The 121,896-nt window shown below is 47.4% G+C and overlaps 1 protein-coding gene, 1 long non-coding RNA gene and 1 pseudogene across 2 annotated transcripts; 1 reads left to right on the plus strand and 2 right to left on the minus strand.

Annotated features, from left to right (window-relative positions):
* Positions 1-27,829: 27,829 nt before the first annotated feature.
* On the minus strand, positions 27,830-29,764 carry LOC149452138 (uncharacterized; annotated as a pseudogene).
* Positions 29,765-31,132: 1,368 nt separating this feature from the next.
* LOC149452139 (uncharacterized) lies at positions 31,133-32,375 on the minus strand. Its single transcript, XR_016314921.1, has 3 exons — positions 32,302-32,375; positions 31,343-31,479; positions 31,133-31,256 (listed from the first exon to the last, which is right to left on the minus strand). It is a non-coding gene; the product is annotated as an uncharacterized LOC149452139 (long non-coding RNA).
* A 3,013-nt stretch (positions 32,376-35,388) lies between these two features.
* Positions 35,389-117,840, plus strand: LOC149452140 (uncharacterized). Its single transcript, XM_089689735.1, has 3 exons — positions 35,389-35,461; positions 74,462-76,223; positions 116,359-117,840. Exons 2-3 carry the CDS (start codon positions 74,795-74,797, stop codon positions 117,096-117,098), a joined length of 2,169 nt encoding a protein of 722 aa, XP_089545861.1. The 5' UTR covers positions 35,389-35,461; positions 74,462-74,794; the 3' UTR covers positions 117,099-117,840.
* The last annotated feature ends 4,056 nt before the right edge of the window (positions 117,841-121,896 follow it).

Raw genomic sequence — 121,896 nt, forward strand, 5'->3', positions numbered from 1 at the left:
CACAGCCTTGGATTGTGCACAGGGGTATTGGACCATAAAGGTGAGTGAGGAAGACCAATACAAACTGGCCTTCAGTTTTGGGAATCGACAATATTGTTGGGTGAGAATGCCTTTCGGATTCATAAATTCCGGACATGAATTTGCTGTGTTCATGCACAAGGCCATGCCAGACGCCTTCGAAAGGGGGACGTTGGCATATGTGGACGATATCCTGATCAAAAATACTGATATGGCCAAACACATTACAGAACTTCGGCATGTCCTGGGCCAATTGAAAGCAGCAGGAGTTAAACTGTCCTTACAAAAAGCCCAGTGGTGTCGCACGAAGGTAAACTTCCTAGGCCATGAAGTTACTGCTGAAGGTTTGAACCCACAAAAGAAGAAAGTTGAGGTGGTTCTGAACTGTAAAGTCCCTACTAACCTTAAAGAATTGAGATCATTCCTAGGTATGGTAAACTACTCGCGTAAGTTTATTGATAATTACGCCGAGATAAGCAAGCCGTTGCTTCACCTACTGAAGAAAGATGTCGGATGGTCGTGGGGTAAGAAACAGGAGGACGCCATGAAGGAGTTAAAGGAACGTCTCACACAAGCGCCGTGTCTAGGATATCCCGAAGGGGGTAAAAATTTCTATCTAGAGACAGGGTTTACGCAGGTAAGTATGAGTTCTGTTCTTTACCAGAAACGTGATGATGTCAGTAAGGTGATTGCCTATGCCAGTAAAACTTTGTCCCCGGTTGAAGTAAAGTTCAGTGACTGTGAAAAAGCTCTATTGTCCACCGTGTGGGCATTACAGAATTTTCGCAGTTACATTCAGGGAGAGAGAATCATTGTTGAAACGGCACACCAGCCTTTACAGTATTTAAAGAGTGAACGTATCAAGGGAGGAAATGTGTCTAATAGCCGCATCACTGCTTGGACTTTGTCTTTGCAAGGGTGGCCTCTTGAAATTCGGTACAAACAGAACAAGGAAAGTCCAGTAGCCCAGGGCCTAGCCGAGCTCCATGATTGTTCCGCAACTACGCCTGCTATGGAGGCCCCGGACACTGACTTTCTGGAAGAACAACTGTTCTCTCCCTACAAGGTTTACGATGAAGAATACTGTAAACAGCTGCCGTGTGTATATGTGGATGGTTGTGCTTTTCATCACAAGGATGGGGAACAGCTCCAACTAGTGGCAGGTATTGGAATCGTTTGGACCCAAGGTGTCACCCCAATTTCTGTGGGATACAAACTTGGACCAAAAAGCAGTCAGGTTGCTGAACTTACTGCAATCCTTAGAGCAGTTGAGATGGCTATAGAATTCAACATTAAAGAGTGTGCCATCATAACCGATTCCAATTATGTCAGGAATAGTTTTGTGGAGTATTTCCCTAGGTGGAAGCGAAACAACATGAACAAGAGTAATCACAAACCCGTGAAACATGGTAATCTCTTTTGTCACATCGATGAACTGGTAAGGTTCAATGATCTCACTCTGCACTTCAAGAAGACCAAAGGCCACTCCAAGGTTCTAGGTGCCGAGAAAGAAGGGAACGATCTGGCCGATTCTTTAGCCAAGGAAGGGGCAATCACCGGTGAACTGTTAGACATTGATCAATTTTTAGGTACCGTACAGGTTGAAGCTGTCACCAGGCAACAGGCCAGAACAGCTGGTGATCCGAATGCATTACAGTGGAGTCACGATTCTCCTAGTGAGGATTTAATTACTGCCCAAAAAGAAGACCCAATAATTGGCTTGTTTTATAGTCATATAGAAGATCCCAACCAAAATCCCGTAAATAAGGAAGTATGTAGTGGGAAGGAGGATTTACGTATCTTAATGAAATCCAAATCCCAATTCTCTTTATACCAGGGATTGTTGATACGAACCTCAATGGGTGGCGTACAACAATGGGTCGTCCCACTTAAATTTAGAGGTTTGATGCTACAGCATGCCCATGATGCTCCCACTTCCGGTCATCGTGGAGAGAAGATCACGTATGAGATCCTGCGGGATTATGCCTACTGGCCTCATATGTTACGTGATGTGAAGGAGTACTGCCAAGGTTGCCTAATATGTCCCCAATTTCAACCTACCAAGCCAACTCACAGAGCACCTCTCCAGAAAAGGGGGATATGTATGCCTTGGTCAGACCTTCAAATGGATTTTATTGGGCTCGTAACAAAATCTTCACGAGGAAATCGGTATATGTTAACAGTTACATGTTTATTCCCCAAGTATGTCGAGTGTATACCAGCACCAAATAACAGCTCCGAGACATGTGCTGCATTGCTAATAAATCATGTATTTTCACGTTTTGGTCTACCACAGAGGATAGAGTCTGATAGAGGATCGCACTTCACTAGCGAAGTGATGGCCAAATTGTGGAAAATTTTGGGGGTTAAAAGGAAATTGCATATCGCCTATCGGCCAGCCTCTAGTGGTGGTGTAGAACGATACAATCAGACCATCGTTAATGTCCTTAAGAAATTTGTTAAGGAAACAGGCAAAGATTGGGATGTCAAACTCCCGCTGGTCCTGGTGGCGTTGAGGGCTACTCCGAATACAGTTACAAAAATGTCATCTTTTGAACTGATGACAGGTAGACGGATGGTACTGCCCCAGCACTTATTGTATCGCACTACAGATCAAAATTTGATCAATGCTACCACCACACACCAGTACATAGAGGATTTACGTAAACATCTGCAATATGCTTTTGCCTTTGCCCAGCGAAATTTGGAAAGAGCTGCAACTAGTGCTAAGACATACTATGATCTCAAAACCTCTAAGAAGGAATATGAGATTGGTGACAAAGTCTACCTATACAACTTTGCAAGAGACCAGATCAAGGAACGGAAATTCCTTCCATCTTGGAAAGGTCCGTTCTCTATCATTGATAAAATCTCTCCGGTCGCATATAAATTGCAGGTTTCCCGGTATGGTAAAATCAGTGATAGATGGGTGCACATCAATCAATTACGTGCTTGCCATTTGAAGTCTCAATTGCAGTTGTTGGAAGACTAACCCACCAGTTCCTATCTGGAGATATTGAGATCATTATTAAATTTCCTTGGAACATTATTATTCATCTTTTGCCTTACAGGATCCAGTAATATAAGTTTGTATATATCCAATACTTAAACTGTTTATTTTAATAATTTAGAAATGAAGGCCCAGACGATGACCAGACCGGTGATCGGAAGTGTCAATGACCAGACCCTAGAAGGAAGCTATAATGTCCTGTGGGAAAGACCAGATGCCAGAGATCGATCCGGAGACGATAACCTGATGTCCCAGGCCACCAAGGGCCAGTCCAGAGGAAAAGACCCGCCTAGGAGACCGTCTAGGAGACCTGTCGTGCGGAGGACCCCATGGGCCCCAAGGTGGATGTGCCAGGCCAGGCCGGCCTCATCGCAAAACCAGGATCGTCATCAGAAGTGTCCGTCTGAGAACGCCGAGTCAAGTTGAGGACCAAACCAGCATCACCGCTGCCATTTTTTCTAAAAAAAAAAAAAAAAAATTCTTTATTTCATTCACCCCATATGAGAAGATGAACGGTCACCCTAGTCAAAAGTCCCACTCATGGTTTGCAATACAGACACCCATCTATACGTGCCTGTACCCCAAAAAAGGGAGATTTTGTAGTGACTTTTGAAATTATGTATCAAAAACATGACTTTATTTCAACAACCCAACCTAGCCGCCCGTTAAGGGTTAACTCTTTTTGGTTGAAAATTCAAAGGACCCTCCAACTCAGACATGCAAACAATGGGTGAAGTGAGCTTTTTCCAAGACAATAGACTGTTTGACTATCCACAGGTAGTTTAAGACCGGACAATGGTAAGGTTTAAATTGGAGACTATGAGAATAGCTAAAGTGTGGATATGTCAACAAATACTGTTTATATATTGGGGTTGAGTTGAAGACGTCTACAAAAGTTAAACAGATAGTCAAATAGGACTTCGACCTTCAAACATTAAGTCATAACAAGTGAACAATAATGAGACGGGAACTCAACTGGTTGAAAGTTTACCCAAAACCTTGTAGAGTGTGATGAACCAACAAACTTCTCGAACTATCACAATATGCTATTATCCACTAAGGTTGAAAGTATAAATGGTTGTTTACTCTGACTCCAACACAATAGACAGGTAAACAGAGGGTCTTTTCTCCTCATGGGAATTCTGGTTCTAACACAAAAAGGGTAAATTCAGGACATATAAGGCTAAGAACTGGATATATCTACCCACAGAGATATTACCAAAAAGCATATTATCAATGGATGTTATAAAGAATATGTTTCACACACCACAAAATATTCAGCAGAATGGGGATTGTATATCACTAACTTGAGTAGTGAGATGAGGAAAAGTAAGATATATTGTGAATTAGCATCAGTTGTATGTCTTATCAGGAAACAAATGCTTTCACACAAGTTTGTATCTCAGGGAGATGAATAACCGAATATACACCTATATTCCATGGTTCCTATTTAGAACATTATAGCTATGATCACTTATATATCTGGATAAGACGTATATTTAATACCTGAAATCACCTTGAGTTCCACCCGAGGTGTGAGTCATCATCAATACTCAAATTGTTCTATGAGCTCTGACTGCCACTTAGTGGACAGGTGAGAGATAGCTTAAATACATACATTTCTCAACCAGTCAATCAAAAAGCCTGGTGGGAGGGTCTCTTAGAACAATAGTTTAGATGGTATAAAAACCCATGCACCTGATTTAAAAAAAAAAAAACCTCATTGAAAAAAAACCTCACTGAAGAACCTCACTGAAAAACAGCAAAGAGAGACAAGCTGAAGGAAATCTGACGAGGCTGAAATCCATCTGAAGAGCTACTGATTAACTCTTTTCAAACTTCTAAAAACTTTACTAAATTTCTAAATCTCTGTACTTCTAACTTCCTACATTTTCCTACACTATTGAACTACATCTCACTTCCCCCTGTGGTCATCCCTGAAGGCATACCATTGCCAGCTGAATCCATTGGGGAAGTTTCATAGTCTGAATTCCGGGTGTGGTGAGACTGTCCATTTAATTTTGTATTGTATATTTTCTCTGTTGTGTAGAGTAATAAGAATTACCTTAGAGTGATCACAACTGTATTGGGTGGTTATATATATAGAGGGATTCCGTATTACTGTTAGATATTGTTGGTGTCATATTACAAATTTTTCATATTTCATAAATTATTAAATATTAATAATTAGAGTATAATTTATCAGGGAATATCTTCTTCCATTGCTATGGCCACGTAATGAGAGAAAATAACCTCTGAAATACTCTAAAATTATTAGTTATTACTAGATTTAATCTTTAATAATCATTATCATCTAGAAGATTGTTATATTGACTGAAGGTCTTGTCCCCACTAAGAATCTCTGGAACCTTCAAGCTCCAGGTCCCGACCCGGACCTACTAAATCCATTGACAACCTAGAACACAGTTTTCTCTGCTCACTAAATACATGTTGGAGATTCTCAAAAAGCAGCCAGGAGGACCCTGTGTCATCGTCACAGTGGCAGGACTTCACACTTCCACACCTCCATCAGACTTCCAAGTGTTTGTGAGAGCTTCTGCTAGAAAATTGACTCCATTTTTATTCTACTCCTGCCATCAATGGTGGACCCGGTCCCACACTTCATCCATTTCTTTGGGGACCTCTGATCTACCTATAAACGGTTTCTTCCATGATGAAGATCAGCCATGGAGTATATCTGAGGTGTATATCAGGGTGTGCTTCTTCCCCACGAGAGCTGGGATGTCCAGCAACATTCACCTAGAAGACATTTCCCGCACTCAAGGCACTAATACACCTCCAGGGCTGTGAGAGACCCCTGATGTACAGGAAGACAGGACTTCAGTGAGGAACAATTCCCTCACTCAGGACAGGAAAGTGTCTTATTCCTCGTGTGAGATCTCAGATGTGTGGAAAGATGGGACTTCACTAAAAAACATTTCCCGCACTCAGAACAGGAATACGGCTTCTCCCCCGTGTGAGATCTTCGATGTGTGTAAAGAGTGGACTTATTTGAAAAACATTTCCCGCACTCAGGACAGGCAAAAGGCTTCTCCCCTGTGTGAGATCTCTGATGGTTGTGCAGATTGGACTTCTCTGAAAAACATTTCCTGCACACAGCACAGGAATACGGCTTCTCCCCTGTGTGAGATCTCTGATGACTGGAAAGACGGTATTTCTCTGAAAAACATTTCCCGCACTCAGGACAGGAGTATGGCTTTTCCCCTGTGTGAGATCTCTGATGTTTGTGCAGACTAGACTTCTGTGAAAAACATTTCCCGCATGCAGCACAGGAATATGGCTTCTCCCCCGCGTGAGATCTCTGATGTTTCTGCAGACTGAACGTCTGTGAAAAACTTTTTCCGCACTCCGGACAAAAATATGGCTTCTCCCCAGTGTGAGATCTTAGATGTCTGACAACTTTTGATTTTTCTACAAAACATTTCCCGCACTCAGAACAAGAGTACGGCTTCTCCCCCGTGTGAGATCTTTCATGGACATTAACTTTGTATTTAGAATGGAAACCCTTCCCGCACTCAGTACAGGAGAAGCTCTTCCCTGTTGGAAGGCCGGTCCGGTCCCGCACAGTCTGAGGTTCCTCAGGATACGAGGAATCCGATGGTCCATCTACACTGGGTGGTGCCAGATAGACATTGGAGGGAGCCGGGTTTTCTCCTGGACTATACTGTGTGATGTCCTCATCTTCTACTTTCCAGTCTGGAGACAAAGTGAGACAATCCTCTGAGGTTTTCCTCATCTCCCGGCCATGGACTAAAATACAAAGACAAAGAGGATTACTAGACAGGAGCTGATTGGTTCCCCCAAACCAGGACTCCGCCCACATCAGGCAGCTTGGTCTCTGAGGAGCTTACAATTCCACCCTCAAGGGAACTAGGAAATGGCTCCTCTGATCTCCTACCAGGTCATTTCTTTATTCATGGACCTTAGTCAGAGAGTGAGGAAACAACCAGAACTGTCTTTTATAGGAGGGCCAGTGATGAGGGGATTATAGGATGAGGGTCCCCACCCCCTCTATCACTCATCGCCATCTTCCCAACACAAGAAGTACTGCACTTCCTTATTTAGTCCATGATTTAGTCATGAAGAACAGAGGGGCTGAGCCCCACCAGAGGTCAGAGAGTGAGGATGGGGGGAGAACAACCAAGATGAAGACTGGACTGATCCTGAAGACCACCATCATTGGGGTATTGACTCCTCCCTCATTATCACTTTCTGTTTAAGGGTCCAAAGTTGGAGGATGTTATCACATTATTATCACCATGTAAAAGTCTGTGCTCCAATCACATCATCCGATATAAAATGTCCAGCTGGGAGGAAATGGGTGGAAAAGAAGTAAGGCCAATGTAATGTACAACTTATCATACGGAATACAAAAGTTAGGACTATACAGTATTAGTTTTCTTCTATATTTATCTGGTGATCTAGCCAGTAAATCTGCTGTTTTATAAAGACCATTTACCACTGACAGGGGGCTTACAATGATCAGCTTTTATTTATTCATGACAAACTTTTATCCCAAAAGGAAAAAACTGTTTGATGAAACTGATTATGAAGTGTGAGCTGGAGTTTGGCTTCAATTAGTTACTGTTTTTATATCTGCTAGTACATCTAACACTCCCCTCCCCCCAGACTGACCATGCTGCAATCTCCAGAGTTGGGGCGCTCTAATACAGAAGGTGTGTTACTGGCAGATCATCAGGTGAAAACAGGGAAAAAAGCCAAAGAAAAGGAATGCAGCCGCCACACCCAATGATTGGTAAGCTGCAATATGGGACATTTGTGGTCTAATATCCCTTTAGTTTGGTTGGTGAAATCTCATCCTATGTCCAGTGATAGCAGCGACATCTACTGGCCACAGTGAAACATCACAAGACAACCTAAACTTAGGGAGAAACCAAGTGAAGAACTATACAATCAGCCTGAGCCAAGTACAGCCCAGCCACAAACTAAACCCACATAGTACCTCTATTCAGGACAAGGGGGCCACACTAATAAATAGTGTAAGGATCACATCAAATTGGTGTTTAGTAATCAGAGATCACTTACAGTGGTTGTAACCCTCAGACATGGAATATGAACAAAGAATATCCCTCTACAGTGTGTACTTGTCTCAGTCCAGAGCACTAAGTGTCATTTCTGTCTGCTGTCTCCTTCCTCTGCGATCAGCAGTTGAGTCCCTTCTGACAAGTCTTCCTGACACCAGGAGAAAAAAAGATGACAAGGGAGGGAGTTCCAGCACACAGCCTGTGATTGACAGCCTCAGCTCTGTTCCTGTGTGAAGGAAGTGTGTCCCTTCCCATCAATCATCTCTCAGAGCTCACTTCACTGAGCTGTGAAGAGAGTGACTTCAGGTCTCTGCCCCCTTTTTTCTGACTGCTCAGACAACCTGTATAAATTCTGGACTTTGAACAAATATAGAGAAATGAGTGCTATAGATAAACAGGTACAACGTATGTAGGAGGATTTGTTTTATCTCTGTGCATCACCTGAGGCCAGTCATTGCACTGGGTATATGGAGGGTTTACAACCACTTTAAATGTTTACTGTAGACAAGTTGCAGAGATCCCACACCGCTGCCTCCCATCTCCTGAGACTGCACTCAGTGACTTGGGTCTGAGACACTACAGACATATCCCTCCACCCGGTACAGCCAGCAGATAACAGAGAAGGTCCCCTGGAAGAGTCAGGCACAAGGCAGGAGACCCCAGTCACATGTCCTGGGTGCCTACATTATGCAATGCTTAGAGTAAAAATGAACATTTTGCTGCCAGCTGAACCCCAGAACCTCCATAAATCCAGTCTAGAGACATAAATTGTGTCTGCAGCACAGAGAAGGAAGATTATCCGAGAGAAATCCAGGAATACAGGACGGGGAACACAGCTCAGGAAAGTGACCAGGGGATTACAGGCTGATATCACCCAGTCCCCGCCCTACTCTGGACCAATCAGTGAGCAGTATGGGTGGAGGAATGGATTTAGTGTTCATGACCCACCTGTGCTGATCTCTGTAGGAGTGTCCTCCTCTATAAATGTCCCCGTTATTCCATCCTCCTCCATAGACTGCTGATCATCCCTCACATACGCCTCTTCTTCTTCTGCTTTCACCTCAAATTCTATATCGATTGGATCTCCACTCTAAATCAAGGAAATGACAGAAAATATCATCTGTAAAATGTAAGGTCACATAAAAAATCTACACATTGTCTCTGCAAGTCCATCAGATGCTCCATCCCACCAACCTTGTAATAGTGAGGGATGGTGTGACCTTCCTGTGTGGAATCCCGGGAATACAGAGGACGGGGACATCTCTCTGGTGGGTTCCTGGTATTAGGTGGCTCCATCATATCCTTGTGTCCTTCTGAAAACTCCTCCATCACTCCATACTCCTCATCCTCCTCTTTATACTCTTCTTTAACATCAATATTCTCATCCCCGAGGATTCCACTCTGAAAGATATAATAAAACATTCATTGTAACAAACATGCTGTGTATAAATCACAACTACCAATAATTGTCATCATCTACCTGATGATGGTGAGGGATGGTGTGACCTTCCTGTGTGGAATCCCGGGAATACAGAGGACGGGGACATCTCTCTGGTGGGTTCCCATGACTGGATCCATCTGTAGGAAACACACACACTGACTGAATCCATTGTTTCTATGTGTTTATCAGATGATGGGGGATCTAGGTGGATCCTCCGTACTGCTCTCTCCTTTACAATAAAGTCTCCTCTTACCCGGTGATGTGAGGGGCGGCTGATTGTCCATCATGACGTCCTTGTAGAGATCCTTGTGTCCTTCTAAATACTCCCACTCCTCCATGGAGAAATAGACAGTGACACCCTGACACCTTATAGGAACCTGACACACACAATGATACAGTCACCATCCAGACACATCCCTTGTCTGTTACTGGAGAATGTCCCAGAATTCCCGGCACCGCTCACCTCTCCTGTCAGCAGCTCCATCATCTTCTTGGTGACTTCTAGAATCTTCTGCATGTTGTGTCTCTCAGGGTTTACGGAGTCACATGGAGGCACTGTGATGGTCATATGATCACCTGACTTCAGAAGAGGAAATCTCTGTATTGAGGAACCAATAGGAATATCATGTTAGAATCCCAGAATCCTCCTCACCTCTCTGGTCAGGTCTGTGTGATGTCATGTGACCTCCCAGAATCCTCCTCACCCCTCCGGTCAGGTCTGTTTGTAGGAATCGTGCACACAGAGACGGACACGGCCCTCCGTTTTGTTAAGAATTTTCTATGTTATACAATTTCTAACTCCCAAAGCAGGCTACCTCCTCCATCTTGTAGATCTCTCACCCCCCTCCCGTGCTGTGGGGTGACATGTGGCCTGAGTGATGAGAAGGGTCACAGGCGGCCAAAGCACAGCAGGAAGCTCCGAGCTATAAAACCTCATGAGCTGGGTGCATAGCTGTCTATTAACTGTGCAATCTGGCACATAGTAAAAGTATAAACCGAGTCCCTCACTGAACTTCAAAAGACCTTCCAAGGGGTCGTAAACACAGACTTACTTTTAAAAACTCACTTTACATATAAGTTGATATGTTCACGTAGGACATAACTACCTAAACATGGAGCCTATATGCGGAAGGCTCAGATTGAGACCATTCTCCTGGTATGTGACACCCCTTAGCTGACATACAGAGAAAAGCAGAAAAGTATATCTCTTGAACCATTTAAGTGCATATTTCATGTTTCATCTCTAACCATTCCGCAGATGCGGCTGAGTATTAATATACTAGTGACCAGGCCGGCAAATGTACCTAGGAAATGTTATGAGCCAAAATATAAGCTAGGAGAGATTCTGGTTGTAACTTAGGTCTCCACCCAACACCCCTCCCCAAAAGGAGACCATTGGTTACTACTCCAAAGAGACACCCTGCTGGGATTTTCTAGAAAAAGGCTGTTATGCTTGGAGTGTGGATGAGAGAAGAGAATAGTCTCCTGCTTTTAACATCGAGACTAGCAGTAGAGCCAAGAAATTGGCTTATGAGACTTGAAACTGCATAACCCAAGGCTTTTTGGCTAGTACTTATCTACCTAAACTTCTGTTATCTCTTTGCTGTGTTATTGCTCTCTATATATTTATATATATATTGGTTACATCTTTTTTCTGTAAATATTTTTATTGCACCATTTTGACCTTTTAGTAATAAATCTTACTTTCTGAAACTGTTGAACTGTTTCTAAAGCTCTTTAATGCAACTTAAGAATTCCTGCCGCTGAAGAGCGGTACTGTGTGTGTTTAACCCTCTGTATAACCTGTCTGCAGTGACAGTGGTATACAGATGATTATTTCAACCACCCTAGTGTTATTGCTGATATTGCCGAGTTTCCTCTTTCTCTGTACAAAAAGGAGGTGGTGGCAATGTGAAGGGTTAATTGCGTAATTAACCTGACCCAGTAACAATCGTGCTCAGGTTGCCGGTACATAGATTTGTGGTCCAGTCAGCTGGAAAATCATTGTGCAGGGTGCAGCTGGGCGTGGCATTGTTACGCACCTGACATCGCGGTTTTAGATTGGCTAGTCCTTCGGTCACGAGTCTGGTGAGAGGGGCAGAGATTTGATATCGCAATTGTCACACTGTGTATTATTAATAGACATAAGAGTGCTGTCATGTGACCCCCCAGAATCCTCCTCACCTCTCCGGTCAGGTCTGTGTTTTATTAATAGAGCTGAGAGTGATGTCATGTGACTTCCCAGAATCCTCATCACCTCTCCGGTCAGGTCTGTGTTTTATTAATAGAGATGAGAGTGTTGTCATGTGACTTCCCAGAATCCTCCTCACCTCTCCAGTCAGGTCTGTGTTTTATTAATAGAAATGTGAGTGATGTCATGTGACTTCCCAGAATTCTCCTCACCTCTCCAGTCAGGTCTGTTTTCTTAAAAAAGTTGAGAGTGATGTCATGTGACCTCCCAAAATCCTCCTCACCTCTCCGGTCAGGTCTGTGTTTTATTAATAGAGGTGAGAGTGATGTCATGTGACCTCCCAGAATCCTCCTCACCTCTCTGGTCAGGTCTGTGTTTTATTAATAGAGATGAGAGTGATGTCATGTGACCTCCCAGAATCCTCCTCACCTCTCTGGTCAGGTCTGTGTTATATTAATAGAGATAAGAGCGATGTCATGTGACCTCCCAGAATCCTCCTCACCTCTCCGGTCAGGTCTGTGTTTATTAATAGAGATGAGAGTGATGTCATGTGACCTCCCAGAATCCTCCTCACCTCTCCGGTCAGGTCTGTGTTTTATTAATAGAGATGAGAGTGATGTCATGTGACCTCCCAGAATCCTCCTCACCTCTCTGGTCAGGTCTGTGTTATATTAATAGAGATAAGAGCGATGTCATGTGACCTCCCAGAATCCTCCTCACCTCTCCGGTCAGGTCTGTGTTTATTAATAGAGATGAGAGTGATGTCATGTGACCTCCCAGAATCCTCCTCACCTCTCCGGTCAGGTCTGTGTTTTATTAATAGAGATGAGAGTGATGTCATGTGACCTCCCAGAATCTTCCTCACCTCTCCGGTCAGGTCTGTGTTTTATTAATAGAGATAAGAGTGATGTCATGTGACCTCCCAGAATCCTCCTCACCTCTCCGGTCAGGTCTGTGTTTTATTAATAGAGATGAGAGTGATGTCATGTGACCTTCCAGAATCCTCCTCACCTCTCCGGTCAGCAGGTAGATGATCTCCAGGGTGAGGTTTAGTATCTTCTCAGTCATGTGACTCCGGTCCTCCTCCATCCTCATTGGTGCCATCATGTGATCTATACAGGTCTCCTTGTAGACGGATAACTTTGGGAAATGAAAGTAAGAATGATTTGGATGGTATTGGTCACACAATAATAGGATGTGGATGTGAGGGGGGAATAGGAGGGTTGCTGGACATTGAAAAACTACTCCCCCCATGGGAAGACAGTAGTCTGGACTGTTTAGCATTTGCTACATTTTGGAGGTCCCGGGACCCTCTTGACCTGTCAGATCAGAAATCCCCTTTTCTCTGTTGGGTTTGTTTGGTCTCTGAACTGGTTTTGATGAGTTTTAGATCTGCAGACAAGGAATGATAAATCTGATCCTTCCTATGACTTGTTTGCTCTGAGGCAGTGCTGTGAGGTCAATGTCGGCTCATCATGAGGTCCAGGAAGGGGAACTTGATGAATTTTGGCCGGAGTTGCTGGCTAATCAGGACAATTGGCAGAACTCCAGCTGCAAGGCTCCAATCTCCGGCAGCCTGCTGACTGACAGGAGTGATGTCACTGTCACTCTCTGCAGTAAGAGAAGAGATTGGATTGGGTAGCAGGAGGATGGTGCTGGTAGAGTAGAGAGCTGTCAGGAAGGAGCCTATTCTCTTCCCTCCAATGACAGCCTAGTGTGGGTAGAAGGAGGACAGCAGGAGGGTTTGAGTATCAAGTATATTGTAATATCCAGGACATTGTACAGAGTGGTGGTGGGTTCCTGGGGCTCTGAATTCCAGCACCGGGCACTGCCAGAGCCTGTGTCATGGGAAGGTATTGGAGTGTCTCCTGAAGATGTATAGCACTGACCTTTTAGTCAAAAATGCACCAAGAGTCCTCCTCTAAGAACAAGTGCCCACCAAGGGGTGAAGGATTGTCCTTCTGCATTCTATTTGGTATCTTGTAATACATTATTTGACCAGTGAGATGGTAAGAAGGTGAAGGTTGCCTTCCTTTTCTAGTAGAAGCTCTGTAAGGAGGTCTGGAAAGTAAGTGCTTACCTCCTTACCTCAGTGTCCCCCTAAGCCTGACAAACTTCTCTTTCCTCAGAGCCCTGCTCCCCACCAACCCTATCCTACCAGATTCCTTCAGCTACTCTACCCCCTCAAAACCCTTTAACTTCACTATCCTCTTTAATCTCCTAGACTGTAAGCTCGAAAGAGCAGGGCCCTCGAACCCCTTGTGTAGTGTATTGTTAGTGTCTTGTCTCATGTTATGTCCCCCCTGCTACTGTACAGCGCTGAGCATACCCTTTGGCGCTATATAAATACTGTATAATAATAATATCCCCTCAGGGGCCCCAAAGTCTCCCATCCTCAGTAACCTCTGAGAGACCCCTCATCTCCTCTACTTCCCTCAGACTCCTCAGTATTTCCCTCCCTCTGACACCAATGATGGAACATATTCTTCATGGCAGGCTGGGGAATGTTTTCTTCCTCCTGAGCAGCAATGTAAGGGGCTCTATGCTCCATACTCCTGACCCCGGCACTCCATCATTGTGTTGGCTGCATAGTGTAATGATTGCCCATTGGCTGCCTGTGTAGTGTCATCATTGTCCTTTGTAGGCCATGTATGGTCAGGATGGTCCTTGTCTTGTCTATTTATTGTCAGTGCTGTTTGTTTAGAGGACCATATTACTAGAATTTATCTCCACAATGAGGAGAATGTTCCGGCCCTGGAAGTGGGGGAATGTTCTGCCCCTGAAGGGGTTCATCTGGGTTCCCACACTATATATGTGTGTATCATCATCTGCTGGAGATAAAAGACGTCACAGTGACTATGGAGGACGGACATGACTATGGAGGAAGAGGACGGACATGACTATGGAGGAAGAGGACGGAAGTGACTATGGAGGAAGAGGACAGACATGACTATGGAGGTGAAGACGGACGTGACTATGGAGGAAGAGGACTGACATGACGGGGGTTACTTGGTGTAAATAGAACATAACATCTTGTTACCTCCTCTGCTGCCACTTACACCAATGTCTCCTCACCACTTTGTATGGTATAGAACTTCCTGTCTTTATTCAAGATGACTTCCTGTCTGTACCTGACATCACTTCCTGTCTGTGCCTGACATCACTTCCTGTCTGTTTTTTATAATAACTTCCTGTCTGGATAGAAGTGAGATCACCACCTTGTGGAGTTCAGAGGAACTGCAGCCCCGAGAAACATTAAAATAACCGTTCCTGTGGTTTCCATGAAAGATCAAAAATAACTAAAACAAATCTGAGAAAAAATAAATCTAGCTCTTATGCGACCAACTATTTATTTTCCAATATTTTTATTGAAATTTTTCAAGTTACAGAAAATGTAACAGACAAGTGTCATGTTATAAGGTATGAAATATCCCCAACAAACAGGCGGATGAATAAACAACAGACATCCCGCAGGGAAGCAGGAAATGTGTGCAATAATGACTGGAGATGTCACATAGAACATTCCCAGCATTAAGTCCACCTTGTACAGGGGAAGCAATAATAGGAGACATATGGATCACACAGAGCATTCATCATACACACCACACATAGTGCACAACACATACAACATGGAACTACACTAGCACCAGAACATGGGAAAATAAAAGAGACAGCAGAAAGGAAGAAAAGAGGGTAACAGTAATGAGAGGAGAGAGGGGAGGAGGAGAGGAGGAGGAGAGGAGGAGGAGAGGAGGGGAGGAGGAGAGGGGATGAGGAGGAGAGAGGAAGGGGGGGAGGAGAGGAGGAGGAGAGGAGGATTAGGAGGAGGAGAGGAGGATTAGGAGGAGGAGGAAGAGAGGAGAGGGGAGGGGAGAGTGGAGGAGGAAGAGAGGAGAGGGGAGGGGAAGAGGCGGAGAGGAGAGGGGAAGGGGGGGAGGAGAGCCAAATCAGGAAGTACTAGGGCATGGAGATGTATGGAATCCATGGATCCCATGTTTTATCACATTGGTGATGTAGCTAGGGGCAGTGTTGTGGATGGCTTTATAAGCTGTGGTTAGTATTTTGAATGTTATATGTTGGGTTAGTGGAAGCCAATGGAGGGATTGGCAGAGAGGGGCAGCAGTCTCTGACCGGTTGGTAAGGTGTATGAGTCTAGCAGCAGTTGCTGATCGGCTGGTAAGGTGTATGAGTCTAGCGGCAGTCACTGATAGGTTGGTAAGGCGTATGAGTCTAGCGGCAGTCGCTGATCGGTTGGTAAGGCGTATGAGTCTAGCAGCAGTCACTGATCGATTGGTAAGGCGTATGAGTCTAGCAGCAGTCGCTGATCGGTTGGTAAGGCGTATGGGTCTAGCAGCAGTCTCTGATCGGTTGGTAAGGTGTATGAGTCTAGCAGCAGTCGCTGATCGGTTGGTAAGGTGTATGGGTCTAGCAGCAGTCGCTGATTGGTTTGTAAGGTATATGAGTCTAGCAGCAGTCGCTGATCGGTTGGTAAGGTGTATGAGTCTAGCAGCAGTCGCTGATCAGTTGGTAAGGTGTATGAGTCTAGCAGCAGTCGCTGATCGGTTGGTAAGGTGTATGAGTCTAGCAGCAGTCGCTGATCAGTTGGTAAGGTGTATGAGTCTAGCAGTAGTCGCTGATCGGTTGGTAAGGTGTATGAGTCTAGCAGAAGTCACTGATCGGTTGGTAAGGTGTACGAGTCTAGCAGCAGTTGCTGATCAGTTGGTAAGGTGTATGAGTCTAGCAGTGGTCGATGATCGGTTGGTAAGGCGAATGAGTCTAGCAGCAGTCACTGATCAGTTGGTAAGGTGTATGAGTCTAGCAGTGGTCGCTGATCGGTTGGTAAGGTGTATGAGTCTAGCGGCAGTCGCTGATCGGTTGGTAAGGTGTATGAGTCTAGCAGCAGTCGCTGATCGGTTGGCAAGGTGTATGAGTCTAGCAGCAGTCGCTGATCGGTTGGCAAGGTGTATGAGTCTAGCAGCAGTCGCTGATCGGTTGGTAAGGTGTATGAGTCTAGCAGAGGTCACTGATCGGTTGGTAAGGTGTATGAGTCTAGCAGCAGTCACTGATCGGTTGGTAAGGTGTATGAGTCTAGCGGCAGTCGCTGATCAGTTGGTAAGGCGTTTGAGTCTAGCAGTGGTCGATGATCGGTTGGTAAGGCGAATGAGTCTAGCAGCAGTCGCTGATCAGTTGGTAAGGTGTATGAGTCTAGCAGTGGTCGCTGATCGGTTGGTAAGGTGTATGAGTCTAGCGGCAGTCGCTGATCGGTTGGTAAGGTGTATGAGTCTAGCAGCAGTCGCTGATCGGTTGGCAAGGTGTATGAGTCTAGCAGCAGTCGCTGATCGGTTGGCAAGGTGTATGAGTCTAGCGGCAGTCGCTGATCGGTTGGTAAGGTGTATGAGTCTAGCGGCAGTCGCTGATCGGTTGGTAAGGCGTATGAGTCTAGCGGCAGTCACTGATAGGTTGGTAAGGCGTATGAGTCTAGCAGCAGTCACTGATCGATTGGTAAGGCGTATGAGTCTAGCAGCAGTCGCTGATCGGTTGGTAAGGCGTATGGGTCTAGCAGCAGTCTCTGATCGGTTGGTAAGGCGTATGAGTCTAGCAGCAGTCGCTGATCGGTTGGTAAGGTGTATGGGTCTAGCAGCAGTCGCTGATCGGTTTGTAAGGTATATGAGTCTAGCAGCAGTCGCTGATCGGTTGGTAAGGTGTATGAGTCTAGCAGCAGTCGCTGATCAGTTGGTAAGGTGTATGAGTCTAGCAGCAGTCGCTGATCGGTTGGTAAGGTGTATGAGTCTAGCAGCAGTCGCTGATCAGTTGGTAAGGTGTATGAGTCTAGCAGTAGTCGCTGATCGGTTGGTAAGGTGTATGAGTCTAGCAGAAGTCACTGATCGGTTGGTAAGGTGTATGAGTCTAGCAGCAGTTGCTGATCAGTTGGTAAGGTGTATGAGTCTAGCAGTGGTCGATGATCGGTTGGTAAGGCGAATGAGTCTAGCAGCAGTCACTGATCAGTTGGTAAGGTGTATGAGTCTAGCAGTGGTCGCTGATCGGTTGGTAAGGTGTATGAGTCTAGCGGCAGTCGCTGATCGGTTGGTAAGGTGTATGAGTCTAGCAGCAGTCGCTGATTGGTTGGTAAGGTGTATGAGTCTAGCAGAAGTCACTGATCGGTTGGTAAGGTGTATGAGTCTAGCAGCAGTTGCTGATCAGTTGGTAAGGTGTATGAGTCTAGCAGTGGTCGATGATCAGTTGGTAAGGCGAATGAGTCTAGCAGCAGTCGCTGATCAGTTGGTAAGGTGTATGAGTCTAGCAGTGGTCGCTGATCGGTTGGTAAGGCGTATGAGTCTAGCAGCAGTCGCTGATCGGTTGGTAAGGTGTATGAGTGTAGCGGCAGTTGCTGATCGGTTGGTAAGGTGTATGAGTCTAGCAGTGGTCGATGATCGGTTGGTAAGGTGTAGGAGTCTAGCAGCAGTCGCTGATCGGTTGGTAAGGCGTATGAGTCTAGCGGCAGTCGCTGATCGGTTGGTAAGGTGGATGAGTTTAGCAGCAGTCGCTGATCGGTTGGTAAGGTGTATGAGTCTAGCAGCAGCATTCATCATAGACTGAAGGGGGGATAGCCTGTGTAACGGTAGACCAGTGAGGAGGGAGTTGCAGTAATCAAGGCGGGATATAACCAAGGCGTGGATAAGTTGTTTTGTTGTGTCATTGGTCAGGAAGGGGCAGATTTTGGAAATGTTCCGGAGGTTGAGGCATCAGGATTTAGCCAGTGAGTGGATGTGGGGCCCAAAGGAGAGGTCAGAGTCTAGGATTACACCTAGCACTCTGTCATGAGGGGAAGGACCAATGGTTGTGCTGTTGATCTTAGTGGTAAAGTCATGAGTGGGGGATCGGGGAGGAGGAAATATCACAGCTCGGTTTTGGAAAGATTGAGTTTAAGGTAGTGATGTGACATCCATGCTGATATGTTGCTTAGTAGATTTGTGATACGTGAGGAGATTGAGGGGGTGAGCTGGGGAGTGGAGAGATAGATCTGGGTGTCATCGGCATAGAGGTGGTATTGGAAGCCATGGGAGGTTATCAGTTGGCCCAGGGAGGTGGTATAGAGAGAGAAAAGGAGGGGCCCAAGAACAGAACCTTGGGGTACCCCAACAGAAAGAGGAAGAGGAGTGGAGGAGGAGGAGTTGTATGTGACACTGAACGTGCACTGAGAAAGGTAAGAGGAGAACTAGGAGAGAGCAGAGTCATGGAGGCCAATGGAGTGGAGTGTACTGAGGAGGAGCGGGTGGTTGACTGTGTCAAAGGCAGTGGAAAGGTCAAGGAGTATGAGTATGGAGTAGTGGCCATTGGTTGGGATGAGTATGAAGTAATGGCCATTGGTTGGTATGAGTATGGAGTAATGGCCATTGGTTGGGATGAGTATGGAGTAATGGCCATTGGTTGGTATGAGTATAGAGTAATGGCCATTGGTTGGGATGAGTATGGAGTAATGGCCGTTGGTTGGGGTGAGTATGGAGTAATGGCCATTGGTTAGGATGAGTATGGAGTAATGGCCATTGGTTAGGATGAGTATGGAGTAATGGCCATTGGTTAGGATGAGTATGGAGTAATGGCCATTGGTTAGGATGAGTATGGAGTAATGGCCATTGGTTGGTATGAGTATGGAGTAATGGCCATTGGTTGGGATGAGTATGGAGTAATGGCCGTTGGTTGGGGTGAGTATGGAGTAATGGCCATTGGTTAGGATGAGTATGGAGTAATGGCCATTGGTTGGGGTGAGTATGGAGTAATGGCCATTGGTTGGGGTGAGTATGGAGTAATGGCCATTGGTTAGGATGAGTATGGAGTAATGGCCGTTGGTTAGGATGAGTATGGAGTAATGGCCATTGGTTAGGATGAGTATGGAGTAATGGCCGTTGGTTAGGATGAGTATGGAGTAAAGGCCATTGGTTGGGATGAGTATGGAGTAATGGCCGTTGGTTGGGATGAGTATGGAGTAATGGCCATTGGTTAGGATGAGTATGGAGTAGTGGCCGTTGGTTTTAGCACTTAGTAGGTCATTAGTGAGTTTTAGTAGGGCAGTTTCTGTGGAATGTTGTGGGCGGAAGCCAGGCTGTCGGGGATCAAGAAGGTTGTTGTCGGTGAGGTAGCAGTTTATACATTTGTGAACAAGGCGCTCGAGAAGCTTGGAAGCAAATGGGAGCAGGGAAATGGGTCTTAAGTTATTCAAACAGGTGGGGTCCAGCGAGAGTTTTTTGAGGATGGGGGTAACCAGTGCATGTTTGATCGGGGAGGGAAAGGTGCCCATGGAGCGTGAGAGGTTGAAGATGTAGGTTAGAGAGTTTAGGATAGAGCAGGAAGGAGGCTGCAACAGTCGTGAGGGGACAGGATCCAGGGGACAGGTGGTGAAGTGGGCCTTGGAAAGGAGTTCAGTCACTTCCTTGGTGGTAACAGGGTCAAAGGAGGAGAGTGTAGAGTTTGGTGTTGGGCCTGGTATGTTGGTTAGAGGAGGGAGCTTGACACTGGAGATCTCATCACGAATTGTGTTCATCTTCTTTTGAAGTGACTGGCAATCTCCTGTGCAGTAAGTAAGTTGGTGGGTGGAGGCAGTGGAGGGTGGAGTATGGAATTAAGGGTAGAGAAGAGATGACGAGGATTGGATGAGAGTGTTATAGTAGGTTTGCTTAGCAGCGTGGAGGCTGGAGTTGTATTTGAGAAGAGCGGATTTGTAGAGGGTAAAGTTTTTCAGGAATTTAGTTTTACGCCATGCTCACTCAAGAGTGCGGCTACGTCTCTTGAGACTTCTGGTGTCATCTGCTTGCCAGGGTTGTGACAGGTGATGCCGGGTTCTGCGTGTAGAGAGAGGAGCAAGAGTATCCAGGAAGGATGATAGATAGTTGTTGTAGGCAGATGTGGCCAGCTCTGGGCAGGACAGGGGTGCAATTTTATCATAGAGCCGCTCAGTAGTAGAATGAAGAAGATCAGGGCTGCGGTGGTGGAGGCTTCTACAGGTAACGGTTTTCTGGTTGGAGGCATGGGAGGTAGGAGGCATGGGAGGTAGGAGGCAGGGAGAGTGTGAAGCTGATAAAGTTGTGATCAGAGAGAGGAAAGGGGTGTTAGAGAGGTTACAGGCAGTGCAGAGGTGGGTGAATACAAGGTCAAGGGTGTTGCCATTGGAGTGGGTGGTGGATTGTGACCATTGTGTTAGGTTGAGTAGTTGAGAGGTGGCAGGGGTGTGAACATTGACTGGGATGTTAAAGTCACCGAGGATGGCGGGCACCTCAGAGGAGAGAAAGTATGGTAGCCATACTGAAAAGTCATAAAAAAAGTGTGGCTGGGCCCGGGGGCCGGTAGATGACAGCGATCCTCAGACAAACAGCAGAAAAGAGACAAATACAGTGCACTTCAAAAGAGCGGAGGGACAGAGACGGAGGGGCAGGAAGAACCTGGAATGTGATTTGTGAGGAAAGAAGTCTGACTCCACCCCCTTTTCATCCACTGGGTCTGGTGTGTGAGTCCAGAGGAGGAAGCCATGGGAGAGTGCAGCTGAGGAGACAGAGTCAGAATCCTGGAGCCAGGTTTCAGTAATAGCAAGAAGGTTGAGGGAGTGGGAGAGGAAGAGGTCATTGATAGTAGAGAGGCTGAGCGGGCATTCCAGAGGGCACATAGGAGGGAGGGGTTGGTGCATGGAAGCAGGGGGATGGAGATGAGAGAGTGAGGGTTGCGGCTGTGGCCAGAGAGGGAAGGCTGCTGCTTCTGTACTTATCATTTCATTCCCCCCACATACAATGTCTGGAACTGGCATTTCATGACACCAATACCTCCCCTCCTGGTACCGACCAGAAATTCCCTCATTGGAATATACAGGGTTAATCTGGGTTCCCACACTATATATGTGTGTATCATCATCTGCTGGAGATAAAAGACATCACAATGACTATGGAGGAAGAGGACGGACATGACTATGGAGGAAGAGGATGGACATGACGGGGGTTACAGGGTGTAAATAGAACATAACATCTTATTACCTCCTGCCTGTACCTGACATCACTTCCTGTCTTCCATAGAGACTTCCTGTCTGGGTAGAAGTGAGATCCCCACCTTGTGGAGCTCAGAGGAACTGCAGCCCCGAGAAGCGTCTGGTAGTGTGACCCCGGCCTTGTGCTGGGTGTGTATGGACTGTAGATCCTTATAGAGGGGTCACCTCCACTCCCACCAAGGGGGACAGAAATATATGACTGCCTTGTCCAGCCTTTCTCAGCCAGGGTTCCTCCAAAGGTTCCTAGGGGTTCCTTCAGGAATGAATAATTTCTGTCTCCTAGTAACAGCTAGTAGGTGGGGCCTGGGGCGGAGTTCTACAAACTCAGAGAAATCACACCCAGTCCAGGAAGTTGTATAGTTTCTTCTATAATGTAATATAAATGAACAGAAGTGAATGTAGTTGGTTGTTTCAAGAATTAATATCCAGGAAACCCCCTGTGGGAGATCATACAGTTGGAGGAGAACGGTCATTATTGGCACAATAGTATAGTTAGTAAGGCATAGACAATACTGTGCCACAGTGAGTAATCTGATGTGGTACAGTATTGTAGGAGATTACTCTCATTGGTGACCAATGTAAGGGACAAGTACACTGACCACTGATATAAGGGGGTCCTTCTCCCATTGGTCACCAATGTAAGGGACCACTACACTGACCACTGATATAAGGGGTTCTCTTCCCCCATTAATCACCATTGTAAGGGACAAATACAATGACCACTGATATAAAGGGGTCCTCCTCCCATTGGCCACCAATGTAAGGGACCACTACACTGACCACTGATATAAAGGGGTCCTCCTCCCATTGGCCACCAATGTAAGGGACCACTACATTGACCATTAATATAAAGGGTCCTTCTCCCATCGGTCACCAATGTAAGGGACCACTACACTGACCACTGATATAAGGGGGTCCTCCCATTGGTCACCAATGAAAGGGACCACTACAATGACCTCTGATATAAGGAGGTCCTTCTCCCATTGGTCACCAATGTAAGGGACCACTACACTGACCACTGATAAAAGGGGGTTCTCTTCCCCCCATTAATCAGCATTGTAAGGGACCACTACACTGACCACTGATATAAGGGAGTCCTTCTCACATTGGTCACCAATGTAAGGGATCACTACACTGAACTCTGTTATAAGGGGGTCCTTCTCCCATTGGTCACCAATGTAAGGGACCACTACACTGATCACTGATATAAGGGGGTCCTTTCCCATTGGTCCCCAATGTAAGGGATCACTATACTGACCACTGATATAAGGGGGTCCTTCTCCCATTGGTCACCAATGTAAGGGACCACTACACTGACCACTGATAAAAGGGGGTTCTCTTCCCCCCATTAATCACCATTGTAAGGGACCACTACACTGACCACTGATATAAGGGGGGGCTTCTCCCATTGGTCACCAATGTAAGGGACCACTACACTGACCACTGATATAAGGGGGTCCTTCTCCCATTGCTCACCAATGTAAGGGACAAATACAATGACCACTGATATAAGGGGTCCTTCTCCCATTGGTCACCAATGTAAGGGACAAATACAATGACCGCTTGGGATGATCTCTGGGTTTAGTTGTCGGAGAGTAGGGATGAGACGACAGTACAAACCAAACTTTGCCTGTTCCGGTCCCGTGTTTTGCAGGAGCCGATCATCACATGTAGAAGAGACATTTCTACCACTTCTATATATAACTAGGCGTGTCCATACTGGAGATTTCCATTTAGTTTGGATACATTCGTTCGTTGAAGAATTTCATTTAATCCCCTTCGTTATGTTGGCCCAATTCATCTTCAGAATTTGTTTTGTATTTCCAGCATTTGTTTTGTATATTCGTTGGTTCGGGTGGATTTGATAAAGTTGGTGTTTTTTCCAGAATATTGCTGTACATCTCAATCTCTGAAAATGACATTTTCATACAAAAAAACAAATTGAAACCAAACACACGTTTATATATAACAGCGTCCTGCACTGGGGCCCAAGGAAGCAACGGATACTTGTAACTGCCAAATCCCCAGGAATCAGTGATGTCATTGGGAATCCCTGCCATGTAAGGAAGGGGGTGGGGATAGCAGTGACATCACTGACTAAATATGGCCAATGGTCACATTTGGACAATTGTCAGGAGCATTTAGCACTCCTGCTCCATCACTGCTGCTGGTCTCATTCCAGCATCCTGGTTTTGAATGTAATACATTCTCCCTGTCTATCTGTCCAGCTGAAAGTTGATGGATGTTGCCAGTTTCTGGGTGGAGACCAAACTTGATTTAAGCCAGCCAAGCCTGCAGTCCCATGCTTGTGATATTGTGTTTTTAACACATGCTCCAATCTCCCTGTTTGTCTGCCAGTTTGGATTCCCTCATTGACGACCTCGGATCAGATATCTACTACTCTCTGAACTCTGCCTGTCTTTTGACTATGGATCTGACCCCGAGTACCCTGAACCTTGCCTGCCTTGTACCTGGACTGTCATTGAACCAATCTGTCTGTCTGACAACCTCAAGTCCCTTTTTTCTGTGCACAGTTCAGACCTGCCCCAGCATGGTAGCCAGGCACTATAGCATTGTGTATAAGTCCTGAGAGTAACTGACCTTGCCTTATGGGAAAGGGGGCGGCTTTAGGTAAAGAACACAGAAGCCATCTCTAGTGTGTGACCACCTGTGTTAGGGGTAAGTGTGACATTATCACAAGTCTTTAACAAGAACATGTTTCTGTGAAGATGGACTCTACACAGGATCATGTATTTGCTGAGGAGATATGCAAACTGAGAGGTCAAGTCCAGGAACTGTCTGTGCATGTAAACTGAGAGGTCAAGTCCAGGAACTGTCTGTGCATGTAAACGCACCTCCTGCAGTAATGCAGGAACCAGAGCCCAGGGTTAACCTACCTGATCATGTTTCTGGTGACCCGACATGTTTTCCAACTTTAAAAACAGTTGTTTACTATGCTTCAAGCTCAGACCACACTCTTCTAGTTCTGAAGCACAGCGGGTTAACCTTGTTGTTACGTGGTTGCAGGGGCCCCCAGTCTTGGGCTTTTAGTCTCCTCACAGATGACCCAGCCTGAAGGTCAGTTGGGTTTAATCAATGATAATCCTGACCGTGTCCACTCAGCAGAAACTAACCATCAGGATAAATACATCGCTGAACAATACTGTTCTGATTTCCACCACTGGTCACCTGACTCGGGGTGGAAGGCCCCAGATCCAAGAAGCCGGTTCAGGTTAGGCCTATCCTTTATCCTCTGGGGAAAAGGCTAGAAGATCTCAGGGCCTCTGCTTATACTGTGAGGACCATGGCCACTGTGTCACCAGCTGCTCCAATAAGCCAAGAAAAGGGCCCTTCCCCTGAACTATTAAACTCTATTTTTAGGGCCCGTCTAGTGCTCTGCTTATTCTACCCCCTGGAAAGCTGTTTGCTCCCCTCCACCTTAGGCATAAAGTGCTTTCAGAATCATATCCAGCTAAGATGGCCGAGCTCCCAGGGAGTAATAAAACCTTTTCTTTGGTTTCTCGTGGGCTTTAGTGGCCTCTCTCCATAAGGACTTCTGTTTCTGTGTAAGAGCTTGCAGAATCTGTGCTCACTATAAGTCCTCAAAAGTCCAACACTCTGCATTGCCCCTTCCTTTGCCTGTCCATAAACACCCTTGGATGCATATCCAGGCTGACTTGTCCTCAAGTTCTACTGCCTTTACACCTGATGATGTGGTCTAGTCTGTCTCTACACCTGCTGATGCGGTCTAGTCTGTCTCTGCACCTGGTGATGTGGTCTAGTCTGTCTCTACACCTGCTGATGTCATCTAGTCTGTCTCTACACCTGCTGATGTGGTCTAGTCTGTCTCTACACCTGCTGATGCGGTCTAGTCTGTCTCTACACCTGCTGATGTGGTCTAGTCTGTCTCTACACCTGATGATGTGGTCTAGTCTGTCTCTACACCTGCTGATGTCATCTAGTCTGTCTCTACACCTGCTGATGCGGTCTAGTCTGTCTCTACACCTGCTGATGTGGTCTAGTCTGTCTCTACACCTGCTGATGTGGTCTAGTCTGTCTCTACACCTGCTGATGCGGTCTAGTCTGTCTCTACACCTGCTGATGTGGTCTAGTCTGTCTCTACACCTGCTGATGACGTCTAGTCTGTCTCTACACCTGCTGATGCGGTCTAGTCTGTCTCTACACCTGCTGATGCGGTCTAGTCTGTCTCTACACCTGCTGATGCGGTCTAGTCTGTCTCTACACCTGATGATGTGGTCTAGTCTGTTTCTACACCTGCTGATGACGTCTAGTCTGTCTCTACACCTGCTGATGCGATCTAGTCTGTCTCTGCACCTGCTCATGCGGTCTAGTCTGTCTCTACACTGCTGATGGTGGTCTAGTCTGTCTCTACACCTGCTGATGTGGTCTAGTCTGTTTCTACACCTGCTCATGCGGTCTAGTCTGTCTCTACACTGCTGATGGTGGTCTAGTCTGTCTCTACACCTGCTGATGTGGTCTAGTCTGTTTCTACACCTGATAATGCGGTCTAGTCTGTCTCTACACCTGATGATGTGGTCTAGTCTGTCTCTACACCTGCTGATGCGGTCTTGTCTGTCTCTACACCTGCTGATGCGGTCTAGTCTGTCTCTACATCTGGTGATGCGGTCTACTCTGTCTCTACATCTACTGATGCGGTCTAGTCTGTCTCTGCACCTGTTGATGTGGTCTAGTTTGTCTCTTCACCTGCTGATGCGGTCTAGTCTGTCTCTACACCTGCTGATATGGTCTAGTCTGTCTCTACACCTGCTGATGCGGTCTACTCTGTCTCTACACCTGCTGATGCGGTCTAGTCTGACTCTACATCTGCTGATGCGGTCTAGTCTGTGTCTACACCTGTTGATGCGGTCTAGTTTGTCTCTCCACCTACTGATGCGGTCTAGTCTGTCTCTACATCTGCTGATGCGGTCTAGTCTGTCTCTACACCTGCTGATGCGGTCTAGTCTGTCTCTACACCTGCTGATGTCATCTAGTCTGTCTCTACATCTGCCAATGTGGTCCAGTCTGCCTCCGCACCAGTTGTTCTGATTCAGCCCAGGCCAATTGAGCCTCCTTTTTCATTTCTGGGACTTTCAGTAACCAGGCCTCACCCTACTGCAACTGCATCTGCTCAAACCTGTCTAAGAAGTTCCATCCAGCCTTTGGATAAACTGCCTCATTCAGCCATGTGGAGCCCACAACTTTTCATTCAAGCCACTCTGCATCCAGCCTGCGTTCAGCTTGACTTCAGTACCATGTCACCTGCTATCCAACCTGATGTTACATGTTCTCTGCTGTCCAGTTTGGCTCCATAAACTCTATGCCTGCTAACCAACCTGACTTTGATGATCCCCTGACCAGGGGCAGACTGACAACTCATGGGGCCCCCTGACAATAGGGGATCATGGGGCCCCTTTGTCCTTGCCCAAACTCAAAAAAGCCTATCAAAAAAGTACCAGGGGCATCTCATGGGGCCCCCTACTGACCCCGGGCAGTGCCCAAGTTTACAAATGGTCAGTCCACCCCTGCCCCTGACCATTGCTCAGCATGCTGGTCCTTTGTTGGATGCCCAACATGCCTTTAAGGGATTATTTGCCCCTTTTCAGATGGAGGTTAATGTCAGGAACGTCTAGCGCCCCCAATCCATCACAACTGGTGGTCTCATTACAGCATCCTGGTTTTAGCTATGATGCAGCAAGTCTCTGGGTGGAGAATAAATCTGATTTAAGCCAGCCAAACCTGCAGTCTCATGTTAGTGATAGTGTGTGTAATACACGTTTAAGCTCTCTGTCTGTCTGTCCTGCTCTGCTGTTTGGATTCCTCTGTTTATGACCTTGGATCAGATATCAACTACTCTCTCAACTCTGCCTGTCTTTTGACCAGGGATTGGACCCTGATTACTCCGAATATTGCCTGCCTTGTCAATCAAATGTTGCCAAACACAACAGCACTCAAATCTTGGTGCTTCACAATTCCACACGGTATCTGTCACTTGATGAGGTGCAGCCCTCCACAGATGGAGGAATCTAGGAACTGTCAAAGACAACACACAAGAGGGTGCATTACCATAATACCAAATTTATTAAAAGATCACAAATGGAATCTCACAAGCCGACCATAAAAACAGACAGAGCCAGATCTTCAGTCCCAGACAATGGGGTCCAGTCCCAAATACTGCACGGTTGGGAAATCTGATGCATTTCAGGAGATGAACTCGCCTTGTACCTGGCCTGTCATTGAACCATTCTGCCTGTCAGCCAACCACAAGCACCTGTTGCTGTGCTCAGTTTGCACCTGCCCTGGTGTGGTAGCCAGGCACTATAGCATTGTGTATGAGTCCTGGGGGCACCGAGTACCAGTAGGCCTGACTGCCTTATGGGAAAGGGGCTGCTACAGGTAAGGACCACAGAAGCCAGATATAGTGTCTGACCACCAGTGTTAGAGGTAAGTGTGACAAGACCTCCAAGTGTTTGTGAAATTTCCCACCACAAAATGTACTCAGCCAATCACAGGGCAGGACTCCATTTTTATTCTTCTCCTGCTATCAATGGCCAACCCGGTCACACACTTCATCCATGTCTTTGGGGGCCTCTCATCTCCTTATCAACTGTTTCTTCCATGATGAAGATCAGCCATGGAGTATATCTGAGGTGTATATCAGGGTGTGCTTCTTCCCCACATGAGAGCTGGGATGTCCAGCAACATTCATCTAGAAGACATTTCCCGCACTCAAGGCACTAATACACCTCCAGGGTTGTGTGGACCCCTGATGTACAGGAAGACAGGACTTCAGTGAGGAACATTTCCCTCACTCAGGACAGGAAAGTGGCTTTCCCCCAGTGTGAGATCTCAAATGTTTGTGAAGATGGGACATTCGTGAAAAAACATTTCCCACACTCAGGATAGGAATACGGCTTTTCACCTGTGTGGGTATAAAGAATGGACTTTCTTGAAAAAAAAATGCCTGCACTCAGAAAAGGAAAGTGGCTTGTCCCCTGTGTGAGATCTCTGATGTCTGTCAAGACAGGACATCGGTGAAAAACATTTCCCAAACTCAGAAAAGGAAAACGTCCTTTCCCTCCCTGTATGAGAGCTAAGATGTATGACAAGTTCTGATTTTTCAACAAAACATTTCCAGCACTCAGAACAGTATTATGGCTTTTCACCCGTGTGCAATCTCTGATGTCTGTAAAGATTGGACTTGTCTGAAAAACATTTCCCGCACTCAGGACAGGTATATGGCTTTTCCCCCGTGTGAGATCTCTGATGTGTGACAAGTTTTGCCTTTTCTACAAAACATTTCCCACACTCAGGACAGGTATATGGCTTCTCACCTGTGTGCAATCTTTGATGTCTGTGATAAAAAGATTTGTCTGAAAAACATTTCCCACACTCAGAACAGGAGTATGGTTTTTCCCCTGTATGAAGCCTTTGATGTGTAACAAGATGTGATTTTTGTATAAAACATTTCCCGCACTCAGGACAGGAATATGACTTCTCTCCTTTGTGAGATTCTTTATGCCTAATAACATTGAACATAGAATGGAAACACTTCCCACACTCAGTACAGATATATGGCTTCTCACCTGTGTGAAGCCTCATATGCTTTTGAAGATTAGACTTTTGTGAAAAACATTTCCCGCACTCAGGACAGGAATACGGCTTCTCCCCCGTGTGAGACCTTTTATGCTCATTAAGATGGAATTTTGAAGGGAAACCCTTCCCGCACTCAGGACAGGAGAACCTCTTGTCTGTTGGAAGGCCGGCCCGGTCCCACACAGTCTGAGGATACGAGGAATCCGATGGTCCATCTACACTGTGTGGTGCTGGATGGACATTGGAGGGAGCCGGGTTTTCTCCTGGACTATACTGTGTGATGTCCTCATCTTCTACTTTCCAGTCTGGAGACAAAGTGAGACAATCCTCGGAGGTTTTCCTCATCTCCCAGCCATGGACTAAAATACAAAGACAAAGAGGATTACTAGACAGGAGCATAGAGTATATAGTGCAGGGGTCAGGAGTATGTAATATACAACATAGAGAATAAAGTTCAGGGGTCAGGAGTATGTAATGTACAATAAAATCATATAATAAGGGGTCAGGACTCATAATATTGTATTCAGTAATCAGTGGAAGCTTAAATGTTTACTGTAGACAAGTTGCAGAGATCCCACACCGCTGCCTCCCATCTCCTGAGACTGCACTCAGTGACTTGGGTCTGAGACACTACAGACATATCCCTCCACCCGGCACAGCCAGCAGACTACAGAGCAAGGAACCCTGGGAGGATTGCTCTATCGGAGATTTTACCTGGGCATGAGGAAGAGGACTCACAGAACAGGTCCCAGATAACTCAAAACCTATGGTGAAATGAACATTTTGCTGCCAACTGAACCCCAGAACCTCCATAAATCCAGTCTAGATACATAAATTGTGTCTGCAGCACAGAGAAGGAAGATTATCCGAGAGAAATCCAGGAATACAGGACGGGGAACACAGCTCAGGAAAGTGACCAGGGGATTACAGGCTGATATCACCCAGTCCCCGCCCTACTCTGGACCAATCAGTGAGCAGTATGGGTGGAGGAATGGATTTAGTGTTCATGACCCACCTGTGCTGATCTCTGTAGGAGTGTCCTCCTCTATAAATGTCCCCGTTATTCCATCCTCCTCCATAGACTGCTGATCATCCCTCACATACGCCTCTTCTTCTTCTGCTTTCACCTCAACTTTTATATCGATTGGATCTCCACTCTAAATCAAGGAAATGACAGAAAATATCATCTGTAAAATATAAGGTCACATAAAATATCCACACATTGTCTCTACAAGTCCATGTTCTAGATGCTCCATCCCACCAACCTTGTAATAGTGAGGGATGGTGTGACCTTCCTGTGTGGAATCCCGGGAATACAGAGGACGGGGACATCTCTCTGGTGGGTTCCTGGTATTAGGTGGCTCCATCATCTCCTTGTGTCCTTCTGAAAACTCCTCCATCACTCCATACTCCTCATCCTCCTCTTTATACTCTTCTTTAACATCAATATTATCATCCCCGAGGATTCCACTCTGAAAGATATAATAAAACATTCATTGTAACAAACATGCTGTGTATAAATCACAACTACCAATAATTGTCATCATCTACCTGATGATGGTGAGGGATGGTGTGACCTTCCTGTGTGGAATCCCGGGAATACAGAGGACGGGGACATCTCTCTGGTGGGTTCCCATGACTGGATCCATCTGTAGGAAACACACACACTGACTGAATCCATTGTTTCTATGTGTTTATCAGATGATGGGGGATCTAGGTGGATCCTCCGTACTGCTCTCTCCTTTACAATAAAGTCTCCTCTTACCCGGTGATGTGAGGGGCGGCTGATTGTCCATCATGACGTCCTTGTAGAGATCCTTGTGTCCTTCTAAATACTCCCACTCCTCCATGGAGAAAGAGACAGTGACACCCTGACACCTTATAGGAACCTGACACACACAATGATACAGTCACCATCCAGACACATCCCTTGTCTGTTACTGGAGAATGTCCCAGAATTCCCGGCACCGCTCACCTCTCCTGTCAGCAGCTCAGTGATCTCTCTGGTGACTTCTAGAATCTTCTTCTTCTTTCTCTCTTCTATCAGGGAGGGAGGTGGAGGCAATGTGATGTCATATGATCTCCAGACTTCACAGGAGGAAAACTCTACATCTGAACACAAATAGTCACATCAAATGATATTCCCAGAATCCTCCTCACCTCTCCATTCAGGTCTCCATTTTATTAAAGCCCCACTTCAGGCTGAGGTATAATTCCCCCCACAGGACCCCCACACTACGCAGGGTATAAGGAATTCTGACGTCATAACACAACACAGGATCTAAAGTTCTGATTTGCTTATGAGGATGCCAAGGGTCCCCCACATCCTAACACCATAGAATAAAAAGTAAGGAGCCAAATGGAGGGACATTGGGAGGAGGAGCTGTGAGGTTAGTGTGATGTCATAGGATTCTCCATCCCCCACAACTAATAAAAGTGGTATAATCCATTAGTATAGACTGATGAGGTGAGAAGGTGACACCTCTCCACAATGAGGAGAATGTTCCGGCCCCGGAAGTGGGGGAATGTTCTGCCCCTGAAGGGGTTAATCTGGGTTCCCACACTATATATGTGTGTATCATCTGCTGGTGATAAAAGACGTCACAGTGACTATGGAGGACGGACATGACTATTGAGGAAGAGGACGGACATGACTATGGAGGAAGAGGACAGACATGACTATGGAGGAAGAGGACAGACATGACTATGGAGGAAGAGGACAGACATGACTATGGAGGAAGAGGACGGACATGATGGGGGGGTTACTGGGTGTAAATAGGAAATCTCCTAGATTGTAAGCTCCAAGGATCAGGGCCCTCCTATGCCTCTTGTATTGATCTGTATTGTTGCTGTATTGTCTCCCGTTATATTGTACAGTGCTGAGCAAACTGTTGGCACCATAAATCCTGTATAATAATAATAACATCTTATTACCTCCTTTTCTGCCACTTCCACCAACGTCTCCTCTCTGCTTCCTCCTGCCTCACATCTTACCCAGAACTTCCTGTGTGTACATTACATCACTTCCTTTCTGTACGTAACTTCACTTCCTGTCTGTACCTGACATCACTTCCTGTCTTCTATAGAGACTTCCTGTCTGGGTAGAAGTGAGATCCCCACCTTGTGGAACTCAGAGGAACTGCAGCCCCGAGAAGCGTCTGGTAGTGTGACCCCGGCCTTGTGCTGGGTGTGTATGGACTGTAGATCCTTATAGAGGGGTCACCTCCACTCCCACCAAGGGGGACAGAGATATATGACTGCCTAGTCCAGCCTTTCTCAGTCAGGGTTCCTCCAAAGGGTTCTCGGGGTTCCTTCAGCAATGAACAATTCCTGTGTGAATCTGTCAGATTACAAGTCCCCATTATCTGGGTAAGGGGGTGTCAATCATCGCACGTCGCTGACATTTATAAATCTAGAGCAGAGTATGAAATGTTCTGCAGACGACATTTCCCTCCCGGATTCCTTCCCCCAGACCCCACAGTACATAGCGCCCCCTCCTGTATTGTGGGGGGACTCTGGAAATGAAGTTTTATCGGCAGCTCAATGTGTGTCATTATCGGTCACTCTGCTGTCACCCCATCCGGTGTTCTCCCAGGTTTGTGTTAGTAAAAGAACATCATGTGACCGTGTATTCCTGGAACTCGTCACACTCAGCCGATGCGGGGCCGCTGCATTTTTTAAAGTCCTGCTTGTTGCATTCTTGCTGCAGGTTTGGTGTGGTAAGAAAACGCTCTAAGAGCGCCCCTCCCCATTGAAATCAATGGAAAACATGGCAAAACGCATCAACAATTCCCCACAGTGAGGGTTCGGTGCGGATTTTGAGTCATATGATCTTTAAGAAGTGCAATGCAAACACGGTAAAAACATGGCAGAAATGCAGCAAAAAGTCATACGTGTCCCGCGGATCAGTGTGGGAGGAGCCTTCATGTCACTTTTGTTGCAGCACATTCTACAGTGACAATGGAAACAATTCATAACCCCTCCCCCACCTCAACAAAACGCATCCCAGACTCCTACACACTGCAAAACCAGCTCTGGCAGTGAGAGGGTTAATGTGGGCTAGATGGGATCACTCTGCTGGGGTGACATTAGAGCTCCCCCTAGCTGCAGCCTGGTAATAACATTGCTGGGAGGTCTATTCATTTCTCTGCTCCATACTTCCCGTCTTTATATCTGAATTCCATCTTTATATGAGCAGAAAATGAATGGAATAATAAATCTAATCATAATCCCGCCCCCACAGAGTACTGCTCACAAAGTCCTGCCCCCACGGAGTACTGCTCACCAAGTCCTGCCCCCACAGAGTCTTGTTCTCCCAAGTTCCACACCCACAGAGTACTGAGACAAAGAAAGGGAAATGGGAGCTAATAGGATGCAAGGGATCTGCTGAGACATAGAGAGGGAAATGGGAGCTAATAGGCTGCAGGAGATCAGAGATGAAATCTGTATGAAATGGATGGATTTGCAGACACTTCCAGAAGATGATGTCATTATGAGTGGATTGATATATTATTATTATTATTATTATTATTATTATTATACAGTATTTATATAGCGCCAAAGGGTATGCTCAGAGCTGTACATTACAAAGGGGGACAGAGCATGAGACAAGACAGTAACAATACAATACATGAGGGGTTCGAGGTCCCTGCTCTTTGGAGCTTACAATCTAGGAGGGAGGGGAAGTGGTACAGGAGGAAGTGGCTGTGGGGAATAAAGTGGTGGGAGGAGTGGAGGAGATCAGTTGTTATGTGAGGTCAGGTGTTAGGTGAGGGTGGGGTAGGCTTCCCTGAAGAGGTGGATCTTCAAGGTGCGCCTGAAGGTGAGGAGGGTAGGTGACAGTCTGATGGATTGGGGTAGGGAATTCCAAAAGATGGGGGAAGCCCTAGAGAAGTCCTGCAGTTGGGTATGGGAGGAGGAGACCAGGGAGGTAGAGAGTAGGAGGTCCTGTGAGGAGCGGAGGGCACGGATAGGGTAGTATTTGGGTATCAGGTCAGTTATGTAGTTTGGGGCGGCGTTGTGAATGGCTTTGTAGGTCAGAGTTAGCAGTTTGAATTTGATGCGTTGGGCAATCAGGAGCCAGTGAAGGGATTGGCAGAGGGGGTGGAGGATGTGGAGTGGTTGGTGAGGTGGATGAGTCTGGCCGCTGAGTTCAGGATAGACTGGAGTGGGGATAGCGCTCATTTGGGTAGGCCGGTGAGGAGGGAGTTGCAGTAGTCCAGGCGTGAGATGATGAGGGAGTTGCAGTAGTCCAGGCGTGAGATGATGAGGGAGTGTACGAGTTGTTTGGTGGTGTCTGGGGTGAGGAATGTGCGTATCTTGGAGATGTTGCGGAGGTGGAGCCTGCATGATCTAGATAGCAGTTGGATGTGGGGTAGGAAGGAGAGGTGGGAGTCCAGGGTGACACCCAGGACTTTGGCCTGTGGGGTGGGAGTGATGGTGGCGTTGTTAGTAGTGATGGATAGGATGGGGGGGGGAAACTAGGAGCTCGGTTTTGGACAGGTTAAGTTTGAGGAAATGGAGCGACATCCAGTCTGATATGTCCCATAATCCCCATTCCTGTATAATATGTACCTTACAGGGATGTATATGTTTCTATTTTAGGATGTATTTTTGCATTGTCCCCCCCAGAAGGATCAGGTTTGGCGGGATCGCTCTCATTAGCTATACATTTGTATTTTGTGTTCTGTGTTTGTAAGACTTTTCTATATGTAATAAGAGATGTTTGTTGAACAGTTGGTTACATAAGAGTTACATTTATTTCTTCTTCCTTTATTCAGTAATGTTTCATCTCCCGTAGTATCCCTGTAAGGTACATATTATACAGGAAGGGGGATTATGGGATGGATCTCGGGGCTGCAGTTCCTCTGAACTCCACAAGGTGGGGATCTCACCTATACTCACACAGGAAGTCTCTATGGAATGCAGACAGGAAGTGATGTCAGGGACAGACAGGAAGTGATGTCAGGGACAGACAGGAAGTGATGTCAGGGACAGACAGGAAGTGATGTCAGATGCAGACAGGAAGTTCCAGATGAGAGGTGAGGCGGGAAGAATTATAGAGGAGACGTGGCTGGAAGTGGCAGCAGAGGAGGTAATAAGATGTTATTTCCTATTTACAACAAATGTATATAAATCTGAGGCTCTTTTAGGAATGTCCAGGGCTGTAAAAAGTTAAAGGCACTTTATAGCAACTTAAATGTGTAATATGTGTAACATTGTTCTGTTTATCTCCTCCTCCCCTCCCCCGCCTGTCTCCAGCACCCCACCCGGGGACTAGCAGGGAGGGGAGAGACCTTGCAGTGTAATGAGAACCGATTGGCTGCTCCTCAGGAAAGGGGAGTGTCCAGCTTATCCTTTCTCCTGTTCAATCCCAGAGCCGTTTTGGCATTTTTTGCACGTTTAAAACATCATTTTAGCCTGAAGATGACACAAAACCCCCAAATTATCAATTTTCTGAAAGTAGAGACTTTAGAGAATAAAATAGCGGCAGTTCTAATTTTTATGTCACAAAATATCACAAAGATCTAGGAAATTTCAGTAAAAAATTATTATTATTATTACATGGAGTTTATATAGCGCCAAAGGGTTTGCTCAGCGCTGTACAATAGAGGGGGGGCAATACATGAAACATTACAGCAAATACAAACAACGTACGAGGGGTACGAGGGCCCTACTTTTTAGAGCTTACAATCTAGGAGGGAGGGGGTAGTTGTACAGGAGGAAGTGGCTGTGGGGGATGGAGTGGTAGGAGGAATGAAGGAGAACGGCTGTTAGGTGAGGGTGGGGTAGGCTTCCCTGAAGAGATGGGTTTTCAGGGAGCGCCTGAAGGTGACAGTCTGATGGATTGGGGTAGTGAGTTCCAGAGGATGGGGGAGGACCTGGAGAAGTCTTGCAGTTGTGCGTGGGAGGAGGAGACCAGGGAGCAAGATAGAAGGAGGTCCTGTGAGGAGTGAAGGGTACGGGTAGGGCGGTACTTGGGAATAAGGTTGGTGAGGTAGTTAGGGGCAGTGTTATGAATGGCTTTGTAGGTCAGAGTGAGTAGTTTGAATTTGATGCGTTGGGCAATGGGGAGCCAGTGGAGGGAGAGGCAGAGGGGGGTGGAGCCAGTGGAGGGATAGGCAGAGGGGGGTGGCAGAGGTGGAGCGGGTGGTGAGGTGGATGAGTCTGGCAGCTGAGTTCAGGATGGTCTGAAGCGGGGACAGCCTGCACTGGGGTAGGCCGGTGAGGAGGGAGTTGCAGTAGTCCAGACGTGAGACAATCAGGGAGTGTACGAGTAGTTTAGTGGTGTCTGGGGTGAGGAAGGTATGTATCTTGGCGATGTTGCGGAGGTGAAGCCTGCATGTGTTTGTAAGTGATTTGACATGAGGTTGGAAGGAGAGGTTTGAGTCCAGAATGACGCCAAGGACTTTGGCTTGCGGGGCGGGATTGATGGTGGTGTTGTTGGTGATGATGGATAGGATGGGGGGGGTGAGGGCAGGGGGAAAGACGAGGAGCTCGGTTTTGGAGAGGTTAATCTTGAGGAAATGGAGCGACATCCAGTCTGAGATGTCGTTTAGGAGGTGAGTGATGCTGGCGGAGAATGTGGGGGTGAGGTGAGGGGTGGAGAGGTAAATTTGAGTGTCATCAGCGTAGAGGTGATAGTTGAAGCCGTGGGAGTGTATGAGTTTGCCGCGGGAGGAGGTGTAGATGGAGAAGAGAAGGGGTCCAAGGACAGAGCCTTGGGGGACCCCAACAGAGAGGGGGAGGGAGGGGGAGGTGGCACCGTTGTAGGAAATGCTGAAGGAGCGTTAGGATAGGTAAGAGGAGAACCAGGAGAGAGCGGTGTCTCTGATGCCAAGGGAGAGTAGTTTATTAAGGAGGAGGGGGTGGTCAACTGTGTCGAAGGCCGCAGAGAGGTCCAGGAGAAGGAGGACTGAGTAGTTGGCTTTGGCGGTTAGTAGGTCGTTAGTGATTTTGAGGAGGGCGGTTTCGGTGGAGTGTAGGGGGTGGAAGCCGGACTGTAGGGGATCAAGGAGGTTGTTGTCAGTTAGGTGGGCGCTTAAGCGGTCGTAGACTAGGCGCTCGAGCTTGGAAGTGAGTGGCAGCAGGGAGATGGGTCTGAGGTTGTTTGGGTCAGTGGGGTCCAGGGAGGGCTTTTTGAGTATGGGGGTGATGTGTGCATGCTTTAGGGGGGAGGGTAATGTGCCAGTAGTGAGGGAGAGATTGAAGATGTGGGTGAGGGAGCGGATGAGGGAAGAGGGGGGTGACTGGAGGAGTTGAGAAGGGATAGGGTCCAGGGGGCAGGTAGTGAGGTGGGCTTCTGAGAAGACCCTGGTGACTTCCTCAGTGGTAGCAGGGCTGAAGGAGTACAGTGCTGGGGGGGTTACAGTAAGTGGGGCCTTGGGTGTGGTGGGGGGCAGTGCGGTTGCGAGGTCAAGGGAGGGGAGAGAAGAGGGGGTGATAGGGGGGAGGCTAGGTGGGGAGGTAGATTGCGAGTTGACTATGTCCTTACGGATTGCTTCAGTCTTGTGAAAATGAGTGGCAATCTCGTGGGTGGTGAGTGAGGTACTGAGTGGAGGGGGGGGGGAAGCAGGGAGTTGAAGGTGGAGAAGAGTCAGCGAGGGCAGGTGGAGAGGGTGTTGATCAGGTTTACAAAGTAGGCCTGCTTGGCGGCGTGGAGGGAGGTTGTGTAAGTGAGGAAGGCAGATTTGTAGAGGGAGAACGCACGAGGGGACCTGGTTTTGCGCCATAGTCTCTCCAGCGTGCGACTGCGACATTTAGTGCTGTCGTTCTGCCATGGTTGAAGCAGTCTAGGTTTGATGTTGCGTGTGGTGAGGGGTGCCAGAGAGTCTAGGGCAGCTGACAGAGAGTCGTTGTACATGGTGGTGGCTAGGTCAGGACATGACAGTGGAAAGATGCTGCCGTGTAGGCGGTTGGCAGCCGAGTGGAGGGGGGCCGGGTTCAGGTTGCGGAGGTTGCGGCTGGTGATGGTTTGGCGCTTTTGGGGGGGAGTTGGGGGAAGGGGAGACAGAGAACATGAGGAGGTGGTGGTCGAAGAGAGGGAAGGGGGTGTTAGTGAACTGGTTGAGGGTATAGAGGTGGGAGAAGACGAGGTCCAGGGTGTTCCCATCGATGTGGGTGGAGGATTGAGTGTATTGTGTGAGTGCGAAGGAGGATACACTTAAGTTAATTTCAGGGCACAAAAAAGCAATAAATGACCCATTTATTTGTAAAAATATAAAAGCCGAGGTTGCAGCGAGTAAATAGATATCCAACATGTCAAACCTTAAGTTGACATGTTGGATACCTTTTGCCATGCATATATGTGGGGGTGGGGGGTCTTAAAATTTTTCAAGGGGAGGAGTTATGTATTTGGGTGTAACTTTAATTCTTTACAATTAAAAAAAAAACATTTTTACTTAAGGGGACAAAGTCCTCTATGTGATGACATTTGATGAGAGGTTCTCTTTATTGAGACATCCAGGGTCTAAAAGACCCCCAATGTCTCCCCTGTACTCCATTGGATGTAATGTAGCGCACATCACACCGCATTACATTCTTTGCCGTCCTCGATGGTCGGGAAATCTGTCATAACGTCACTTCTGGGTCAGGACAAGAAGGGAGTGAACATCTCCTCCGTCCCCTCTACCCTCCGGAACCCACTGAACCGGGTCCACAAATGCGCAAGCAGAGCCAGGGAAGCATAGTAGGTACAGGAGAGGTTCTCACACACAGGGTGGCAGAGGCTGGCACCTGAAAGGAGAGCCCTGCAGCTTGCCCACAGCAGGGATAAAGATTAAAAACAATACTTGCCAGGTGGGGCTACAATACCTCTGGTGGGGCTCAGCCCCGCTGTTCTTCATGATTAAATCATGGACTAAATAAGGAAGTGCAGTACTTCTTTGGGAAGATGGCGATGAGCGATAGAGGGGGTGGGGACCCCCGTCCTATAATCCCCTCATCACTGTCCTTCCTATAAAAGACAGTTCTGGTTGTTTCCTCACTCTCTGACCTCTGGTGGGGCTCAGCCCCGCTGTTCTTCATGATTAAATCAGGAAGTAAATAAGGAAGTGCAGTACTTGTGTTGGGAAGATGGCGATGAGTAATAGAGGGGGTGGGGACCCTCGTCCTATAATCCCCTCATCACTGTCCCTCCTATAAAAGACAGTTCTGGTTGTTTCCTTCCTCTCTGACCTCTGGTGGGGCTCAGCCCCACTGTTCTTCATGACTAAATCATGGAGTAAATAAGGAAGTGCAGTACTTCTTGTGTTGGGAAGATGGCGATGAGTGATAGAGGGGGTGGGGACCCTCGTCCTATAATCCCCTCATCACTGTCCCTCCTATAAAAGACAGTTCTGGTTGTTTCTTCACTCTCTGACCTCTGGTGGGGCTCAGCCCCGCTGTTCTTCATGACTAAATCATGGAGTAAATAAGGAAGTGCTGTACTTCTTGTGTTGGGAAGATGTCGATGAGTGATAAAGGGGGTGGGGACCCTCGTCCTATAATCCCCTCATCACTGTCCCTCCTATAAAAGACAGTTCTGGTTGTTTCTTTCCTCTCTGACCTCTGGTGGGGCTCAGCCCCGCTGTTCTTCATGACTAAATCATGGAATAAATAAGGAAGTGCAGTACTTCTTGTGTTGGGCAGATGGCGATGAGTGATAGAGGGGGGTGGCAGCTCCCTCAGGCCTCTGCAAAGCCTTCTCCGTCCTCCGGCACAGTGAGTATCTGCTCTCCTATTCCCCACTCTGAGAGCCATGCAGAGGTTCCTGAACCCCCAGAACCATCGCTGAAAGAAATATTAACAGCAGTCCACACTCATGGCACATCGCTCACACAGCTTACTGTGGAATATAAAAGCATGAAAGAGGACATTTTATTTATCCGCCATGATATGCACAAGATGAGAGAGAGGGCGACCACCATTGAAGGCAGGGTGAGCACATTGGAGGATGAACTCCCTCCATTGTAACAAGATGTACATTCTAACACCATGAGAACATCTGAGCACCTGGCCAGATCAGAGGACATGGAGAATCACCTACGTAGGAGCAACCTTCACCTGGTAGGCTTGCCTGAGAAAGCTGAGGGAAAGAATCCTGTGGGATTTATTGAGACTTGGTTACTGAATACATTCGGCAAAGATGACCTAACACCTTTTTGCTCAGTGGAAAGATCCTATCGGGTCCCACCCCGTCCTCCTCCAACGGGGCCCCTGACAGACCTTGTCTACTGAAACTTTTACATTACAAGGATAGAGATGTCATCCTCCATCTTGCTAGACAACAACCTGCCATGGAAATACAAGGTGCAAAAATATCTATATTTCCAGATTTCTCAGCTGAAATCCAGCGTAAGTGAGCCAGATCTACTGATGTTAAATGCCGCCTACGTGTGATCCAAGTGTCTTACTCCATGATTTATCCTGCAAAGCTACGAGTCATAACAGATGGCTCCGTACAATTCTATGACTCCCCTGCAGCAGCAGCTACCTGGCTGGATAGGAATGAAAGGCGCTTATGTCCAGCTCCAGTATGACTTATCCATTGCCCGGCGTTCACAACTCAAATTTCTGCTTGTCTCTCCCTTAGTATGAAAGCGGAGTTCAGGGATGAGTAGATTGCCTGTTTTGCTTTAGTAACAGATGACTCTCATGGCTACACCCTTTGGAATGTCACATATAGTCCCTTTGCTTTCCCCTTCTGTTATCCTGCGGGGCGTTTTTGAGTTGACTCAGGTTTGCCCATGTTTTGGCCTAAGTTGGTATTTTTTCTATTTTTTTCACTTGCTATGCTGTCTCTGGACCGGAAAACATCCTACACCAATTATCGCCTACTGGAGTGTGAGAGGAGATCCATCGTCTCTGGGTGTTCCCTATAATTGTATATATCGTGCTGACGATATCCCACCAAACACTTCCTTGGGACACGGAACACTACCCCGGAGGAATCACACTCCTAGTCTTCATAACCTCCTTCATAACTATGAGTAATCAAAAGGATATTGTCCTTTCTTGGAATGTCCATGGCCTGCATGACCCAAAGAAGAGAACGGCTGTCTTCACATTCCTCAGCCATCAAAACCCTTCCATTGTATGCCTTCAGGAGACACACATGACTTTGGATACTCTTCACCTTTTGAAACGCTCTGAGTTCCCCCTTCAGTTCCACTCTCAATACTCTAGGGGCATGAGTATAAAGGTTGTCAGAGGAGTACCTTTCATGGTTATCTCATCCAAAATAGATCCGTTGGGTCGTTATATATTTCTGTTATACAATTGGGACTCTCATTTATGTGTTCTTGCAAATATGTATGTACCTCCACCATTTCATATGGAGACGGTGAGATGTCTGTTTCAATTTATAGCCACCCATCCACAAACACCATTATTGGTAATGGGGGACATTAACACAGTTTTGGATACTTCCTTAGATCTCTTAAAAAAAATTCTCCCCACTTGGCCCTAGACAAATCACTCCTTTTGTCCACCACATGAAGGAAATTGGACTCCGGGACTTATGGCGATCCCTCCACCCACTAGATGCTCAATTTTCATGTCACTCAAGCTCCCACTCCTCTCTATCCCGTATAGATTTGGCATTGGGTTCCGATCTGATTCTACCATATACACCTCAGGTGACCTCTTTAGCCAGGAGCCTATCTGATCATTCCCCAATGCATGTATTCTTGTCCCTGAAAAGGTCCTCTACATTTACATTGGGGAAGCTCAATCCATTCTGGATAACTCTCTTCACTGACTTAATGCATAAACAATTACAAGGCTTTCTACTTGGATACAGACACTCAACATCTCCTATGATTGTTTGGGATGCTTTGAAAGCATATATTAGAGGCACGTATATCAAAGACATTTCCAGAATGAAGACTAACTCCAGACAATGGGAGGTTGAGGCCGGCCAATCTGTAACTAAGGCAGAACAAGCCTATCTTAGCAATACCAACCCTGATACAGAGAGGAGGTACTTGCGGCACAACAGTTTCTGCGCACTGTCCAACTTCGGCATGCTGAAAATAAACATTTTTTCTTCTCAAACCTTGAGGAGGGGGAAAAGACGGGTCATATTCTCACAATCATTGCAAAAGCTCAGTAACCATCTTCTCATATCTCTTCTTCAAAACTGCCCTCGACTCAATTGGTCACATATACCCCCTCCATCTTACAAGGCTTTAGATCTTTTCATGAAACGCTCTACTCTCCCAAAGTGTCTTCAGATGACTCTACCATGCGGGAGTTTTTAACACTTCCTCAACTTACTTTTCAACAAAGGCAAAAGCTTAATGCACCACTCACTCCTGAAGACTTGCAGATGGCTGGAGCTTCATACCCCAATTCCAAGGCTCCCGGTGTAGATGGGCTGCTGATGGAAATTTACAAATTTTTTGGGGGAATACTTCTACCTGAACTACTTAAAATACTCCAGGTGGCATTGGAACAGAACTCCCTCCCCATGTATGAGGCAATAATAGTCGTACTTGAAGACGGGGAGGGACCCAACCTTAGCAGAATCCTACCGGCCCATATCACTATTGACCTCAGACCTCATAATTATTACTGAAGTACTGGTGACCAGACTGACTAGGGTTATCTCTACACTTATTCACCCGGATCAGTCGGGTTTCATTCAGATCTACAGCAATCAATAGTCATAGGCTTTATCTTAACCTTCAAATCCCTTCTGATAATATGGGTGATGGCGATTTTGTCTCCCGACGCTGCTAAGGTGTTTGGCTGTGTAGAATGGAGATACCTTTGGCAAGTCCTTGTGAAATGTAACCCCGGGGGACACTTTAATTTTGTGGATTCAATTATTCTATCGTGCCCCGTCGGCCCGCATTCGGGTTAACAATGCCCTGTCCATCTCATTCACACTAGGCAGAGGGACACGGCAGGGCTGTCCTCTCTCCCCGCTGTTATTCGCTATAGTGATAGAACCTCTGGTGGCTGCCATTGGAGAGGATCCGGGTAAATGGTTTTTGTAGAGGAGAGCAGATGGAAAAAGTAGCATTCTATGACGATGACACCCTTCTGTTTTTGGGTGATACATTTGCGTGTCATTGACACACCTAATGACATTAATCAGTGAATTTGGCTCCTTCTCCGGCTTCTCAATAAATTGGGATAAGTCCACCCTTCTCCCACTGGACACCCTTACACATCCCATACCACCTGAAGCTGCGCAGATTGAAATAGTGGCCTCCTTTATATATCTGGGTATTATCATTCACCCCACTCTATCGAAATATACAGATCTAAACTGACATCCATTCATTAAAACATTTCAACAGAAAACAACTAGCTGGACTAAACTCCCTCGATCCGTGGTAGGGAGGTGTAACTTAATCAGAATGATCTGGGCCCCTCAATGACTTTATATTCTGCACAACGTCCCTGTTTGGATTCCTATACGGATCTTTAGAAGATTTGATATGGTGTTTGGCTCCTTAATCTGGTGGATGCCACGCCTCGGATTGAACTAGAAACTCTACAGGAGGCTAAAGATATGGGAGGCCCTGAGGTTCCCAATCCTTCTCTTTATTATATTGTGGCCCAGTTACAACACTTTCCAGCCTGGCAGGACAATCCACACCCAGACCCGGTCAGTTCACTTCTTCTAGGGATTGTGTCCACAGATCATTTAGTGGAATGCCTGGAAGCAGGTGAGTTCAAAGCCCTAGCACAGTTCCCCACTCTAGCACTGATTGACAGAATTTGGAGCAAGGCCAAATATTATTTCCAATCTCAAGGTTCCAATCTCACACGTATCCTTAATAACCAGAACTACCCGGAGCTTCTTAACCCCTTCCATACCGGGCACATTACCCCCTTCCTGACCAGGCCAGTTTTCAGGTTTCAGCGCTCTCACACTTTGAATGACAATTGCGCGGTCATACAACATTGTACCCAAACTAAAATTTTATAATTTTCTTCACACAACTAGAAATTTCTTTTGGTGCTATTTAATCACCCCTGGGGTTTTTATTTTTTGCTAAATTAACAAAAAAAGACTGAAAATTAAAAAAAACAAGTTTTTCTTTGTTTCTGTTATAAAAGTTTGCAAATAAATAATTGTTCTTTATACATTTAGGCCGAGGTGTATTCTGCTACATGTCTTTGGTGAAAATAACCCAAATTATTATTTATGATTTAGTCTGTAGGGAAGTTATAGAGTTCACAAACTATGGGAGATATCTGAAAATTGATCAATCCTGAAATACTGACAGCCAATCTATTTTCTTGAGGTCCAAGAATGTCAGAACAGTACAGATATCCCCCAAATATCAGAACAGTACAGATATCCCCCAAATGTCAGGAAAGTACAGATATCCCCCAAGTGTCAGAACAGTACAGATATCCCCCAAATGTCAGGATGGTACAGATATCCCCCAAATGTCAGGACGGTACAGATATCCCCCAAATGTCGGGACGGTACAGATATCCCCCAAATGTCGGGACGGTACAGATATCCCCCAAATGTCGGGACGGTACAGATATCCCCCAATGTCGGGATGGTACAGATATCCCCCTAAAATGTCAGGACAGTACAGATATCCCCCAAATGTCAGGACAGTACAGATATCCCCCAAATGTCAGGACAGTACATATATACCACAAATGACAGGACAGTACAGATATCCCCCAAATGTCAGGACGGTACAGATATCCCCCAAATGTCAGGACGGTACAGATATCCCCCAAATGTCAGGACGGTACAGATATCCCCCAAATGTCAGGACGGTACAGGTATCCCCCATATGTCAGGACAGTACAGATATCCCCCAAATGTCAGGACAGTACATATATACCACAAATGACAGGACAGTACAGATATCCCCCAAATGTCAGGACGGTACAGATATCCCCCAAATGTCAGGACGGTACAGATATCCCCCCAAAATGTCAGGACAGTACAGATATCCCCAAATGTCAGGACAGTACAGATATCTCCAAATGTCAGGACGGTACAGATATCCCCCAAATGTCAGGACGGTACAGATATCCCCCCAAAATGTCAGGACAGTACAGATATCCCCAAATGTCAGGACGGTACAGATATCCCCCAAATGTCAGGACGGTACAGATATCCCCCCAAAATGTCAGAACGGTACAGATATCCCCCCATGTCAGGACAGTACAGATATCCCCCCAAAATGTCAGAACAGTACAGATATCCCCCAAATGTCAGGACGGTACAGATATCCCCCAAATGTCAGGATGGTACAGATATCCCCCAAATGTCAGAACGGTACAGATATCCCCCAAATGTCAGGACAGTACAGATATCCCCCAAATGTCAGGACAGTACAGATATCCCCCAAATGTCAGGACGGTACAGATATCCCCCCAAAATGTCAGAACAGTACAGATATCCCCCAAATGTCAGGACGGTACAGATATCCCCCAAATGTCAGAACGGTACAGATATCCCCCAAATGTCAGGACGGTACAGATATCCCCCAAATGTCAGGACGGTACATATATACCACAAATGACAGGACGGTACAGATATCCCCCAAATGTTAGGACGGTACAGATATCCCCCAATGTCAGGACGGTACAGATATCCCCCAAATGTCAGGACGGTACAGATATCCCCCAAATGTCAGGACGGTACATATATACCACAAATGACAGGACGGTACAGATATCCCCCAAATGTTAGGACGGTACAGATATCCCCCAATGTCAGGACGGTACAGATATCCCCCAAATGTCAGGACGGTACAAATATCCCCCAAATGTCAGAACGGTACAGATATCCCCCAAATGTCAGGACGGTACAGATATCCCCCAAATGTCAGGAGAGTACAAATATCCCCCAAATTACCTCTTTTTGCAAAGTAGACAGTGTGACATATTTCATAAGAGGCATGCCAAGTTTTTTGAAGTTGTAACTTTTTTGTCATAATTTTTTGGAAAATGAAGAAATTAAAAAAAAATATTTTCACTATTTTTTTACATACTGTCACCAGTGCAGTACAGAATTATCATATAACTGGCATGGCGGTGATCAGGGACACTGACTGGTGACAGCACAAAAAAAAAATTGATAATTTTATTTTATTTTTGCCATATGGTGTAAACCCGGAGGGACGAGCTTTTCGCCCGGCTGCCATCTGGCTATAGGCTGGGTGGCAACATGTTAAACTGGAGGGGATGATCTCAGTGGAAAGAGTGTCTTGAGTGGGGAAGGGGTGACAACACTAGGGGAGAGAGTGTCCTCGGGAGGGGGAAGGGTGTCCCTAGTGCAGGAAAGGAGAGGGAGGGGTGTCTTCAGAGGAGGAAAAGAGGGGAATGGAGTATCCTCAGTGGAGAGGGTGTCTTTAGTGGGGGAGGGGTGTCCTCTGTGGGGGGGAGAAGGGGGTGTTCTTAGTGGAGGAGGGGAAGGGTTTTTTTTGGGTAAATGACACCAGATCAAAGTCCTCCTGAGAAGTTCCTAAAAAGACAACTGTCTTGTCTATGTAAAAAGATAACTTTAGCTGAACATTAGAAAGCACGGCGTATTCCAAGGGGTCTATGGGATAAACTGACCCCGGCTTTGTTTGTGGACAGGGAGGAGTTCAATGGTCTGTTTGTGGACAGGGAGGAGTTCAATGGTCTGTTTGTGGACAGGGAGGAGTTCAATGGTCTGTTTGTGGACAGGGAGGAGTCCAGTGGTCTGGTTACACAAGTCCTAAACAAGAGCTCCATTGTTCTCCGAGTTTCATTTCTCCAGAAGGAAGAAGCTGCTCTGGCTGTACAGATCACAGAGGTGGAGTCTACACTGCAGTCTGCATTGTCAGCCGAGCAGCTGAAGGAGTCCAACATCTAACCATCTACTAATCAGGCGTACTCTTGGAGCACCACCTACACAAGACTCACCTTGTCCATCTAGACTGCTCACTAGAGCTTCTTCTACAGCCTCTGACCCATCACTTCCCTCCTCTGCTGGAGGCACTTTATTAGGATCTATAGAGGGACAACACCGACCTCATATTGTACATCAGAATCAAGGAAACAGCAGAGATCCGGCCACAGGGGAGCTAGGAAACATCAACGCTGCAACAAGGGATCTCCCACTCATCCAACCATCCCAACAGATGATTCATCATCAACAGAAATAGACGGAATTGTCACCTTCTCCTCAGCTGGACTGACATCGGGTAAGATGGACCTTCTGGGGAAAGGTTTGGGCTTTAGCCCTAAAGGTATCATGAAGAAGTTTTTGTTGGCACAGGACTTGTATAGATGTTTTAGGAATATTAGATTGAAGGGACATTATTCTTGGAGAGGCGATATTGAGGGATCATCTGTAGTCACACCACTGAGTAGGTCTGTCTGAGGTTGACAGACAAAATATACAAGTTTCCACCACCCACTACATATGCAGCAGCAGAAATGTTCCTTCATTTGGATGATAAAGATGGTGAAGTATGACAGTTAGAGATGAGCGAAGTATTCAAAAATTCGATTCGGCGAATTCGTGGACAATATTCGATTCGAGTCGAATATATTCGCTGTGAATTTAACTTAAAAAAGGGTGTTTCTAGGCTTCAGAGAGACTTAATATTAGTGCAGAACACTGTACCTTTAATTTAAATGCCCTTGGAGTCTGCTGGGGATGAGAAATAATACTGTCAGTCAGTATGACATGCAGATGAGTGCCGTCAATCTTAGAATCACCGCACATTTCACTCATTTGGCCAGTCACGGGGCCAAAACCAGTGTTTGGAGCCACAGTGTGGCGGTGGAGGCAGCAGCAATGGGAGGCCATACAGCAACCTATGACAAAATGGAAACCAGCAGGAGTGTGAGGAGACCTGAAAGTGGCACATGGCAGAGTGGGAGCAATGGGAGGCGGTAAAGGGACCCAGGTCACACTGTGGGCCCAGCAGCAGCGTGACCAGGCGGTACGGGGGCCCATGGCAGATTTGGGGCCTGGCAGCACCTATGGGAGGCCTGTAATCTGCCAGCAACCTATGACAAAATGGAAAACCGCAGGAGTGTGAGACCTCAAAGTGGCACATGGCAGAGTGGGAGCAATGGGAGGCCGTACAGGGACCCAGATCACACTGTGGGACCAGCATCAGCGTGACCAGGCAGTACGGGGGCCCATGGCCGATTTGACCTCGTTCAACCCATAGTCCTGCCGACTCACGAATAACGTGGCCTCCTCAAAGGGCCTGAGCAAGCGCAGGTGTCACGCATGAGCTGCCAATGGCTGACATCTAAGTTACACAGGGAGTACCTTTATCCGCTTTTAACATCAGGAAATCTGTGATGGCCTTTCGCTGTTCGTAAAGGCGGTCTAACATATGTAGTGTTGAATTCCACCTTGTTGCAACGTCACAGCATGAGGAGTCGGTACGGGGGCCCATGGCAGATTACGTGCCTGGCAGCAGCAATGGGAGGCCCGTAATCTGCCAGCACCCTATGTCAAAAAATTGAACACACCAGCAGTGTGAGGAGACCTCAAAGTGGCACATGGCAGAGTGGGAGCAATGGGAGGCGGTACAGGGACCCAGGTCACACTGTGGGCTCAGCAGCAGCGTGACAAGGCGGTACGGGGGCCCATGGCCGATTTGGGGCCTGGCGGCACCTATGGGAGGCCTTTAGTCTGCCAGCAACCTATGACAAAATGGAAAACCGCAGGAGTGTGAGGAGACCTCAAAGTGGCACATGGTAGAGTGGGAGCAATAGGAGGCCGTACAGGGACCCAGGTCACACTGTGGGCCCAGCAGCAGCGTGACCAGGCGGTACGGGGGCCCATGGCCGATTTGGGGCCTGGCGGCACCTATGGGAGGCCTTTAATCTGCCAGCAACCTATGACAAAATGGAAAACCGCAGGAGTGTGAGGAGACCTCAAAGTGGCACATGGTAGAGTGGGAGCAATAGGAGGCCGTACAGGGACCCAGGTCACACTGTGGGCCCAGCAGCAGCGTGACCAGGCGGTACGGGGGCCCATGGCCGATTTGGGGCCTGGCGGCACCTATGGGAGGCCCGTAATCTGCCAGCAACCTATGACAAAATGGAAAACCGCAGGAGTGTGAGGAGACCTCAAAGTGGCACATGGCAGAGTGGAAGCAATGGGAGGCCGTACAGGGACCCAGGTCACACTGTGGGACCAGCAGCAGCGTGACCAGGCGGTACGGGGGCCCATGGCCGATTTGGGGCCTGGCGGCACCTATGGAAGGCCTGTAATCTGCCAGCAACCTATGACAAAATGGAAAACCGCAGGAGTGTGAGGAGACCTCAAAGTGGCACATGGCAGAGTGGGAGCAATGGGAGGCCGTACAGGGACCCAGGTCACACTGTGGGACCAGTAGCAGCGTGACCAGGCGGTACAGGGGCCCATGGCCGATTTGGGGCCTGGCGGCACCTATGGAAGGCCTGTAATCTGCCAGCAACCTATGACAAAATGGAAAACCGCAGGAGTGTGAGGAGACCTCAAAGTGGCACATGGCAGAGTGGAAGCAATGGGAGGCCGTACAGGGACCCAGGTCACACTGTGGGACCAGCAGCAGCGTGACCAGGCGGTACGGGGGCCCATGGCCGATTTGGGGCCTGGCGGCACCTATGGAAGGCCTTTAATCTGCCAGCAACCTATGACAAAATGGAAAACCGCAGGAGTGTGAGGAGACCTCAAAGTGGCACATGGTAGAGTGGGAGCAATAGGAGGCCGTACAGGGACCCAGGTCACACTGTGGGCCCAGCAGCAGCGTGACCAGGCGGTACGGGGGCCCATGGCCGATTTGGGGCCTGGCGGCACCTATGGAAGGCCTGTAATCTGCCAGCAACCTATGACAAAATGGAAAACCGCAGGAGTGTGAGGAGACCTCAAAGTGGCACATGGCAGAGTGGAAGCAATGGGAGGCCGTACAGGGACCCAAGTCACACTGTGGGACCAGCAGCAGCGTGACCAGGCGGTACGGGGGCCCATGGCCGATTTGGGGCCTGGCGGCACCTATGGAAGGCCTGTAATCTGCCAGCAACCTATGACAAAATGGAAAACCGCAGGAGTGTGAGGAGACCTCAAAGTGGCACATGGCAGAGTGGAAGCAATGGGAGGCCGTACAGGGACCCAGGTCACACTGTGGGACCAGCAGCAGCGTGACCAGGCGGTACGGGGGCCCATGGCCGATTTGGGGCCTGGCGGCACCTATGGGAGCCCTTTAATCTGCCAGCAACCTATGACAAAATGGAAAACCGCAGGAGTGTGAGGAGATCTCAAAGTGGCACATGGTAGAGTGGGAGCAATGGGAGGCCGTACAGGGACCCAGGTCACACTGTGGGACCAGCAGCAGCGTGACCAGGCGGTACGGGGGCCCATGGCCGATTTGGGGCCTGGCGGCACCTATGGGAGGCCTTTAATCTGCCAGCAACCTATGACAAAATGGAAAACCGCAGGAGTGTGAGGAGACCTCAAAGTGGCACATGGCAGAGTGGAAGCAATGGGAGGCCGTACAGGGACCCAGGTCACACTGTGGGACCAGCAGCAGCGTGACCAGGCGGTACGGGGGCCCATGGCCGATTTGGGGCCTGGCGGCACCTATGGGAGCCCTTTAATCTGCCAGCAACCTATGACAAAATGGAAAACCGCAGGAGTGTGAGGAGATCTCAAAGTGGCACATGGTAGAGTGGGAGCAATGGGAGGCCGTACAGGGACCCAGGTCACACTGTGGGACCAGCAGCAGCGTGACCAGGCGGTACGGGGGCCCATGGCCGATTTGGGGCCTGGCGGCACCTATGGGAGGCCTTTAATCTGCCAGCAACCTATGACAAAATGGAAAACCGCAGGAGTGTGAGGAGACCTCAAAGTGGCACATGGCAGAGTGGAAGCAATGGGAGGCCGTACAGGGACCCAGGTCACACTGTGGGACCAGCAGCAGCGTGACCAGGCGGTACGGGGGCCCATGGCCGATTTGGGGCCTGGCGGCACCTATGGGAGGCCTTTAATCTGCCAGCAACCTATGACAAAATGGAAAACCGCAGGAGTGTGAGGAGATCTCAAAGTGGCACATGGTAGAGTGGGAGCAATGGGAGGCCGTACAGGGACCCAAGTCACACTGTGGGACCAGCAGCAGCGTGACCAGGCGGTACGGGGGCCCATGGCCGATTTGGGGCCTGGCGGCACCTATGGGAGGCCTTTAATCTGCCAGCAACCTATGACAAAATGGAAAACCGCAGGAGTGTGAGGAGACCTCAAAGTGGCACATGGTAGAGTGGGAGCAATGGGAGGCCGTACAGGGACCCAGGTCACACTGTGGGCTCAGCAGCAGTGTGACCAGGCGGTACGGGGGCCCATGGCCGATTTGGGGCCTGGCGGCACCTATGGAAGGCCTGTAATCTGCCAGCAACCTATGACAAAATGGAAAACCGCAGGAGTGTGAGGAGACCTCAAAGTGGCACATGGCAGAGTGGAAGCAATGGGAGGCCGTACAGGGACCCAGGTCACACTGTGGGACCAGCAGCAGCGTGACCAGGCGGTACGGGGGCCCATGGCCGATTTGGGGCCTGGCGGCACCTATGGGAGGCCTGTAATCTGCCAGCAACCTATGACAAAATGGAAAACCGCAGGAGTGTGAGGAGACCTCAAAGTGGCACATGGCAGAGTGGAAGCAATGGGAGGCTGTACAGGGACCCAGGTCACACTGTGGGACCAGCAGCAGCATGACCAGGCGGTACGGGGGCCCATGGCCGATTTGGGGCCTGGCGGCACCTATGGAAGGCCTGTAATCTGCCAGCAACCTATGACAAAATGGAAAACCGCAGGAGTGTGAGGAGACCTCAAAGTGGCACATGGCAGAGTGGAAGCAATGGGAGGCCGTACAGGGACCCAGGTCACACTGTGGGACCAGCAGCAGCGTGACCAGGCGGTACGGGGGCCCATGGCCGATTTGGGGCCTGGCGGCACCTTTGGGAGGCCTTTAATCTGCCAGCAACCTATGACAAAATGGAAAACCGCAGGAGTGTGAGGAGATCTCAAAGTGGCACATGGTAGAGTGGGAGCAATGGGAGGCCGTACAGGGACCCAGGTCACACTGTGGGACCAGCAGCAGCGTGACCAGGCGGTACGGGGGCCCATGGCCGATTTGGGGCCTGGCGGCACCTATGGGAGGCCCGTAATCTGCCAGCAACCTATGACAAAATGGAAAACCGCAGGAGTGTGAGGAGACCTCAAAGTGGCACATGGCAGAGTGGAAGCAATGGGAGGCCGTACAGGGACCCAGGTCACACTGTGGGACCAGCAGCAGCGTGACCAGGCGGTACGGGGGCCCATGGCCGATTTGGGGCCTGGCGGCACCTATGGAAGGCCTGTAATCTGCCAGCAACCTATGACAAAATGGAAAACCGCAGGAGTGTGAGGAGACCTCAAAGTGGCACATGGCAGAGTGGGAGCAATGGGAGGCCGTACAGGGACCCAGGTCACACTGTGGGACCAGTAGCAGCGTGACCAGGCGGTACAGGGGCCCATGGCCGATTTGGGGCCTGGCGGCACCTATGGAAGGCCTGTAATCTGCCAGCAACCTATGACAAAATGGAAAACCGCAGGAGTGTGAGGAGACCTCAAAGTGGCACATGGCAGAGTGGAAGCAATGGGAGGCCGTACAGGGACCCAGGTCACACTGTGGGACCAGCAGCAGTGTGACCAGGCGGTACGGGGGCCCATGGCCGATTTGGGGCCTGGCGGCACCTATGGAAGGCCTGTAATCTGCCAGCAACCTATGACAAAATGGAAAACCGCAGGAGTGTGAGGAGACCTCAAAGTGGCACATGGTAGAGTGGGAGCAATAGGAGGCCGTACAGGGACCCAGGTCACACTGTGGGCCCAGCAGCAGCGTGACCAGGCGGTACGGGGGCCCATGGCCGATTTGGGGCCTGGCGGCACCTATGGAAGGCCTGTAATCTGCCAGCAACCTATGACAAAATGGAAAACCGCAGGAGTGTGAGGAGACCTCAAAGTGGCACATGGCAGAGTGGAAGCAATGGGAGGCCGTACAGGGACCCAGGTCACACTGTGGGACTAGCAGCAGCGTGACCAGGCGGTACGGGGGCCCATGGCCGATTTTGGGCCTGGCGGCACCTATGGAAGGCCTGTAATCTGCCAGCAACCTATGACAAAATGGAAAACCGCAGGAGTGTGAGGAGACCTCAAAGTGGCACATGGCAGAGTGGAAGCAATGGGAGGCCGTACAGGGACCCAGGTCACACTGTGGGACCAGCAGCAGCGTGACCAGGCGGTACGGGGGCCCATGGCCGATTTGGGGCCTGGCGGCACCTATGGGAGCCCTTTAATCTGCCAGCAACCTATGACAAAATGGAAAACCGCAGGAGTGTGAGGAGATCTCAAAGTGGCACATGGTAGAGTGGGAGCAATGGGAGGCCGTACAGGGACCCAGGTCACACTGTGGGACCAGCAGCAGCGTGACCAGGCGGTACGGGGGCCCATGGCCGATTTGGGGCCTGGCGGCACCTATGGGAGGCCTTTAATCTGCCAGCAACCTATGACAAAATGGAAAACCGCAGGAGTGTGAGGAGACCTCAAAGTGGCACATGGCAGAGTGGAAGCAATGGGAGGCCGTACAGGGACCCAGGTCACACTGTGGGACCAGCAGCAGCGTGACCAGGCGGTACGGGGGCCCATGGCCGATTTGGGGCCTGGCGGCACCTATGGGAGGCCTTTAATCTGCCAGCAACCTATGACAAAATGGAAAACCGCAGGAGTGTGAGGAGATCTCAAAGTGGCACATGGTAGAGTGGGAGCAATGGGAGGCCGTACAGGGACCCAAGTCACACTGTGGGACCAGCAGCAGCGTGACCAGGCGGTACGGGGGCCCATGGCCGATTTGGGGCCTGGCGGCACCTATGGGAGGCCTTTAATCTGCCAGCAACCTATGACAAAATGGAAAACCGCAGGAGTGTGAGGAGACCTCAAAGTGGCACATGGCAGAGTGGAAGCAATGGGAGGCCGTACAGGGACCCAGGTCACACTGTGGGACCAGCAGCAGCGTGACCAGGCGGTACGGGGGCCCATGGCCGATTTGGGGCCTGGCGGCACCTATGGGAGGCCCGTAATCTGCCAGCACCCTATGACAAAATGGAACCCTGGGCTGGGGCAGGCAGAACCGCCGTATCTTTATCACGGTTTTCCCAGGCCACCGAATGGCGACGCTGCATATGCTGACGCAACGCTGTAGTCCCAACATGGGCCCCCTGGCCACGCTTGACTTTCTGGCCACATAGTCGACATACGGCTACGTTTACTTCCTAGGGCGGCTTGACGAAAAATTGCCACACCGCCGAGTAGGAAACTTTGCACCCGCTACTCCTCACTGGCTGACTGCTACTTCCTCCGTGCACACCGGCACCACTACTGGCCGTGGTGGTAGGCTGCAGTGGAGCTGGTGCTCTACTCCGTGGCCGTTTGCCTCCACTGACACTGCTGCGACCCTGCTGCCTCCTGGCAGCAGCAATGGGAGGCCGTACAGGGACCCATGACACACTCTGGACCTGGCAGCAGCATGAAGAGGCGGTACAGGGGCCCATGGCAGATTACGGGCCTGGCAGCAGCAATGGGAGGCCCGTAATCTGCCAGCACCCTATGTCAAAAAATTCAACACACCAGCAGTGTGAAGAGACCTGAATGTGGCACATGGCAGAGTGTGGCGATGGAGAGAGCAGCAATGGGAGGCCGTACAGGGACCCATGACAGACTCTGGACTTGGCAGCAGCATGAGGAGGCGGTATAGGGGCCCATGGCAGATTAGGGGCCTGGCAGCAGCTATGGGAGGCCCGTAATCTGCCAGCACCCTATGTCAAAAAATTCAACACACCAGCAGTGTGAAGAGACCTGAATGTGGCACATGGCAGAGTGTGGCGATGGAGACAGCAGCAATGGGAGGCCGTACAGGGACCCATGAGAGACTCTGGACTTGGCAGCAGCATGAGGAGGCGGTATAGGGGCCCATGGCAGATTAGGGGCCTGGCAGCAGCTATGGGAGGCCCGTAATCTGCCAGCACCCTATGTCAAAAAATTCAACACAACAGCAGTGTGTGAGGAGACCTGAAAGTGGCACATGGCAGAGTGTGGCGATGGAGACAGCAGCAATGGGAGGCCGTACAGGGACCCATGAGAGACTCTGGACTTGGCAGCAGCATGAGGAGGCGGTATATAGGGGCCCATGGCAGATTAGGGGCCTGGCAGCAGCTATGGGAGGCCCGTAATCTGCCAGCTCCCTATGTCAAAAAATTCAACACACCAGCAGTGTGAAGAGACCTGAATGTGGCACATAGCAGAGTGTGGCGATGGAGACAGCAGCAATGGGAGGCCGTACAGGGACCCATGAGAGACTCTGGACTTGGCAGCAGCATGAGGAGGCGGTATATAGTGGCCCATGGCAGATTAGGGGCCTGGCAGCAGCTATGGGAGGCCCGTAATCTGCCAGCACCCTATGTCAAAAATTCAACACAACAGCAGTGTGTGAGGAGACCTGAAAGTGGCACATGGCAGAGTGTGGCGATGTAGACAGCAGCAATGGGAGGCCGTACAGGGACCCATGAGAGACTCTGGACTTGGCAGCAGCATGAGGAGGCGGTATATAGTGGCCCATGGCAGATTAGGGGCCTGGTAGCAGCTATGGGAGGCCCGTAATCTGCCAGCACCCTATGTCAAAAAATTCAACACACCAGCAGTGTGAAGAGACCTAAATGTGGCACATGGCAGAGTGTGGCGATGGAGACAGCAGCAATGGGAGGCCGTACAGGGACCCATGAGAGACTCTGGACTTGGCAGCAGCATGAGGAGGCGGTATATAGTGGCCCATGGCAGATTAGGGGCCTGACAGCAGCTATGGGAGGCCCGTAATCTGCCAGCACCCTATGTCAAAAAATTCAACACACCAGCAGTGTGAAGAGACCTGAATGTGGCACATGGCAGAGTGTGGCGATGGAGACAGCAGCAATGGGAGGCCGTACAGGGACCCATGAGAGACTCTGGACTTGGCAGCAGCATGAGGAGGCGGTATAGGGGCCCATGGCAGATTAGGGGCCTGGCAGCAGCTATGGGAGGGCCGTATTCTGCCAGCACCCTATGTCAAAAAATTCAACACACCAGCAGTGTGAGGAGACCTGAAAGTGGCACATGGCATGAGAGACTGTGGACCTGGCAGCAGCATGAGGAGGCGGTACAGGGGCCCATGGCAGATTAGGGGCCTGGCAGCAGCTATGGGAGGCCCGTAATCTGCCAGCACCCTATGTCAAAACATTCAACACACCAGCAGTGTGAAGAGACCTGAATGTGGCACATGGCAGAGTGTGGCGATGGAGAGAGCAGCAATGGGAGGCCGTACAGGGACCCATGACAGACTCTGGACTTGGCAGCAGCATGAGGAGGCGGTATAGGGGCCCATGGCAGATTAGGGGCCTGGCAGCAGCTATGGGAGGCCCGTAATCTGCCAGCACCCTATGTCAAAAAATTCAACACACCAGCAGTGTGAAGAGACCTGAATGTGGCACATGGCAGAGTGTGGCGATGGAGACAGCAGCAATGGGAGGCCGTACAGGGACCCATGAGAGACTCTGGACTTGGCAGCAGCATGAGGAGGCGGTATAGGGGCCCATGGCAGATTAGGGGCCTGGCAGCAGCTATGGGAGGGCCGTAATCTGCCAGCACCCTATGTCAAAAAATTCAACACACCAGCAGTGTGAGGAGACCTGAAAGTGGCACATGGCATGAGAGACTGTGGACCTGGCAGCAGCATGAGGAGGCGGTACAGGGGCCCATGGCAGATTAGGGGCCTGGCAGCAGCTATGGGAGGCCCGTAATCTGCCAGCACCCTATGTCAAAAAATTCAACACACCAGCAGTGTGAAGAGACCTGAATGTGGTACATGGCAGAGTGTGGCGATGGAGACAGCAGCAATGGGAGGCCCGTAATCTGCCAGCACCCTATGACAAAAAATGGAACACACCAGCAGTGTGTGAGGAGACCTGAAAGTGGCACATGTTTGTGGCATGATTCATGGCGGATTTAGTCAGTTGTGTCAGGAACTGGTGGTTTGAAATCCAGACTAATCCACGCCTGATTCATTTTCACAAACGTGAGTCTCTCCACACTTTGGGTGGACAGTCGTGTCCTCCGCGGAGTTACAATACCACGGGCTGTCATGCCCGATGCCACGCTACTGGCCGGGCATGACAGCCTTTCAAGGGCAAATTCAGCTAGTTGGGGCCAAAGGTCAAGTTTCGTTGCCCAGTAGTCAAGGGGATTGTCTACCTCGGTTGGCAGGGTGCTGTCCAAGTAGGCCCAAGCCTGTTGTTTGAGCTCCTGCTCCAGGTCCACCTGATGCTGCTGCTGCTGCGGCTGATTAGTAGTTTCCTCACTGCGCTGGTGAAGAAAGCTACTCATCATCGACTGCAGACTGAGGCAGCCGCTGCTGGTGGAGCTGCCACTGCTCCTACCACCCCACCCCTCCCCTGCTGCCATGGCAGCGGAACGCGAGCGCACAGGGCCCACAGTGTCTGAGGATGGACGTTGGCGCACAAAGGCAGAGACCAACTGACTACATAGGTGGTTTTTATAGTACGTAATTTTGGCCTCCCTCTCAGCAGGTGTGAAAAAGGCCACCATTTTGTAACGATAGCGAGGGTCCAACAAGGTGGACAGCCAAAAGTCATCCCTCTGTCTGATGGTTATTATTCGGCTGTCGCTACGCAAGCAACCGAGCATGCTATGGGCCATTTGCGCCAAGGAATGCGAGGGACTCCCTGCCTCCATCTCCACAGCATACTGCCACGGTGCGTCTGGGTCCTCTGTCTCCTCCTCCTCCTCCTCTCCCAGATGCTCCTGCTCCTCCACTCCTGTCCGCTGAGTGGAAAAACCACCCATTTCACTCAATAATTCCTGAGCACAAATGTCCTCCTCTACCTCCTCCTCTTCTTCCTGTCCTGGCCCCACAGGGGTCATGTGGCGTTGAAATCTGTGCGCCACGTCTACCGCACCCTGACCAGCCATTGTTAACAGCATTTGTTCAAGGACGTGCAACAGAGGAATGACGTCGTTCATCCCATAGTCCTGCCGACTCACGAATAGCGTGGCCTCCTCAAAGGGCCTGAGCAAGCGGCAGGTGTCACGCATGAGCTGCCAATGGCTGACATCGAAGTTACACAGGGGAGTACCTTTATCCGCTTGTAACATCAGGAAATCGGTGATGGCCTTTCGCTGCTCGTAAAGGCGGTCTAACATGTGTAGGGTTGAATTCCACCTTGTTGCAACGTCGCAGATCAGGCGATGATGTGGAATTCCGTTCTGCCGCTGCAGCTCAATGAGGGTGTTCTTTGCGGTGTAGGAATGGCTGAAATGCATGCACAGTTTACGTGACATTTTAAGGATGTCTTGCAGTGGGATGGTGGATTTTAGGAACCGCTTGACAACCAGATTGAACACGTGAGCCATGCATGGCGCATGGCACAACCTTCCTTGACGCAGAGCAGACACCATGTTCTTTCCGTTGTCGGTCAACATGGTTCCGATTTTCAGTTTGCGCGGAGACAGCCATCTGTCGATTTCTCTGTTCATTACACTCAGAAGTTCCTCCCCTGTGTGACTACGTTCGCCAAGGCATACCAGGTGCAGCACAGCGTGACACCGTTGCGCCCTGCACATGTGATATGCCGGTCGGGTAATGGGACTTGGCACGGGGGTGGCGGCTGAGGACACGGCGGAAGAAGAGGTGGTAGAGGCGGACATGTTTGCTGGACCAAGGACGTGCAAACGTGGAGGCAAAAGCGTCGTGACCTGTCCAAGTTGCTGGTGCGGCTGTGCCGGCACCACGTTCACCCAGTGGGCCGTAAATGACATGTACTGTCCCTGACCGTAGTTACAGCTCCACACGTCGGCGCTGCCGTGCACTTTGGCAGAGACCGACATGCTCAAAGACTGGCCCACCATCTCTTCTACATGTGAATGCAGGGCTGGCACTGCCTTTTTGGCGAAGAAATGACGGCTTGGCGCTCTCCACCGCGGCGCGGCACAAGCCATCATTTCTCGGAAAGGTGCTGAGTCCACCAGTTGGAAAGGGAGGGACTGCAGCACCAGCAACTTGGACAGGAGGACGTTCAGCTTTTGCACCGTCGGGTGCGTGCTCGCAAACTGTTGTCTCTTGGAAACGGATTCCAAGAAAGACTGTTGACGGAATCCAAGAAGAGGAGTAGCAGGAGAAGGAGCATCTGAACGAGCGGAAGATGCCAACGAGCGACAACTCCCCTCAGCAGAGGTGTTGGAGCCTTGACTGGCTGATAGAGGGCGATTGACGACGTCGGGTGACGGAGCAAGTAACGGAGCGGGTGATGGAGCGGGGGCTGGGGCAGGCAGAACCGCCGTATCTTTATCACGGTTTTCCCAGGCCACCGAATGGTGACGCTGCATATGGTGACGCAACGCTGTAGTCCCAACATGGGCCCCCTGGCCACGCTTGCATTTCTGGCCACATAGTCGACATACGGCTACGTTTACTTCCTCGGGCGGCTTGACGAAAAATTGCCACACCACCGAGTTGGAAACTTTGCCCCGCTACTCCTCACTGGCTGACTGCTACTTCCTCCGTGCGCACCGGCACCACTACTGGCCGTGGTGGTAGGCTGCAGTGGAGCTGGTGCTCTACTCCGTGGCCGTTTGGCTCCACTGACACTGATGCGACCCTGCTGCCTCCTGGGCAACCCACCGACTGTTTCGCTCGCTGCCAAGCTGGCACCCTCTTCTGCTGATGATGCGGAAGAAATTGCCTGATGACGACGAGGCAGCCAAGTGCGATCAACCTCCTCATCATCAAGTAGGGTCTCCGCCTCACTACTAGCCCCCTCGGCTGCGTCTGGGTCAGGAGACAGACCTGTCTCTAGACCGGCTACCGAGCCACTCTCCTCGCCAGTACTTGTTCGCCTGGCTGCTGAAAAGGCCGATGTCTCCCCCCGTTCCTGACCGCCCTCTGTTAGCTCTTCCTCACAGTACAGTGGGGCTGAGCCCACAGCATGCGATACTTCGCTTGGTGAGGGAACAGCAAAGGACAGGGGCAGGTAGAGGACACGTGATTTCAGTGGGCTTGCTCCCGGGCCATGCCAACTAACGGTTGTGTCTGACGTACCCACCGACCGTTGGCTGTAGGTGTCAGAGGTGACCTGGGAAGAGGAAGACGACCGAGCCAACCAATCGATGACGGCAGGGTTGTCGGTGGAGACATGACCGCTGGATGACACCGGGAGCACTGGCCTCTGGCTGCGAATAGTGCTGCCTCGACCCCTTCCTCTGCTGCCACGTCTGCTCGCTCCTAAAACATTGCCTCCTCTGCCACTCCTCTGCGTGTTGTGTGACATACTCTTTAATTCAACGATTCTGTGTCCATGAGTAACAATTCTGTGTCCCTGAGTAACAATTCTGTGTCTGTCCCTGAGTAACAATTCTGTGGCCCTAAGTAACGGTTCTGTGGCCCTCAGTAACAATTCTGTGTCCCTGATTAACGTTTCTGTGGCCCTAAGTAACGGTTCTGTGGCCCTCAGTAACAATTCTGTGTCCCTGATTAACGTTTATGTGGCCCTAAGTAACGGTTCTGTGGCCCTCAGTAACAATTCTGTGTCCCTGATTAACGTTTATGTGGCCCTAAGTAACGGTTCTGTGGCCCTCAGTAAGAATTCTGTGTCCCTCAGTAACAATTATGTGTCTGTCCCTGAGTAACAATTCTGTGGCCCTAAGTAACGGTTCTGTGGCCCTCAGTAACAATTCTGTGTCCCTGATTAACGTTTATGTGGCCCTAAGTAATGGTTCTGTGGCCCTCAGTAACAATTCTGTGTCCCTGAGTAACAATTCTGTGTCTGTCCGAGTAACAATTCTGTGGCCCTAAGTAACAGTTCTGTGGCCCTCAGTAACAATTCTGTGTCCCTGAGTAACAATTCTGTGGCCCTAAGTAACGGTTGTGGCCCTCAGTAACAATTCTGTGTCCCTCAGTAACAATTCTGTGTCTGTCCCTGAGTAACAATTCTGTGGCCCTAAGTAACGGTTCTGTGGCCCTCAGTAACAATTCTGTGTCCCTGAGTAACATTTCTGTGGCCCTAATTAACGGTTCTGTGGCCCTCAGTAACAATTCTGTGTCCCTGAGTAACAATTCTGTGTCTGTCCGAGTAACAATTCTGTGGCCTTAAGTAACAGTTCTGTGGCCCTCAGTAACAATTCTGTGTCCCTGAGTAACAATTCTGTGGCCCTAAGTAACGGTTCTGTGGCCCTCAGTAACAATTCTGTGTCCCTGAGTACCAATTCTGTGTCTGTCCGAGTAACAATTCTGTGGCCCTAAGTAACAGTTCTGTGGCCCTCAGTAACAATTCTGTGTCCCTGAGTAACAATTCTGTGGCCCTAAGTAACGGTTCTGTTGCCCTCAGTAACAATTCTGTGTCCCTCAAGAAACAATTCTGTGTCTGTCCCTGAGTAACAATTCTGTGGCGCAAAGTAACGGTTCTGTGGCCCTCAGTAACAATTCTGTGTCCCTGATTAACGTTTCTGTGGCCCTAAGTAACGGTTCTGTGTCCCTCAGTAACAATTCTGTGTCCCTGATTAACGTTTATGTGGCCCTAAGTAACGGTTCTGTGGCCCTCAGTAACAATTCTGTGTCCCTGATTAACGTTTATGTGGCCCTAAGTAACGGTTCTGTGGCCCTCAGTAACAATTCTGTGTCCCTCAGTAACAATTCTGTGTCTGTCCCTGAGTAACAATTCTGTGGCCCTAAGTAACGGTTCTGTGGCCCTCAGTAACAATTCTGTGTCCCTGATTAACGTTTATGTGGCCCTAAGTAACGGTTCTGTGGCCCTCAGTAACAATTCTGTGTCCCTGAGTAACAATTCTGTGTCTGTCCGAGTAACAATTCTGTGGCCCTAAGTAACAGTTCTGTGGCCCTCAGTAACAATTCTGTGTCTGTCCCTGAGTAACAATTCTGTGGCCCTAAGTAACGGTTCTGTGGCCCTCAGTAACAATTCTGTGTCCCTGAGTAACGTTTCTGTGGCCCTAAGTAACGGTTCTGTGGCCCTCAGTAACAATTCTGTGTCCCTGAGTAACAATTCTGTGTCTGTCCCTGAGTAACAATTCTGTGGCCATAAGTAACGGTTCTGTGGCCCTCAGTAACAATTCTGTGTCCCTGAGTAACGTTTCTGTGGCCCTAAGTAACAGTTCTGTGGCCCTCAGTAACAATTCTGTGTCTGTCCCTGAGTAACAATTCTGTGGCCCTAACTAACGTTTCTGTGGCCCTAAGTAACAGTTCTGTGGCCCTCAGTAACAATTCTGTGTCTGTCCCTGAGTAACAATTCTGTGGCCCTAACGTTTCTGTGGCCCTAAGTAACAGTTCTGTGGCCCTCAGTAACAATTCTGTGTCTGTCCCTGAGTAACAATTCTGTGGCCCTAAGTAACAATTCTCTGGCACTCAGTAACAATTCTGTCTGTCCCTGAGTAACAATTCTGTGGCCCTAATAACGTTTCTGTGGCCCTAAGTAACAGTTCTGTTGCCCTCAGTAACAATTCTGTGTCTGTCCCTGAGTAACAATTCTGTGGCCCTAACTAACGTTTCTGTGGCCCTAAGTAACAATTCTCTGGCACTCAGTAACAGTTCTGTCTGTCCCTGAGTAACAATTCTGTGGCCCTAACTAACGTTTCTGTGGCCCTAAGTAACAATTCTCTGGCACTCAGTAACAATTCTGTCTGTCCCTGAGTAACAATTCTGTGGCCCTAATAACGTTTCTGTGGCCCTAAGTAACAGTTCTGTGGCCCTCAGTAACAATTCTGTGTCTGTCCCTGAGTAACAATTCTGTGGCCCTAACTAACGTTTCTGTGGCCCTAAGTAACAGTTCTGTGGCCCTCAGTAACAATTCTGTGTCTGTCCCTGAGTAACAATTCTGTGGCCCTAATAACGTTTCTGTGGCCCTAAGTAACAATTCTCTGGCACTCAGTAACAATTCTGTCTGTCCCTGAGTAACAATTCTGTGGCCCTAATAACGTTTCTGTGGCCCTAAGTAACAGTTCTGTGGCCCTCAGTAACAATTCTGTGTCTGTCCCTGAGTAATAATTCTGTGGCCCTAACGTTTCTGTGGCCCTAAGTAACAATTCTCTGGCACTCAGTAACAATTCTGTCTGTCCCTGAGTAACAATTCTGTGGCCCTAATAACGTTTCTGTGGCCCTAAGTAACAGTTCTGTGGCCCTCAGTAACAATTCTGTGTCTGTCCCTGAGTAACAATTCTGTGGCCCTAAGTAACAATTCTCTGGCACTCAGTAACAATTCTGTCTGTCCCTGAGTAACAATTCTGTGGCCCTAATAACGTTTCTGTGGCCCTAAGTAACAGTTCTGTGGCCCTCAGTAACAATTCTGTGTCTGTCCCTGAGTAACAATTCTGTGGCCCTAACTAACGTTTCTGTGGCCCTAAGTAACAATTCTCTGGCACTCAGTAACAATTCTGTCTGTCCCTGAGTAACAATTCTGTGGCCCTAACTGACGTTTCTGTGGCCCTAAGTAACAATTCTCTGGCACTCAGTAACAATTCTGTCTGTCCCTGAGTAACAATTCTGTGGCCCTAATAACGTTTCTGTGGCCCTAAGTAACAGTTCTGTGGCCCTCAGTAACAATTCTGTGTCTGTCCCTGAGTAACAATTCTGTGGCCCTAACTAACGTTTCTGTGGCCCTAAGTAACAGTTCTGTGGCCCTCAGTAACAATTCTGTGTCTGTCCCTGAGTAACAATTCTGTGGCCCTAACTAACGTTTCTGTGGCCCTAAGTAACAATTCTCTGGCACTCAGTAACAATTCTCTGTCCCTGAGTAACAATTCTGTGGCCCTAATAACGTTTCTGTGGCCCTAAGTAACAGTTCTGTGGCCCTCAGTAACAATTCTGTGTCTGTCCCTGAGTAACAATTCTGTGGCCCTAACGTTTCTGTGGCCCTAAGTAACAATTCTCTGGCACTCAGTAACAATTCTGTCTGTCCCTGAGTAACAATTCTGTGGCCCTAATAACGTTTCTGTGGCCCTAAGTAACAGTTCTGTGGCCCTCAGTAACAATTCTGTGTCTGTCCCTGAGTAACAATTCTGTGGCCCTAAGTAACAATTCTCTTGCACTCAGTAACAATTCTGTCTGTCCCTGAGTAACAATTCTGTGGCCCTAATAACGTTTCTGTGGCCCTAAGTAACAGTTCTGTGGCCCTCAGTAACAATTCTGTGTTTGTCCCTGAGTAACAATTCTGTGGCCCTAACTAACGTTTCTGTGGCCCTAAGTAACAATTCTCTGGCACTCAGTAACAATTCTGTCTGTCTCTGAGTAACAATTCTGTGGCCCTAATAACGTTTCTGTGGCCCTATGTAACAGTTCTGTGGCCCTCAGTAACAATTCTGTGTCTGTCCCTGAGTAACAATTCTGTGGCCCTAACTAACGTTTCTGTGGCCCTAAGTAACAGTTCTGTGGCCCTCAGTAACAATTCTGTGTCTGTCCCTGAGTAACAATTCTGTGGCCCTAACTAACGTTTCTGTGGCCCTAAGTAACAATTCTCTGGCACTCAGTAACAATTCTGTCTGTCCCTGAGTAACAATTCTGTGGCCCTAATAACGTTTCTGTGGCCCTAAGTAACAGTTCTGTGGCCCTCAGTAACAATTCTGTGTCTGTCCCTGAGTAACAATTCTGTGGCCCTAATGTTTCTGTGGCCCTAAGTAACAATTCTCTGGCACTCAGTAACAATTCTGTCTGTCCCTGAGTAACAATTCTGTGGCCCTAATAACGTTTCTGTGGCCCTAAGTAACAGTTCTGTGGCCCTCAGTAACAATTCTGTGTCTGTCCCTGAGTAACAATTCTGTGGCCCTAAGTAACAATTCTCTGGCACTCAGTAACAATTCTGTCTTTCCCTGAGTAACAATTCTGTGGCCCTAATAACGTTTCTGTGGCCCTAAGTAACAGTTCTGTGGCCCTCAGTAACAATTCTGTGTCTGTCCCTGAGTAACAATTCTGTGGCCCTAACTAACGTTTCTGTGGCCCTAAGTAACAATTCTCTGGCACTCAGTAACAATTCTGTCTGTCCCTGAGTAACAATTCTGTGGCCCTAACTAACGTTTCTGTGGCCCTAAGTAACAATTCTCTGGCACTCAGTAACAATTCTGTCTGTCCCTGAGTAACAATTCTGTGGCCCTAATAACGTTTCTGTGGCCCTAAGTAACAGTTCTGTGGCCCTCAGTAACAATTCTGTGTCTGTCCCTGAGTAACAATTCTGTGGCCCTAACTAACGTTTCTGTGGCCCTAAGTAACAATTCTGTGTCTGTCCCTGAGTAACAATTCTGTGGCCCTAACTAACGTTTCTGTGACCCTAAGTAACAATTCTCTGGCACTCAGTAACAATTCTGTCTGTCCCTGAGTAACAATTCTGTGGCCCTAATAACGTTTCTGTGGCCCTAAGTAACAGTTCTGTGGCCCTCAGTAACAATTCTGTGTCTGTCCCTGAGTAACAATTCTGTGGCCCTAACGTTTCTGTGGCCCTAAGTAACAATTCTCTGGCACTCAGTAACAATTCTGTCTGTCCCTGAGTAACAATTCTGTGGCCCTAATAACGTTTCTGTGGCCCTAAGTAACAGTTCTGTGGCCCTCAGTAACAATTCTGTGTCTGTCCCTGAGTAACAATTCTGTGGCCCTAAGTAACAATTCTCTGGCACTCAGTAACAATTCTGTCTGTCCCTGAGTAACAATTCTGTGGCCCTAATAACGTTTCTGTGGCCCTAAGTAACAGTTCTGTGGCCCTTAGTAACAATTCTGTGTCTGTCCCTGAGTAACAATTCTGTGGCCCTAACTAACGTTTCTGTGGCCCTAAGTAACAATTCTCTGGCACTCAGTAACAATTCTGTCTGTCCCTGAGTAACAATTCTGTGGCCCTAACTAACGTTTCTGTGGCCCTAAGTAACAATTCTCTGGCACTCAGTAACAATTCTGTCTGTCCCTGAGTAACAATTCTGTGGCCCTAATAACGTTTCTGTGGCCCTAAGTAACAGTTCTGTGGCCCTCAGTAACAATTCTGTGTCTGTCCCTGAGTAACAATTCTGTGGCCCTAACGTTTCTGTGGCCCTAAGTAACAATTCTGTGTCTGTCCCTGAGTAACAATTCTGTGGCCCTAACTAACGTTTCTGTGGCCCTAAGTAACAATTCTCTGGCACTCAGTAACAATTCTGTCTGTCCCTGAGTAACAATTCTGTGGCCCTAATAACGTTTCTGTGGCCCTAAGTAACAGTTCTGTGGCCCTCAGTAACAATTCTGTGTCTGTCCCTGAGTAACAATTCTGTGGCCCTAACGTTTCTGTGGCCCTAAGTAACAATTCTCTGGCACTCAGTAACAATTCTGTCTGTCCCTGAGTAACAATTCTGTGGCCCTAATAACGTTTCTGTGGCCCTAAGTAACAGTTCTGTGGCCCTCAGTAACAATTCTGTGTCTGTCCCTGAGTAACAATTCTGTGGCCCTAAGTAACAATTCTCTGGCACTCAGTAACAATTCTGTGTCTGTCCCTGAGTAACAATTCTGTGGCCCTAATAACGTTTCTGTGGCCCTAAGTAACAGTTCTGTGGCCCTCAGTAACAATTCTGTGTCTGTCCCTGAGTAACAATTCTGTGGCCCTAACTAACGTTTCTGTGGCCCTAAGTAACAATTCTCTGGCACTCAGTAACAATTCTGTCTGTCCCTGAGTAACAATTCTGTGGCCCTAACTAGCGTTTCTTTGTCCCTAAGTAACGATTCTGTGGCCCTCATTAACAATTCTGTGTCCCTGAGTAATGCTTCTCTGTCCCTAAGTAACGTTTCTCTGTCCCCAAGTAACGTTTCTGTGGCCCTAACTCTGTCCCTAATACAGAGCGGTCTGCCTCTCTTGAATGACTGGAGGCAAATGAAGAATTCCAAAATGGCCGCTATTTATAGCTCGACCATTACACAGTGCTGGCTGGCTGGCTGCTGATTGGCTGATGCGATCACATGTCATTAAGGAATGCATTATGGGTCAGTGCGCCTTGTCTGCGCGCCTTCCCAGACATCCCCGCTCCGTCGCCGCACATGTCCGCCGCCATTTTAGGAAAAATTTCGATTCGCCCGTCCGAAGTAGGCTATTTTTCGGATTCGAAAATTTTCCGATATTCGACTCGAATTCCACTTCGCCTACTTCGATTCGCTCATCTCTAATGACAGTCTATAATCAGGAACTCTGGGGTCATATCCTAATAATGGGACCATTGAGGAGAAAGGTGCATTGCCATCATTAGCAGCAAGGGGAGATATAACATTGAAGCCAGCTGATAAGGGGGGATGGGTGGTCATTATGGACACAGCATATGATGACAATAAGATACTGGAGAGTGCAAAGTCTGGTGAAGCTCTGCATAGGAACCAATCAGCTTCCAGGTTTTATGTCAAAGCTTAATTGAACAAGCTGAAGTCAGAACCTGATTGGCCCACATGCACAGCTGCCCCAGATTTAGCACACTCCAGTGTTAGTAAATCAGCCCCATTGTGTCCATCTGAGATGGTTTGTGGCAGATCCCGGGTTGTGAGTTCCATTCAGTACAATGTCTTTGGGTTCTCTTGCTAGTTGACTGCCCCCTTGTTAGTTGAGGTGTTTGTAGTCATAGAGGTGTTGGGTCATGATGGAATGATGTTGTGTCAGGTGAATGGTAGGCTCTGACCTGGTTTTATCTGCCAGCTCTGTGTTGATTCGCTGAGTTTTCTATTGTTTGTTATGTCCATCCTTGGAATTAGGGAGGACAGTATGATGTTGGAGTGAGGACATTTTTGTTGTGCGGTCTCTGTTAGTTGTAATAGTTTATTCTCAGAGGCTTCCTTTTGTCCCTGGAGGATGTTTGGGTCGGTGTGTATGATGATATGTTTGGGTCGGTGTGTATGATGATATGTTTGGGTCGGTGTGTATGATGATATGTTTGGGTCGGTGTGTATGATGATATGTTTGGGTCGGTGTGTATGATGATATGTTTGGGTCGGTGTGTATGATGATATGTTTGGGTCGGTGTGTATGATGATACGTTTGGGTCGGTGTGTATGATGATACGTTTGGGTCGGTGTGTATGATGATATGTTTGGGTCGGTGTGTATGATGATATGTTTGGGTCGGTGTGTATGATGATACGTTTGGGTCGGTGTGTATGATGATATGTTTGGGTCGGTGTGTATGATGATACGTTTGGGTCGGTGTGTATGATGATACGTTTGGGTCGGTGTGTATGATGATACGTTTGGGTCGGTGTGTATGATGATACGTTTGGGTCGGTGTGTATGATGATATGTTTGGGTCGGTGTGTATGATGATATGTTTGGGTCGGTGTGTATGATGATACGTTTGGGTCGGTGTGTATGATGATACGTTTGGGTCGGTGTGTATGATGATACGTTTGGGTCGGTGTGTATGATGATACGTTTGGGTCGGTGTGTATGATGATACGTTTGGGTCGGTGTGTATGATGATACGTTGGGGTCGGTGTGTATGATGATATGTTTGGGTCGGTGTGTATGATGATACGTTTGGGTCGGTGTGTATGATGATATGTTTGGGTCGGTGTGTATGATGATACGTTTGGGTCGGTGTGTATGATGATACGTTTGGGTCGGTGTGTATGATGATATGTTTGGGTCGGTGTGTATGATGATATGTTTGGGTCGGTGTGTATGATGATATGTTTGGGTCGGTGTGTATGATATGTTTGGGTCGGTGTGTATGATGATACGTTTGGGTCGGTGTGTATGATGATACGTTTGGGTCGGTGTGTATGATGATACGTTTGGGTCGGTGTGTATGATGATACGTTTGGGTCGGTGTGTATGATGATATGTTTGGGTCTGTGTGTATGATATGTTTGGGTCGGTGTGTATGATGATATGTTTGGGTCGGTGTGTATGATGATACGTTTGGGTCGGTGTGTATGATGATACGTTTGGGTCGGTGTGTATGATGATACGTTGGGGTCGGTGTGTATGATGATATGTTTGGGTCGGTGTGTATGATGATACGTTTGGGTCGGTGTGTATGATGATACGTTTGGGTCGGTGTGTATGATGATACGTTTGGGTCGGTGTGTATGATGATACGTTTGGGTCGGTGTGTATGATGATACGTTTGGGTCGGTGTGTATGATGATATGTTTGGGTCGGTGTGTATGATGATATGTTTGGGTCGGTGTGTATGATGATATGTTTGGGTCGGTGTGTATGATATGTTTGGGTCGGTGTGTATGATGATACGTTTGGGTCGGTGTGTATGATGATACGTTTGGGTCGGTGTGTATGATGATACGTTTGGGTCGGTGTGTATGATGATACGTTTGGGTCGGTGTGTATGATGATATGTTTGGGTCTGTGTGTATGATATGTTTGGGTCGGTGTGTATGATGATATGTTTGGGTCGGTGTGTATGATGATACGTTTGGGTCGGTGTGTATGATGATACGTTTGGGTCGGTGTGTATGATGATACGTTTGGGTCGGTGTGTATGATGATACGTTTGGGTCGGTGTGTATGATGATACGTTGGGGTCGGTGTGTATGATGATATGTTTGGGTCGGTGTGTATGATGATACGTTTGGGTCGGTGTGTATGATGATACGTTTGGGTCGGTGTGTATGATGATACGTTTGGGTCGGTGTGTATGATGATACGTTTGGGTCGGTGTGTATGATGATACGTTTGGGTCGGTGTGTATGATGATATGTTTGGGTCGGTGTGTATGATGATATGTTTGGGTCGGTGTGTATGATGATATGTTTGGGTCGGTGTGTATGATATGTTTGGGTCGGTGTGTATGATGATACGTTTGGGTCGGTGTGTATGATGATACGTTTGGGTCGGTGTGTATGATGATACGTTTGGGTCGGTGTGTATGATGATACGTTTGGGTCGGTGTGTATGATGATATGTTTGGGTCTGTGTGTATGATATGTTTGGGTCGGTGTGTATGATGATATGTTTGGGTCGGTGTGTATGATGATACGTTTGGGTCGGTGTGTATGATGATACGTTTGGGTCGGTGTGTATGATGATACGTTTGGGTCGGTGTGTATGATGATATGTTTGGGTCGGTGTGTATGATGATACGTTGGGGTCGGTGTGTATGATGATATGTTTGGGTCGGTGTGTATGATGATACGTTTGGGTCGGTGTGTATGATGATATGTTTGGGTCGGTGTGTATGATGATACGTTTGGGTCGGTGTGTATGATGATACGTTTGGGTCGGTGTGTATGATGATACGTTTGGGTCGGTGTGTATGATGATATGTTTGGGTCGGTGTGTATGATGATATGTTTGGGTCGGTGTGTATGATATGTTTGGGTCGGTGTGTATGATGATACGTTTGGGTCGGTGTGTATGATGATACGTTTGGGTCGGTGTGTATGATGATACGTTTGGGTCGGTGTGTATGATGATACGTTTGGGTCGGTGTGTATGATGATATGTTTGGGTCTGTGTGTATGATATGTTTGGGTCGGTGTGTATGATGATATGTTTGGGTCGGTGTGTATGATGATACGTTTGGGTCGGTGTGTATGATGATACGTTTGGGTCGGTGTGTATGATGATACGTTTGGGTCGGTGTGTATGATGATACGTTTGGGTCGGTGTGTATGATGATACGTTTGGGTCGGTGTGTATGATGATACGTTGGGGTCGGTGTGTATGATGATACGTTTGGGTCTGTGTGTATGATGATACGTTTGGGTCTGTGTGTATGATGATACGTTTGGGTCGGTGTGTATGATGATACGTTGGGGTCGGTGTGTATGATGATACGTTGGGGTCGGTGTGTATGATGATACGTTTGGGTCGGTGTGTATGATGATACGTTTGGGTCGGTGTGTATGATGATATGTTTGGGTCGGTGTGTATGATACGTTTGGGTCGGTGTGTATGATGATACGTTGGGGTCGGTGTGTATGATGATATGTTTGGGTCGGTGTGTATGATGATATGTTTGGGTCGGTGTGTATGATGATATGTTTGGGTCGGTGTGTATGATGATATGTTTGGGTCGGTGTGTATGATGATACGTTTGGGTCGGTGTGTATGATGATACGTTTGGGGTCGGTGTGTATGATGATATGTTTGGGTCGGTGTGTATGATGATATGTTTGGGTCGGTGTGTATGATGATATGTTTGGGTCGGTGTGTATGATATGTTTGGGTCGGTGTGTATGATGATATGTTTGGGTCGGTGTGTATGATGATATGTTTGGGTCGGTGTGTATGATGATATGTTTGGGGTTGGTGAAATACGGATCATTGATGACTCCTATCGCTTGTTCAGTTGTTGGACTTGAATTTTGTTGTCTTGTTCCTGGGAAGAGCCGTTTGGTGTTTAGATATTTCCCATTGGAGTCTATTAATAACAATAAGAATCCGGAGTTTGTTGGCTGTTCTTGTGGTTTGATGATTGTTTGTTTGTAGGGATGGGCTTCATGTTCGAGTTGAACCTAAGTTTGATTTGAACATGGGCCGTTCATGTGTTCAGCAAACACAAACAGTATGGGCATTCAGTGGGCTGTTTGCCCACCATGCCCCACAATGCACTGCGCCCTGATAGTGCATTGTGATAGGACAAAGCAATGCACCTAACCACAAGTCAGGTGTAATACTTTGACCAATCACAGTGCGTGGTGATGTCACAAGGGGGCGGGGTATATAAAAACTGTTGTCACAGGTGCAGCTGTCAGACAGCTAGGAGCCAGCATAGCAAGCAGAGCTTTTTTCCCCTTTGTTGGGTAGCGATGGTGGCAGGATCGTGATTGACGTTGGATCTACTTTGGGGGACATTTTTTAAAATGTTTATTTTCAATAAAGGACTTGTTAAAGACTGTCTCCTGTCATTTTCTACACTTTTTTTGTGAATGGGTAGCAGTACCATATACTGCCTACTCATTTACATAGGCGGGGGGGCCAGGATCTTTGGGCCCCCTTGTTAAAGGGGACTTCCAGATTCCAATAAGCCCCCCAGGTTACAGACCCCCACAACCACAGGCTACGGTTGTGGGAAAGAGGCCCTTGTCCCCATCAATATGTGGACAAGGTGCTTTGGGGGGCTCCCGACCCAAGGCATCCCACCATGTTACGGGCATGTGGCCTGGTATGGTTCAGGAGAGGGGGTGCTCACCTCCTGATATGGATTTTTGGGGGACCCCCATGCCATTTATAAAAATATTATTGGCATAGAGGGTTCCTCTCAAAATCCATACCAGTCTCGAAGTGCTTGGTGTGGATGAGAGGGGGACAACAAGCTGTTTTTTTTTTAATTGCTGGGCAATCCTGACAATTCTTTTGACATTCAAGTGTCGGCAGGAAACCCCACTGACACCAGGAACATGAATGAATGTCTCACTACTAAAATACCGCGTGACTTCATCATAGAACTCATGCCGGATGTTAGTAACTGAGCGGGATCTTCATACTCAGATGCGGTAAGACACCTCTCAGTCCTTCGTGTTCGACATTCACTGTAGAACATTCTCTAGGTTCGGATGTTTGACCGCGACCTGAACAGGGGGGTGTTCGCCATCACTATTTGTGGTCTCAGGATTAGTAGAGTTGTCTTGGCTATTGCTGGTCTTTGTCTTGTTACATTTCGGAAGCTGATTGGTCTCACCGGTCTGTTGTTCCTTGATGGGTACTTTGTATAAATCATCCTCTTTGATTCTCTTTCCTGATTGTTGAGCTCCATTTGTATCTTTGGTGTCATTATCTCTTCCCTCAGTTGAGGGTTTTCTTGGTGTAATTGTTACATTTTAGACTGAATTTCTAGGATAGATCTTTGGGGGTATTTTTAGTGTTTTTAGCTCTTCTCTCAGCTGCTCATTTACATTTTCTCACCTTCTTTTAATTGAACAAAGTCTCTCCCTAGCTGAGATTAAGCTTGTAATTTTTGGATTCTTAGATTTACTTTCTGAACGAACCTGCAAATCGAATCCAAGCATTCTGGTTATCAACTCATACTCCCACCAGGCATGGATTGAGCAGGTGAACTCCATAATAATACATGAAAACCTAACTTCTCCTAGGAGACTTATGGCTCTCTGGCAGAACTGGCTGGATACTCCGGTACTCACTCCCCATACTTCATTTGTCATAGGTTTTTATAGGTTTAACTTTTTTAGGCCCCTAAAAATGGACCAGCCAACTGTACCCTACTAAATGGTAACTACATTGGAGGCCGATACTTGGTGTATGATCCTGTAGACACAGGCCTACTTGAACGGAGTCAGCTATCTATGTCTGTACTGGAGAGAGTTACTTGCCATGTACAGGTAAATTGTTCTACGTTGCTTCTTTTTTCTCTTTTCATTTGTTTATAGAAAGTAAAAGTGACACCAGAGACAAAGCAAGTTATTGTTCTGTATGATCTGTAACATTGCCACAACTGCTTATACATTAGAATGTATGACTCCATTGTCTGGGCTGAATGTTGGATATACTGTGTGCACTTAAAAAAAAATGTCTTAAATACTATTTAATTTAATAAAAAAATATAATACACACATATATATACACACAATGATGTACATATGCTTTCTATATATATCTGGATCTGGCTCTCTAGGTTATTTCATGTGGCCCTTGCACCTCTCCTGCAGGTACCCCCTTGTCTCCTCCCCCACCTTGTCTCAGCAGTCGGCAGCAGAGAAGAGAATGGAACTCCTCTGCTAAATCCTGCACCTCTCAGTGCAGCTGCAGCATCCCCTCATCTTCACCTCCCTTGGTCTCAGCATTCAGCAGACTCTGGTAATTGACTCCACTCCTCCTCTGGTCCTCCTCCAGACCCTGCACTTTCTGCTTTCCAGCTCTGCCCCCAAAGGAGGTGCACGGTGATGTTAGGGTGGGTGTGGGGTTCTTGGCATCTGATGTAATGGGGGGGGGTGAGGTGCTCTGGAGATCTAGTCTTACAGTTACAACTGGCCTTTTGAGGACAACCATAATGATGACACAGCCTGCGAGGATATATAAGATATATTTATTAATGATCATTAAAAATAAAAAACAACTTTAGCCCTTTTATATAGAATTCTGATTTTTATTTTTTATTTTTTGTACAGGTGGATTGACGAATCACGTTTTTGGTCATGCTGGTCTTTGTGAATACAACTCAGTCACATGGGAAACCAAACATCTGGGTGTTGTAATTGACTGAAAGTTTTTATTGCAGTTCACTGGAGGAGTCACACAGGACACAAGTCATATCCGTGTTCTACATGTCATAAGTGCTTTGGGTCCTCTTCAACACTGATCCAACCTCAGAGGATAACAAGAGAAAAGACATTTCAGTGTTCTGGAAGTGACAATTGCTTTACAGTAAAGTCCAACCCATGTATACATAAGAGGAGTCATTTCAAGCTATTTCTTGTTTGGAACGTGACAAAGATTTTACAATGGAGGCAAAACATATCACACACCAGAAGGTTCACACTGGAGAGAAGCCATATCAGTGTTCTGAATGTGACAAAGCTTTTACATGTATGTCACATCTTATCAGACACCAGAGGATGCACACTGGAGAGAAGCCATATCAGTGTTCTGAATGTGACAAAGCTTTTACATGTATGTCACATCTTATCAGACACCAGAGGATGCACACTGGAGAGAAGCCATATCAGTGTTCTGAATGTGACAAAGCTTTTACAAGGAAGTCATATCTTATCAGACACCAGAGGATTCACACTGGAGAGAAGTCATATCAATGTTCTGAATGTGACAAAGCTTTTACATGGAAGTCACAGCTTATCATACACCAGAGGATTCACACTGGAGAGAAGTCATATCAGTGTTCTGAATGTGAAAAAGCTTTTACATGTATGTCACATCTTATCATACACCAGAGGATTCACACTGGAGAGAAGTCATATCAATGTTCTGAATGTGACACAGCTTTTACACATAAGTCATATCTTATCATACACCAGAGGAGGCACACTGGAGAGAAGCCATATCAATGTTCTGAATGTGACACAGCTTTTACACATAAGTCATATCTTATCATACACCAGAGGAGGCACACTGGAGAGAAGCCATATCAATGTTCTGAATGTGACAAAACTTTTACATGGAAGTCAAATCTTATCATACACCAGAGGATTCACACTGGAGAGAAACCACATCAGTGTTCTGAATGTGACAAAGCTTTTACAAAGAGGTCACATCTTATCAGACACAAGAGGATTCACACTGGAGAGAAGTCATATCAGTGTTCTGAATGTGAAAAAGCTTTTACACAGAAGTCAACCCTTATCATACACCAGAGGAGGCACACTGGAGAGAAACCACATCAGTGTTCTGAATGTGACAAAGCTTTTTTAACTAAGCGCGAGCTTATCATACACCAGAGGGTTCACACTGGAGAGAAGTCATATCAGTGTTCTGAATGTGACAAAGCTTACACACAGAAGTCATATCTTATCACACACCAGAAGGTTCACACTGGAGAGAAGTCATATCAGTGTTGTGAATGTGACAAAGCTTTTACACATAAGTCAGATCTTATCACACACCAGAGGATCCACACTGGAGAGAAACCACATCAGTGTCCTGAATGTGACAAAGCTTTTACACAGACGTCAGCTCTTATAGCACACCAGAGGGTGCACACTGGAGAGAAGCCATATCAATGTTCTGAATGTGGCAAAGCTTTTACATGGAAGTCATATCTTATCATACACCAGAGGATCCACACTGGAGAGAAACCATATCAATGTTCTGAATGTGACAAAGCTTTTACACAGAAGTCAGATCTCATAGCACACCAAAGGGTCCACACTGGAGAGAAACCACATCAGTGTTCTGAATGTGGCAAAGCTTTTACAGGTAATGCCGGGCTAAGCTATCACCAGAGGATTCACAAGCTTGAGCTGCATAAAGGAAACTCCAGAAGAAGGGGCAATATTAAAGACGTTGCAGCTGTCCCATTGGGCTCACAGGCCCAATGTCTTCTCACAAACTAGGGAAGACATGATGCTACTTTAAAAAAAAAAAAAAACTTTGAACAAACAGGACTCTAATGATCGGATTCATTGGGTTTAGTGCTTATGTCCATCAGAAACACACCTAGAAGGCCTGTGAATATTTTACCTTTGGACATTTTTAAAGATAAGCAGCAAAGACTGAACTGTATTCTTCATCATTCTCATCTTTATCCTTTTTTATGGAGCATTGACTGAACATGTAATGCATTTTCATCATTCACTAACTGAGCTATGTTCCCGTGTGTTTTCTTCATTGCCAGAATCTGACCAACCAATACATGACCAACAATGCCTCAGTACCGGAGTCTAGGATGGGGTCCAATGGCTTTAGGTTATGTTGTCCCTCCCCCTCATATCTGTAAGGGTAAGCCTCAATTTCTCCCAATACTCCCCTGGCCTTTCAGTGAGAAGAAACATTTTCTCTGGATTGGAGATGCTTTATGCAGTGAGCCCTTCATAGATGGGGAATCTAAGATAAGTAAGTTGAAATTGTGTACTGGAGTCATGGATCAGATAACCAATGACACCATTGATGTTATAAGCAGAGCTGACAGCAGAAGTGGCTCCACCATCTAGGGTGGTGTCACAGAACTGCTTGGCAGCTGACTATCTCTTGGAAGACCAAAGTGGAGTCTACAAACTGATGTCAGATGGAGAGTGTTGTACATTTATATTAGATCATGAGGATCTCAGAAGGGGATATCTACACAAGGTAAAGGAGTTCCAACAGGAACCTGGGTGGGAGGAGGTGGGATCCAATGTTTTGGGTGGGTTTAGTTGGAACCTGGTTGAGTAATATGGTGGGTTTGCTTCTTAAGCCATTAGTTGCTACCATAGTTTTGATTTTGAAATGTTATATATTGCTGTATTTTCTTTCACTGCCAGAGTTTATTTTGCTTTTTTTAAAGTTAAATTCACATTTTAGGCCTTAAGATTAGATAAAACCCCAAACATTTATTTTACTTTCTGAAAGCAGAGACTCTGGAGAATATAATGGTGGTAGTTGCCATTTTTTATGCCCCAGAACATTAGCACAGCTGTTTATCAAATACATATTTCCTGTAAAAAACACTAAAGATAATGTTAGTGCTCAAAGAACACAATATATGACCCAATTTGTTTGGTGAAATATAAAATATGGGGTTGTCATCAAGTATATAGATACCAAACATGTCAAACTTTACAAATTGTGCGTACTTGTGAAATGGTGACAAACTTCAGTACCAAAAATTGTTCAAAGATGACGCTTTAAGAGCCTTTATAGGTTATCAGTTCAGATAGTTATCCGTGAACGATGGCCTCAGAATGAATGTTCTCACTCTCACTTGTGCAATGATATGTAAAATGTGTCGTGTGATTTGTTTTGTGGGTTTTTATTTTTATAGTGTTACTTTAATTTTTTTCAACTCTTTTGCACTTAGCATGACTTCTATCAGAAGGGGGGTTGGTACAAATTTGTGGTCACAGGTCCTCTTTAAAGAGACATCAGAACATTATTAGACCCCCAATGTCACCTCTGTACCCCAAAAAAGATGGTCAAGCACAGATCATGCCTAATCAGCTCCTTCCCAAACCATAGTGACTGGAGAATGACAGCGCTGAACCCAGAAATGACATAATCTCCCACCTCCCACATCCATTCACTGAAGGGGAGATCAGAGATCAGATGTTTGCTGATCTCCTTCTGCTCTCACCACTGACACCCACCATGCCTGTCTTGGGCTTGCAGGAGGGACAGCTGAGCCCAGTATACCTGGTGGGGGGAGGACCTTCAGTGCGGCTGAATCACTTCCACCAGAAATCTGACAGTTGGCCTAACAAATGTAGACAACCCCCGGGTGCTATAGCTATAAGGCCGTGCTGCTGCTGATGGAAACCTTACGTTGGCCGGAGTGAAAGGGTTCCACTAATGTCCATCTGCCAAATCTATATCTGAGGAGACCATAGAAGCAGCATTAGAAAGAAATGTGAGCATGGCTTCAGTCAGGCGATGGTCCTGGTGGTCATGGTCTTGTTCTCCTTCAGGTCCTCTCACCTTGTAGATGGTGACATGGACTTGTGTGGGAATGAGCAGGAGGGGCTCGGGGTTCTCTTGTACCCAATCAGCTTGTTGTGGATAAAAGATGAAAGTGTCTTCTGGGAATTTACAGGGATTTGGATGTTTAGAGGGATACATAAGTGGGCGTGGCTTGTGTTAATGAAGGGTGTGTCATATGTTAATCAGTTTTTTAGAATAGATTATATAAATGGTATAAATAAATCAACAATTTATCTCTTTTCTTCTGTTGTTAAAGTGTCACATTTAATAAAGTTGAATTATAATTTCATCACACAATACCGTGGTCTGGGTTCTTCTACAACACATCCCCCCAAACATGTCCTCTTCCAGTTATAGGGGTCTGGTGGAATGGGACACCAGCTGATGGTATCTCTTAGGCCCCTTGTACATGGGGGGGTCCAGCCCCTGTGGGTGCAATGCTGGCATTATAATACACCTGATAGGCACAGGTACAGCGTCCAGCCCCGCTGCCTGCAGCCTGTCAAAGTCTACACTACAGCTGGACGGGGCTCAATGCTGCACCACGTTTACCTCATGTTTAGGGGGCTCCGTGTTCAGGGAGAAATGACCGCCATCCTGATCAGACAAAGCATAAAGAAGATGTAGGCAGGTGCAGTCTGCTTCTTCTACTGTAGGGGGCACCCAACCAGGGGGACATCCCAGCCTGGAGAGGAAGTCGGGGGACACTTGGTTTCTCTGTGGTTTCCCGGTTCCTGGAGACTGTGTGGAATGAAGGGGTCCATGGAGTCCTGGAGACATTTTTAATTCTTTTGTTTACATGTTTTAAAAATAATTTCTACCTTAAAATTACTTAAACCCCCCAAATATTATATATATTTCTTCACAACAGCAGACACACTAGAGGATAAATTGTTAGTAGTTCTGATGTTTTATGATTTTTATTATTTTACACAATATTAGTGCAATGATTTATGAAAGGTACAATTTCAGTTAAAAATACAGTAAAGTTAATTTCTGGGACATAAATGTAATTTATTATCTAAGGTTTCAGTAAAATATAAAAGATACATTTCCCCGCCCTGAATATAATGGGATCCCACATAACAGTCGCTGTTCATATTCAGAATTCCTTTCTTACAATGGGATCTTGTGTCCGGATAAAATCTTTTATAGATCCCTTGTGACATTGTGTTCTCATTGTAAAATCCTAGATTTGTAAATCTGTCGCTGATATTTATAATGGTTTTGTCCAGAAAAAGAATGGAGTGATGTGGAGAGATGGAAACATATGTATAGATGAAAGATTGGTCTGTTGACTCTCCAGAGCTCCTTTCCATGAGAGATGTTTGTTCCCCCCCAGAGCTGAACAATGGTACGTTCCTGAATGGCCAGGCTGCTGGTTTGTTGAATCCAGAGTCTACATACAAGATGCCTCCACAGTGTACATTGATGGGGCTGGGAAGGCTGGTACATGTTGTTCATTTGCTCCGGGTGCAGGAGATAGGACAGAATCCCATTGTTGCCGGGTGTCCTCGCTTTCCTCAATTCTGTACTCACTTCATTTACAAAAGCAAACTATGTGAGTGGAGAAGGTGATTGTATCCGGCTGGAGCTCAGACCTGACAGGGACTCGGGATTTTGGGCCTCTTACGTCTAAGACAAATATAGTCTGAGTTGGAGAGAAGATAAAATATCATTTCTTCTCAGAGACATTCTGAGGGGTTTTCCACAATTTGTAATTGCTGACAATTCTTTTGTGGACATTGAGCTGTCAGTGGGGAAACCTGCCGACAGATGAGGAGTCATCGGTTAGGGGTGTGACCGCCTGATTTCCAGCCAATCATTAACAACCAGATATATTTCACACAGAATTCAGATCAGTCCATCAATTGTCACCAGATGAGAATTCAGAGAAAGCTCCACCCTCATTCCTTCTCCACCAATCATGGATCTCCAGTTACCTAGTCACCGTGGGCATGATTTCCTTGATATCCATTGTTGGTGTCAGTGAGATAAAAATAAGCCCCATTGTTGGTGTCAGTGAGATAAAATAAGCCCCATTGTTGGTGTCAGTGAGATAAAATAAGCCCCATTGTTGGTGTCAGTGAGATAAAAATAAGCCCCATTGTTGGTGTCAGTGAGATAAAATAAGTCCCATTGTTGGTGTCAGTGAGATAAAATAAGCCCCATTGTTGGTGTCAGTGAGATAAAATAAGCTCCATTGTTGGTGTCAATGAGATAAAAAATGCCCCATTGTTGGTGTCAGTGAGATAAAATAAGCTCCATTGTTGGTGTCAGTGAGATAAAAAATGCCCCATTGTTGGTGTCAGTGAGATAAAAATAAGCCCCATTGTTGGTGTCAGTGAGATAAAATAAGCCCCATTGTTGGTGTCAGTGAGAATAAAGTATACCTCCAGCCCAGCATAGGTGGTCAGTGGTGGTACTTACCTGATCCCACCCTCCCACTACCTCTCTGCTGATGTCAGAATTATACTTTCACTGTAGGAAAGGAGATGCCGGCTCCCAGCAGTCGGGTATAATTGCAGTGCCTGGTGATGGTGCCCAACGCATCAAATTCAAACTACTCACTCTGACCTACAAAGCCATTCACAACACTGCCCCTAACTACCTCACCGACCTGATTCCCAAGTACCACCCTACCCGTACCCTTCGCTCTTCACAGGACCTCCTTCTATCTTGCTCCCTGGTCTCCTCCTCACACGCACGTCTGCAAGACTTCTCCAGGTCCTCCCCCATCCTCTGGAACTCACTACCCCAATCCATCAGACTGTCACCTTCCCTCCTCACCTTCAGGCGCTCCCTGAAAACCCACCTCTTCAGGGAAGCCTACCCCACCCTCACCTAACTGCTGCTCTCCTTCATTCCTCCTACCACTCCATCCCCCACAGCCACTTCCTCCTGTACCACTACCCCCTCCCTCCCAGATTGTAAGCTCGAAAGAGTAGGGCCCTCTTACCCCTCGTGTGCTGTTCGTAGCTGCTGTAATGTTTCATGTATTGTCCCCCCCTCTATTGTACAGCGCTGAGCAAACCCTTTGGCGCTATATAAACTCAATGTAATGTAATGTAATGTAATGGAACCCAGAGAGTGTTCCGGAGTCGTCACCTCACTGCCACTCTGAAGAGTCCTGGAACCTGCCAGACATGGACATGAACATTGGAGAACACTTGGAAACAACAACAAGGTTCAAACTATGAGACATTTCTTGGAGCTGCAGTTCCTCTGAGCTCCACCAGGTGGTGAGCACCCTTCTACCCAGACAGGAAGTGATGTCAGGTACAGATGGAAAGTGATGTCAGGTACAGACGGGAAATAATGTCGGGTACAGATGGGAAGTGGTGTCGGGTACAGACAGGAAATTATGTCTGGTAGAGGCAGGAAGTGGTGTCAGGTACACATGGGAAGTGATGTCAGGTACAGATGGGAAGTGATGTCAGGTACAAATGGGAAGTGATGAAAGGTACAGACGGAAAGTGATGCCAGGTACACATGGGAAGTGATGTCAGGTACAGATGGGAAGTGATGTCAGGTACAGATGGGAAGTGATGCCAGGTACAGATGGGAAGTGATGTCAGGTACAGACAGGAAGTGATGTCAGGTACATACAGGAAGTCAGGTACAGATGGGAAGTGATGCCAGGTACAGATGGGAAGTGATGTCAGGTACAGACAGGAAGTGATGTCAGGTACAGATGGGAAGTGATATCAGGTATAGACAGGAAGTGATGTCAGGTACAAATGGGAAGTGATGTCAGGTACACATGGGAAGTGATGTCAGGTACAGACAGGAAGTGATGTCAGGTACATACAGGAAGTCAGGTACAGATGGGAAGTGATGCCAGGTACAGATGGGAAGTGATGTCAGGTACAGACAGGAAGTAATGTCAGGTACAGATGGAAAGTGATGTCAGGTACAGATGGGAAGTGATATCAGGTATAGACAGGAAGTGATGTCAGGTACAAATGGGAAGTGATGTCAGGTACACATGGGAAGTGATGTCAGGTACATACAGGAGGTCAGGTACAGATGGGAAGTGATGTCAGGTACAGACAGAAAGTAATGCCAGGTACAGATGGGAAGTGATGTCAGGTACAGATGGGAAATTATGCCAGGTACAGACGGGAAGTGATGCCAGGTACAGACGGGAAGTGGTGTCAGGTACAGACGGGAAGTGATGTCAGGTACAGATGGGAAGTGATGTCAGGTATAGATGGGAAGTGATGTCAGGTACAGACAGGAAGTGATGTCAGGTACAGACAGGAAGTGATGTCAGGAACAGACAGGATGTGATGTCAGGTACAGACAGGATGCTCTGGGTGAGAGGTGAGTTGGAAGGAAGTGGAGAGGAGACATTGCTGTGTCTCCCAGCAGACAGAAGATGTCAGTAATGAGGCTCCACCTGATGCTGGCTGCTGGGAAGGTATATAATCCCCCCCTGTAGTTTTCATCAGTGCCTCAGTGTTCTGCCTGTGAGCTGCTTCCCTGCTGGATCCTGTGTCCTGTATCTTGTATACTTTCCCCTGATTCTGGTTTCCTGCATCCTGTTCCCCCATCTCTGCTCCCGATTACTAGTCCTGGGTCTGCCCGGTGTATGTCAGCTTCCCTCCATTGTACACAATGTATTATAGTCAGGTTGTTGGGTTGGTTATTTGCTGTCACATTTATGTGTCACTTTTGCTTTGTTTATGGTCTGTGGGTGTCGGAGGGTGTCGTGTCCATTAGTAAACTCCTCTTAAAGCGATTGTAAAGGCAAATTTTTTTTTCTTTTAAAACAAACATGTCATACTTACTGCTGTGTGTGATGGGTTTGCACAGAGCAGCCTGGATCCTCCTCTTCTTGGGTCCCCCACAGGTGCTCCTGGCCCCTTCCTCCTGTTGAGTGCCCCCACAGCAAGCAGCTTGTTATGGGAGTGATTTAGTCCGGACTAAGTGTCCGATGATTATCTGTTCCTGTCCTAATTAATCATGCTAGCTCTTTAGTGCACACATGAAGAAAGCCACACTGACACACGTGTAGTCTATGAAAACTTCTAGTTTATTGGAATGAAAAAGTGAGTTTATATATACAAGATAATGCAAGGGTGGTGAGCAGTGTTACTGGGCTACGTATACGCTTCTAATTGGTCATGTCCATACAAGGCAAACTTCCTTCAGGGCTCGTGGTGATCTCCTCTTAGGTGTTATCTTGGAAAGGAAATATTTTTGTTCTTCCACAAAATCCTGACCATTGTACTATGCATGCTGGGCAGTATATGACATACTCCTGACCACTGCACAATATATACAGGGCAGTATATGACATGTTCCTGACCACTGCGCTCTGTACACAGGGCTGTATATGATATACTCCTGACCACTGCACTCTATACACAGGGCTATATAGGACATACTCCTGACCACTGTACTCTATACACAGGGCTGTATATGATATACTCCTGACCACTGCACTCTATACACAGGGCAGTTTATGACATGTTCCTGACCACTGCACTCTGTACACAGGGCTGCATATGATATACTCCTGACCACTGCACTCTATTCACAGGGCAGTTTATGACATGTTCCTGACCACTGCGCTCTGTACACAGGGCTGTATATGATATACTCCTGACCACTGCACTCTATACACAGGGCTGTATATGATATACTCCTGACCACTGCACTCTATACACAGGGCAGTTTATGACATGTTCCTGACCACTGCACTCTGTACACAGGGCTGCATATGATATACTCCTGACCACTGCACTCTATTCACAGGGCAGTTTATGACATGTTCCTGACCACTGCGCTCTGTACACAGGGCTGTATATGATATACTCCTGACCACTGCACTCTGTACACAGGCCTAAGATATAACACTGACCACTGCACTCTGTACACAGGGCTGTATATGATATACTCTTGACCACTGCACTCTGTACACAGGGCTGTATATGATATACTCTTGACCACTGCACTCTGTACACAGGGCTGTATATGATATACTCTTGACCACTGCACTCTATACACAGGGCTGTATATGACATACTCCTGACCACTGCACTCTATACACAGGGCTGTATATGATATACTCCTGAACATTGCACTCTGTACACAGACCTAAGATATAAACCTGACCATTGCACTCTGTACAAAGGGCTGTACATGACATGTTCCTAACCACTGCACTTTTTTTTCTGAGCCATGTATGACATGCTCCTGACCGATGACCACTTCTAAATGCTGGGCTGTATAAGACATGATCTTACCCACTGTGACATACATGACATACTACTTCTGACTACTTCACTCTGTATAGGGACTGTATATCATATACTCCTGACCACTACACTCCTCGATGTAAATCACATACTCCTGACCACTACACTCTGTACTCTGGGATGGAAATCACATACTCCTGACCACTACACTCTGCACTCTGGGATGTAAATCACATACTCCTGACCACTACACTCTGTACTCTGGGATGTAAATCACATACTCCTGACCACTGCACTCTGTGATGGAAATCACATACTCCTGACCACTACACTCTGTACTCTGGGATGGAAATCACATACTCCTGACCACTACACTCTGTACTCTGGGATGGAAATCACATACTCCTGACCACTGCACTCTGTACTCTGAGATGTAAATCACATACTCCTGACCACTGCACTCTGTGATGTAAATCACATACTCCTGACCACTGCACTCTGTACTCTGGGATGGAAATCACATACTCCTGACCACTGCACTCTGTGATGGAAATCACATACTCCTGACCACTACACTCTGTACTCTGGGATGGAAATCACATACTCCTGACCACTACACTCTGTACTCTGGGATGGAAATCACATACTCCTGACCACTGCACTCTGTACTCTGAGATGTAAATCACATACTCCTGACCACTGCACTCTGTACTCTGGGATGTAAATCACATACTCCTGACCACTACACTCTGTACTCTGGGATGTAAATCACATACTCCTGACCACTACACTCTGTACTCTGGGATGTAAATCACATACTCCTGACCACTACACTCTGTACTCTGGGATGTAAATCACATACTCCTGACCACTGCACTCTGTACTCTGGGATGGAAATCACATACTCCTGACCACTACCCTCTGTACTCTGGGATGTAAATCACATACTCCTGACCACTACACTCTGTACTCTGGGATGTAAATCACATACTCCTGACCACTACATTCTGTACTCTGGGATGTAAATCACATACTCTTGACCACTACACTCTGTACTCTGGGATGTAAATCACATACTCCTGACCACTACATTCTGTACTCTGGGATGTAAATCACATACTCCTGGCCACTACACTCTGTACTCTGGGATGGAAATCACATACTCCTGACCACTGCACTCTGTACTCTGGGATGGAAATCACATACTCCTGACCACTGCACGTTGTTTGCAGGGCTGTATGAAGTAGTCTCCTGACCCCTGCACTCTGGGCCATTATTCATGGTGAACCAGAAACTGGATGACCTGTAAAGGCTTGTGAAGTGTCTCCTGTGAGAAATGTTTGGGCCCCAAAGATCCCCATCGTGGCCCCGACACACACAATTCTTTTCACTCAATAAATTCTTTATTATAGTTTTACTTCTAACAAGATTGTAATCATAGAATCAGGAAATAGTAAAGGAAGGAATCTGATTGGTCAGGAAGATCCCTTGTCTGGAATGTGGGGGCGGAGTCATTATTATTGGTGTACAATACAATACACAACGTGTTCCATTATTATAACAAAGTATTGTAGAAAAGATCCCAACATGTGACATGGCTGAATGAATGCTGGTCATATTAGTTCATCTATTCTCTAAGTGGGGTGGTATCTATTGGGCCAATCCCTTTTACAAACCACACAAAATATCGCCCTTCAAAGTGAAAACAGAAATGATTTGCACAAAATCAAAGAGTAGAAATATTTTCCGGTGGATCCCCTCTACCCAGACCCCATATGTAGACATAGAACAACAAGCTGTGTTCCCTCTCGTGCCGCACTCCTCCAACCACCCAAACCCACACAGAAGCCAAGGGAAATAATGAGAGGAAAGTTCCCCCCTAGTTTGGGGCGGAGTTCTCCTTCCCTCCTGTTGGGGGATGGGAGAAGGATGGACTGAAGACAGAGAGACGCTTCGGGGTCACCACTGTTCTGTAGAGCCTTGAAATGAAGGACATCAACTTCAGAAGTTCTTGTTGTCTGTGTAAAGTTCCCCGATAACGAGATCTGGGCTCTCCCGGCTTCTAGCTCTGTAACCCGCTATATCATTATCAGGAAACGCAACTCCGACACCCAAGAAGGGCTGAAGTTGTGTCCTTCATTTCCAGGATCTACTGACCACTCTGCACCCCGACATTTACTGCACTTCATCCATGTCTTTGGGGGCCTCTCATCTCCTTATGAACTGTTCCTTCCATGATGAAGATCAGCCATGGAGTATATCTGAGGTGTATATCAGGGTGTGCTTCTTCCCCACATGAGAGCTGGGATGTCCAGCAACATTCATCTAGAAGACATTTCCCGCACTCAAGGCACTAATACACCTCCAGGGTTGTGTGGGACCCCTGATGTACAGGAAGACAGGACTTCAGTGAGGAACATTTCCCTCACTCAGTACAGGAAAGTGGCTGCTTCCCCGTGTGAGATCTCTGATGTTTGGAAAGATTAGACTTCCTTGTAAAACATTTCCCACACTCAGGACAGGAATATGCCTTCTCCCCTGTATGAGATCTCTGATGTGTGTATAAATGGGACTTGTCTGAAAAACATTTCCCACATTCTGGACAGGAATATGCCTTCTCCCCTGTATGAGATCTCTGATGTGTGTATAAATGGGACTTGTCTGAAAAACATTTCCCACATTCTGGACAGGAATATGGCTTCTCCCCTGTGTGAGATCTCTGATGTTTGTATAGATGGGACTTGTCTGAAAAACATTTCCCACACTCAGGACAGGAATATGGCTTCTCCCCCGTGTGAGATCTCTGATGTCTGTGAAGACTGGACTTCAGTAAAAAACATTTCCCGCACTCAGAACAGGAATACGGCTTCTTCCCCGTGTGAGATCTCTGATGTGTGCACAGATAGGTCATCTTTGAAAAACATTTCCCGCACTCGGGACAGGAATACGGCTTTTCCCCTGTGTGAGATCTCTGATGTGAGTAAAGATTGGACTTCTCTGAAAAACATTTCCCGCACTCTGGACAGGAATACGGCTTCTCCCCCGTGTGAGATCTCTGATGTCTGTAAAGATTGGACTTGAGTGAAAAACATTTCCCGCACTCAGAACAGGAATACGGCTTCTCCCCCCGTGTGAGATCTCTGATGTCTGTAAAGACTGGACTTCAGTGAAAAACATTTCCCGCACTCAGGACAGGAATACGGCTTCTCCCCCGTGTGAGATCTCTGATGCGTGTATAGATGGGACTTCACTGAAAAACATTTCCCACACTCAGGACAGGAATACGGCTTCTCCCCTGTGTGAGATCTCTGATGTCTGTGAAGACTGGACTTCAGTAAAAAAAACATTTCCCGCACTCAGAACAGGAATACGGCTTCTTCCCCGTGTGAGATCTCTGATGCGTGCACAGATAGGTCATCTTTGAAAAACATTTCCCGCACTCGGGACAGGAATACGGCTTTTCCCCTGTGTGAGATCTCTGATGTGAGTAAAGACTGGACTTCTCTGAAAAACATTTCCCACACTCAGGACAGGAATATGCCTTCTCCCCTGTATGAGATCTCTGATGTGTGTATAAATGGGACTTGTCTGTAAAACATTTCCCGCACTCAGGACAGGAATGTGGCTTCTCCTCCATGTGAAATCTTTTATGCACATTAAGATGGGATTTAGAACTGAAACATTTCCCGCACTCAGTACAGGAGAACCTCTTCCCTGTTGGAAGGCCGGCCCGGTCCCGCACAGTCTGAGGTCCCTCAGGATACGAGGAATCCGATGGTCCATCTACACTGGGTGGTGCCGGATTGACATTGGAGGGAGCCGGGTTTTCTCCTGGACTATACTGTGTGATGTCCTCATCTTCTACTTTCCAGTCTGGAGACAAAGTGAGACAATCCTCGGAGGTTTTCCTCATCTCCCGGCCATGGACTAAAATACAAAGACAAAGAGGATTACAAGACAGGAGCTGATTGGTTCAAATCCCCCCAAATGTCAGGACGGGACAGATCCCTCCAAATGTCAGGACGGGACAAATCCCCCCAAATGTCAGGACGGTACAAATCCCCCCCAAATGTCAGGACGGTACAAATACCCCCAAATGTCAGGACGGTACAAATACCCCCAAATGTCAGGACGGGACAAATCCCCCCAAATGTCAGGACGGGACAAATCCCTCCAAATGTCAGGACGGTACAAATACCCCCAAATGTCAGGACGGGACAAATCCCCGTTCCAACCAGGACTCCGCCCACATGAGGCAGCTTGGTCTCTGAGGAGCTTACAATTCCCCCCTCAAGGGAACTAGGAAATGGCTCCTCTGATCTCCTACCAGGTCATTTCTTTATTCATGGACCTTAGTCAGAGAGTGAGGAAACAACCAGAACTGTCTTTTATAGGAGGGACAGTGATGAGGGGATTATAGGACGAGGGTCCCCACCCCCTCTATCACTCATCGCCATCTTCCCAACACAAGAAGTACTGCACTTCCTTATTTAGTCCATGATTTAGTCATGAAGAACAGCGGGGCTGAGCCCCACCAGAGGTCAGAGAGTGAGGATGGGGGGAGAACAACCAAGATGAAGACTGGACTGATCCTGAAGACCACCATCATTGGGGTATTGACTCCTCCCTCATTATCACTTTCTGTTTAAGGGTCCAAAGTTGGAGGATGTTATCACATTATTATCACCATGTAAAAGTCTGTGCTCCAATCACATCATCCGATATAAAATGTCCAGCTGGGAGGAAATGGGGGGAACAAAAGAGACTCCATATTATATGTATATATATAGCAGTGGGGGGAGGGGGAGAGCAGAAGTCAGGACTATGGAATGTACAACATAGAGTATATAGTGCAGGGGTCAGGAGTATGTAATGTACAACATAGCGTATATAGTGCAGGGGTCAGGAGGATGTAATGTACAACATAGAGTATATAGTGCAGGGGTCAGGAGTATGTAATGTATAATATAAATTATACAGTGTAAGGGTCAGGACTCATAATATTGTTATTCAGCAATCAGTGGTGGCCTAGATGTCCACATGAGACAAGCTGCAGAGGTCCCACACCGCTGCCTCCCATCTCCTGAGTCTGCACTCAGTGACTTGGGGCTGAGACACTACAGACATATCCCTCCACCTGGCACAGCCAGCAGACAACAGAGCAAGTAACCCTGGCAGAAATGATTGGTCACAGATTTTACTAGACCTGACATGTGGCAAAAGACCCAATACACATGTCCCAGGTCAACCAACACCTATGTGGAACATCAACATTTTTCTGCCAGCTGATCCCCAGAACCTCCATAAATCCAGTCTAGAGACATAAATTGTGTCTGCAGCACAGAGAAGGAAGATTATCCGAGAGAAATCCAGGAATACAGGACGGGGAACACAGCTCAGGAAAGTGACCAGGGGATTACAGGCTGATATCACCCAGTCCCCGCCCTACTCTGGACCAATCAGTGAGCAGTATGGGTGGAGGAATGGATTTAGTGTTCATGACCCACCTGTGCTGATCTCTGTAGGAGTGTCCTCCTCTATAAATGTCCCCGTTATTCCATCCTCCTCCATAGACTGCTGATCATCCCTCACATACGCCTCTTCTTCTTCTGCTTTCACCTCAAATTCTATATCGATTGGATCTCCACTCTAAATCAAGGAAATGAGAGAAAATATCATCTGTAAAATGTAAGATTTATGATTGTGACATCACACACAAAATCCACACATTGTCTCCCTTCACAGAAGCAGATCACATGTGATATGTGGGTACATTTCCCCTAAATACCGCATGCCATCCTGAAACTGTCCATTTCCTATCCCGTGTTGCGGTATTGACCACAAACACTGAACACGCTCAGTAAATACCGCATGAACAGGCGTTACATTCACAGAAGGAAATAAAGAATGAAATGCATGCGGTCATTAATTAGTGGTGGAGACATGCGGCATTCAGGAAATGTGTACTGCTTGGTAAAGAGTGGGCGGCCGCTGGCATCCTTAACAACCAGTAAACAACATGGTTGTTAGGGAGCAAACGGCCGCTGTGTCTTAACCAACCGATAAATTAAAAAAAAAAAAAGATTTACCGGCAACAAAATATTAAGAAAATGGCGTGGGGTCCCCCTCCCGGGTCTGGTATGGATTTTGAGGGGGACCCCTTGTCAAAATGAAAGAAATACATACCAGACCCCTATCTGAGCATGCGGCCCAGAAGGTCAGGAAAGGGGGGGGATGAGCAAGCGACCCCCCTTCCTGAAACATACCAGGCCACGTGCCCTTAACATGGAGTGGATGTTCTGTTGCAGGGGGGGGTTTGCTCCCCCAAAGCACCTTGTCCATGTTGATGAGGACAAGGGAATCTTCCCCACAACCCAGGCTAGTGGCTGTGGGGGTTTGCAGGCAGGAGACTTATACAATTTAACAAGGGGGCCCTCAGATCCCTCACCCCATGTGAATGAGTATGGGGTACATGGTACCCCTAGTTATTAACCCCAAAATATATGACAGTTTTTGACAAGTCCTTTATTAAAAAAACAAAAATAAAGCAAAATGCCCCCCCGGTGTAGATCCATCATCAATCACGATGCTCGCTGTCACCGCTGACTCGGAAAGAAAAGCTCCGCTCCCAATGAAGACTCCCCTCTGTCTGACAGCTCTGCTGCCTCCTGCCACTAAATATACTAAGGGACAGTGCCACTCGGTGATGTCACTGACTGGGGCATGTTGTATTGGTGATGTTACTGACCGGGGCATGTTGTATTGGTGACATCACTGATCGGGGCATGTTGTATTGGTGATGTCACTGACTGGGGCATGTTGTATTGGTGATGTCACTGACCAGGGCATGTTGTATTGGTGATGTCACTGACCGGGGCATGTTGTATTGGTGACATCACTGATCGGGGCATGTTGTATTGGTGATGTCACTGACTGGGGCATGTTGTATTGGTGATGTCACTGACCAGGGCATGTTGTATTGGTGACATCACAAGAGGGCCACCCAGTGATGTCACAGGGTATTAGCGCTCCTTAGTTTATTTAGAAGTGGGAGGCGGCGAAGCTGTGAGATGGCAGGAGTGGAGCTTTGTTTTTTCGTCGAGTCAGCCAATGACAGCGAGTATCGTGATTGGATCATCGATGGATCTACATTAGGGGGATATTTTTCTTTATTTTTGTTTTGTCAAAAATTTCTTCCAGTGTTCTATTACACTTTTTTTGGTGAATGAATAGGGGTACTATGTACTCTATACTCATTCACATTGTGGGGGGCCGCCTTGTTAAAGGTGGCTTCTAGATTCCAATAAGCCCCCCACCCACACCCACAACTACTGCCCAGGGTTGCAGGGAAGGGACCCTTGTCCCCATCGACATGGGGATAAGGTAATTTTGTGGGGGCAGAGCGCCCCTATCCCCAAGCATGCACCCCATGTTTAGAGTATGTGGCCTGGTATGGTTCAGGAGGAAGGTGGGCACTCACTAACCATCTGGTATTGATTTTGGAGGGGAGCCGACACCTTTATTTTTATTATTTTGGCATCGGGGTTCCCATCAACATCCATACCAGACCTGTCACAGCTGTCAGCGGGGAACTTGGCAGCCGTCTGCTCCTTGTTTACTGGTTGTCGAGGACACTGGCGGCTGCCCTCTCCTTAACAACAAGCTATTTACAAGTGTTGCTATGGACACCAGTGGTAAATTACCCGCAGGCTTCACTACTAAAAAACAGCATGCAGCATCTTACTACATACTGGGATACGGGAAGATACCGCTTTGTGATTGGAGCCCATACTCTCTACAAGTCCATGTTCTAGATTCTCCATCCCACCAACCTTGTAATAGTGAGGGATGGTGTGACCTTCCTGTGTGGAATCCCGGGAATACAGAGGATGGGGACATCTCTCTGGTGGGTTCCTGGTATTAGGTGGCTCCATCATATCCTTGTATCCTTCTGAAAACTCCTCCATCACTCCATACTCCTCATCCTCCTCTTTATACTCTTCTTTAACATCAATATTATCATCCCCGAGGATTCCACTCTGAAAGATATAATAAAACATTCATTGTAACAAACATGCTGTGTATAAATCACAACTACCAATAATTGTCATCATCTACCTGATGATGGTGAGGGATGGTGTGACCTTCCTGTGTGGAATCCCGGGAATACAGAGGACGGGGACATCTCTCTGGTGGGTTCCTGGTATTAGGTGACTCCATCATATCCTTGTGTCCTTCTGAAAACTCCTCCATCACTCCATACTCCTCATCCTCCTCTTTATACTCTTCTTTAACATCAATATTATCATCCCCGAGGATTCCACTCTGAATATATAATAAAAATGACATCAATGGTAACAGTGTGTCAAGGTCCTACCTTTTCCCTGAGGTTATGTTACTCCATGTGCTGGCGTCCATCTTGGATTTCTGCTGAGCATGGTGGGAATCCTTTATGCCTTCAGGTCTCTGAGGTCCATCCCCCAGAGGAGTGTGGCTGATGACATATAAGCCTGTGGTCCGCACATGCTCTTTGCACTTGTGTCGCTATTACTCTGTTCTGACTCTTGTGACTCTCCTGGTATTCTGATTCGGCTTGTGACTTGACTATTCTTTGTATTCTCCTTTGATCTGACCCTCTGTTACTGAACCCGGCTCGTGACCTGTGATTCTCGTCTGCTGCCCTGTACCGTTTTGTCCCGTTGTTGTTGACCCGGCCTGCCTGACTACTCTTTTGTCTTTTCCACCAGCTACACGCCAGTGGCGGCGGCCATTACCGCAACTGAGGTGTCTCAGGGGCCGCAACCTGGTTCCTGGCTGCGTCAAGTCCATCCCCACCATCAGGGGCCCTGGTGAAGGGCAGCCTGGGACTTAGATTCCGCGCCCTGAGGGACTTCGGTCTTTGGGTGGTGGTTGTCGTCAGCCAGTGCGTTACTTTGTTAGGCCTGCCTGTCCGTTCCTCACCTCCTGCCCTGACATTACACAAGTGCCATGAATCCTGACGGTGCAGGCACGCCTTCGCTCCCAACGCTAGTCGCCAGACTCAATCAACAGGATCACCTGTTGGATCAGTTCGCTCAGGCGTTGCAAACTCTGCTTGCACGCACTGCACACCTTGCTCCTGGTGCTATTAGGTCGGTAGTCGCTCCGGTGGTCTCTCCCGCTGATTCTCCGCTTATTGTGTCCACCACCTCGACGGCTGCATCAGCGGTGCCCAGAGGTATGACTGGTTCTGCCCCTCTTTCACAGCGCTTTGGGGGTGAGCCGAGTCAGTGTCGTGGGTTCCTCAACCAGGTAGGTATTTATTTTGAACTAATACCCCACGCCTTTCCGTCTGAGAGGTCAAAGGTGGGGTTCCTAATTTCACTACTCTCAGACAAGGCCTTGGCCTGGGCAAATCCCTTATGGGAGAGGAACGACCCGGTGATTCAAGATTTTTCCGGTTTTGTTGATGCCTTCCGTAGAGTATTCGACGTACAGTCTCGTTCCGCCTCGGCTGCCAAGCTGCTCATGACCATGCATCAGGGTTCACGGACCGTGGCCGAGTACGCCATAGAGTTTCGTACCCTGGCGGCAGAGGTGGGTTGGAACAATGAGGCTCTGGTGGCTGCGTTTTCCCATGGTCTTTCTGACACACTGAAGGACGAGATTGCAGCTAAGGAACTGCCTGTGGAGTTGTTGGAGCTCATCTCTTTCCTGATCCTGATTGACACCAGGCTCAGGGAGAGGCCTTCACTCAAGGAACGCCTGCGGAGGCCTTCCAATCGACTGGCACCTGCGTTTTCTGTCCCACCCGTTCCTCCCTCTCCTCCCACACCTCCTGGGGATAGCTTGTCTGGTGGGGAGCCCATGCAGCTGGGGTTTGCTCGCCTTTCCGAGGGAGATCGGGCCGCTCGGCGTCGGGAGGGTCGCTGCCTGTACTGTGGCCTCAGTGGGCACTTTCAGCAGTCTTGTCCGGTCTGTCCGGGAAACACTCGCACCTGAGATCATGTCGGGGACAGATCTTGGGTGGAGTTTCCTCGTCCCTGGCGTTCCGCAAGGATAAGCCACTGATCACCGTGGTCCTTTCTTGGACGGAGGGCTCAGTGACGGCCCAGGCGTTGGTAGATTCTGGGGCCGGAGGGTTGTTCTTGGACAGCTCGTTTGCTGCACAGCACTCCATTCCCCTGCAGGCTCGTGCTACCCCATTGGTTCTCGAAGCAATAGATGGCAGGCCCCTGCAACCGCCGCAGGTTACCCACGAGACTCTGCCGATAGATTTAGCCATTGGGGCTGTTCATAGGGAGTTGGCCTGTTTTCAGGTGATTTCTTCTCCGCACTATTCGGTGGTTTTGGGGTATCCCTGGCTCCAGAAGCACAATCCAACCTTCAATTGGCAAACAACCGAGATTCTCTCATGGTCTCCAGTGTGGGGCGGGTGCATCCGTGGGCCGGTTAAGGTGTTGTGTGCCTCCTCGGACTCTGCATTGCCCACCGACTATGGGGAGTACCGGGACGTGTTTGATAAGGTACGCACTGGTGCCTTACCGCCGCATCGTCCTTACGACTGCGCCATGTCCTTGCAACCCGGTGCCACTCCTCCGCGTGGCAGGGTGTACCCTCTCTCGGTTGCGGAGAATAAGGCCATGGAGGAGTACGTTGTGGATGCGCTTTCCCGGGGGCACATTCGTAAGTCTACTTCTCCAGCAGGAGCAGGTTTTTTTTTCGTAGAGAAGAAAGGTGGGGAATTGAGGCCTTGCATCGATTATAGGGGTCTCAATCGGATTACCATTAAAAATGCATACCCAATTCCCTTGATTACTGAGTTGTTCGACCGCCTAAAGGGAGCAACAGTCTTTACCTAACTCGACCTTAGGGCGGCGTACAACCTCGTACGGATCAGACAGGGGGATGAGTGGAAGACCGCGTTTAACACCAGAACCGGGCACTATGAATACCTGGTGATGCCCTTCGGGTTGTGTAACGCGCCCGCGGTTTTTCATGAATTCATAAACAATGTCCTTTGTGATTTGTTGCAGCAGTACGTAGTGGTTTACCTGGATGACATCTTGGTTTACTCTACCTCCATGGAGTCCCATGTCCAGGATGTCAAGCGGGTGCTGGAACGATTACGTGAGAACAAACTCTCTTGTAAACTCGAGAAGTGCGAGTTCCATCGATCCCAAGTTGCCTTTTTGGGCTACATCATTTCCGCGGAGGGATTCTCCATGGACCCTCAGAAGGTTGCGGTGGTTCTGCAGTGGCCTCGTCCCAATGGTCTTCGGCCCATTCAGCGCTTTCTGGGTTTTGCCAACTACTATCGGAAGTTCATCAGGAACTTCTCCACATTGGCAAAGCCTCTCTCTGACCTAACCAAGAAGGGGAGTAACTCTCACGAGTGGCCATCCGAGGCCATCGTAGCTTTCGAGGCTCTGAAAGCCGCCTTTGCTTCGGGCCGATTCTTTCGCATCAGAATCCTGGGTTGCCCTTCGTCCTCGAGGTTGATGCTTCCGAGACGGGAGTAGGGGCTCTCCTGTCTCAGCGTCGGTCGCACGATGGACCCCTACTTCCCTGCGGGTTCTACTCTAGGAAGCTTTCCTCTGCAGAGTGCAACTACCAGATTGGAGATAGGGAGTTGTTGGTCATCATTCTGGCTCTCAAGGAATGGAGGCACCTGCTCGAGGGCTCCGCGGTTCCGGTCCTCATTCTTACCGATCACAAGAACCTGACTTATCTTTCGGAGGCCAAGAGATTGACACCCCGCCAGGCCAGATTGGCTCTGTTCTTGTCACACTTCAACTATGTGGTCTCCTATTTGCCTGGTTCCAAGAATGTCAGGGCTGATGCGATATCACGGCAATACTCTGAGTTGTCAAGGGAAGACTCTGAGCCAATCTCAGTTATACCTCCAGATCAGATCCTGGCTGCCATTCACACCAGTCTGACCTCTCCTCTTGGGGATCAGATTTTGGCGGCTCAAACTGATGCTCCTCCTGGGAGGCCGGAGGGTAGATGTTTCGTACCCGAGGGATTGCGCATCCGCCTGCTGCGTACCTACCATAACGCCAAAACTGCCGGGCATCAGGTTAAGAACCAGCTGTGCTGGGTCGTCTCTCGCTTATTCTAGTGGCCAACCCTCCGTGCCGACATTGCCTCTTATGTAGCGGCATGTTCGATCTGTGCCCAGAATAAGTCTCCACGGCATCTCCCTTTGGGTCTTCTGCAACCCTTTCCCAATGGGGAGCGTCCTTGGTCACACCTAGGTATGGACTTTATTGTAGACCTCCCGGTGTCTCGGGGTCATACAGTCATCCTCATAATCGTCGATCGGTTTTCCAAGATGTGCCATTGCATTCCACTCAGGAAATTACCAACAGCGCAAGAACTGGCCACGGTCTTTTCCAGGGAGATTTTTCGCCTGCATGGGTTGCCTAAGGTGATTGTCTCGGACCGCGGGAGTCAGTTTGTGTCCAGATTCTGGCACGCCTTCTGCTCCCAATTGGGTATTAGTCTCTCTTTTTCATCAGCCTACCACCCGCAGTCCAATGGGGCTGCGGAGCGTTCCAGTCAGGCCTTAGAACAATTCCTTCGGTGTTATATCTCGGACCATCAGGACGATTGGGCCGATCTCCTGCCTTGGGCAGAGTTTGCCAGGAACTCGGCGGTCAACTCCTCCTCCGGGATGTCTCCCTTCATGGCCAACTATGGGTTCCAATCCGCAGTATTACCTGAGAGGTTCTCACCACAGGACATTCCGGCTGTGGAGAACCATCTTGCTGCCCTGCGTTCTTCATGGGGGCAGATCCAGAGGGCCTTGAGGGACTCGGCTCAGTGTCAGAAGTTCCAGGCTGATCGCAGACGGTTGCCCGCTCCTTCATACCAGGTCGGCAATCGGGTGTGGTTGTCTACTCGCAACCTCAATCTTTGGGTGCCCACACCCAAACGAGCTCCCCGTTTTGTTGGTCCTTTCCGCATTCTCCGCAAAGTGAATCCGGTGGCCTATGCCCTTGCCCTTCTGCCTGGGATGCGGATCTCCAATATCTTTCATGTATCCCTGTTGAAACCTCTGATCTGCAATTGCTTCACTACCTCTCTGCCTCGGCCCCGTCCCATCTAGGTTGATGGTCATGAGGAGTATGAGGTGAGCCGGATTCTGGACTCTCGATTGGTGCGCGGTCGATTACAGTTCCTGGTTCATTGGCGCGGTTATGGTCCCGAGGAGCGTTCCTGGGTTCCTTCCGCGGATATCCATGCTCCTGCTCTCCTCCGCGCTTTTCATACCCGCTTTCCTCAGAAACCTTTTGTTGAGCCGCGGAGGGGGAGGGGCCCTTGAGGAGGAGGTACTGTCAAGGTCCTACCTTTTCCCTGAGGTTATATTACTCCATGTGCTGGCGTCCATCTTGGATTTCTGCTGAGCATGGTGGGAATCCTTTATGCCTTCAGGTCTCTGAGGTCCATCCCCCAGAGGGGTGTGGCTAATGACATATAAGCCTGTGGTCCGCATATGCTCTTTGCACTTGTGTCTTGTGTCGCTATTACTCGGTTCTGACTCTCGTGACTGTCCTGGAATCTGACTCGGCTTGTGACTCGACTATTCTTTGCGTTCTCCTTTGATCTGACCCTCTGTTGCTGAACCCGGCTTGTGACCTGTGATTCTCGTCTGCTGTCCTGTACCGTTTTGTCCCGTTGTTGTTGACCCGGCCTGCCTGACTACTCTTTTGTCTTTTCCACCAGCTACACGCCATTGGCGGTGGCCATTACCGCAACTGAGGTGTCTCGGGGGCCGCGACCTGGTTCCTGGCTGCGTCAAGTCCATCCCCACCATCAGGGGCCCTGGTGAAGGGCAGCCTGGGACTTAGACTCCGCGCCCTGAGGGACTTTGGTCTGTGGGTGGTGGTTGTCGCCAGTCAGTGCATTACTTTGTTAGGCCTGCCTGTCCGTTCCTCAGATCCTGCCCTGACACAGTGCAGATAATGTACATAAACCATTCATTGTAACAAACATGCTGTTTATAAATCACAACTACCAATAATTGTCATCATCTACCTGATGATGGTGAGGGATGGTGTGACCTTCCTGTGTGGAATCCCGGGAATACAGAGGACGGGGACATCTCTCTGGTGGGTTCCCATGACTGGATCCATCTGTAGGAAACACACACACTGACTGAATCCATTGTTTCTATGTGTTTATCAGATGATGGGGGATCTAGGTGGATCCTCCGTACTGCTCTCTCCTTTACAATAAAGTCTCCTCTTACCCGGTGATGTGAGGGGCGGCTGATTGTCCATCATGACGTCCTTGTAGAGGTCCTTGTGTCCTTCTAAATACTCCCACTCCTCCATGGAGAAATAGACAGTGACACCCTGACACCTTATAGGAACCTGACACACACAATGATACAGTCACCATCCAGACACATCCCTTGTCTGTTACTGGAGAATGTCCCAGAATTCCCGGCACCGCTCACCTCTCCTGTCAGCAGCTCCATCATCTTCTTGGTGACTTCTAGAATCTTCTGCATGTTGTGTCTCTCAGGGTTTAGGGAGTCACATGGAGGCACTGTGATGGTCATATGATCACCTGACTTCAGAAGAGGAAATCTCTGTATTGAGGAACCAATAGGAATATCATGTTAGACTCCCAGAATCCTCCTCACCTCTCCGGTCAGGTCTGTGTGATGTCATGTGACCTCCCAGAATCCTCACCTCTCCGGTCAGGTCTGTGTTTTATTAATAGAGATGGGTGATGTCATGTGACCTCCCAGAATCCTCCTCACCTCTTCGGTCAGGTCTGTGTTATTAATAGAAATAAGAGTGATGTCATGTGACCTCCAGAATCCTCCTCACCTCTCCGGTCAGGTCTGTGTTTTATTAATAGAGATAGGATTGGTGTCATGTGACCTCCCAGAGTCCTCCTCACCTCTCCGGTCAGGTCTGTGTTATTAATAGAGATAGGAGTGGTGTCATGTGACCTCCCAGAATCCTCCTCACCTCTCCGGTCAGGTCTGTGTTATTAATAGAGATAGGAGTGGTGTCATGTGACCTCCCAGAATCCTCCTCACCTCTCCGGTCAGGTCTGTGTTTTATTAATAGAGATAAGAGTGATGTCATGTGACCTCCCAGAATCCTCCTCACCTCTCCGGTCAGCAGGTAGATGATCTCCAGGGTGAGGTTTAGTATCTTCTCAGTCATGTGACTCCGGTCCTCCTCCATCCTCATTGGTGCCATCATGTGATCTATACAGGTCTCTTTGTAGACGGATAACTTTGGGAAATGAAAGTAAGAATTACACTCACCGGCCACTTTATTAGGTCCACCTTACTAGGGCCAAGAAAATCTCCCCCCCACCATGACACCACCAGCCTGAACCATGAATACAAGGCAGGATGGATCCATGCTTTCATGTTGTCTATGCCAAATTCTGACACTACCATCTGAATGTCACAGCAACCAATCTGCCCATTCTCCTCTGACATAGACAAAACATTTTCCTCCATGCAACTGCCGCTTGATGGATATTTTCCCTTTTTTGGACCATTCACTGGAAACCCTAGAGATGGTTGTGGGTGAAAATCCCAGGAGATCAGCAGTTTTTGAAATACCCAGACCAGCCTGCCTGGCACCAACAACCACACCACATTCAAAGTCACTTAAATCCCCTTTCTTCCCCATTCTGATACTCAGTTTGAACTTCAGCAAGTCATCTTCACCACGTCTAGATGCCCAAATGCATTGAGTTGCTGTCATGTGATTGGCTGATTAGAAGTTTGTGTTACCCAGCAATTGAATAGGTGGACCTGATAGGGTGGCCAGTGAGTGTATTTGGATGGTATTGGTCACACAATAATAGGATGTGGATGTGAGGGGGGAATAGGAGGGTTGCTGGACATCTAATCACCTCAATACCGGACACTTCCACCCCTTCCTGACCAGAACACTTTTCAGATGTCAGTGCTGTCGCAGTTTGGATGACAATTGTGCGGTCATATACAGTACTATTCTAGGTGCTGCCTAGTCTGTGCAAAAATTGTGTCCCATTCTCAACGTGTCCAACTGCATGAAAATCCATCCAAATTCAATATAAATCCCTCATAAATACTGAATAGAAAAATAAAATCATCAATATTAATAGTTCTTTTATATCAGTTGATGTGCTTGTGCCTCTCCAATCACACTGCGCCAACCGACCGTGCGGAATAAAGTGCCTTGTGCCTCTCCAATCACACTGCGCCAACCGACCGTGCGGAATAAAGTGCCTTGTGCCTCTCCAATCACACTGCGCCAACCGACCGTGCAGAATAATGTGCCTTGTGCCTCTCCAATCACACTGCGCCAACCGACCGTGCGGAATAATGTGCCTTGTGCTCCTCCAATCACACTGCGCCAACCGACCGTGCAGAATAATGTGCCTTGTGCCTCTCCAATCACACTGCGCCAACCGACCGTGCAGAATAATGTGCCTTGTGCTCCTCCAATCACACTGCGCCAACCGACCGTGCGGAATAATGTGCCTTGTGCCTCTCCAATCACACTGTGCCAACCAACCGTGCGGAATAATGTGCCTTGTGCTCCTCCAATCACACTGCGCCAACCGACGGTGCGGAATAAAGTGCCTTGTGCCTCTCCAATCACACTGCGCCAACCGACCGTGCGGAATAATGTGCCTTGTGCCTCTCCAATCACACTGCGCCAACCGACCGTGCGGAATAATGTGCCTTGTGCCTCTCCAATCACACTGCGCCAACCAACCGTGCGGAATAATGTGCCTTGTGCCTCTCCAATCACACTGCGCCAACCGACGGTGCGGAATAAAGTGCCTTGTGCCTCTCCAATCACACTGCGCCAACCGACCGTGCGGAATAAAGTGCCTTGTGCTCCTCCAATCACACTGCGCCAACCAACCGTGCGGAATAATGTGCCTTGTGCTTCTCCTTTCATCAAAGTGCAGATCTCGTGCTCCCCTCCAGTGCCCCCCCTCCAGTGCTCCCCTCCAGTGCCCCCCCTCCAGTACTCCCCTCCAGTGCTCCCCCTCCTGTGCTCCCCCTCCAGTGCTCTCCTCCCCCACCACAGGATGTGGACTCTTACACTGGAATAGGAGTCGTATGTGCTGTGTCATGGTCCTGGTTAGTCTGGAGCTTGTAGTCCTCCTGGATGATTGTGTACAATTCCCCCCCCCCAATATATCATACAAGTGATGGTTCATCTCATGATGTATGCAGGGAGGAGATAACAACAATCACCCACATGGTGTCATTCCATTTATTACAAACTTCCTTTACAGCAAACCATATACACTCACATTTGTATATAATATACAAGCAAAATGTCCGACTGAAAGTGGCCCATCCACATGAGTCCCACCATTCGGGAATTACATCACCGCAGCTGTCACTGACGCATTTCCCCTCCTCTAGGGGGCTGTAAGAGGATTGGCTGCTGGTGGTAGATGGTCTTATTTATACTGTGTGTCTCCATATCTCCGAGCCCACTTCCCCTTCCTGTCCTAACCCGGTGTCACCTCCGTTTCCTCCCGCGGCCTTGCGTGGTCATGCAACACTGAACCCAAATGACATTTGTATCATTTTTTAGACAGATAGAGCTTTCTTTGGGTGGTGCAGTATTTATTCACCACTGGGGGGGTCATTTATTGCTAAACAAACAAAAAAAGACCAACAATTTTGAAGAAAAAAAAGCTTTTTTCTTTGTTTGTAAAAAAAGCAGTTTTTCTCCTTCACTGAACGGCACTGAAAAAGCTGCATTGATGAAGAGGCACTGATATGCTGCACTGATAGGTGGCACTGATTGGGCTGCACTAATAATCACAGTAAATGTCCCCTGTCACAGGAAAGCCAGTTATCAGTTTTCCTTTCCTTTCCTCAGACAGTGACAGCGCTGAGGACAGGAAATCCCAATAACCGGCTTTTGTTAACATGTGATCAGCTGTGATTGGATACAGCTGATCACATGGTAAAGAGACAACATCATTGGATCTTTTCCCTGATCAGTGATGCGTTGAGCTCCCCACCAATCACCATGCTGCGTCCCCCTCCACCTGCACAGCAAGAGTGGGAGGACATCATACAACGTCCTTCCAGAAGGAGAGGTCCTGTCCGCCGTCATTGTACAATAGGCCGGGTGGGAACCAGTTCAGGACTTCTGTCCTCCTGGAAACACATTTACTTTGGAGTGTTTAGTGTTTGATGCATATTTGAGGTCCCGGGACCCTCTTGTCCTGTCAGATCAGAAATCCCCTTTTCTCTGTTGGGTTTGTTTGGTCTCTGAACTGGTTTTGATGAGTATTAGATCTGCAGACAAGGAATGATAAATACGATCCTTCCTATGACTTGTTTGCTCTGAGGCAGTGCTGTGAGGTCAATGTTGGGTCATCATGAGGTCCAGGAAGGGGAACTTGTCGACATTTAATTGGAGTTGCTGGATAATTGCCCGATATCCGGCTGCAAGGCTCCAATCTCCGGCAGCCTGCTGACTGACAGGAGTGATGTCACTGTCACTCTCTGCAGTAAGAGAAGGGATTGGATTGGATAGCAGGAGGATGGTGCTGGTGTCATAGAGAGCTGTGGGGGAGGAGTCTGTTCTCTTCCCTCCAATGACAGCCCAGTGTGAGTAGGAGGACAATAGGGGGTTCTCTTGGTTGCCAAGTATTGTCTGGAATCCAGGACATTGTACAGAGTGGTGGTGGGTTCCTGGGGCTCTGAATTCCAGCACCGGGCACTGCCAGAGCCTGTGTCATGGGAGGTATTGGAGTGTCTCCTGAAGATGTTCAGCACTGATCCCTGACTACCTTTTAGGCAATGCTGCAAAAACAGACATCCTCTAATAAAAGTGCCCACCAAGGGCCCAGAGTCTTTCAACTACTCTGCCTCCTTAACCCTTTGAGGACCGTAAGATTTTGGAACGCCAAAAGAATCAATTTTTTTGTTTTTAAAGTTCGTACACTTCAATTGCTGTAACTAAGCCATTTCATGAAATAATTGGCAAAAAGTTTCATCCATTTGTTGTTTGTTGATAAGAACTAATATTTTGACTCAAACCAAAAAAAAAAAGTTTTAAGTTCTTAATCAGATCCTACACGCAATTAAAAACATGGGACAAATACGTCCCTTGGTCTTGAAAGGGTTGGCCCTGAGCTCCACTACCCTTCAGGGGCCCCAAAGTTCCTTATCTGTAGTACCCCCTGAGAGACCCCTCAGCTCCTCTACTTCCCTCAGTATTTCCCTCCCTCTGACACCAATGATGGAACATATTCTTCATGGCCGGCTGGGGAATGTTTCCTTCCTCCTGAGCAGCAATGTAAGGGGAAGAGGACGGACGTGACTATAGAGGAAGAGGACGGACGTGACTATGGAGGAGGAGGACGGACGTGACTATGGAGAAAGAGGACGGACGTGACTATGGAGGAAGAGGACGGACGTGACTATGGAGAAAGAGGACGGACGTGACTATGGAGGAAGAGGACGGACGTGACTATGGAGGAGGAGGACGGACGTGACTATGGAGGAAGAGGACGGACGTGACTATGGAGGAAGAGGACGGACGTGACTATGGAGGAGGAGGACGGACGTGACTATGGAGGGAGAGGACGGACGTGACTATGGAGGAAGAGGACGGACGTGACTATGGAGGAAGAGGACGGACGTGACTATGGAGGAAGATGACGGACGTGACTATGGAGGAAGAGGACGGACGTGACTATGGAGGAAGATGACGGACGTGACTATGGAGGCAGAGGACGGACGTGACTATGGAGGAAGAGGACGGACGTGACTATGGAGAAAGAGGACGGACGTGACTATGGAGGAAGAGGACGGACGTGACTATGGAGGAAGAGGACGGACGTGACTATGGAGGAAGATGACGGACGTGACTATGGAGGCAGAGGACGGACGTGACTATGGAGGAAGAGGACAGATGTGACTATGGAAGAAGAGGACGGACATGATGGGGGTTACTGGGTGTAAATAGACAATAACATCTTATTACCTCCTCTGCTGCCACTTCCACCAAGTTCTCCTCACTACTTCCAGTCTGTACCTGACATCACTTCCTGCCTGTACCTGACATCACTTCCTGTCTGTACCTGACATCACTTCCTGTCTTCAATAGAGACTTCCTGTGTGGGTAGAAGTGAGATCCCCACCTTGTGGAGCTCAGAGGAACTGCAGCCCCGAGAAGCGTCTGGTAGTGTGACCCCGGCCTTGTGCTGGGTGTGTATGGACTGTAGATCCTTATAGAGGGGTCACCTCCACTCCCACCAAGGGGGACAGAAATATATGACTCCTCGGGGGAGGGGTTTTGGCCCCTTTGATTTTGCAGTAAATGTGATTGTAGATTTAGTCCTGTAGAACATCTGGTATATGGATACAAAGCCCCCCAGCTGGGAGTAAAGGGTGGAAATGGCTGGTGACCCCCAGATTTGGGCAATGATGTCATCACTATAAATGGATAAAACCCGCGCTATGTGTAACAACTCCAAACCTACAAAAACCTTCTAGCGGACTGCTGCTGTAACAAAGGGAAGGATTCCCTGTCATCTAGAAGAGCATTATGTGTCACAGCGCTGTCCTATTGTGTGTGCACAGAAATCATCACAAATACACTACAAATATGTGGAGACATTCAGAGATAGAGAGCTCGGGGCTCCAAATCCTATTCTCTGCACATCCACTGCTTCCACTTTACACCCACTTCATTGGTCTTATGGGGTTTATCAATAAATGAAGGAAACTGAACCGTGTGCAAATCCATCCACAACATAAAGTGCATTGTGCTCAAGATGCTGCTCCCTGCACATCCACTGCTTCCACTTTACACCCACTTCATTCATCTCATCAGATTTGCTGCTATAGGAAATCATCTCAAATCTTGTGCAAATCCATGGAGACAGACAATATTGTGTGCTCATTATAGTGTTCTTTGCAAGTCCACCGCTTCCACTTTGCATCTACTTCAATCACTCTCCACCCTTTACTCCCAGCTGGGGGGCTTTGTATCCATATACCAGATGTTCTACAGGACTAAATCTGCAATCAATGTTACTGCAAAATCAAAGGGGCCAAAACCCCTCCCCCGAGCAGTCATATATTTCTGTCCCCCTTGGTGGGAGTGGAGGTGACCCCTCTATAAGGATCTACAGTCCATACACACCCAGCACAAGGCCGGGGTCACACTACCAGACGCTTCTCAGGGCTGCAGTTCCTCTGAGCTCCACAAGGTGGGGATCTCGCTTCTACCCAGACAGGAAGTCTCTATGGAAGACAGGAAGTGATGTCAGGTACAGACAGGAAGTGATGTCAGATACAGACAGGACATTTTAGAGGAGAGGTAAATCAGGAGGAAGCGGAGAGTTGACATTCCTGGATCTGGCAGCAGAGGAGGTAATACGTAGATGAACCCCTTCAGGGGGAGGAGTTGATGATAATATATTTTCCCCCAAAGCTGGCCTACATGGTTCAGTTTTATCGTTCAGCCAGCGGGATGACCATAAAAACTGATCTGTTTCCCCATCCACACATTGGAGGTGGAAGGGGAATCCTCCCCGCTGCACTCTTGTATTCTGACAATGGGGGGAATCCTCCGCTCTCAGAATACACGGATCAGCACTGAAGCTATTGGCTGCAGCCGCTGGGGGAGTGGCTTTTATCCGGCAGTGGCCACACATGGATGGAAATGTGAGCGATCCCTGCTGAACCAGCTGAATTTCCATGGATCTATGGTCACCTTCAGTGACTTCCTCCCCTCCCCCTCATCTCCTTCATGATGGAAGTCATGCTGAGATCATCTCCCATTGGCTGAGCAATATTCTCATTTGTCTCTCAGCTCCTTCTTGCTATTCCTCGTCCTGCCTGTTGTTTCCTTGGATTGATTTTCTGTGTAGTGACCCCGGCTTGGTCTCTTGGATGCGCTCGTCTGTTGCTTGCCCTGACCTTTCTCCTGATTCCTGGATCTCCTCCTCATCTCTCCTCCATATCCTCTTACACAGCTTTTCTCCACACCTGCAGTGACCCTGGGGGGAGGAAACTTGGCACCAGGACGCTGCCAAATCCATCCCCACCATTAGGGGCTCTGGAGACAATTGTCTGCTATTTACACTCCGTTCCTCCGCACGTCACCTGATCACATGACAGCTTACTTCCACAGATTCCGGACAGATTTCTGGATGGTAAAGGTCAAAGGTCACTCTTCAGTTTAGGAGAGGTAGGACGCACCCAGGAACAAGGATTTGGTTTATAGGGGAGCCTCATATAGAGGACCCCTCAAATCTCCCCATCCAAATGTCCCTCCATCCAGAGTCTATATGTCTTATGACATCACACTGACCTCACAGCTCCTCCCCCCAATGTCCCTCCATCCAGAGTCAGAGAATCCTATGATGTCACACTGACCTCACAGCTCCTCCTCCCAATGTCCCTCCATCCAGAGTCAGAGAATCCTATGACATCACGCCGACCTCACAGCTCCTCCTCCCAATGTCCCTCCATCCAGAGTCAGAGAATCCTATGACATCACACTGACCTCACAGCTCCTCCTCCCAATGTCCCTCCATTCAGAGTCAGAGAATCCTATGACGTCACACTGACCTCACAGCTCCTCCCCCTAATGTCCCTCCATCCAGAGTCAGAGAATCCTATGACATCACACTGACCTCACAGCTCCTCCCCCCAATGTCCCTCCATCCAGAGTCAGAGAATCCTATGACATCACACTGACCTCACAGCTCCTCCTCCCAATGTCCCTCCATCTGGCTTTTTTCTGATGCTCTTAGGATGTGGGGTCCCTTGGTATCCTCACATGTAAAGTGGGACTGTTGGTCCTGCGTTGTATGTAATGACATCAGAATGCTGCAACAAGCCTATACCCTGCGTAGTGTGGGGGTCCTGTGGGGGGGAATTATACCTCAGCCTGAAGTGGGGCTTTAATAAAATGGAGACCTGAATGGAGAGGTGAGGAGGATTCTGGGAATATCATTTGATGTGACTATTTGTGTTCAGATGTAGAGTTTTCCTCCTGTGAAGTCTGGAGATCATATGACATCACATTGCCTCCACCTCCCTCCCTGATAGAAGAGAGAAAGAAGAAGAAGATTCTAGAAGTCACCAGAGAGATCACTGAGCTGCTGACAGGAGAGGTGAGCGGTGCCGGGAATTCTGGGACATTCTCCAGTAACAGACAAGGGATGTGTCTGGATGGTGACTGTATCATTGTGTGTGTCAGGTTCCTATAAGGTGTCAGGGTGTCACTGTCTATTTCTCCATGGAGGAGTGGGAGTATTTAGAAGGACACAAGGATCTCTACAAGGACGTCATGATGGACAATCAGCCGCCCCTCACATCACCGGGTAAGAGGAGACTTTATTGTAAAGGAGAGAGCAGTACGGAGGATCCACCTAGATCCCCCATCATCTGATAAACACATAGAAACAATGGATTCAGTCAGTGTGTGTGTTTCCTACAGATGGATCCAGTCATGGGAACCCACCAGAGAGATGTCCCCGTCCTCTGTATTCCCGGGATTCCACACAGGAAGGTCACACCATCCCTCACCATCATCAGGTAGATGATGACAATTATTGGTAGTTGTGATTTATACACAGCATGTTTGTTACAATGAATGTTTTATTATATCTTTCAGAGTGGAATCCTCGGGGATGATAATATTGATGTTAAAGAAGAGTATAAAGAGGAGGATGAGGAGTATGGAGTGATGGAGGAGTTTTCAGAAGGACACAAGGATATGATGGAGCCACCTAATACCAGGAACCCACCAGAGAGATGTCCCCGTCCTCTGTATTCCCGGGATTCCACACAGGAAGGTCACACCATCCCTCACTATTACAAGGTTGGTGGGATGGAGAATCTAGAACATGGACTTGTAGAGACTATGGGCTCCAATCACAAAGCGGTATCTTCCCGTATCCCAGTATGTAGTAAGATGCTGCATTCTGTTTTTTAGTAGTGAATCCTGCGGGTAATTTACCACTGGTGTCCATAGCAACACTTGTAAATAGCTTGTTGTTAAGGAGAGGGCAGCCGCCAGTGTCCTCAACAACCAGTAAACAAGGAGAGGACGGCCACCAAGTTCCCCGCTGACAGCTGTGACAGGTCTGGTATGGATTTTGAGGGAATCCCCCAATGCCAAAACAATAAAAAAAAAATGGCGTGGGTTTCTCTCCAAAATCAATACCAGCCCCTTAGTGAGTGCCCACCTTCCTCCTGAACCATATCAGACCACATATCCTCAACATGGGGTGGGTGCTTCAGGGCAGCGGCGCTCTGCCACCCCAAAAGCACCTTGTCCCCATGTCGATGGGGAAAAGGGTCCCTTACCCACATCCCTGGCCAGTGGTTGTGGGGGGCTGTGGGTGGGGGACTTATTGAAATCTGGAAGCCTCCTTTAACATGGAGGCCCCCAGATGCCAGCCCCCCACAATGTGAATGAGTATAGATTACATAGTACCCCTATTCATTTACCAAAAAAGGGTAAAAAAAAACTGTAAGAAAGTTTTGACAAAACAAAAATAAAGAACAATATCCCTCTGATGTAGATCCATCGATGATCCAATCACAACACTCGCTGTCATTGCTGACTGGAAGAAAAAACAAAGCTCCACTCCTTCCATCTGACAGCTCCGCCGCCTCCCACTTCTGAAAACACGAAGGACTGCTACTACCCTGTGACATCACTGGGTAGCCTTGCCCTCTTGTGACATCACCAATACAACATGCCCCGGTCAGTGACGTCACCGAGTGGCACCGCCCTTTAGTATATTTAGTGGCAGGAGGCAGCAGAGCTGTCAGACAGAGGGGAGTCTTCATTGGGAGCGGAGCTTTTCTTTCCGAGTCAGCGGTGACAGCGAGCATCGTGATTGATGATGGATCTACACCTGCCTGCTGTCTATATAACAGAATACTTTGTTGGGGTGAATAATTAGGGGTACCACGTACCCCATACTCATTCACATGGGGTGAAGGATCTGAGGGCCTCCTTGTTAAATTTTGTAAGTCCTCTTCCCGCAAACCCCCACAGCCACTAGCCTGGGTTGTGGGGAAGAGTCCCTTGTCCCCATCAACATGGACAAGGTGCTCTGGGGGAGCAAAGCCCCCCCGCCCCAGAGCATGCACTCTATGTTAAGGGCATGTGGCCTGGTATGTTTAAGGAGGGGGGGTCACTTGCTCATCCCCCGTTTACTGACCTGCCAGGCTGCATGCTCAGATAGGGGTCTGGTATGTATTTCTTTCATTTTGGCATGGGGTCCTCCCTCAAAATCCATACCAGACCCGAGGGGGGGACCCCACGCCCGTTTCTTAATTTTTCATTGCCGATAATTCTTTTTTTCAGATTTATCGGTTGGTTAGGACGCGGCACCCGCTCACTCCCTAACAACCATGTTGTTTACTGGTTGTTAACCACCTCCCGTCCGGCTGTTCTATATAAACGGCTGGATGGTGGCACTGCAGGGTAGGGTGGCTGTTTATAAATGGTCTCCCCACCCCCTGCTTGTGCGCACTCCCTGGGAGCGTGCAGCACCACGATCCGGTGCCTGCTGTGTCCTCCGGACACAGTGAAACACCGGTCGTTGGATGGGACCTCTGTACGAGGTCCCGATCATCTGATCACTGATTGGCCAATCAGTGATCACATCCAGAGTAGTAAGCAAGATGACATTTGTGACTTCATTGCTTACTACGTGTGAAATCTGTGAATGATCACAGAGGTCACATGGTACAGGGCTATTCACAACAGCCTTGTACCATGTGACAAGCTGTGACCAATCACAGCTCACACAGTATTTCTCAATGGCTGCAAGAATGCAGACAGAGAGAAAGAGAAATGATTGCTTTTACATCCTATATGGGTGTAAAAAGCAATCAATGTAAAAAAAGAAAAAAAAAAATCTTCATCACCTCCCACAAGTAGTACAGTGTCACCATGGTGACCCCACACTGCTAGGGTGACAGTATGTAAAATAAATAAATAATAATATAAAAAAATAAAATTAAAATTAAAAAAAATTGTTTACGAATTATAATTTTTGGTTATAAAATAATTTGGCTTATTTTTTTTTTTACTAAAAAGATACATTTTGGCCAAGATTTATGATGAAATATTATTTATTTGCAAAATTTTATAAGAAAAACACTTTTTTTTCAAAATTTTTGGACTTTTTCATTTACATTGCAAAAAAATAAAAAATCCCAGCGGTGAATAAATACCACAAAAATAAAGTTTTATCTGTCTAAAAAAATGGTAAAAAATGCATATGGGTACAGTGTTGCATGACCGCGCAATTGTCATTCAAAGTGTGATAGCGCTGAAAGCTGAAAATTGTCCGGGGCAGGAAGGGGGTGAAAGTGTCCGGGAGGGGAGGGGGTGAAAGTGTCCGGGGCAGGAAGGGGGTGAAAGTGTCCGGACTGGAAGGGGGTGAAAGTGTCCGGACTGGAAGGGGGTGAAATTGTCCGGACTGGAAGGGGGGGGAAAGTGTCCGGACTGGAAGGGGGGGGAAAGTGTCCGGACTGGAAGGGGGGGGGAAGTGTCCGGACTGGAAGGGGGTGAAAGTGTCCGGACTGGAAGGGGGTGAAAGTGTCCGGACTGGAAGGGGGTGAAAGTGTCCGGACTGGAAGGGGGGGAAAGTGTCTGGACTGGAAGGGGGGGAAAGTGTCTGGACTGGAAGGGGGGGAAAGTGTCTGGACTGGAAGGGGGGGAAAGTGTCCGGACTGGAAGGGGGGGAAAGTGTCCGGACAGGAAGTGGTTAAGGATGCCAGCGGCCGCCCACTCTTTACCAAGCAGTACACATTTCCTGAATGCCGCATGTCTCCACCACTAATTAATGACCGCATGCATTTCATTCTTTATTTCCTTCTGTGAATGTAACGCCTGTTCATGCGGTATTTACTGAGCGTGTTCAGTGTTTGTGGTCAATACCGCAACACGGGATAGGAAATGGACAGTTTCAGGATGGCATGCGGTATTTAGGGGAAATGTACCCACATATCACATGTGATCTGCTTCTGTGAAGGGAGACAATGTGTGGATTTTGTGTGTGATGTCACAATCATAAATCTTACATTTTACAGATGATATTTTCTCTCATTTCCTTGATTTAGAGTGGAGATCCAATCGATATAGAATTTGAGGTGAAAGCAGAAGAAGAAGAGGCGTATGTGAGGGATGATCAGCAGTCTATGGAGGAGGATGGAATAACGGGGACATTTATAGAGGAGGACACTCCTACAGAGATCAGCACAGGTGGGTCATGAACACTAAATCCATTCCTCCACCCATACTGCTCACTGATTGGTCCAGAGTAGGGCGGGGACTGGGTGATATCAGCCTGTAATCCCCTGGTCACTTTCCTGAGCTGTGTTCCCCATCCTGTATTCCTGGATTTCTCTCGGATAATCTTCCTTCTCTATGCCGCAGACACAATTTATGTATCTAGACTGGATTTATGGAGGTTCTGGGGTTCAGCTGGCAGCAAAATGTGTATTTTTACTCTAAGCATTGCATAATGTAGGCACCCAGGACATGTGACTGGGGTCTCCTGCCTTGTGCCTGACTCCTCCAGGGGACCTTCTCTGTTATCTGCTGGCTGTGCCGGGTGGAGGGATATGTCTGTAGTGTCTCAGACCCAAGTCACTGAGTGCAGTCTCAGGAGATGGAGGCAGCGGTGTGGGACCAGTAATCTCCAGTAAACATTTAGATTAAAATTGATTACGGAATGCCAATATTATGAGTAGAGATGAGCGAAGTATTCAAAAATTCGATTCGGCTGATTCGGCGAATTTCAGGAAGAAATTTGATTCGATGCAAATTTATTTGCTACGAAATTAACTTATAAAAAGGGTTTCTAGGCTTCAGAGAGCCTTTAAATTAGTGCAGAACACTGTACCTTTAATTTAAATGCCCTTGGAGATGAGGAAGGAGAAGGAGAAGGATGAGAAGAAGGAGAAGGAGAAGGATGAGAAGAAGGAGAAGGAGAAGGATGAGAAGAAGGAGAAGGATGAGAAGGAGAAGAAGGATGAGAAGAAGGAGAAGGAGAAGGATGAGAAGAAGGAGAAGGAGAAGGATGAGAAGAAGGAGAAGGAGAAGGATGAGAAGAAGGAGAAGGATGAGAAGAAGGAGAAGGATGAGAAGAAGGAGAAGGATGAGAAGAAGGAGAAGGATGAGAAGAAGGAAAAGGATGAGAAGAAGGAGAAGGATGAGAAGAAGGAGAAGGATGAGAAGATGGAGAAGGAGAAGGATGAGAAGAAGGAGAAGGATGAGAAGAAAGAGAAGGAGAAGGATGAGAAGAAGGAGAAGGATAAGGAGAAGGATGAGAAGATGGAGAAGGATGAGAAGAAGGAGAAGGATGAGAAGGATGAGAAGATGGAGAAGGAGAAGGATGAGAAGAAGGAGAAGGATGAGAAGAAGGAGAAGGATGAGGAGAAGGATGAGAAGAAGGAGAAGGATGAGAAGAAGGATGAGAAGAAGGAGAAGGATGAGAAGAAGGAGAAGGATGAGAAGAAGGAGAAGGATGAGAAGAAGGATGAGAAGAAGGAGAAGGATGAGAAGAAGGAGAAGGATGAGAAGAAGGAGAAGGATGAGAAGAAGGAGAAGGAGAAGGATGAGAAGAAGGAGAAGGAGAAGGATGAGAAGATGGAGAAGGATGAGAAGAAGGAGAAGGAGAAGGATGAGAAGAAGGAGAAGGATGAGAAGATGGAGAAGGATGAGAAGAAGGAGAAGGAGAAGGATGAGAAGAAGGAGAAGGATGAGAAGAAGGATGAGAAGAAGGAGAAGGATGAGAAGAAGGAGGATAAGGATGAGAAGAAGGAGGAGAAGGATGAGAAGAAGGAGGAGAAGGATGAGAAGAAGGAGGAGAAGGATGAGAAGAAGGAGGAGAAGGATGAGAAGAAGGAGAAGGATGAGAAGAAGGAGAAGGATGAGAAGAAGGAGAAGGATGAGAAGAAGGATGAGAAGAAGGAGAAGGATGAGAAGAGGGAGAAGGAGAAGGATGAGAAGAAGGAGAAGGATGAGAAGAAGGAGAAGGATGAGAAGAAGGAGAAGGAGAAGGATGAGAAGATGGAGAAGGATGAGAAGATGGAGAAGGATGAGAAGATGGAGAAGGATGAGAAGAAGGAGAAGGATGAGAAGAAGGAGAAGGATGAGAAGAAGGAGAAGGAGAAGGATGAGAAGATGGAGAAGGATGAGAAGAAGGAGAAGGAGAAGGATGAGAAGAAGGAGAAGGAGAAGGATGAGAAGAAGGATGAGAAGAAGGAGAAGGATGAGAAGAAGGAGGAGAAGGATGAGAAGAAGGAGGAGAAGGATGAGAAGAAGGAGGAGAAGGATGAGAAGAAGGAGAAGGATGAGAAGAAGGAGGAGAAGGATGAGAAGAAGGAGAAGGATGAGAAGAAGGAGAAGGAGAAGGATGAGAAGAAGGAGAAGGATGAGAAGAAGGAGAAGGAGAAGGATGAGAAGAAGGAGAAGAAGGAGAAGGATGAGAAGAAGGAGAAGGATGAGAAGAAGGAGAAGGATGAGAAGAAGGATGAGAAGAAGGAGAAGGATGAGAAGAAGGACAGTTCTGTGACAGTTTCTGTCTATTTCTGACAGTTCTGGGACATTCACTCCATACAGCGGTTGAAACATTGTATCTATTTGTTTCCATAAATGACATTCTGCAGATACGCTTAGAGGAGCGCTGCAGATACACTTTTTGCCGGCTTGGAATTATTCTTATTTTCATCCTACTTCTTCTTCTTCTTCTTCTTCATCCTCATCCTCTTCTTCTTCTTCTGAGGATGAGGATGAAGAAGAAGAAGAAGAAGTAGGATGAAAATAAGATTAATTCCAAGCCGGCAAAAAGTGTATCTGCAGGGCTCCTCTAAGTGTATCTGCAGAATAGAGGAGCTCTGCAGATACACTTTTTGCCGGCTTGGAATTATTCTTATTTTCATCCTACTTCTTCTTCTTCTTCATCCTCAGAAGAAGAAGAAGAGGATGAGGATGAAGAGGAAGAAGAAGAAGAAGTAGGATGAAAATAAGAATAATTCCAAGCCGGCAAAAAGTGTATCTGCAGAGCTCCTCTATTCTGCAGATACACTTAGAGGAGCTCTGCAGATACACTTTTTGCCGGCTTGGAATTATTCTTATTTTCATCCTACTTCTTCTTCTTCTTCTTCATCCTCATCCTCTTCTTCTTCTTCTGAGGATGAGGATGAAGAAGAAGAAGTAGGATGAAAATAAGAATTCCAAACCGGCAAAAAGTGTATCTGCAGAGTTCCTCTATTTCTGACAGTTCTCTGACAGTTCCTTCACATGTACAGTGGTTGAAACATCTGTATCCTAAATGGAAACTAATAGATACAATGTTTCAACCGCTGTACATGTGAAGGAACTGTCAGAGAAATGTCAGAAATAGCGGAGCTCTCTGCAGGGACACTTTTGCCGGCTGATCGGGATAAATCCGATTCGCGCACCCGAAGTAGGCAAATATTCGGATTCGCCGCGAATCAAATTTTTCCTGAAATTCATATCGAATTCCGGTTCGCCTGGTTCGATTCGCTCATCTCTAATTATGAGGCCTGACCTTTACACTATATAATTGATATTATACATTACATACTCCTGACCCCTGCACTATATACTCTATGTTGTACATTACATACTCCTGACTTCTTCTCTCCCCCCTCCCCCCACTGCTATATACACATAATATGGATTCTCTTATTACACCCATTTCCTCCCAGCTGGACATTTTATATCGGATGATGTGATTGGAGCACAGACTTTTACATGGTGGTAATGAGGGAGGAGTCAATACCCCAATGATGGTGGTCTTCAGGATCAGTCCAGTCTTCATCTTGGTTGTTCTCCCCCCATCCTCACTCTCTGACCTCTGGTGGGGCTCAGCCCCGCTGTTCTTCATGACTAAATCATGGAGTAAATAAGGAAGTGCAGTACTTCTTGTATTGGGAAGATGGCGATGAGTGATAGAGGGGGTGGGGACCCTCGTCCTATAAACCCCTCATCACTGTCCCTCCTATAAAAGACAGTTCTGGTTGTTTCCTCACTCTCTGACTAAGGTCCATGAATAAAGAAATGACCTGGTAGGAGATCAGAGGAGCCATTTCCTAGTTCCCTTGAGGGTGGAATTGTAAGCTCCTCAGAGACCAAGCTGCCTGATGTGGGCAGAGTCCTGGTTTGGGGGAACCAATCAGCTCCTGTCTAGTAATCCTCTTTGTCTTTGTATTTTAGTCCATGGCCGGGAGATGAGGAAAACCTCCGAGGATTGTCTCACTTTGTCTCCAGACTGGAAAGTAGAGGATGAGGACATCACACAGTATAGTCCAGGAGAAAACCCGGCTCCCTCCAATGTCCATCCGGCACCACCCAGTGTAGATGGACCATCAGATTCCTCGTATCCTGAGGAACCTCAGACTGTGCGGGACCGGGCCGGCCATCCAACAGGGAAGAGCTTCTCCTGTACTGAGTGCGGGAAGGGTTTGCGTTCTAAACATGGTCTTAATGTGCATAAAAGATTTCACACGGGGGAGAAGCCGTATTCCTGTCCTGAGTGTGGAAACTGTTTTTCACATATGTCCCATCTTTACAGACATCAAAGATCTCACACAGGGGAGAAGCCATATTCCTGTCCTGAGTGCGAGAAATGTTTTTTAGAAAAGTTCAATCTTCACATACATCAGAGATCTCACAGGAGGGAAAAGCAATATTCCTGTCCTGAGTGTGGAAAATGTTTTTCAGTGAAGTCCAGTCTTTACAGACATCAGAGATCTCACACAGGAGAGAAGCCGTATTCCTGTCCTGAGTGCGGGAAATGTTTTTTAAGGAAGTCCAATCTTTACAGACACCAGAGATCTCACACAGGGGAGAAGCCGTATTCCTGTCCTGAGTGTGGGAAATGTTTTTCAGACAAGTCCTGTCTATACAAACATCAGAGATCTCACATGGAGGAGAAGCCGTATTCCTGTTCTGAGTGTGGGAAATGTTTTTCAGACAAGTCCTATCTTCACACACATCAGAGATCTCACACGGGGGAGAAGCCATATTCCTGTTCTGAGTGTGGGAAATGTTTTTCAGACAAGTCCTATCTTCACACACATCAGAGATCTCACACGGGGGAGAAGCCATATTCCTGTTCTGAGTGTGGGAAATGTTTTTCACAGAAGTCCAGTCTTTCCAAACATCAGAGATCTCACACGGAGGAGAAGCCGTATTCCTGTCCTGAGTGTGAGAAATTTTTTGCAGACAAGTCTTATCTTCACACACATCAGAGATCTCACACGGGGGAGAAGCCGTATTCCTGTCCTGAGTGTGGAAAATGTTTTTCAGCAAAGTCCTATCTTCACGCACATAAGAGATCTCATACAGGGGAGAAGCCGTATTCCTGTCCTGAGTGTGGGAAATGTTTTTCATGGAAGTCCCATCTTTCCAGACATCAGAGATGTCACACGGGGGAGAAGCCATTTTCCTGTCCTAAGTGAGGGAAATGTTCCTCACTGAAGTCCTGTCTTCCTGTACATCAGGGGTCCCACACAACCCTGGAGGTGTATTAGTGCCTTGAGTGCAGGAAATGTCTTCTAGATGAATGTTGCTGGACATCCCAGCTCTCATGTGGGGAAGAAGCACACCCTGATATACACCTCAGATATACTCCATGGCTGACCTTCATCATGGAAGAAACAGTTGATAAGGAGATCAGAGGCCCCCAAAGACATGGATGAAGTGCAGTAAATGTCGGGGTGCAGAGTGGTCAGTAGATCCTAGAAATGAAGGACACAACTTCAGCCCTTCTTGGGTGTCGGAGTTGCGTTTCCTGATAATGATATAGCGGGTTACAGAGCTAGAAGCCGGGAGAGCCCAGATCTCGTTATCGGGGAACTTTACACAGACAACAAGAACTTCTGAAGTTGATGTCCTTCATTTCAAGGCTCTACAGAACAGTGGTGACCCCGAAGCGTCTCTCTGTCTTCAGTCCATCCTTCTCCTATCCCTCAACAGGAAGGAAGGAGAACTATTATGTGTGGTTTGTAAAAGGGTTGGCCCAATAGATACCACCCCACTTAGAGAATAGATGAACTAATATGACCAGCATTCATTCAGCCCAGTCACATGGTGTTACTATGATCATTGAATTATGTAAAGATTACTTGTGAGCCACTGGAGTGTTTGTTCTGGATTTTTATGCAAAAGAAATTTGTAGTGTATAAAATAAATTATAAAAAATATTAATATGGGCGCTGGCTTCCTTTCTCACCCTCATAAATGTGAGTCAAATATTGACAAAAATGAATATACTATAAGGTACCGCGCTCTGTTTAGGACTAATGGTTGCTTACTCACTTGTGGTGACTATGTCCTCTCTACAGTATAGTCAGGAACAGTTTATAATATGATGAAATGAGATAATAATACTAAAGAAACTAATATATTAATTATTGTGATAGTATCTGTGGAAAACAGAAGAAATAAATGTATTCACCTAATTAATTTTGAAAAATTCAAATTGTGTGCGCTACTTGAAAATATAAACTCATTAATTATAAATGATAAATTAGACAAAAATATATTATAATGATGAAAATATATTGTGAATATAAGTTTCAATGAAAAAAAAATGTTTCAAATGAAAAGAAAGTGTTAACCAACTTTGTGCAGAGTTCAATGAAATAGTTAGTGCGATGTGCTCTCTTCCCAAGCAGCCTGCTGATTTATGGGTGTAGTCTGTGTAGAGAAGATACTTCAGTGACAGGCAGACAGACCTCTCCCTCCTTGGAGCGCTCCTTATTCCTGCTCTCCATTATTCCTCATTTCAGCCATGTAAGAAAAATGACATAGTGTCCTATCATAAACAGTGGATTTTATTAAGTGCCCAATATGCACTCACATTTAAAAGGATAAATCACACTTTGTATAAAAAGCCGCTGCAAGCGGTGATGACCAGCCTCTTTAGTGTGTCAGCACACACTGACAATACTCGCCGTGTGGGTAGTCAGATCACTGGTGACGTCTCTGCTCCTCCCCTACGCGTTACGTTACAGGGACTCGTAGCTTCATCTGGGGGATGTAGTGAGACAAGCACCTTAGCTGGACTCCTTCAATAGCCATACGGTGCCATTTTCTTGAAGACTTAATATGTTCTGCCATCTTTATGGGGTTGATCTCTCTATACCTAGGGAGATGCCGCTGACATGTTGTGCATTTAGATAATAATGATACAATTTAAACAATGTTGCATAATGGATACATTGTATGCCCCAGTGTCCTGCGGTTGAAGTGTCCGTGAGTGTGATGGACACTACTAGGGAGGTCTGGTATAATAGATAAAACAAATTTAAAAACATAAATATACATTGTATTCCTGTTTCATTATAACTATAAACTGCCCTAAACCACAGAGCCAATTTAATATCAGAGTAGGGTAGTCATATTACAAATAATAAATATATATAAAATAAAGATAAAATTAATATAATATATTATAAAAAACTAATTGTACAAATACAAGGAAACACCCAATATAAATTCTAGTTATATTCCTGTATCCTGTTAAATGAATATATGATTGATAATAGATATTCTTATGTGATATACTAATATTTAATCAGTTCCTAACCCACCATGGCCGGGAATCCCAGGAATAGAAAATCACAACAGAGAGAATGCAGAAAGAGAGGAAAAAGGGGAGGAAGAAAACACAAACAAAAAAAGGAGAAGAAATTAGGAGAAGGGATTTTCAATTTAAGTGGAATATAGGAAGAAATCTATGTACTGGACCAAGGTTTAAAATTTGCCCCAACAAAGGGACTCAACAAGTATGAAACATATGTCAGTTTACAAAAATTGATTAGAAAATTACACATCAAAAAATATTATGCTCAAAATCTGTTTGGAAATAGTAACCCAAACCAATCGTCTACATTCTTACACAGCAATTTAACCACTTGACCTCCTGAGGATTTACCCCCCTTAATGACCACGCCTCTTTTTGCTACTTGGCGCAGCACTAATTCAACTGATAATTGCGCGGTCATGCAATGCTGCACCCAAACGAAATTTACATCCTTTTTTTCTCACAAATAGAGCTTTCTTTTGGTGGTATTTGATCACCTGTGCGCTTTTTATTTTTCATGCTATAAACAAAAAAAGACCAAATATTTTGAAGAAAAACAATATTTTTTACTTTCAGTTATAAAAAATATATAGTAAACTCAAAGTTGGTTATAAATTTAGGTCAAAATGTATTCTGCTCCATGTTTTTGGTAAAAAAAATCCCAATAATTGTATATTGATTGCTTTGTGTGATAGTTATAGCGTCTACAAACTATGGTATAGATACTGCAATTTACGCCATTTGTTTGCTATACAGCGCTGCGCTAGTTTAATGGACAATTGCGCGGTCATGCAATATGGTACATAAATTAAATTTATGTCCTTTTTTAACACAAATAGAGCATTCTTTTGGTGGTATTTGATCACCTGTGCACTTTTTATTTTTGGCGCTATAACCAGAAAAAATTTTGAAGAAAAAATTTTTTTTTGGAAAAAACAATATTTTCTCATTTTGGTCATAAAAAATATCTAAAAAAAACTAAAATTTCTTCATAAATTTTGGCCAAAATGTATTCTTCTACATGTTTTTGGTTAAAAAAATCCCAATAAGTGTATATTGATTGCTTTGTGTGAAAGTTATAGCGTCTACAAACTATGGGAGAGATAATGGAATTTACACAGCTTTTACTTTCTGACTGCCCATCATATTTCTTGAGGTGCTAAAATACCAGAGGAGTACAAACACCCTCAAATGACCCCTTTTCGGAAAGTAGACACCCTAAGCTATCTGCTGAGAGGCATATTGAGTCCATGGAAGATTTATTTTTTTTCCACAAGTTTCTGGAAAATGACAAAACTTTTTTTTTTTTTTGTTTACACGAAGTTGTCATTTAAATGATTTATTTCTCACACAAGCCATGGGTATATGTGGAATTACACCCCAAAATACGTTCTGCTACTTCTACTGAGTATGGGGATACCACATGTGTGAGAGTTTTTGGGAGCCTAGCCACATACAGGAGTCTGAAATCCAATGACCACTTTGAAAGCCTGAAGGTGCGTAACTTCCTCATTACACTTCCTCACTACCTATCACAGTTTCGAAGGCCCTGACATGCCAGATTAGCACCAAACCCCCCCAAATGACCCCTTTCTAGAAAGTAGACACCCCAAGGAATTTAAAAAGAGGCATGGTGAGTATTTTGCAGATCTCATTTTTTCCCACAAGGTTTTGAAATAGAAAAAATATGTTTTTGTTTTTTTCTTCATTTTTCAAAAAACTTGTGGCAACAAACGATATCTGCAAAATACTTACCGTGCTTTTTATCAAATTCCTTGGGGCGTCTACTTTCCAAAAAGGGGTAATTTGGGGGGGGGTTAGGTGCTATCCTGGCATTTCATGGCCTCCGAAACTGTGATAGGGAGTCTGGAAGTGTAATGAGGAAATAAAGCCCTTTAAAAGCCTGAAGGTGCTTATTGGATTTTGGGGTCCTGTACTTGGCTAGACTGCCAAAAAGTCTCTCGCATGTGGAACCCCCATACCCGGGAGAAGTAGCAAAATGTATTTTGGGGTGTAATTCCACATATAACCATGGCATGTGTGAGCAGTAAATCATTTAAGTGACAATTTTGTGTAAAAAAAAATATATATTTATTTTTGTCATTTTCCAAAAACTTGTGGTAAAAAAATAAATTCTTCTATTGATTCAACATTCCTCTCAGCAAATAGTTTGGGGTGACTACTTTCCAAAAAGGGGTCATTTTGGGGGGTGGGGGTGTTTTATGCCCAGCATTAGAAGTTTATGCCACACATCATTCACTCTTCTAACCACCTGAAGACCAAGCCTTTTTGTTCACATGAACAAAAACAGTTTTTTTTGCTAGGAAATTAATTTAAACCCCCCAAACATTATATATTTTTTTTAAAGCAGACACCCTAGTGAATAAAATGGTGGGTACTACAATTTTTTATTGCACATAGTACTTGCGCAGCGATTTTCCAAAAGCAATTTTTAAAAAAATAAAATACACTTTTTTTACTTTTAATGCACAAAAACAAAATATGTTGGCCAATTGTTTGGTAAAATATAAAAGATAATGGTATGCCGAGTAAATAGATACCAAACATGACATTCTTTAAAACTGCACATGCCCCGTTCAATGGCGACAAACTGCAAACATTTTTAATATCCATAGGCAGCGCTTTAAAAGCCACCATTTTAGATTTAC

The sequence above is a fragment of the Staurois parvus genome, unplaced genomic scaffold (assembly GCF_062004578.1).
Source record: "Staurois parvus isolate SC_StPar_1 unplaced genomic scaffold, SC_StPar_1.0 ptg000494l, whole genome shotgun sequence".
In the NCBI taxonomy this organism is placed as follows: domain Eukaryota; kingdom Metazoa; phylum Chordata; class Amphibia; order Anura; family Ranidae; genus Staurois; species Staurois parvus.

Bases quoted from the DNA above. Each gene is read 5' to 3' on its own strand.
- LOC149452140 (XM_089689735.1), top strand. From the start codon at position 74,795: ATGGAGGCAAAACATATCACACACCAGAAGGTTCACACTGGAGAGAAG. The intron at 76,224-116,358 runs GTAATGCCGGGC...AATGTTTTTCAG, and splicing joins ATGTGGCAAAGCTTTTACAG to TGAAGTCCAGTCTTTACAGA.